Source organism: Salvelinus namaycush, chromosome 20, assembly GCF_016432855.1.
Source record: "Salvelinus namaycush isolate Seneca chromosome 20, SaNama_1.0, whole genome shotgun sequence".
NCBI classification, from domain to species: Eukaryota; Metazoa; Chordata; class Actinopteri; order Salmoniformes; family Salmonidae; genus Salvelinus; species Salvelinus namaycush.
In genome coordinates this window covers 7620136-7764314 of record NC_052326.1, presented here as the reverse complement: position 1 = coordinate 7764314, position 144179 = coordinate 7620136, and positions in this window count along the sequence as shown.

The window sequence follows — 144179 nt, the reverse complement described above, 5'->3', positions numbered from 1 at the left end:
CCATGTGTACGTGACCAATAAAATTTGATTTGATTTGATGATTTGAAGACAATTCAATGTGCCGGGGTACAAGGTAATTGAGGTAACACAGTATGTACATGTAGGTAGGGGTAAAAGTGACTAGGCAATCAGAATATATAATAAACAGAGTACCAGCAGTGTGTGTGTGAAGAGTGTCGAAGAGTGACTGTGTGTGAGAGTGTGTGTGTGTGTGTGTGTGTGTGTGGCCTCAATATGCATGTCTGTGTCTGTGTTTTGTGTATGTGAGCGTATGTTGTGTGTGTGTGTGTGTGTGTGTGCGTACATGTATGCGTGTGAGTGTGTGGCTAGAGTCTAGTGAGTGTGCATAGAGCCTGTGCAAATAAAAATGTACATAATACAGGGGTTCAATGTAAATAGTCCGGGTAGGCATTTGATTAACTGTTCTGCAGTCTTATGGTTTGGGGGTAAAATCTGTTTAGGAGCCTTTGGTCCCAGACTAGGCGCTCCAGTACCCTTTTCCGGGTGGCTGGAGTCTTTGACAATTTCTAGGGCCTTCCTCTGACACCGCCTGGACCGTACGCACTACCCTCTGTAGCGCCTTGCGTTTGGATGCCGTGCAGTTGCCATACCCTGCGGTGATGCAGCCGGTCAAGATGCTCTCAATGGTGCAGCTGTAGAACTTTGTCGCGCCCTCTTCACAACTGTGTTGGTGTGTTCGGACCATGACAGGCCCTTAGCGATGTGGACACCGAGGAACTTGAAGCTCTCGACCTGCTCCACTACAGCCGCGTCGATTTCAATGGGGGTGTGTTCGGCCCTCCGTTTCCTGTAATCCACGATACGCTTGTTTGCCTTGCCCACATTGAGGGAGACGTTGTTGTCCTGACACCACACTGCCAGGTCTCTGAGCTCCTCCCTAAAAGCTGTTTCATCGTCGTCGTCAGTGATCTGGGCTGTTATCGGGCTGTGTGTCTGTGTGCGGGCTTTGTGAGTGAATTGAAATGCGAGGCATGTGCTAGCTACACCACACATGGGGCCAGAGTAGACTAGCTAGACCCGGCAGGTTTCAGGCATCCATACGTCGCCTTGGCATCAGCATTTGTGGGCCTCTGAGGCGGAGACTAGTACTGGAAGCCCCCCTCCACCACCACACCTTCACCACTACCAGGCTGGCCCCAGTACAGAGGAAGCCCCTCCCTGCTGGGCAGAGAGAGAAGCGCGTCCTGGAGGAGTAGGGCAGCAGCTGGCTATGGTCAGCTCCAGAGCAGGCTGGCACCATGTACTGTAGGGCACCATACACCCAGACCTGGCCAATCCAGACAGGCTGAGGTCTGATCTGGAGCCCAGTGCTCTCGTTCTGCCTCTCCTCTCCCCACCCTACTGGGAGGCAGGAAGGCAGTAGGGCGGGGAGAGGAGATACCGAATATGATCACGGAGAGCAACCATTAACACCACCAGTAAAGACGGCAGCCCCTCCTCCCCTCACCATCCGATCCGTAGTCCAACCGTAGTGTCTGATAGTTAATGACCTGAGGTGTGCCCCCCTGTGGACGTAGGGGAGAGAGTTGTGAGGAGTGTCCAGATCAGGCCAGATAGATGGATGGATCAGAAGCCATCTAATTTAACAACCATGGCCCACCAGCAGAGAGCCTGAACAGATGGGGCTATTTTTTTTAGAAGAAGTGAAGAAGAAGTAGACCAGGCCTCCCCAGGAGGAACCAGAGCACTGGCAGGGAGGGGGGGGGGGGGGGGGGAGGCAGGAGGGGAGGGGGAGAGGGGGCAGGGTAGAAGGGGAAGGGAGGGAAGAAATATGAGGGTTAGGGAGGAAGGTGGGAGGGGAGGGGAGGCAGGGGGAGAGAAGAGGAGAGGAGAAGAAAAGAGAGAGGAGAGGTGAGAAGAGGAAGAAACGAGAGGAGAGAAGGATAAGACAGGAGAGAGATAATAAGTGGGAGGAGAGAAGAGTTGAGTTTGAGGAAAGGAGAAGAGAAGAGAAGAGAAGAGAAGAGAAGAGAAGAGAAGAGAAGAGAAGAGAAGAGAAGAGAAGAGAAGAGAAGAGAAGAGAGGAGAGGAGAGGTCGAACCAGAGCACTGGTAAAAACTGGATGTGATACAATTCCATAGGACATTTCCTGCAGAACAGTAAATTAATTATTGCTGATTATTTTTTGGTATGCTGTCCATCTCATTTACTGTAACACTCCATAGATAATTCCAGGCTGAATGAGAAATATGTTTGCAGTGTTCTTGATCTTAATGGAAATTGGTTTAAGTAAAATAAAAATGTTTTATGTACAAACACCAACACACGTATTTGCTTGCTACACTACAATGAATCCACAATGCTAAGGCTGTGTGTGTACAACCAGCCAGAGGTCTGAAGCAGGCCTTGAGATCAATGAATAGAACATACTGGCATGTCTGAAATTATTGATAACCTCCTGGTTGTATCTCTAGACAATCCAAAAGAAAACCAGAGAAAATATTTAGCACCATGGCCAAGGTATTTTGTACTCCTTGTAAGAAAGGTCTTTGGTAGTCTGCAATGAGTCATATAAAAACAGTAGGTTGTCTTAGCCGAAATGTGGATACAAATGTCAACAATTTAATTGGGACGAAAATTAATAATTGTAGGTAGGCCAAATGTAAAAATAACAAATCCTGGTGGCTATAGTTTGATCTGGCCAATGGGAATGAATGCTGTTTCAGAGGGAATACAGTAGCTATGATAAATATACACTAGGCATAGATAGATACTTACTCGTCTGGTATACCAGTAATGTGATTGCTTTTTTCATCATGCAACAGATTACACAACAGATTATGGGTTAGTGAACATAGAATATCATTTGACAGATTAGGGGACCTATTGTGGATGATTCTGGGTCTTGAAAATGGGCCGGATGACTGCCAGTCATACACTCATACCTACCTACCTACCTACCTACCTACCTACCTACCTACCTACCTACCTACCTACCTACCTACCTACCTACCTACCTACCTACCTACCTACCTACCTACCTACCTACCTACCTACCTACCTACCTACCTACCTACCTACCTACCTACCTACCTAACTAACTAACTAACTACCACACACACACACACACACACACACCCTTCCCCTTCTACCCTCTCTCCCCCTCAGAGAGAGCCATATGACCTGGCAGGGAGAGGAACAGTTCTACTCTAGTTGCTGGCTCAGGTGTCAGACTGACAATAGAATGAGCACATGCTTCAGAAGGGGAGGTTGGAAACAAAATTACTTTCCAATCGTTTGGTTCTGAACAGAAGCATTCTTTTTTTTTTGTTCTGTTTCACTGTTCTGACCAGCAAAATAAAGTTATGAACCGTTTAATCCCAAAAAAAGTAACGGTTTATATCGTTCCTTTCTGTTCCTTTTTAAACCTCTGAATAATTATTATTTGTTTTACATTTAGATCAACATTACATTACTTCACCAATCAGTGCGGATATAGCAGCTTTCTATGGAGTGGGCAAGCTATAGTTGTATACATGCATTGAACTGACATATGCACCCAATAAAGGGTCTGAGAATGAATCTAGTACTGAAAGCATAAACTACAGCTAGCTAGCACTGCAGTGCATAAAATGTGGTGAGTAGTTGACTCAAAGAGAGAGAAAGGCAATAGTTGAACAGTTTCAAACAAATACATTTCTTCCAAAATTAAGGAGACGCAAGAGAGAGAGAGAGAGAGAGAGAGAGAGATTTCATAGTATATATTTTTTAACTTTCACTGATTTAGCTAGCATTGACTGCAGCTAGCTAGTTTAGCCTACTCAAACACCCGGCTCAAACAGAGAGGGATGCTATGTTAGCTAGCTGGCTAAGGCTATCCAACACTGGAACTCTTCCAAATCAAGGTAAGCTTTTGGTTTTATTCATTTATTGCCACCGGGGCCAGCCGGTGTAACTGCTAAACTGCACTGAAGTCCACAAGCGAAGGGCAAAGGTGAGAGCACGTAGGCAGATGCGAGAAGGAATTAAATACAAGACTCTGTTACTATGGAGGGAGATTACAACATGGTTTTAAATACCTCAATGGACCGTAAAGGAAATCACGACAAACTATCACCCTCATGCACTTAAGGAAATCACGAATATCATGGATATATTGGAACAAGTGGATAAATGGAGGCTTAAATATCCTGACCTAGTGAGATATACATGGCGAAAGCTCAATCAAGCTAGTCGTCTTGACTACATTCTTATGTCATTCTCGATAGCACCAAAAGTTTAAAAAGTGTTGATAGGTCGACAGAATGGGGTCGGATCCATCAAATAATTGTCAAATACATTACTCTTACAGAATGTCCATGTGGGCTAGGATATTGGAAATTGTACCAAAGTCCATTGGATGACCTACTTGTTTTTAACCACAACAGAATAATTTATAACTTGCTTTTTTTCCGACATAACATTCAATGCATTCGTAAAGTATGAGAAGAATGGGAGAAACTCCCCAATAAACAGGTTACGTTAAAGCCTTATTCTATAATGGATTAAATGTTTTTTCCCCTCATCAATCTACACACCAAAAACAGGTTTTTAGAAATGTGAGCAAATGTATTAAAAATAAAAAATGTAAATACCTTATTTACATAAGTATTCAGACCCGTTGCTATGAGACTTGAAATTGAGCTCAGGTGCATCCTGTTTCCATTGATCATCCTTGAGATGATCTTGATTGGAGTCCGCCTGTAGTAAATTCTATTGATTGGACATGATTTGGAAAGGCACACACCTGTCTATATAAGGTCCCACAGTTGACAATGCATGTCAGAGCAGAAACCAAGCCATGAGGTCGAAGGAATTGTCCGTAGAGCTCCGAGACAGGATTGTTTCGAGGCACAGATCTGGGGCAGAGTACCAAAACATTTCTGCAGCATTGAAGGTCCCCAAGAACACAGTGGCCTCCTCTTAAATGGAAGAAGTTTGGAACCACCAAGACTCTTCCAAGAGCTGGTCGCCCGGCCAAAGTGAGCAATCGGGGGAGAAGGGCCTTGGTCAGGGAGGTGACCAAGAACCCGATGGTCGCTTTGACAGAGCTCCTCTGTGGAGATGGGAGAACCTTCCAGAAGGACAACCATCTCTGCAGCACTCCACCAATCAGGCCTTCATAGTACAGCGGCCAGACAGAAGCCAGTCCTCAGTAAAAGGCACATGATAGCCCGCTTGGAGTTTGCCAAAAGACCATGAGACCAAGATTCTCTGGTCTGATGAAACTCTTTGGCCTGAATGCCAAGCATCACGTCTGGAGGAAACCTGGCACCCTCCCTACAGTGAAGCATGGTGGTGGCAGCATCATACTGTGGGGATGTTTTTCAGTGGCAGGGACTGGGAGACTAGTCAGGATCGAGGGAAAGTTGAACGGAGCGAAGTACAGAGAGATCCTTGATGGAAACCTGCTCCAGAGCGCTCAGGACCTCAGACTTCATCCTAATCAGACATGTTTTTTTCATGGACGATACATTGGAGATAATATAAAACAAATACTGGAAACAATAGAACACTATGAAAAATCTGTGAAACCAGGCCCGGGATTCATACTGTAGCTGACTTTGAAAAGGCTTTTGATAAAGTACGACTAGAATTTATATATAAATGCCTGGAATATTTCAATTCTGGAGAATCTCTTATACAATGGGTTAAAGTTATGTATAGTAAAATAGTAAATAATGGCTACTTCTCAGAAAGTATTAAACTGTCAAGAGAAGTAAAACAAGGTTGTGTACTATTGGCATATCTATTTAATATGGCCGTAGAAATGTTAGCTACTAAAATCAGATCCAAAAATAATATCATGGGGCTAGAAATTCAGGGCTTAAAACCAAAGGTGTCACTGTAAGCTGATGATTCATGTTTTTATTTTAAATCCACAATTTGGATCCCTCCACAGCCTCATAGAGGATCTAGATCATTTTTCCAACCTCTCTGAATTCCAACCAAATCATGATAAGTGTACTTTAAACAAATTCAGACAAATTCAACTTGTACATTACCGTGTAGTTTACCAATAAAAAGGTCTGACGGTGAAGTGGACATAATCGTATTCACATCACAAAAGAAAGAAATTATATTATATAATAATTATAAATGATATAATGAATATGAAATCAGAAAACAGAAATGATTCAATATTTAAGCATTAGACCTCTCACTAAAAGCTTCAGTCATAAAAAAGTTGTACTTAAATCCGAACTGCTTCTCTGGCAGATTAGTAAGAATGTCTCACCCCATGTTCTAGAATGGCCTTTTTCTCTTTATTCAGATTACAACCTCTCACTTTCGGTTATTTGAAAATAAAATTATCTCCAAAATATCGCTATTAGAAAGTTGGTTGCAATTTCAGTTTAATCCACCAAAAATAAAAATTTTACATTACAAAATGAAGCCGGACTTCAACAAATATTATTGATTAAAAAAACACACGATGTTTGGAGAAAAATAATTTAAAAATGTATAATCTTTGTAAATGATATAATTAATAGGACTGGTTACAGTTGAAGTCGGAAGATTACATACACTTAGGTTGGAGTCATTAATAACCTGTTTGGGCTCAAGGGGCAGTATTGAGTAGCCAGATAAAAGGTGCCCATTTCAAAAAGGCCTCGTACTCAATTCTTGCTCGTACAATATGCATATTATTATTACTATTGGATAGAAAACACTCTCTAGTTTCTAAAACCGTTTGAATTATATCTGTGGGTGAAACAAAACTGGACTTAGAGCAATTTTCCTATGTGTATGTCAGAATGCAGAATTTTGCTGGCTGTTCTGAGACCTGTGTATTAATTTGCCTGTCCTCTATTGGTTGAGATGCACTGCATACGCCTTCCACTGGGTGTCAGCGAATAGGGAGAGTTGAAATGGAGTTTCTACGTAGGTCCCAAAGGTTATAAATTGCTTGGAACCGAAGTGTCCCATCTTTCCACTCTTCGCTCTGACGCAGGAAGGGTCTTGGCATGTCATTTTAGAAGCTCCCGTATTATCTCCTAGATATATCCGGCTCTGTTTTTATTCGATATAGGTGTTGAAGACATCGTAATGTTGTTATTTTAAACCGAATTATATCAGTTTATGTCAGTATATTGCGATTTTCAGGTATTTATTTTCGTGACGTTTTAGGAAGTTGGGTATCTCTGGCCCACATGGCTATTGTTTACAGCTAATTGCAACGTTGAAGACGACGTTCTCCAACCTAGCAACGATTCTTTTGGACAAAGGACACATTTCCCAAGATTCTGATGGGAGTTCATCTAAAAGTAAGAACTATTTATGCTGATAATTCATTGTTCTGTTGAAAAATGTCAAATGCATAAGACGCCATTTCCTGCAGTGTAGCCTTGCGTTATCGCAGCCTGTATTGCGCAGTAAGGTTAATTTTAAAAATGTAATTCAGCGATTGCATTAAGAACTAATTTGTCTTTCAATTGCTGTCCAACCTGTATTTTTTTAGTAAAGTTTATGAATAGTATTCGATAAGAAAAGGTGCCTTTACAAGATGGCGCCGGACAGATTGCTTGACGTTATGGACACTATTCTCATTGTCTAAGGACGATTTGTGCCGCTAAATATGCACATTTTCGAACAAACTCTATATGCATTGTGTAATATGATGTTACAGGACTGTCATCTGAAGAATTCTGAGAAGGTTAGTGAAACAATTAATATATTTTGGTGGTTTATACGTTATAGCTATTTTTGCCTTGAATCAATGCTGTTGTTATGTTTGCTATTGTGCTAAGCTAATATAACGCTATATTGTGTTTTCGCTGTAAAACACTTGATAAATCGGAAATATTGTCTGGAATCACAAGATGCCTGTCTTTCAATTGCTGTACACTATGTATTTTTCAGAAATGTTTTATGATGAGTATTTAGTTATTTGGCGTTGGTGTCTGTAATTTTTCTGTCTGCTTTCGGTGCAATTTCTGACTGTAGCTGCAATGTAAACTATGATTTATACCTGAAATATGCACATTTTTCTAACAAAACATATGCTATACAATAAATATGTTATCAGACTGTCATCTGATGAAGTTGTTTCTTGGTTAGTGGCTATTTATATCTTTATTTGGTCGAATTTGTGATAGCTACTGATGTAGTAAAAAACTGATGGAGTAAAAATAGTGGTGTCTTTTGCTAACGTGGTTAGCTAATAGATTTACATATTGTGTCTTCCCTGTAAAACATTTTAAAAATCGGACATGTTGGCTTGATTCACAAGATGTGTACCTTTCATCTGGTGTCTTGGACTTGTTAATGTGTGAAAGTTAAATATTTTAAAAAAATATATTTTGAATTTCGCACCCTGCACTTTGAGCTGGCTGTTGTCATAAGTGTACCGACGTCGGGCTTGCACGCCAAGCAGGTTAAAACTCGTTTTTCAACCACTCCACAAATTTCTTGTTAACAAACTATAGTTTTGACAAGTGGGTTAGGACATCTACTTTGTGCATGACACAAGTAATTTTTCCAACAATTGTTTACAGACAGATTATTTCACTTATAATTCACTGTATCACAATTCCAGTGGGTCAGAAGTTTACATACACTAAGTTGACTGTGCCTTTAAACAGCTTGGAAAATTCCAGAAGAGTATGTCATGGCTTTAGAAGCTTCTAATAGGCTAATTGACATAATTTGAGTCAATTGGAGGTGTACCTGTGGATGCATTTCAAGGCCTACCTTCAAACTCAGTGCCTCTTTGCTTGTCATCATGGGAAAATCAAAAGAAATCAGCCAAGACAGAAGTCCCAAGAAATTGGGACCACGCAGCCGTCATACCGCTCTTAGAGATGAACGTACTTTGGTGCGAAAAGTGCAAATCATTCCTAGACCAACAGCAAAGGACCTAGTGACGATGCTGGAGGAAACAGGTACAGAAGTATCTATATCCACAGGAAAACGATTCCTATATCGACATAACCTGAAAGGCCACTCAGCAAGGAAGAAGCCACTGCTCCAAAACCGCCATAAAAAAGCCAGACTACGGTTTGCAACTGCACATGGGGACAAAGATCATACTTTTTGGAGAAATGTCCTCTGGTCTGATGAAACAAAAATAGAAATGTTTGGCCATAATGACCGTTGTTATGTTTGGAGGAAAAAGGGGGAGGCTTGCAAGCCAAAGAACACCATCCCAACCGTGAAGCACGGGGGTGGCAGCATCATGTTGTGGGGGTGCTTTGCTGCAGGAGGGATTGGTGCACTTCAAAAAATAGATGGCATCATGAGGTAGGACAATTATGTGGATATATTGAAGCAACATCTCAAGACATCAGTCAGGAAGTTAAAGCTTGGTCGCAAATGGGTCTTCCAAATGGACAATGACTTCAAGCAAACTTCCAAAGTTGTGGCAAAATGGCTTAAGGACAACAACGTCAAGGTATTGGAGTGGCCATCACAAAGCCCTGACCTCAACCCTATAGAACATTTGTGGGCAGAACTGAAAAAGTGTCTGCGAGCAAGGAGGCCTACAAACCTGACTCAGTTACACCAGCTCTGTCAGGAGGAATGGGCCAACATTCAACCACCTTATTGTGGGAAGCTTGTGGAAGGCTACCCGAAACGTTTGACCCAAGTTAAACAATTTAAAGGCAATGCTACCAAATACGAATTGAGTGTATGTAAACTTCTGACCCACTGGGAATGTGATGAAAGAAATAAAAGCTAAAATAAATAATTCTCTCTACTATTATTCTGACATTTCACATTCTTAAAATAAAGTGGTGATCCTAACTGACCTAAGACAGGGAATTTTTACTTGGTTTAAAATGTCAGGAATTGTGAAAAACTGAGTTTAAATGTATTTGGCTAAGCTGTATGTAAACTTCCGACTTCAACTGTATATGGAAATGTCTGCTCTACCAAATATTACAACCAAAAAATTGCAGCATTAATGCAAACATGGAAGAGGCAAGTGGAAGAGGGAGAAAGTAAGGAACTTGTATTAAAGACCAAAATTGGTTAAAGAAATAAAAAAGTACACCAGTTTCATTTAAGGACCAAAAGATTGACAGCTGTGCCATATAGATCGCAAAATAGTTGGGAAGAGATTTTCGATCTACCGATTCCATGGCACATGGAACTGATACACAAAACGAAGCCGGATTCAAAACCTAGAGTTTTTCTATTAAAATTAAGATAAAAAATGATTGCAAGCATGTTATATATTTGGGGGATACAACCATCCCAGCTCTGAAGATTTTGCTGTGATGAGAGAATCATTAGATCATTTGCTTTGGTACTGTCCATATGTAGCTTGTTTTTGGTTACAGGTTCAGGAATGGCTAAAGAATTGCAACATTTATCTGGAGCTAAACTCTGCAAATAGCACTGCTGGGTGATTTGAAAAGTAATAGTCAATCAATCAATAATATAATAATACTTTTAGCAAAAATAATAATCTGGTCTGAGAGTCCTTTAGGTGCGTTTTGGCAAACTCCAAGCGGGCTGTCATGTGCCTTTTACTGAGGAGTGGCTTCCGTCTAACCACTGTACCATGCCTGATTGGTGGAGTGCTGCAGAGATGGTTGTACTTCTGGAAGGTTCTCCCGTCTCTACAAAGGAACTCTTGAGCTCTGTCAGAGTAACCATCGGGTTCTTGATCACCTCTCTGACCAAGGCCCTTCTCTCCCGATTGCTCAGTTTGGCGGGGCGGCCAGCTTTAGGAAGAGTCTTGGTGGTTCCAAACTGGAGGCCATTGTGTTCTTGGGGACGGAATGCACAATATATATATATATATATATATATATATATATATATATATATATATATATGTATACGTATATATATATATATATTATATATACAATATATATTTATAGATATAAACACTGAACAAAAATATAAATGCAAAATGCAACAATGTCAACAATTTTACTGAGTTACAGTTAATATAAGGAAATCAGTCAATTGAAATAAATAAACTAGGCCACACTCTATGGATTTCACATGACTAGGCAGGGGCGCTGCCATGAGTGGGCCTGTGAGGGCATGGGCCCACCCACTGGGGAGCCAGGCCCAGCCAATTAGAATGAGTTTTTCTCCACAAAAGGGCTTTTTTACAGACATAAATACTCAGCTCCTTCCCCCAAGCCATAAGATTCCTGAACAGCTAATCAAAGGGCTATCCAGACCCCTCTTTTACGCTGATGCTACTGTCTGTTTATTATTTATGCATAGTCACTTTACCTCTACCTACAAGTACATATTACCTCAATTACCTCCACTAACCAGTGCCCCCGCACATTGACTCTGTACCGGTACCCCCTGTATATAGCCTCATTATTGTTATTTTACTGCTGCTGTTTAATTATTTATTACTTTATTTAAAAAAATGTATTTATCTATTTTTTACTTAACACTTATTTATTCTTCAAACTTCTTAAAGCATTATAGGTTAAGGGCTTGTAAGTAAGCATTTCACTGTAAGGTCTACTACACCTGTTGTATTAGGCGCATGTGACAAATAAAATTTTATTGGATTTGATTTGATTCAGTTTCATCAGCTGTCTGTGGCTGGTGGCTGGTCTCAGATGATCCCACAGGTAAAGAAGCCAGGTGTGGAGGTTCTGGGCTGGCGTGGTTACACGTGGTCTGCTGTTGTGAGGTCGGTTCGGACATACTGCCAAATTCTCTAAAAATGATGTTGGAAGCGGCTTATGGTAGAGAAATAAACATTCACTTCTTTGGCAAAAGCTTAATTGGACATTCCTGCAGTCAGCATGCCAATTGCATGCTCCCTCAAAACTTGAGACATCCGTGGCATTGTGTTGTGTGACTGCACATTTTAGAGTGGCCTGTTATTGTACCCAGCACAAGGTTCTTGATTAGCCACACCTGTCAGGTGGATGGATTTTCTTGGCAAAGAAGAAATGTTCACTAAAAGTGATGTAAACAAATTTGTGCACAACATTTGAAAGAAATACGGTTTTTGTGTATATGGAATATTTCTGGGATCTTTTATTTCAACTCATGAAACATGGGACCCACACTTTACATGTTGAATTTATATTTTTTGTTAGTGTATACAATATTAGATAGGCTATGTAACATAAAATGGTCATCAAAATGTAATAATAATAATCCGATTTTAATACTACTCATAAAAATATAACTAAAACATAATTCCATATCAGCTAACGGCGATGGGTCGTTTTACATCCACCATGAAAATGTGTGATCATCCCTCTTCAACGCCCAACACTGCGTAGTGCCTGGAGTCTAAACAATCTCTTTCTCTCTCTCTCTTTCTTTCTCTTTCACACATATTCTGCTTCTTTCCGGTCCTCCCTCCTTTACCCTCTCCATTTCCTCTCCTCTCTCATCATTCCCTCACTCTCTCTTTCTCTCTCTCTCTCTCTCTCTCTCTCTCCCCATTCTTCTTCTTTCCTCTCCTCTCGCTCTCTCGTCTCCTTTCTCGTTAACCCTCTCGTGTAGTAATCTACAGGCCCATAGGCTTATAATAATAACTTGATTTCACCCTAGCAATTACTTAATGTTCTCTCTATACTATAAATGTCCTGAAGACATGTATTGGAATAGTGTTTCAAGACACATTATTACATTATGGGTGCAACGCCAACATTAAGTGAAACCAATACAGTTGCAGCTGAGTTGTACTCTGATGGGAGAGCAGAATACAGGTATAATTTATGACCAGTAAAATGTTTCAGTTTGTATTCAAATCCTCAAAAGAACTAAGTGTCATCTGTCACAATAGTTGGCGTAACCTCAATCTGCCAGATGACAGGGTGTTTTTAACATTCCCAACATGTCTGAAAAGTCAACTGTAGACTTGTCTGTAAGCACACACATACCCACACACACGCACACACAAGGATGCAGACACACACACACACGAACAAACACACACAGATACACACAGGGACGTAGGCACACAGACAGACACGCAGGCACACACACGCACACACACAAACTGCTGAAAATGATCGCCTCGGCCTCTTCTCACAGCCCTAGTAACACTAAGGTTTGTCACTTTGAAACAATGTATTCTGTTGGATTCCAGGCTAAAAAGAAAGACTTGTTTTACACTTCATGGCTGCTTTTAAGTCGTTTTAAAAATATCTAAAAAGCTACTGAGCTGTCGCCATAGCTACTAACGTTTGAGTGAGTCTGTTCTTTTGTCTCTGATTCATGTTTTCATGTGATGATAAACAAACACATTCATGAGAATTAGGGTAATATAATGTCAAATATACTGACATCAATAATATAAATAATGTTAGAGTAATAAGAGAATTTGAGGTGTGGCATATCAATATTCACAAGGTCACCGAAATGCATCTTTTCATACCTGCACACACACAAAATGCAGGCCTGTTTGCGTGATGCACTGTATGTCTTATCTGGTTGAAAGGGGTTTGTTTTCCTAAAGGGTTGTATAGTAAGGTTGGTGCATAGGTCATGAGTCACGACCCTTCCTATGATGCAGATCACATGGTGAACTTGCGAGATTTGAGATTTGACCACCGCTACTCATCCGCAAGCACTTCTAACCAAACCTTCCATTGTAACCTTCTTCAAAAACATTGCCCCTCTATATGAATGAGTGGGTTTGATGGTTGATCACATGTAGACCATTCCTATGACCTATGACCTAGGATTGAACCGTATTTATGGTTCAAAGTGGCAAACAACAAGTTTGTTCAGTCCACAATAAAAGACAACTAGTCCTCCCAAGTTCCAAGAATTTTCACGCAGTACATTCTATACTGCCTCTCACTCACACACACACACACACACACACACACACACACACACACACACACACACACACACACACACACACACACACACACACACACACACACACACACACACACACACGCACACTGTAAATTCCAACTATAATAAACACAAACTCTTTGCTTAGTAAAACGATGTGAAGATAAAACAAGCCCAAGGCATTTTTAACTTCTGAAGAAATTTTAAGGAAGTTGCTGCCAGCGCAAATAGATAAATAGATAATGGCGGGATGCTTAAGTGGGGGGAAGGGAAACGCTCAGACGGAATAATTGAGTCAGCGAAGCGCGGGGCTGTGCGCCAGTAAGGATCTGGAGCTGTATGTCTGCCTGCTGCTTTACGGTTGAAAATCGGCCAAGCGAGCCTCCGCGCGTGGCAGGGTGTGTGCGGAAAAGTAATGCGCTCGCTCTTCCATTCCAGAGAAGCTCACCATTCTCCCGAACTGTTAAAAACACAATCCTCTGAAACATATGCTGCTTCGTCATGAGATACAAGCAACTGACAAAACCCCCAAAACTTGAAATTAAAGTGGGGTTGAAAAGCGCACTTATGTATCTGGACATCTCATCACTTCTCAGCTGGGCTGGACTGGCAGGTCACACAGGTGGAGTGTAGTAGTAGGTTATCCTATTTGGTAGATTTTAGAGATGAGCCCGACCTAACATCTCTATAGGCTAAACGTTTCTTGTCTAAGAATGTATTTGAAAATGTTCTCGTGATGATGGGGTCCATTACCTTATGAAAGTCTTTTGATTACCACCATTTACAGACAACATGTTTGACATTTTACAAGACAATTAGTGAAGAACGGTGCAACAACTTTCTGTTAATTCAATACGTTAAGGTTCAGTAGCCTAACCAGCCGTTATCCGACTCGCTTACCTTCCGTAAAATCCACTGGTAGAGGATCACAATGGTCCAACCGAGTACCTTCATCGCAGCACACCTTCCGTTGCGGACCACCCTGACACTACGAGCCTCCTTGGGTTAACATACACACAGCAGCAACAGCAGGCAGGGAGCGCACACAAAAAAAAAATCACAAAAAGTTTCGATGTAGGTATTTATCAGTCTATTTTACAGTGTTTTCGACACGAACAACTAGTTGCAGGCTTAGCTTCTCCGGTCCGTTTCGTTAGTGTAATGCATATCCATAGTTTAGAAGGATGGATACTGACGGAAGTCGGGAAGTTTGCGCGCAGAGGCAAAGTCACCTTCGCAAGGAGAGAACGTGTAGGCTATGAGAGTGAAGATCACGAGAGCATCTTCTGTTCCACTCAAAGCTCGAGAGGTTGCTGAGAAAATGTGTCGTTGGTTCTCTCTCTCTCTCTCTCTCTCTCTCTCTCTCTCTCTCTCTCTCTCTCTCTCTCTCTCTCTCTCTCTCTCTCTCTCTCTCTCTCTCTCTCTCTCTCTCTCTCTCTCTCTCTCTCTCCTCTCTCTCTCTCTCTCTCTCTCTCTCTCTCTCTCTCTCTCTCTCTCTCTCTCTCTCTCTCTCTCTCTCTCTCTCTCTCTCTCTCTCTCTCTCTGCATGTAAAGGCCCGCGCCCAGACCAATTTCCTCGCACCTCTCAGACAGACCTCTCGACTCGACAGGTAGCCTACCGTTTTACTTCTCCCTCACCTGTATGCAAATACAAAATACCAGCCTTGTGTAGCCTACTGAACTGACGTGTTCTTTAAAAAAATAAATTTCCAGAACTGTTGGTAAAAGTTGGCATAAATCTGGAGGCGAAAGAAACGCACACCTATTTAGGCGAGGTGCTGGCTAGCGGAGCACACTCTCGGAGCTCAGATGCAACAATTTAATAGCCTACTATCCAACGTTTCGACAGACGAGCTGTCTTCATCAGGGTATAATATATATATATGTCTGTGGAAACGTTGGATATTAGGTTATTCAATTATTGCATCTGAGCTCCTAGTGTGCAGCTCTCCTTTAATTAGTAAACAAATGTATTATATAATTTACACATTTATTTTGTTTGAATTGAACTCCCAAATACTGGAAGAGGATCTTGGTTTACACTAGTTAGTCATCATGGGAGGTTATGGCCGAGATGATTGTTAGGCTATGCACGTTTGTTTTCTAGATGTTTGCAGTCAGCAGACCACGATATTCTAACTTTCTCGGACCTTAGTCCTGCTTGACACTAGGCCACTCTACATGTCTGTGAACTATAGTTTTTATTCAAATGACACACGTACAATTACACATGTAAATAATAAAGCAAGCAAGCCAGTAGGGCTAATGTTAACATTTATATAAACATTTATACTTTAGGCTACTATGAGATCATTAGTTTGAGTAGAAAATGTGAGGTGAGAGAATTTTCTTTCCCTTTTTGTCGCTTCAAACTATTCCTTTTTTTCCTTGTTCACAATCACCTTGGCCTGCTGTCATATGCGCAACAGTCCATCCCTTTCTTTCTTTCTTTCTTTATTTCTATATTTCTCAATTTCTATGTCTAGTGTTATTGATCATGTACGGTTGTCTCATGAAAAAGAGGGACAACAAAGTGGTTTTTGTCTAACTAAATTTGTCACCTTCTGAAATGCAATTAACTTGTAAGACAAAAATTCACGTTATGGGATGAAACCCCAAAATCGAACCTAAAAACTAAAATAAACACAACATCTAGAAATGCAAATTTGGCACCTCAATCTTCCAAAAAAACTATCAAATATCAAGAAATGTTCAATTTTAGGACAGATTTGACTGATTAGTTATCTTTGTTCGCAATTAACTAATGTGTAGAGAAGGCCACACAAAATGAACAGTATCTAGGCTTACAGTTGGTAGTGTTGCTTTAAAAGCTGTGGTAAATACAGGAAGGAACTCCAGATCACCCCGAGAGGATGATTCAAAACTCCATTCTCTGTAAACAATTTTGAAATATTAATGTTCAATGGGTACAGGGCATGGTGGCCTCAGATCTCTCTTCATTTACAGCCAAGCTATAGCTGTTTGCAGTTTTACCATCCGTGTCTGTCTGTTAACGCACGCACGCACGCACGCACGCACGCACGCACGCACGCACACACGCACACACACACAAAAGCTCTCTCTCATACACACACAAACAAACAAACACACACACACACACACACACACACACACACACACACACACACACACACACACACACACACACACACACACACACACACACACACACACACACACACACACACACACACACACACACACACACACAGGCCCTTACAGACCTGAAGCCACTTTCTAATTTTACAATATTGATACGGAGGGTCTTTGGTGTATGTAAAGCACTTATGGCCTATGTGCTACTGTTCCTTAGTGACTGTGATGGAAAACATGGCTCAGCCTCACGGCACGGCATGATGCAGTATGTGTCAACCCCAGCCGGCCAAAGTGCAAAGCATGTTCGATGAACTCAGAGGGTGCGTCCGAAATGGCACTCGTTTCCATACGTAGTGCACCACATACATAGTGCACAAATTTTCAAAAGCAGTCCACTGTGAAAGGGAATAGAGTGCCATGTCAGAGACAGTGGGGGCCAGAGAGACCTAGCATGGGAGGAGCAGGGGTACACGGAGAACAACTCTTAGATGGAGAGGGGAGTGACAGACTGTGTGATAGAAATGATTTAATTTATGAAATTGTAGGCCGAAAGTGTATTTTGTTGGATCTGTTGCTTGCTTGACTATGGAGCGTGAAGGGCCAGTGCGTCTCTCCATACTGACAATGTGGCTCTTTACTGCCACCTGGTGAAAGAAAGAAACATGCCATTTGTTAATAGGGTAGATGATGGTACAGCTGCATAGTGCATACCCTCCAATACCGTGAGAAAAACAACAAACAAATACATGCTTTGAACTTTTTAGCACCTAAAATGTTGGCAGTATTAAAAAAAAAAAAAAAAAGTTAAGTCAAGTTAAGACAAGAGAAGTGAGATGTCAGTGTCAGGTCTCCTTGGCGATTACTGTACACCATGTGACTGATACCAGTCAGTAGAGAGGCCTATTGTTGCACAAGGAGGGAAAAGAAGATGAACTTCACTTCACTTCACATAATTTAGGCATTTGCTCAAATAGGCTCCATCGCTCACATCATCCTGATACGTCTTCACAGCTTCACTCTCCATGATAATGTGACGAAGTGACAGGCAATTCAGTGACAGACACTTCAGTGGCAGTCTTACGTAAACAGAATTCTTCTATCAATCCTGATTTGTCTTCAAAGATCTATGGAGAAGCTCCATCGGAATATTACAGTTAGATTCAAAATGTAGTAGTGACCGACAGAGTGACAGAAACATTTTTCTGTCAACCCTGATTTGACTTCAAAGTTATTTTCCAAATGACAGTTGGAGTTATTTACGTGTTACAACCGTGGCGTGGGCCTATTTCTCATTTCTCGTGGTCTCAATTTGCAACACAACTATGCGTTTATTTACTCGATCTCTCTCTCTGTCGTGTTGCTTTGTAGGATTACAAACACACGTCTCTTCTTCTTTCATTTCATCTCTCTCCCAGACGCGGTGCGAGACGTCGGCCGAGCGGGGTTGCCGGTTTGCCCGCGAGTTGCAATATGTGATCAACATTGAAAGTGGCAGTTGAATTCCACCCAGCTGCTGATGTGCTCTGTACCACTTAGTAGAGCCACTCCTGCTCTACTCTGGTCCCTCTCTGCTCCACACGACACGCTGCGCTGCTTAGCGCTGCGTGGTTAGGGCTAATGAAGGAACATGCTCGGGGAGAATGAGAACCATTTGCTATATAATCTCCACATCATTTTGCCCCTCCCCCTTAATCCTCAGTCACCACTCCCAAACTGCATAGTTATTCAAGAATGATGAAAGGGAACGATGAAAGGGAACACAATTCCAGCACTTGTCTTGACGTTTCAGTAACCCTCTATCGTAGGCCATTATGTCATCATCCTGTGTTATTGGGCCATCTTAACTGCTTACTGTGTTTGCTTAGAAACAGGCACATATTGTTCAGGATGTCTTGTATGTGTGTGGACTCCCAGTGTGAATTGAAATTATTTTGGGTAAAAAACATATACAACAAAACACTTCTTTCCAGCATGGACTCCGGAGTGGTCCTCCAGCGTGGACTCCAGAGTAGTAGGTAGTACAGTCAGCATTTAGAGTGCCTTGTTTTTGTGTAGACTACCAGTGAAGTCGAGAGGAACAACAGTAGCAGGTAGATAGCAGCAGTAAATCACACAGACAGGACAGACCAACCTGGCACATCACTAATTACATCAACACTATCTCAGCTACACATCCCACACAACAAAAGCATGCATGCATGCACACACACGCGCACGCACACACGCACACACGCACACACACACACACACACACACACACACACACACACACACACACACACACACACACACACACACACACACACACACACACACACACACACACACACACACACACGGAGCCAGGGTACAATGCCTCTCTCCTACAACATTGGGAACAATGGTAGGATCAGTTGAATTACAGAATCCCATTTACCCTAGTACAATATTTGAAATAGTGTACAGGACACACACATAGAGCAAAAGTGTGCATGGGAGATAAAGATCTGGAGAGAGGAGAGAGACAGAGGAGCAGAGAGAGAGAGAGAGGGATTGAAAGAGAGGGAGAACGATTGAGAGTGAGAAAGAGAGAGAGCGAGATTCCTAGTGAGAGCAAAAGAGAGTATTTCTAGCCTCCTTCCAGTAGAGCAGGTATAAACCACCCAGGTACACAGAGGATTACAGCACAGAGCCCGTCCTCCCCTCTCACTCGTCCCGAATGACACCCTATTTCCTCCCTATATAGTGCATTACTTTTGACAAGAGCCCTATGGCCATTCAATAGGGTATAGGGTGCGATTTGGGACATATACCCAATTCCCCCCCCCCCCCCCCAGCCCGTCCCAGGGTGCCCTGTTCAGGGGCCAGGCGTCACAATAGCACCAGGTCAGCCACAACTAATGGAACCTTTTGTACCGTGGAAACACTCATTTCCCTCTGTAGTGAGGAGCTATTTCAGACATCACCGTATTTGTGTGTGTGTGTGTGTGTGTGCGCGCGAGTGTGTGTGTTTGTGTGTGTCAGACAGTGGTGATATGAAACCAGGTCGTTTGTTTTGCTTCTGATCGATTTGAGATTGGAGAACCCAGGGAAGGAAAGGGAAGGGGAGCTGTACGGAGCACTAGTCATGGAAATGTTGGTAGGGGTATTATAGGATCATGCCATTGTCATTCAAATGTTTTGTCGCAGGAGGGAATTTCAAAGAATGAGTAATGATTGTTAATGGGCAGCCGAGGAAGGAGAGGAGAGCAGAGGAGAGGAATAATTTGATGTGATTCTATCTGTCTGTTAGAACATGATGCTACTGTACAGGGGTTTTGACAGTCACACGTTGGTGATTCTCTGTAGTTGACCATTTTAAGCTAGCATGTCGACCTTAATGAAACAAAATTAGTTTGGTTAATCACACGGACAAGAATTTTAGAAATGTGACTTCTCATGCGGGCACAGTGACAACCTCTCACTCTCCTCCCTCCTCCTCTCTGGTTCAGCCGCCAGGAGGCATAAGCAATGACAGGTAGCAGCCTTCTCTCTCCCTTGGGGTCTGGGCAGGGGAGCGGGGGTGAGAAGGGATGGGGGATGCTGAATGGGAGTGTGTGTGTGTGTGTTTGTGTGTGATGTGCTGAAGTGACAAGGAGGGGAGTGTGTGTGTGTGTGTGTGTGTGTGTGTGTGTGTGTGTGTGTGTGTGTGTGTGTGTGTGTGTGTGTGTGTGTGTGTGCGCGTGGGTGCGTGTGTGTGTGGTGCTGAGGTGACGAGCAGGATTATCAACTCAAAGATGCCTTCCTGCAGATAAGAGGTCTCCAGGGAGGAGTCTGAGATTGTTAAAGTCTGTTTAAAGGTGGGGCTGTCACACACACACACACACACACACACACACACACACACACACACACACACACACACACACACACACACACACACACACACACACACACACACACACACACACACACACACACACACACACACACACACACACAAACAAACAAACACAATCCTAACTCTTAACTCTCATACTGGTTTGTTCTCAGAAACGAGTAAATCTACACATTTCTGACCCCTAAAGCAAACATCCAGCTCATCAGAGCTGCAGTGCAGTGTGGGGGTAAAGAGGGGCTCATCCCCCTGGTTCCTCCCTGGTTGTACCATGTTAGCAGAGCTCAGTGAAGTCCCCCCACCAGTCCCCATTGAGCTGACCCTTCTAGTGCTTAGGCTGTGTCCCAAATGGCACAATGTTCTCTATACAGTATATTACACTACTTATGACCAAGGCCCTGTTGTGTGGAGCTAACCTTCCTATGTAGTTAGGGGCCGAATCAGACTAAGCATGCATTTCCTACGCACTTCTCAGTAGTTGGTATTCAGACTTATCTGGAGGAGGTACGTAACGAGGTTTACGGGTATGGTTCTGTTGCGGGCACTGAATTCATTTAATTCAACCCCAGAAAACACCCACTCGGTAGCCTACCAATTTGATCAGGGAGTTTTTGTTCAATTCGTTTTTCGGTTCATTTATCTGAAGCAATCCCTTTAAATGTTCTTTTTAATTAGAGTTTGATCGGCACAAGACTTGAATGTAGACTATGGAGAATGGCTTCAGAATATCAAATCAAATCAAATTTTATTTGTCACATACACGTGTTTAGCAGATGTTATTGCGGGTGTAGCAAAATGCTTGTATTTCTAGCTCCAACAATGCAGTAATATCCAACAATTTCACAACAATACACACAAATCTAAAGTAAAGGAACGGAATTAAGAATATATAAATATTTGCACGAGCAATGTCTGAGCGGCATAGACTAAGATACAGTAGAATAGAATACAATACAATATATACATATGAGATGAGTAAAGCAAAATATGTAAACATTATTAAAGTGACTAGTGTTCCATTATTAAAGTGTCCAGTGATTTCAAGTCTATGTATATAGGGCAGCAGCCTCTAAGGTGCTACTGATGGCTATTTAACAGTCTGATGGCCTTGACATAGAAGCTGTTTTTCAGTCTCTCGGTCCCTGCTTTGATGAACCTGAACTGACCTCACCTTCTGGATGACAGCGGGGTGAACAGGCAGTGGCTTGGGTGGTTGTTGTCCTTGATGATCTTTTTGGCCTTCCTGTGACATCGGGTGCTGTAGGTGTCCTGGAGGGCAGGTAGTTTGCCCCCGGTGATGCAGCCTCTGGAGAGCCCTGCATTTGTGGGCGGTGCAGTTGCTGTACCAAGCTGTGATACAGCCCGATAGGATGCTCTCAATTGTGCATCTGTAAATGTTTGTGAGGGTTTTAGGTGCCAAGCCAAATTTCTTCAGCCTCCTGAGGTTGTAGAGGCGCTGTTGCGCCTTCTTCACCACACTGTCTGTGTGGGTGGACCATGTCAGTTTGTCAGTGATTTGTACGCTGAGGAACTTGAAGCTTTCCACCTTCTCCACTGCGGTCCCGTCGATATGGATGGGGGTGCTCCCTCTGCTGTTTCCTGAAGTCCACGATCAACTCCTTTGCTTTGTTGACGTTGAGTGAGAGGTTATTTTCCTGGCACCCCACTCCCAGGGCCCTCACTTCCTCCCTCTAGGCTGTCTCGTCATTGTTGGTAATCAGGCATACTACAGTCAGGAAGTCCAGGACCCAGTTGCACAGTGCGGGGTTCAGACCCAGGGCCCCAAGCTTAATGATGAGCTTGGAGGATACTATGATGTTGAATGCTGAGCTATAGTCAATGAACAGCATTCTTACATAGGTATTCCTCTTGTCCAGAAGGGATAGGGCAGTGTGCAGTACTATGGCGATTGAATCGTCTGTGGATCTATTGGGGGTGGTAAGCAAATTGAAGTGGGTCTAGTGTGTCAGGTAAGGTAGAGCTGATATGATCCTTGACTAGTCTCTCAAAGCAATTAATGATGACAGAAGTGAGTGCTATGGGGCGATAGTCATTTAGTTCAGTTACCTTTGCTTTCATGGGTACAGGAACAATGGTGGACATCTTGAAGCATGTGGGAACAGCAGACTGGGATAGGGAGAGATTGAATATGTCCTTAAACACTCCAGCCAATGTTATTCATAGAGGCTACCTGGAGCATATCCCATGATATGTTCAAGATTGTGATCAAAACAATATTGAAGCGTGGATTCTTATTGGTCAGACCAGCATTGAATAGTCCTGAGCACGGGTACTTCCTGTTTGAGTTTCTGCCTATAGGAAGGGAGGATCAAAATGGAGTCGTGATCAGATTTGGAGGAGGGCCTTGTAGGCATCCCTGAAGTTGGAGTAGCAGTGGTCGATTGTTTTAGCAGTGCAAGTACTACAGTCAATGTGTTGATATAACTTAGGTAGTGTTATCCTCAAATTTGCTTTGTTAAAATCCCCAGATACAATAAATGCGGCCTCAGGATATGTGGTTTCCAGTTTGCATAAAGTACAGTGAAGTTCTTTGAGGGCCGTCATGGTATTGGCTTGAGGGGGGATATACACGGCTGTGACTATAACCAAAGAGAATTCTCTTGGGAGGTAATACGGTCGGCATTTGATTGTGAGGTATTCTAGGTCGGGTGAACAAATGGACTTGAGTTCCTCTATGTTATCACAATCACACCATGAGTAGTTAATCATGGAACATACACCTCCGCCCTTCTTCTTCCCGGAGAGATATTAGCCATGAAGATAGCCATGAAAACATATGCATATTTGTCTTCATTTAAAAACACTCTGATTTCACACATTGTTTATGTTTAGGGAATCATCATGAATCTTATGAATCGCAAACAAAAAAAAGGTGGTTTGATTCATTCTGAAAGTTGCCACATTCAATTCATCAATGGTGACGTTGGAAGTAGGCCTAGTGTAGCCTACAATAGGCCTATAATTATAATATAGAGAATAGTGTACATTAGTATGTACTAATAAATATACCCCAATTGCCAACACTGACCATGGTGATGGCAAGTGCCAAGTCTTGCGCTGTGCATCAAGTTCAAGGTAACGGGTTGAGCTCCATAATGAGCTCCATAATGGTTTAACCTGTCTGGCTCCGGCGTTCCGCTAGCGGAACTCCTCCCACATTCCACTGAAAAGGCAGAGCGCGAAATTCAAAAGATATTTTTTTGAAATATTTAACTTTCACACATTAACAAGTCCAATACAGCAAATGAAAGATACACATCGTGTGAATCCAGTCAACATGTCCGATTTTTAAAATGTTTTACAGCGAAAACACCACATATATTTATGTTAGCTCACCACCAAATACAAAAAAGGACAGACATTTTTCACAGCACAGGTAGCATGCACAAAGCCAACCTAACTAACCAAGAACCAACCAAACTAACCAAGAAACAACTTCATCAGATGACAGTCTTATAACATGTTATACAATAAATCTATGTTTTGTTCGAAAAATGTGCATATTTGAGGTATAAATCAGTTTTACATTGCAGCTACCATCACAGCTACCGTCACAAATAGGACCGAAGCAGCCAGAGTAATTACAGACACCAACGTCAAATACCTAAATACTCATTATAAAACATTTCTGAAAAATCGATGGTGTACAGCAAATTAAAGACAAACATCTTGTGAATCCAGCCAATATTTCCGATTTTTTAAGTGTTTTACAGCGAAAACACAATATAGCATTATATTAGCTTACTACAATAGCCTACCACACTACCGCATTCATTCATCAAGGCACGTTAGCGATAGCAATAGGCACGTTAGCGATAGCGAATAAACCAGCAAAAGATATATAATTTTTGACTAACCTTGATAAGCTTCATCAGATGACAGTCCTATAACATCAGGTTATACATACACTTATGTTTTGTTCGAAAATGTGCATATTTAGAGCTGTCAGTGGTTATATCAGTGGTTATACATTGTGCTAACGTAGCATCTTTTTCCCACAACGTCCGGATATTTTTCTGACACTTTTTCTGACACACATATTCTGACCAAATAACTATTCATAAACATAACTAAAAAATACATGTTGTATAGGAAATGATAGATACACTAGTTCTTAATGCAATCGCCGTGTTAGAATTCTAAAAATAACTTCATTACAATATGCAGTTTACGTTATGGCGAGAGCGTGCCCAAAACCTGGCCGCAAACTACTAGTTCACATGTACGACAGATATATGAAATAACATCATAAAATGGGTCCTACTTTTGCTGATCTTCCATCAGAATGTTGTACAAGGGGTCCTTTGTCCAGAACAATCGTTGTTTGGTTTTAGAACGGCCTTTTTCCCTCTCGATTTAGCAAGCACACTTGCCAAGTGGCGCGAATCTCTCCATCGTCAACAAACTCAGAGAACGGAACACGGCAAAACTCCCGAAAAAATTTCAATAATCTGATTAAACTATATTGAAAAAACATACTTTACGATGATATTGTCACATGTATCAAATAAAATCAAAGCCGGAGATATTAGTCGTCCATAACGACAGCTTATCAGAAGGCAAATCCAGGTCCCTTCACGCGCTCTCCAGAAAACAGGAAACTGGTGACACGTCATGCCGAGAGCTATTATTCGACCCCAGATCAAGTTACACACTCCATTTCTTCTCTCACTGCCTGTCGACATCTAGTGGAAGACGTATGAAGTGCATCTAAACTAATAAATATCAAGGACTTTAATAGGCAGGCCCTAGAACAGTGCATCGATTTCAGATTTTCCATTTCCTGTCAGGAAGTTTGCTGCAAAAGGAGTTCTGTTTTACTCACAGATATAATTCAAACGGTTTTAGAAACTAGAGAGTGTTTTCTATCCAATAGTAATAATAATATGCATATTGTACGAGCAAGAATTGAGTACGAGGCCGTTTAAATTGGGCACGATTTTCCCCCAAAGTGAAAACAGCACCCTCTGTCCTCAACAGGTTTTAATAAGCCTACATGTTCCTTTTAATGTTTACTACAATTTGTATTTGGCCTTCATTAAATAATATCCACTATTACTTGACCCTCAGCCACAACCACAAGGACTGACAGCATTTTTAAAGGAAATAAATAAAAGTTGGCTAATTCAGTTAGCCAATATAGTATTATTCATATATTATTATACAGTTGAAGTCAGTAGTTTACATACTGGAGTCACTGGAGTCATTAAAACTCCACAAATGTCTTGTTAATAACAAACTATAGTTTTGAGAAGTCTGTTAGGACATCTACTTTGTGCATAACACAAGTAATTTTTCCAACAATTGTTTACAGACAGATTATTTCACTTATAATTCACTGTATCACAATTCCAGTTTACATACACTAAGTTGACTGTGCCTTCAAACAGCTTGGAAAATTCCAGAAAATGATGTCATTGCTTTATAAGCTTTTGATAGGCTAACTGACATCCTTTGAGTCAATTTGAGGTGTACCTGTAGATGTATTTCAAGACCTACCTTCAAACTCAGTGCCTCTTTGCTTGACATCATGGGAAAATCAAAAGAAATCAGCCAAGACCCCAGAAAATAAATTGTAGACCTCCACAAGTCTGGTTCATCCTTGGGAGCAATTTCTAAACGCCTGAAGGTACCACATTCATCTGTACAAAAAATAGCACTCGAATATAAACACCATGGGACCACAGCCGTCATACTGCTCAGGAAGGAGACGCATTCTGTCTCCTAGAGATGAACGTACTTTGGTGCGAAAAAGTGCAAATTGTTGGAAAAATTACTTGTGTCATACACAATGTAGATGTCCTAACCGACTTGCCAAAACTATAGTTTGTTAACACGAAATTTGTGGAGTGGTTGAAAAACCAGTTTTAATGACTCCAACCTAAGTGTATGTAAACTTTCGACTTCAACTGTATATATACAGTACCAGTCAATAGTTTGGACACACCTACTAATTATAGTGTTTTTCTTTATTTGTAATATTTTCTACATTGTAGAATAATATTAAATACATCAAAACTATGAAATAACACACATGGAATCATGTAGTAACCCAAAAATTGTTAAACACATATATATTTTATATTTGAGATTCTTCAAATTAGCCGCCCTTTGCCTTGATGACAGCTCACTCTTGGCATTCTCTCAACCAGCTTAAGGAGGTAGTCACGTGGAATGCATTTAAATTAACAGGTGTGCCTTGTTAAAAGTTAATTTGTGGAATTTCTTTCCTTCATAATGTGTTTGAGCCAATCAGTTGTTGTGATAAGGTAGGGGTGGTATACAGAATATAGCCCGATGTGGAAAAAGACCAAGTCCATTTTATGCCAAGAACAGCTCAAATGTCACGGCCGCCTTGATTCGGTCTTATGTAGCAACATTTGAAATTGTGTTTTTACATTGGGTAAAACCAGAGACTCAGAGCTACAAAATGGTATATCATACACTGCATTTGAGGAAAAATGGGAAAGTAATTCTGTTTTGAAAGTTGATAAACTTGTAACCTCACTTTTGAGAAAATGGCCTTTGAATGTGTTGGTGTCAACTGGAGAGCTGTCCTTCACCCATTCAGCATTGTTCACACACTCTTAAGCCAGCCCCACCCATCTCTTTAAGGATTCTCATGTGAGGTCATGTGCTAAACAGTGAGTAGTGTAGTCAAGATTAAGACTAAAAGTGGTAAAAGTAGTAGTCTACCATAAGACACACTTGTCTAAATTGATGTGTCATGTGAAAGAAATGCTATAACCTCCAGCCACATCTTACCAAGTGGATGGGTCTCTACAGAAGGTGTAATGTTACAGCGAAATGGTTACTTGCATAGTAGCAATATCAGAAACAGATAGTGTCAATATAAAGAAAATAATATACAGTATGTAGAAGAACAATATCAAGAACAATATAAGTGATAGATGAGGTAGTTATATGCATACAATCAGGGGTAAAGTGGCTGAGCAGCAGGATAAAAAAATAGTGCCAGCAACGTATGGCGTGTGTGTTAGGAGAGAGTCATTTGAATAGAGGCACTGCAGATAGTACTCGCCCCCAGTGATGAACTGGTCTGTCCGAACCACGTATGAACAAGATCATCTATATTCGGAGACGCTGTTTCTGTCCTGCCCTTTGACTTTGGTGCAGGGCATGTGATGTCTGTTAAGCGGAGTGACACAGGGAAACCCAAGAGCAGACTCAGATGAGGAAACAGGGATGAATGAACCAACATATTTATTGTTACACAGGGAGATATGGAGTGCAGATCCAGGGAAGCTCAGATGAGTTGCAGAAAAAACAGATGTGGAGACTGAGGTTGGAGTTAGCTTAGTAGAACAGGGTAACCAGGTCCTGAGGGGAATCCAAGTTGTGGTGAGTAAACTCCAGAGCAAGGTAGTTGGGTGGTGAGATGTGGAACAGGAGACAGGAGCCAGAGACAGAGCGGTAACTGCAATGAGAGGATGAACGGTCTCAGGCAGGGAAACTGGCACAGCAGAGTAACAGGATCTTGAATAATCATGAATGGCTAGAATCATGAACTGACCGAGCAGAGATTACGATCTGATTATGGAATGAGTTGCAGCTGGTAGGGATCTGCTCTGACTCCAGCACACCCGTCTCCAACCACACAATCACACAGAGAGGGAGAGGGAGAGAGAGAGTGTACCTGCAGGTCAAGAAGACACCGGATGAACACCAGAGGGCGCGGCAGGAGCAGATGTGACAGTTGTGACAATATTGTGAAAATATAGGTGAAGCTGGTTGTTATTTTATTGTTTTGATGTCTTCACTATTATTCTACCATGTAGAAAATAGTAAAATAAAGAAAAACCCTTGAATAAGTAGGTGTTTCCAAACTTTGGACTGTTACTGTGTATATATATTTCTATTATTATATAGATATATTAATATTATAATTATTATATATTATTACTTATGGTCACTACAGACAGTGGCTAATAATATTTAACATAGGCTATAGCCTACACATTGAAGGAAACAGGAAAAGTTGGGGCATATGATTAAATCATTACAGAGCGCAACTGATCAGTCAGCAGATTTATTTATCCGTTATTTTACCAGGTAAGTTGACTGAGAACACGTTCTCATTTGCAGCAACGACCTGGGGAATAGTTACAGGGGAGAGGAGGGGGATGAATGAGCCAATTGTAAACTGGGGATTATTAGGTGACCGTGATGGTTGAGGGCCAGATTGGGAATTTAGCCAGGACACCGGGGTTAACACCCCTACTCTTACAACAAGTGCCATGGGATCTTTAATGACCTCAGAGAGTCAGGACACCCGTTTAACGTCCCATCCGAAAGACGGCACCCTACACAGAGCAGTGTCCCCAATCACTGCCCCGGGGCATTGGGATCTTTGTTTAGACCAGAGGAAAGAGTGCCTCCTACTGGCCCTCCAACACCACTTCCAGCAGCATCTGGTCTCCCATCCAGGGACTGACCAGGACCAACCCTGCTTAGCTTCAGAAGCAAGCCAGCAGTGGTATGCAGGGTGGTATGCTGCTGGCAAATCAGTAAATTTGACAATAAGAGATTTGCTGACCCCAGTAAATTTGACAACAAGAGACGGTTTGTTGTTGAATTGGTACATGTAGTAGCCAACCTTTAAAATTTGCCGCGACTCTTTGCCTTGTCCTTCATTTTGGCTTGCGTCCTCAAATTCAAGCCTTGCAAGGCCATGCAATAAATATTTTTTTTTATAGCATTCATATTTTTTGTGTTTCAACAGTATTTAAATGAGCTCACAATGCATTTCAATGGCAATGAAAGGGCCATAGACTTCAATCGGGAAAATTTGGCCACGCAACTCCTTATGCCGTTTAAGCTATCAACACCAAACCAACGTTGAGATGTTCAGACGGACTCAACTTAGATTGCTTCCATTCTGAATTTTTATAACATTTATACTTTTGAACTATAACCATTTTAAATGAGCTCTCAATACATTTAATTGGCAAAAAAAGGCCCATGGACTTAAATGCTATTGGGATGTTTAAACTGACCTTACAGTGGTTCTTCCTTTAAAAGTTGCGGTGTACTGCAGCACAGCTTGCGGTGTGCCGCAGAATTCTATGGCATGTTATTTAAGTGTCACCCATAGTTGCCAGACTGACTCAATTTACCGCAAGCTGCCACCATCTACCACAAACGGTCATGGCATAAGTTTTTTAAATGACTTTTAAAGGAAGAACCACTGTACTTATAATGAATGCATTCAGAATTTTAATACTATTTATACTTTTTTAACAATAACCATTTTAAATGTTCATAAAAGCTCCATAGGCTTGAATGGGAAGTATTTGGATTTACTACAGTTCTTACGCTGTTTAAGCTATCAATGTCAAACTATCATTGAGATGCTCAGACTGACGCCAACTTAGATTGTTTGCATTCAGAGTTTTGATACTATATATGCGTTTTGAACTATAACCATTACAAATGTGCATAACTTAACATGGGTTTAATACAGAGGTAGCTATACAAAATGGTTCTACTCCTTGGCCAATGAAGCTACAAGACCGACTTAAAAAATTCAGGCTATGCTAAATTCAAATTCTTTCAAATATTTATCAACTACAACTATATACATTTGCCTACATTTGCAAAATACCTCACCAACAGTAACTCTTGAACCGTTCAAGGTTAAAGAAACCAAACCAACTTTCACATGTTGAGACTATCCTATCTTATCCTGTTCATTCATTCAATCTTTCCATCTACCTACTTTTTCAATTATAACCAGTCACTACCATTACTATAACTTATTTCACAACCATAAACACTTTGTAACAAGCTAGCAAGCACAACACGTTTCCTTCAGAAAATTTACTTTTCTAGTTTACCTAGCTCTTACCAATAGCTCTTATCATATCAATTTATAAATTACAGTGCATGGGGAATGCTGTTATTTCTATTGCGAAAAAGGATATGCTTTTTCCACTTGGAAGCGGCAGGTTCACTCGACCTTATTCACGGTTTCCTCACACATAAAGGTGATGGAATTATTAGGGAATTAAGTCAAGTTTAAAATATGACACAACTCCGCCACACCTCCATCTCTTTGATCTCCGCCCCAAACACGCACCTTTCTGACACTGCCAAATCTCCCCATGCTTAAATTCAAGATCAGAATGCACATGCAGGTAAAAGTGCAAAAAAAAGGGAATAAAGTTCCATTTACGTGCATAAAGTTCCGTTTCCCCCTTAATGAGGTGGTCGAGTTAGACAGGCCTGGCTAATGCCTTCACACCTCTCTGATTAGTGTGAACCTCCCCAAGGGCTCCAGCTCCTCTCCCACAGCAAGATACTCATTATCCCCAGGGACCAGAGAGGGGGCCATGGACCCACTCAGCCCAACAACGCGGCCTGGTCTAGTGGGAGAGAGACCCACTCACACTAGGAACACTAGACCTCCATGCCATGGCACCATGATGACATCACAATTACCCACAGACTCTAGACTAATAGCAATAGTATTAGGTCATTATTTCTAGGCTCCTAGTCCTGCAACTGAACATGCAGAATGCACTCACTACAGTTTTAACTGATCAAACAAACAGCATCCCTGTTGGTTAATTTGTCCACCTGATGTAAAGTAAGTTAGTCTCACAATGCTATCAGCTCCTTGGTTGTGTCCTAATGTTAAGGATCTAAATGCTGTGACGCTAGTTGGTTGTGCAGTGCATTGAAACAAATACATTGGCTGATTAACCACTTGTAAGAAGTCGTGTTGGTTTTGTAAAAGTGACTAAACAGCAGGGTAGTGTAACCAGAGTATAATGAATCATAGAGACTATCATCAATTCAACCTCACACGTTAACCACAGAAAACACCACTAACGATCCTCCAAACATTAGAGAAATGTTTCTTATCTTCTCATCCTTCACACAAATTTTTAAACACTAGACATCAAGGTGGCACAACCAATTAAACATGTTAGAGAGCCAGAGCACAGGGAGATTTTAATTGCAAGGGAAAGTTAAAAAACAAAGGGAAAATAATAGAGAAACTTCATAATGAAGGAATACATTTTTTTTATATGTGGTTGTCATATCTTGCTATCTTAAGTTGAATGCACTAACTCTAAGTCGCTCTGGAAAAGAGCATCAGCTATACTGAACAGAAATATAAACGCAACATGTAAAGTGTTGGTCCCATGTTTCATGAGCTGAAATAAAAGATCTGAGAAACGTTTCATACGCACAAAAAGCTTATTTTCAAGATTTTCAAGATTTTTTTCTTTAACGAGTCGGACGCAAAGGATTTACTTCAGACACACGACAAGGCCCAAATCCCCGTTATTCGCATGAAGAAGAGACGAAGATATCGGGGACGTAGGTCGGGGTGCCTTGTAAGGATCCGACGGCAAGTGAGTAATCTGCCTTTACCATCAGTCCTATTAGTCAACGTGCAATCACTGGATAATAAAATGAATGAGTTCCGATCAAGACTATCCTATTGTAATGTAATGTCTTATGTTTCACTGAGTCGTGGCTGAACGACGACATGGATAACATACAGCTGGCTGGGTTTTCGGTCCATCAGCAAGATAGAACAGCTGCCTCTGGTAAGACAAGGGTCTGTCTATTTGTAAATAACAGCTGGTAAACAAAATCTAGTATAAGGAAGTCTCTAGGTTTTGCACGCCTGAGGTAGAGTATCTCATGGTAAGCTATTTACCAAGATAGTTTTGATGTATATTTCGTAGCTGTCTATTTACCACCACAAACCGATGCTGGCACTAAGACGGCACTCAACGAGCTGTATAAGGCCATAAGACAACAAGAAAATGCTCATCCAGAGGCGGCACTCCTAGTGGCTGGGGACTTTAATGCAGGGAAACTTAAATCCTTTTTACCTCATTTCTACCAGATGTGCGACCAGAGGGAAAAAAACTCTAGACCACCTTTACTCCACACACTGAGACGTGTACAAAGCTCTCCCTCAACCTCTGTTTGGCAAATCTGACCATAACTTTATCCTCTTGATTCCTGCTTACAAGCAAAAACTAAAGCAGAAAGTACCAGTGACTCGCTCAATACGAAGCGGTCAGATGACGCAGATGCTAATCTACAGGACGGATTTGCAAGCACAGACTGGAATATGTTTTGGAATTCTTCCGATGGCATTGAGGAGTACACTACATCACCACTGGCTTCATCAATAAGTGCATCGATGATGTCGTCCGCACAGTGACTGTACATACATACCCCAACCAGAAGCCATGGTTTACAGGCAACATCCATACTGAGCTAAAGGGTAGAGCTGCCGCTTTCAAGGAGCGGGACTCTAACCCGGACGCTTATAAGAAATCCCGCTATGCCATCCGATGAACCATCAAACAGGCAAAGCGTTAAAAATTGACTAAGATTGAATAGTACTACACCGGCTCCAATATTTGTCAGATGTGTCAGGGCTTGCAAACTATTATGGACAACAAAGGGAAGCACAGCCGCGAGTTGCCCAGTGACATGAGCCTACCAGACGAGCTAAATAACTTCTATGCTCACTTCGAAGCAAGCAACACTGAAGCATGCATGAGAGCATCAGATGTTCCGGACGACTGTGTGATCACGCTCGCCATAGCCGATGTGAGTTGGACCTTTAAACCGTTCAACGTTCACAAGGCCGCAGGGCCAGATGGATTACCAGGACGTGTACTCAGAGCATGCGCTGACCAACTGGCAAGTGTCTTCACTGACATTGTCTACCTGTCCCTGACAGAGTATGGAATACCAACATGTTTCAAGCAGACCGCCATAGTCCCTGTTCCCAAGAACACCAAGGTAACCTGCCTAAATGACTGGTCAAGGTTCACATAAACACCATTATCCCAGAAACCCTAGACCCACTCCAATTTGCATACCACCCCAACAGATCCACAGATGATGCAATCTCTATTACACTCCACACTGCTATTTCCCACCTGGACAAAAGGAACACCTAGGTGAAAACGCTATTCATTGACTTCAGCTCAGTGTTCAACACCATAGAGCCCTCAAAGCTCATTTCTAAGCTAAGGACCCTGGGACTAAACACCTCCCTCTGCAACTGGATCCTGGACTTCCTGATGGGCAGCCCCCAGATGGTAAGGGTAGGTAACAACACATCTGCCACACTGATCCCCAACACAGGGGCCCTTCAGGGGTGTGTGCTGAGTCCCCTCCTGTACTGCCTGTTCACCCGTGATTGCATGGCCAAGTACGACTCCAACACCATCATTAAATTTGCTGAAGACAACGATGAGACAGTCTATAGGTAGGAGGTCAGAGACCTGGTAGTGTGGTGCCAGGATAACAACCTCTCCATCAACGTGACCAAGACAAAGAAGATGATTGTGGATGACAGGAAAAGGAGGACAGAGCACGTTCCCATTCTCATTGACGGGGCTGTAGTGGAGCAGTTTGAGATCTTCAAGTTCCTTGGTGTCCACATCACCAACAAACTATTATGGTCAAAACAAACCAAGACAGTCGTGAAGAGGGCACGACAATGCCTATTCCCCCTCAGGAGACTGAAAAGATTTGGCATGGGTCCTCAGATCTTTAAAAGTTCTACAGCTGCACCATCGAGAGCATCCTGACTAGTTGAATCACTGCCTGGTATGGCAACTGGTTGACCTCCATCCGCAAAGCACTACAGAGGGTAGTGCGTAGGGCCCAGTACATCACTGGGGCCAAGCTTCTTGCCATCCAGGACCTCTATCCCAGGCGGTGTCAGAGGAAGGCCCTAAAAATTGCCAAAGACTCCAGTCACCCTAGTCATAGACTGTTCTCTCTGCTATCGTACAGCAAGTGGTACCGGAGTGCCAAGTCTACGTCCAAAGGGCTCCTTAACAGCCTCTACCCCCAAGCCATAAGACACCTGAACAGCTAATCAAATGGCTACCTTGACTACTTGCATTGCCCCCCCTGCTGCTCTCTGTTTATTATCCATGCATAGTCAGTTTACCCCTACCTACATGTACATATTGCCTCAATTACCTCGACTAACCTGTGCCCAAGCACATTGACTCTGTACCGGTTCCCCCTGTATATAGCTTCGCTACTGTTATTTTATTGTTGCTCCTTAATTATTAAAAATGTTATTATTTTTTACTTCAGTTTATTTTAGTAAATACTTTCTTAACACTTATTTTCCTTAAAACTGCATTGTTGGTTAAGGGCTTGTAAGTAAGCATTTCACTGAAAGGTCTACACCTGTTGTATTATGCGCATGTGACAAATACCATGTGATTTGATTTTGATATGATTTCCCTAAAATGTTGTGAACAATGTGTTTGCATCCCTGTTAGTGAGCGTTTCTCCTTTGCCAAGATAATCCATCCACCTGATAGGTGTGGTATATCAAAAAGCTGATTAAACAGCATTATCATTACACAGGTGCACCTTGTGCTGGGCACAATAAAAGGCCACTCTAAAATGTGCAGTTTAGTCACACAACACAATCCCACAGATGTCTCACGTTTTGAGGGAGGGAGAGTGCAATTGGCGTGCTGACTGCATGAATGTCCACCAGAGGTGTTGCCAGATAATTTAATGTTGATGTCTCTACCATAAGCCGCCTCCAACGTTTTAGAGAATTTGGCAGAACATCCAACCCGGCCTCACAACCGCAGCCACGGGGGGGGGGGGTTCTGTCTTTAATAAAGCCATTTTGTGGGGTAAAACTAATGAACTAATTCTGATTGGCTGGCTACGCATGGCTACGCCCCTGCCCAGTCATGTGAAATCCATAGATTAGGGCCTATTGAATTTTTCAATTGACTGATTTCATTATATGACTGTAACTCAGTTAAGTCTTTGAAATTGTTGCATGTTGCGTTAATTTTTTTGTTCAGTCTAAATGACAAAAATGTAAATGTTATATACAGTTTTTTTTATCGCTTTGGTGCTAATTTCACATGTGTGGTAGAATTTCACAATTCTTAGTACAAAACTGTCTGTCAAAAATGCGATATTGTTTTTACTTTAAGCATATTTTCAAATGACTAAGTACAACACACAAAATCATACAGTAATTGTTTTAACGAACCTAATCAGTGTTTCATCTACAAATGTCTTTCATATATAGTAATTGCCTTTCTCTTCTCATGTGTTTAAATGCATTTGACCATCACTTAATCCAACTGCACTTAATGGTTCATCACTTAACCGTTTGGTAAACCTACAGATTTTACACTGGTTTGTCTACTATATATGGACTACTATAAAGTATAAACATTTAAATTACATATATGATACATCAAAACCATACATAATGACTACTCCATATTGTTAATTGATTTCACAAAGTGGTAACCACAATTGGTCACCATATAAAAGGGTGTGTGTGAACACTTACAATTTCTTTCAACATGGAGCAGGATAGACAGCAAGAGAGAGGAAGAAACGAAAGAGCTGGTGGACAAGGGGCCATTCAGAGAAGTGGGCATGGGCTCCATCAAAGAGGTCAACGAGGTGGGCATGGACCCCATCAAGGAGGTCAAAGAGGTGGGCATAGGCCCCGTCTAAGAGGTGGACATCAGCGAGAGGGAGGATGACGGCAGGGGACTGTTGTGTCTAATGAAGTCCGGGCCATCGTCGTTGACCATGTGGTAAACAGAGGACTTACCATGGCAGAGGCTGCCAGATTAATTCACCCCAATCTGAAAAGATCAACTGTCATTTCGATCATGAGAACATTTTGCCAAGAAAACCAGTAAGTCTGCAGGATAAGCGCTATGCTTTACCGTTACATTTACAGTAAATTACATATTGTAATGCATGTAAATCCATCAAACATGTTACAGTATTCTTACTGTTCTCCCCTCAGAATTGACAGAAGACCCGATGGTGGTGGCCGTGCCGGGGGACTCTGACCGACCAGCAGGAGTGGGCAGTGGTCGAAATGGTGAGGGCCAGGAATAACACACGGCTGTCCAAAACCTTTGAAAATGTGGCATCCATCAGCCTACCAACAAACACCTGCCTTTTGAATAGGCACCAGGTATCTACGAAACACATTTACCTGGTGCCTTTTGAGAGAAACAACGACCGGGTGAAACAACTGCGGGCCGAGTATGTTCAGGTACAGCACTATATACTGTATTACTGTTACTATTTGATGCACATGATATTTCACAATATCATATTGGACCTAAACTGTAAAAACAACAAACCAAAATATATTTTTAGAGGATGATGGTGCTTGATGCTTCTGTGAACCATCACAAGTACAGGTTTGTTGATGAAGCGGGCTTTAAACTGTCCAAAAGTCAGCGCCTGGACAACGTGGGGGAAACATCTATATGTGCACAGCTATCGCTGAAGATGGTGTGGTGGTACGTAGGCCATTACTTGGATCCTACATTGCTGCACACCTCATTGTGTTTCTCAATGAAATGGAGCAGGCCTGTCAAGGGGAAGGGAGTCACCTATGTCATTGTGTGGGACATTGTCAGGTTCCACCATGCAGAGGTGGTTCAGACATGGTTTCGGGCCCATCCCTGATTCATGACCCTACACCTGCCCTCATACTCTCCTTTCCTCAACCCTATTGAGGATTTTTTTCATCACAGAGGTGGAAGGTGTACTATCGCCATCTCCATGAGCGTGCCATCCTCCTTCTGGCCGTGAATGAGGCATGCGACGACATCAATGCAGACCAATGTCAAGCTTGGATTCGCCATGCCAAAAGATTTTTCCAGCGGTGCATGTGAGGACAATGAGGACATTCACTGTGATGTGGATGAGAATTTATGATGCAGACCTTACAGTGAAATGCTTACAGTACACCTATGTTGCAATTAGATCTGAAAAAATGTAATATTTAATTGGCATGAATGATTGTAGAGGATGTCTTCATTGATTATACCTTTGATTACACATTGGATAGATATTGTGGAAATGATAGATTTTCTGTAACATTTTTGGGGTAGTGTAAGTGTATTGCCTAATGTGAAAACTGTGCAATCTATTGTAATTTACAGTACTGTATCAAATCTAATCAAAATCAAAATGTATTTGTCACATGCGCCGAATACAACAGGTGGAGACCTTAAAATGAAATGCTTACTTACAAGCCCTTAACCAACAATGCTTTAAAAAGTTAAGAAAAAATAAGTGTTTAAGTAAAAAATAGATAAGTAAAAATGTTTAAATAAAAGTAACAAATAATTAAACAGCAGCAGTAAAATAACAATAGCGAGGCTATATACAGGGGGTACCTGTACAGAGTCAATGTGTGGGGGCACTGGTTAGTCGAGGTAATTGAGGTAATATGTACATGTAGGTAGAATTAAAGTGACTATGCATAGATAATAAACAGAGAGTAGCAGCAGCGTAAAAGAGGGGTCTGAGTAGCCCTTTGATTAGCTGTTCAGGAGTCTTATGGCTTGGGGTAAGGAGCTGTTAAGAAGCCTTTTGGACTTGGCACTCCGGCACCACTTGCCGTGCGGTAGCAGAAAGAACAGTCTATGAACTAGGGTGACTGGAGTCTTTGGCAATTTTTAGGGCCTTCCTCTGACACCGCCTGGTATAGAGGTTCTGAATGGCAGGAAGCTTGGCCCCAGGGATGTACTGGGCTGTGCGCACTACCCTCTGTAGTGCCTTGCGGTCGGAGGCCAAGCAGTTGCCAAACCAGGCAGTGATGCAACCAGTCAGGATGCTCTCGATGGTGCAGCTGTAGAACTTTTTTAGGATCTGAGGACCCATGCCAAATCTTTTCAGTCTCCTGAGGGGGAATAGGCTTTGTCGTGCCTTCTTCACGACTGTCTTTGTTTGTTTGGACCATGATAGTTTGTTGGTGATGTGGACACCAAGGAACTTGAAGCTCTCAACCTGCTCGACTACAGCCCTACACTATTACTTTCAGCAGTTCTAAGGGCGATTTGAAACACGTATCTTGCATTGTTTGCTATTGGATTATTGGAAAAACACACAGCTCACTGAATGCAGGACAGAATATAAACTAACCACTAAGCATGTTGGAGGTTGAAGGAGTCAAAGGGATGCAAAATATACTCCCCCACCGTTACAACCACACACACACACACACGCACACGCAGACACACACACACACACACACACACACACACACACATACACACACGTACACACACGTACACACACGTACACACACAGTCATTAGCATGCATTCTCTTCTTCTCTGGACTGGAGTGCAGTCAGTGCTCAGGTCCTTCATTTGGATAAGAGAACAAAAAGGTAGAAGGAGGGGGGATGGAAGGGAGAGAGGCCAGGTTATCGGGTCTATGTTGGTCTACACTGTGGCAGTTAATGAGGTCCTCGGTGTGTTACATACACACACACACACACACACACACACACACACACACACACACAAACACACACACACACACACACACACCTTCCCCACATTTCCCTCAGCTGGGAGAGTAGGAGTGGGTTTCAGACAACCTGGGATCTCGTTAGGAAGCATTTTAGTTTAAACTATCATCCTCCCTCTTTTTTGATGACAACACCTTCTCTCCCTCCTCCTCCTCTCCTCTCCCTACCTGCCTCCCTCGCTCTCTTTCCCTCCTCTCCAGTTATTCAGAACAGATTTTTTATATTCAAATCCCCCTGAAGTTGGCAGCAGGTGAGGATTCCCCTGGGGGATAGAGAGAGATCCAGATCCAGACGCGTGTTAAGAGCAGGTTGACAGTGAGTACTGAGTGGCACCCAGACAGCTTGCGGTACAGAGCAGGGAGGTGGAGAGGGGAAACTCCGCCTGTTGTAAGTGTTGGAACTGTCATGATTCCATTCATGGTGTTTCAGTGAGGAAGGAACTCATGCTTGATGAGATGCTAATCAACATTCGAATTCTCGAATAATAGTTATATTACAGAGAGGATAATATCATATCAAGGGTAAGGGGGATTAGAAAAGTATAATATCGTAGAGGAATGTAAAGAATAATTTGATGTATTGAAGAGGAAATATGATCTAAACTCTCCCCTCTGGTCTAAACTCAAGACTGTGGTCAAGGTCCTGTCGCTCCTCCTTCCATCAAAATGGCAGCATTTCAAATGATGTCATGTGAAGTTTAAAGGACAAGTTCACTTTTTTAGGCGGTCAAATTTCTTCATGTAAAATGACATGTTAGAGAGGTGTCCAGTTACTTTTTGTTTGAGATACTTACCCCAGCAGCAATAGAATTCCTCTTGCTCGTTCTCCAGCTCGAGGGGCAGAGTTAAAACATGAACAAGGGTTCCAAAAACACCCTTTTAGAAACGGCAACACTCTCGGTATAGTAATGCGGGACTTTAGATGTTGTACATACGAAAGGAAGTCATTCCGAACTTGATCCGCAACGTTATATTACATTGAGTTGGACTCGAGCGGTGCATTTCCGTGGGTGAGCATGTACCGGCTTTCTCCTTCCCAGTGTGCTGATACGAGAAACGAGACCGCATACACGTGCCCACACATGGAAATGTATTGCTCGAGTCCAACAGCAAAAGGAAAAAAAATTTGCGGATAAAGTTTGGAATGACACAATTGAATTGCATGTGTGCAACATCTAAAGACCTGCATCGCTATACTGAGAACTTTGCCGTTTCCTAAAGGACATATTCGGGTGTTTTTGGGAGCCTTTATTCATGTTTTATCTGTGCCCCTGCAATTGCAGAACGAGCGTGAGGGAAGTCTATCACCGATATGCTAAGATCGGTCCTATTGATTGTTCATATAAACAATCATCCAGCAGTGATGAACTTTAGATCGGGCACGTTGTTTGCCACTTTACTATTCCCAGTCGCTACACAGTGGCACGCTGTCATCTGCAATGCAATCGCATTGCCTTAGGCTAACATAGTTGCTGGGAGAGAGACGAGCGGCTGAGTAGCAAGGGAGAGGACAAACCCAATGAGTGTTGTTGAAAACACGTGCATTTGTGCACATTGCAGACACACACACACACACACACACACACACACACAAAGGCTCTCTTTTACCAGTGACACAATAACATTGTTTGATGGAAGGCAGACATGCAATACGAACAGCTGTATGACTTATGTCATAAATTAAAGATGCCAGGCAGCTCAACTACTCTGCTATAGCTATGACTAACATGTAGGGAAACTACTAGGGAGGCCCTGGCCATTTCCACATGCCCAGCCTTCATCATTACCCATGCTGGAGCATTCAACACACACACATTACCAATTTAGGAGGGTTGTCCGCCGGACTACCATGGGACTCATTACTTTATTGCTTTGAGATGCCCGAGACATACATGGAGCTGTGTGAGCTGTGTTTCTGTGTGTAGAAACAGACCTACCTCTGACCTACTGCAGTCATGTTGATGTGGTGTCTGTCAAACAGAGCTAGGTGGAGTACAGGGGTGGAAGGGGGAGATAGGGCAAGCACGGAGATGTGGAGTCCTGAGGGTGAACAGGGAGGTGGCAAACACTATTGTGTGTGTGTGTGTGTGTGTGTGTGTGTGTGTGTGTGTGTGTGTGTGTGTGTGTGTGTGTGTGTGTGTGTGTGTGTGTGTGTGTGTGTGTGTGTGTGTGTGTGTGTGTGTGTGTGTGTGTGCTCTTGTGCGTGTGTGTAAAAAAAGGTAGTCCTGCTCCCCTCCTCTCTAGCTAAATTGGTGATGGTGATTGCCCATTTTTACACAGCATGTAACCCCTCAATAAGAACCCCCCTGCAACTTACATTCCGATGCACGCACGACATTCAGCTATTTGTGTTAATGTCCACAATGAACAGTCCTCGGAAAAACCGTGTCTTTTCCCTTCGGACGATCGATAACACTCTAACCTGAGTGGGCCGGTGCAGTGTCCACGTGTGCATTTTCAAGCACTCTGATTGATTGGGAATGGAGGTGCTATGATGTGTGAGTGACAGCTAAGGTAGGCCGAGAAGCTAAACTAGTGGGACCTAGGGAAACTAAGGGGAATGTGAGGGAAAGTTAGGTTAGCGAGGACGGAAGCGGCACAACCTTTTTTTACAGCCGACCCAGTATTTCTTACGGAAATATTAACGTCCACGAAAAGGCCTCTAACCTGAAGGGCACAGTTTCTAACACACCTATTTCTATCTGGAGGGACAGGCAGGGCAGAGGGGCAGAGCAGCGAAGGGACAAGGCAAGTCAAGTCCTAGTATGTTTCTGGCCAAACTAAAGTGTGTGAGTGCCTAATGTGTGGTGGTGAAGAAGGAAAAACAAATAAACCCCTGAAAGGAGAAGCATCTGCCTTGTTCTTACAGGACATCCTGTAGAGGGTCAGGACTTAAGTCAGAAACAGCTCAAGTATACTAGCATGTGTCACCACCCACACCACACACATGAATCCGTCGCGTCGCAGAGGAAGATGAGCTGCAAGGCCCTACACCCCTCCCTCATTGTACTTTTGACCAGCCCTCATCCAGGTCTCCTCAGTGGTCATAGAGTGACCACAACCTCACAAGTTGAGGGGGCGTATCTAGGTCATCCCAGCCTGGTCATTGCCGCGGGAGCATCGGTACCGCCTCTACTCTCCTGACCACCACCGCTCTAGGCTCCCCCGGCTAGAGTAATCATTGATGCTCCACGAGACGGCCCAGCTACTCCCCTGATTGTTACTACTCCAGAGCATTCATCACCTCCACAGGACCGTTGGGACTTCCACTATGTCCCGAGGTGTCCCAGTTATTCACCAGATCGTCATCGCTCCTGCAATTAGCATGAGGTTGTAAGTAACAAGAACATTTCCCAGGGCATAGACATATCTGATATTGTCAGAAAGCTTAAATTCTTGTTAATCTAACTGTACTGTCCAATTTACCGAAGCTATTACAGTGAAAGAATACCATGCTATTGTTTGAGGAGAGTGCACAGTTATGAACTATTAATATTCCAATTAGGCACATTTGGGCAGTCTTGGTACAACATTTTAAATAAAAATGCAATGGTTCATTGGATCAGTATGAAACTTTGCACATACACTGCTGCCATCTAGTGGCCATAATCTAAATTGAGCCTGGAATGGAATAATACATTATGGCCTTTCTCTTGCATTTCAAAGATGATGATACAAAACAAATATACAAAACATTTGGTTTGTTCTTTGTATTATCTTGCACCAGAACTAATGTGTTATATTCTCCTACATTAATTTCACATTTCCACAAACTTCAAAGTGTTTCCTTTCAAATGGTATCAATAATATGCATATCCTTGCTTCAGGTCCTGAGCTACAGGCAGGTAGATTTGGGAATGTCATTATAGGCGAAAATGTATTAAAAAAAAGGGGCCTCTGCCACGGGGCTGTTCTGGCTGCCATTGCGGAGTTGTCCTCTACTCCCTATGAGGAGCCCCTACTGGTCAAGATAGAGACACTCGGGTGCCTGAGGTTTGACGATCTGCTACCCTGGAACCTTCAGCCACAAAGACTCTCCCTCGTAAGCCACTCCCTGCTCCTGGCCCAGAGTCCAAGCCAGTGGTGGATTCTTCGCCTGCTCCTAGGATGGAGCAACAGCCTGCAGCTAAGTACAGCCCAGATGTTGGGACCCTCCAGTCATGGCCTGGTAGGATCAGCTCCTTCCGGTCTTTCAAGTTCAACCTGCAGCCCCAAGGACTCAGCCCGCTCCTGCTGGGCTGGCCCCATCAGTCCCTGCCTGGTAGGACCTGCTGGTCCCAGGCCTGGGGTCCCTGCTGGCCCCATGCTAGCACCCTGCTAGCTCTAGTCTTGACTATCTCGATACCTCCAGATCTTCCAGACCTCACCTCAGGGGATCCTCCAGTCCTCTCCATGGGGGACTCGTTAGACATCATCCCAGGTGAACCACCAGAAGTCACCCCCAATGTACCCCTTGTCCTAGACACCCAGTTCCCTGTCGTCCCGATAGGGTCAGAGCTCCATACCCCCATGGTAGGGTCAGAGTTCCCTTCCTCTCCGGTAGGGTCAGAGTTCCCTTGCTTCCCGGTAGGGTCAGAGTTCCCTCTCTTCCCAACAGGGTCAAAGTTCCCCTCCTTCCGGGTAGGGTCAGAGTTACCTGCATCCAGGATAGGCTCAGAGTTCCCGTCACCATGATAGGGTCGGAGTTCCCTTCCCAGTAAGGTCAGAGTTCCCTTCCTTCCCGGTAGGATCAGAGTTCCCCTCCTTCTTGGTAGGTTCAGAGTTCCACGGCTCCCTGTTAAGCCTTCAGTGTCCTGCCCCTCACGTAGGCTTTGAGTGTTCTGCCCCTCAGGTAGGCTTTGAGTGTCCTGCCCCTTCTGGTAGGTCAATATTATCCTGCCCCTTGGGGAGGTCAAGTCTCCCAGCTGGCCAGCTGTTGCCACTAGGCTCAGAGTTACCAGTCTCTCCAGGAGGCCCAGAGCTCTCCTACTCTCCAGGCCCAGAATCAGTGTCCCTGGAAAATCCAAAGTCAGTTTCCCTGTCAGGCCCAGAATCAGTTTCCCTGGCAAATCCAAAGTCAGATTCCCTGTCAGGCCCAGAATCAGTTTCCCTGGCAAATCCAAAGTCAGTTTCCCTGTCAGGCCTAGAGTCAGTTTCTTTGTCAGGTCCAGAGTTGTTCTCCCTGTCAGGTCCAGAGTCAGTTTCCCTGTCAGGCCCAGAGTCAGTTTCCCTGTCAGGCCCAGAGACAGTTTCTCTGTCATGTCCAGAGTTGTTCTCCCTGTCAGGTCCAGAGACAGTTTCCCTGTCAGATCCAGAGACAGTTTCCATGTCAGGTTCAGAGTGGTTCTCCCTGTCAGGTCCAGAGTCAGTTTCCCTGTCAGGCCCAGAGACAGTTTCCCTGTCAGGTTCAGAGACGGTTCTCCCTGTCAGGTCCAGAGTCAGTTTCCCTGTCAGGCCCAGAGTCAGTTTCCCTGTCAGGTCCAGAGTTGTTCTCCCTGTCAGGTCCAGAGTCAGTTTCCCTGTCAGGCCCAGAGACAGTTTCCCTGTCAGGTTCAGAGTCGTTTTAACTGTCAGGTTCAGAGTCAGTTTCCCTGTCAGGCCCAGAGACAGTTTCTCTGTCAGGTTCAGAGTGGTTCTCCCTGTCAGGTCCAGAGACAGTTTCCCTGTCAGGTCCAGAGTTGTTCTCCCTGTCAGGCGCAAAGTTGTCAGTGCTAGGCTCCCAGCCTTCAACTGTTTTTGTTTCACTGTCTACAGCCCTAGTCGGCCCTCAGTCTGCTGTTCCGCCAGGCTTTAGGTTCTCTGCCCAACTAGCTCTCTGCCTTCAGTTTGTCAGCAGCCCCCAGCCTCAGTTAGACCGCAGAGTGAAGGTAAATCAGCCAACAAGTGCTGAGCATATGTGGGAACTCCTTCAAGACTGTTGGAAAAGCATTCCAGGTCAAATCAAAATCAAATCAAATTGTATTGGTCACATACACATGGTTAGCAGATGTTTAATGCGAGTGTAGCGAAATGCTTGTGCTTCTAGTTCCGACTATGCAATAATTGCTAACAAGTAATCTAACAATTTCACAACAACTACCTTATACACACAAATGTAAAGGGGTGAATAAGAATATGTACATATAAATATATGGATGAGCGATGGCCGTGCAGCAGAGGCAAGATGCAGTAGATAGTATAGAACAGTATATACATATTGTAACGGTCGTTTTCCTCCTCGTCTGAGGAGGAGCATGGATCGGACCAAAACGCAGCGTGGGTTGAATACATATTTGTTTATTGAAGAAAGACGAAGACGGAAAAACTCTTAAACAAACTACAAAACAATAAACGACGTGAACAGACCTGAACTTGTGAACATATAACATGAACGCACGAACAGGAAGGAACACACGAATGAAATAAACGAAACGAACGAAAACAGTCCCGTGTGGCACAAACACTGACACAGGAACAATCACCCACAAACAAACAGTGAGAACAGCCTACCTTAATATGGTTCTCAATCAGAGGAAATGTAAAACACCTGCCCCTGATTGAGAACCATATCAGGCTAATTGAAAATGAACCCAACATAGAAACACATAACATAGAATGCCCACCCCAACTCACGCCCTGACCATACTAAACAAAGACAAAACAAAGGAAATAAGGTCGCAAAACCTGAACCTATAGGGGAGGGTTTGGGTGGGCATCTGTCCACGGTGGCGGCTCTGGCTCTGGACGTGGTCCCCACCCCACCATAGTTAATCCCCGCTTCCGTGGCCTCCTCCTAATGGCTACCCACCATATTAACCCCACCGGACTAAGGGGCAGCACCGGACTAAGGGGCAGCACCGGACTGAGTGACGGCTCTGGCAGGTCATGGCTGGCTGACGGCTCTGGCAGGTCATGGCTGGCTGACGGCTCTGGCAGGTCATGGCTGGCTGACGGCTCTGGCAGGTCATGGCTGGCTGACGGCTCTGGCAGGTCATGGCTGGCTGACGGCTCTGGCAGGTCATGGCTGGCTGACGGTCTGGCAGGTCATGGCTGGCTGACGGCACTGGCAGGTCATGGCCGGCTGACGGCACTGGCAGGTCATGGCCGGCTGACGGCACTGGCAGGTCATGGCTGGCTGACGCCTCTGGCAGGTCATAGCTGGCGGGCGGCTCTGGCTGCTCCTGTCTGGCGGGCGGCTCTGGGCAGACGGATAGCGCAGACGGCACTGGGCAGACGGGCAGTGCAGGCGGCTCTGGGCCGACGGGCAGTGCAGGCGGCACTAGGCAGACGGGCAGTGCAGGCGGCACTGGGCAGACGGGCAGTGCAGGCGGCACTGGGCAGACGGGCAGTGCAGGCGGCACTGGGCAGACGGGCAGTGCAGGCGGCACTGGGCAGATGGGCAGTGCAGGCGGCACTGGGCAGACGGCAGACTCTGGCCGGCTGAGGCGCACAGTAGGCCTGGTGCGTGGTGCCGGAACTGGTGGTACCGGGCTAAGGACACGCACCTTAAGGCTAGTGCGGGGAGCAGCAACAGGGCGCACAGGGCTCTGGAGACGCACAGGAAGCTTGGTGAGTGGTGCCGGAACTGGAGGTACTGGGCTGGAGACACGCACCACAGGGAGAGTGCGTGGAGGAGGAACAGGGCTCTGGAAACGCACAGGAAGCCTGGTGCGTGGTGTTGGCACTGGTGGTACTGGGCTGGGGCGGGGAGGGGAGGTGGCGCCGGATATACCGGACCGTGCAGGCGTACTGGCTCCCTTGAGCACAGAGCCTGCCCAACCTTACCTGGTTGAATGCTCCCCGTAGCCCGACCAGTGCGGGGAGGTGGAATAACCCGCACTGGGCTGTGTTGGCGAACCGGGGACACCATGCGTAAGGCTGGTGCCATGTATGCCGGCCCGAGGAGACGCACTGGAGACCAGACGCGTTGAGCCGGCTTCATGGCACCTGGCTCAATGCTCAATCTAGCCCGGCCAGTGCGGGGAGGTGGAATAACCCGCACCGGGCTATGCACACGTACAGGAGACACCGTGCGCTTTACCGCATAACACGGTGTCTGCCCGTACTCTCGCTTCCCACGGTAAGCACGGAGAGTTGGCGCAGGTCTCCTACCTGACTTCGCCACACTCCCTTGTAGCCCCCTCCCAAGAAATGTTTTGGGCTGACTCACAGGCTTCCTACCGCGTCGTCGTGCTGCCTCCATTCGCCGGTATCCCTCCTCACACTGCTCCAGAGAATCCCAGGCGGGCTCCGGCATTCTCCTTGGGTCGATCGCCCACCTGTCGATCTCCTCCCACGTAGTGTAATCCAGACTCTGCTCCTGCTGCCGCTGCCTGTTACCCCGCTGCTTGGTCCTTGGTTGGTGGGTGATTCTGTAACGCTCGTCTTCCTCCTCGTCTGAGGATCGGATCGGACCAATATGCAGCGTGGGTTGAATACATATTTGTTTATTTAAGAAAGACGAAGACGGAAAAACTCTTAACCTCTAATTCCTCCCAATCCCGGATCCGGGAGCACCCCCATCAGTAAAAAAGCTGACTAGCATAGCCTAGCATAGCGTCACAAGTAAATACTAGCATCTAAATATCATTAAATCACAAGTCCAAGACACCAGATGAAAGATACACATCTTGTGAATCCAGCCATCATTTCTGATTTTTAAAATGTTTTACAGGGAAGACACAATATGTAAATCTATTAGCTAACCACGTTAGCAAAAGACACCACTTTTTTTACTCCACCATTTTTTTCCTGCATAGGTAGCTATCACAAATTCGACCAAATAAAGATATAAATAGCCACCAACCAAGAAACACTTTCATCAGATGACAGTCTGATAACATATGCTATACAATAAATATGTTTTGTTAGAAAAATGTGCATATTTCAGGTATAAATCATAGTTTACCATTGCAGCCACCATCACAACTCTCACCAAAGCAACTAGAATAACTACAGAGACCATTGTGTATTACCTAATTACTCATCATAAAACATTTCTTAAAAATACACAGCGTACAGCAAATGAAAGACAAACATCTTGTGAATCCAGCCAATATTTCAGATTTTCTAAGTGTTTTACAGCGAAAACACAATATAGCATTATATTAGCTTACCACAATAGCCAGAAACACAAACCATTTACCAGCAGCAAAGGTTAGCGATCGTAACAAACAGGCAAAAGATATATAATTTTTGACTAACCTTGATATTCTTCATCAGATGTAACATCATATTACACAATGCATATAGGGTTTGTTCGAAAATGTGCATATTTAGCGGCACAAATCGTGGTTATACAATGTGATTAGTGGCCAAACTTCAAGCAATCTGTCCGGCGCCATCTTGGAGAGGCACCTATTCTAATCGATAAGTAATCATAAACTTGACTAAAAAAATACAGGTTGGACAGCAAATGAAAGATACATTAGTTCTTAATGCAACCGCTGTGTTAGATTTTAAAAATTAACGTTACTACGCATACAGCGTGCGCTAAAGCGAGACCGCACCGAAATTCATGGCGGAATTATTATTTGACATTTGGCAACATAAATACGAATTAACAGCATAAAGACTGCTTACTATTTGCTGAGCTTCCATCAGAATCTTGGGCAAGGTGTCCTTTCTCCAGAACAATCGTCTTTTGGTTGAAAGATGTCCTCTTCTCCTGTAGAAATAGCAGCTAACGCTAGCCATCCACCGGAGAGGTGTCCAACTCGCGATAGCGCAAGACAAAGAAATTCCAGAAAATCGCAATAAACTGATATAAACTGCTATAAGTCGGTTTAAATTAACTACCTTATGAAGTTTTTAAGACAAAAATCAAATTAAATCAGAGCCGGAGATATAGAACTGCTAAAACGAAAGCTTTTCAGGACGCCATTGTGATGTCCCTCTTGCGCCAGGCGCCCCGTTGAAAAGAACGGTACTTCCGTTCCATGAGCTTTTATAGTGCCCCAGATGGTGCAATCCACTCCATTCAAATTCTCACCGCTTACTGACATCTAGAGGAAGGCGCATGCAGTGCATGTAGCCCCATAGCTTACATGGGGACTTATAAACTGACCCTAGAACAGGGACCTCGATTTCAGAAATCTCACTTCCTGACAGGAAGTGTGCTGCAGAATGAGTTCTGTTTCACTCAGAGAAATAATTCAAACGGTTTTAGAAACTAGAGAGTGTTTTCTATCCAATAGTAATAATAATATGCATATTGTACGAGCAAGAATTGAGTAAGAGGCAGTTTAATTTGGGAACGAATTTTTACAAAGTCGAAATGGCGCCCCCCTATTGACAAAAGTTAAACAAACTACAAAACAATAAACGACGTGAACAGACCTGTACATGTGAACATATAACATGAACGCACGAACAGGAAGGAACACACGAATGAAATAAACGAAACGAACGAAAACAGTCCCGTGTGGCACAAACACTGACACAGGAACAATCACCCACAAACAAACAGTCTACCTTAATATGGCTCTCAATCAGAGGAAACGTAAAACACCTGCCCCTGATTGAGAACCATATCAGGCTAATTGAAAATGAACCCAACATAGAAACACATAACATAGAATGCCCACCCCAACTCACGCCCTGACCATACTAAACAAAGACAAAACTGTCACGACTTCTGCCGAAGTCGTTGCCTCTCCTTGTTCGGGCGGTGTTCGGCGGTCGACGTCACCGGTCTTCTAGCCATCATCGATCCATTTTTCATTTTCCATTGCTTTTGTCTTGTCTTCCCACACACCTGTTTTCAATCCCATCCATTACCTCTTGTGTATTTAACCCTCTGTTTCCCCTCATGTCTTTGTCAGGGATTGTTTTATGTCAACTGTTGTTTATTGGTGTATAGGTGCGCGACGGGTCCTCGTACCCATGTTTATTTTATGTATGTACATTTTCGTGTTTGGAGCATTGTTAAGTGGACATTTATTAAAAGTCTCCATTTACACTCAGTTTAACTCTCCTGCGCCTGACACACGGCTCTGACAAAAACAAAGGAAATAAGGTCAGGAACGTGACACAAATGAGATGAGTAATGTGGGATATGTAAACATTATTAAAGTGACGTTATTTAAAGTGACTAGTGATACCTTTATTAAGTCCATTTATTAAAGTGGCTAGAGATTGAGTCTGTATGTTGGCAGCAGCCTCTCTATGTTAGTGATGCCTGTTTAACAGTCTTATCCCCTTGAGATAGAAGCTGTTTTTCAATCTCTTGGTCCCAGCTTTGATGCAACTGTACTGACCTCGCCTTCCGGGTGATAACGGGGTGAATATATGCATATACATAGTCACTTTAACCATATCTACATGTACATACTACCTCAATCAGCCTGACTAACCAGTGTCTGTATGTAGCCTCGCTACTTTTATAGCCTCGCTACTGTATGTAGCCTGTCTTTTTACTGTTGTTTTATTTCTTTACTTACATGTTGTTCACCTAATACCTTTTTTGCACTATTGGTTAGAGCCTGGAAGTAAGCATTTCACTGTAAGGTCTACCTACACCTGTTGTATTCTGTGCACGTGACAAATAAACTTTGATTTGATTTGAACAGGCAGTGGCTCTGGTGGTTATTGTCCTTGATGATCTTTTTGGCCTTCCTGTGACATCGGGTGCTGTAGGTGTCCTGGAGGGCAGGTAGTTTGCCTCCGGTGATGTGTTGTGCAGACCGCACTACCCTATGGAGAGCCTTGCGTTTGAGGGCGGTGCAGTTGCTGTACCAGGCGGCGATACAGCCCGACAGGATGCTCTCAATTGTGAATCTGTAAAAGTTTGTGAGTGTTTTAGGTGACAAGCCAAATTTCTTCAGCCTCCTGACGTTGAAGAGACGCTGTTGCGCCTTCTTCACCACACTGTCTGTGTTGCTGCACCATTTCAGTTTGCCCGTGATGTGTACACCAAGGAACTTAAAACTTTCCACCTTCTCCACTACTGTCCCGTCGATGTGCAAGGGGGATGCTCCCTCTGCTTTTTCCTGAAGTCTACGATCACCTCCTTTGTTTTGTTGACTGTCACGAACCGGCTCGAAGCCCTTATCAAAAAAGGAGACAACGTGGAGTTAAGGAATAACAAAAATATATTTATTAACTGAGGTAACCTATGTACAAATAAACAATGGTGTGTGTAGTCAGTAATCAGTAGTGTAAGTGAGTGGTTGTGTGTATAGATGTGATGAGTGTTGAAAGATGCCAAAGCAAGCAACAAAAATGCCACAACCAAAATCAAACAGTGTGTCTGCATGGAGAGAGTCTCCTCAATGAATGGGGAAGAGGTGTATTTATCCCAGGTCACACCCAGGCCCAGGTGTGTCCCATTTCGCTGACGACCCTCCTGGCTCCGCCCACCGACATCCTAATATGGAAAACAAGAGCAAAGACAAAGAATATAGCAGACAGAGTGGGAGGGTGAGAGGTTATTTTCCTGACACCACACTCTGAGGGCCCTCACCTCCTCCCTGTAGGCCGTCTCATCGTTGTTGGTAATCAAGCCCACCACTGTAGTGTCGTCTGCAAAATTGATGATTGAGTAGGAGGCGTGCATGGCCACACAGTCATGGGTGAACAGGGATTACAGGAGAGGGCTGAGAACGCACCCTTGTGGGGCCCCAGTGTTGAGGATCAGCGGGGTGGAGATATTGTTTCCTACCTTCACCACCTGGAGGCGGCCCGTCAGAAAGTCCAGGACCCAGTTGCACAGGGTGGGGACGAGACCCAGGGTCTCGAGCTTAATGATGAGTTTGGAGGGTACTATGGTATAGCTGTGGTCAATGAACAGCATTCTTACATAGGTATCCCTCCTGTCCAGATGGGATAGGGCAGTGTGCAGTGTGTTGGCAATTGCATCGTCTGTGGACCTATTGGGGCGGTAAGTAAATTGGAGTGGGTCTAGGATGCGCATGCTCTGAGGATGCGGCTAGGGATGCTGTCTTGGCCGGCAGCCTTGCGAGGGTTAACACGTTTAAATGTTTTACTCACGTTCGCCACGGAGAAGGAAAGCCCACAGGCTTTGGTAACGAGCCGTGTCAGTGGCACTGTATTGTCCTCAAAGCGAGCAAAGAAGTTGTTTAATTTGTCTGGGAGCAAGACAACGATGTCCGCAACGAGGCTGGTTTTCTTTTTGTAATCCGTGATTGACTGTAGACCCTGCCACATACGTCTCGTGTTTGAGCCGTTGAATTGCGACTCTACTTTGTCTCTATACTGAAGCTTTGCTTGTGAAGCTGGTTGACAGAATGTCAAGAGTGTTTAAAGCTGTCATCAAGGCAAAGGGTAGCTACTTTGATGAATCTCAAATATACATTTGTCTAACACTTTTTTGGTTACTACATGATTCCATATGTGTAATTTCATGGTTTGGATGTCATCACTATTATTGTATAATGTAGAAAATAGTAAAAAATAAATAAAAACCCTTGAATGAGTAGGTGTGTCCAAACTTTTGACTGGTACTGTACGTTTGATTGTAAATTTAAGATTTTGTAGTAACTCACTATTGTTTACAGGTAATGTAGTACTAGATCTTTCTTCAGTAAACTTTAAAGTACATTTTCATGTTCTTAGTTAATGGATACATTATTTGTGTATTTTCCAGGAGCTTTCTAGATTGTCTTGATGAAAGAAATCAGGGATTTTTTTTCCAGTTTACTCCATATTGGCTTAAATGGGTTTCTGGTTTTTCGCTTTCCTCTGGAAAATCTGTTGTTAATATCAAAGAAATATTAATAACTACATTATTTATGTTGCCATTTGTCATTATTGTGTACCTTTACTTTTATTGCTGTGTTTTGCTGTGTTATAATGTTTTCTAATAATGTTGTATAATCCCCTTCCGGTGTAAAAAACATGGAAATAAAAAGGCAATGGGAAGTAGGCATTGGTCTGAAGCCGAAAAAGAAAGGAAATTCACATGAGCGCCACAATGCGTGCTTCACCCATGCTCTACCAATGTTTTGCAGCACACAGCGTTGACCTACTATAGTAGCTATGTTGATCTCTTGTACTTCCAACAATGTGTAGGCAGGCTGCTGAAGATTCAAACCTTCTCAAACTGCCTAATTCATACTCTTCAGAGGGATAATGGACTTTACAGTGTCTTGCTATTAAAAGAATGTATACAAAACATTAGGATCACGTGCTCTTTCCATGACATAGACTGACCAGGTGAATCCAGGTGAAAGCTATGATCCCTTATTGATGTCACTTGTTAAATCCACTTCAATCAGTGTAGATGGGGGGGGGGGGGGGGTTAAAGAAGGATTTTTAAGCATTGAGACAATTGAGATATGGATTGTGTGCCATTCAGAAGGTGAATGGGCAAGACAAAAGATTCAAGTGCCTTTGAACGGGGTATGCCAGACGCACCTGTTTGTGTCAAGAACTGCAACTCTGCTGGGTTTTTCACTCTCAATAGTTTCCTGTGTGTATTAAGAATAGTCCACCACCCAAAGGACATCCAGCCAACTTGACACATCTGTTGGAAGCATCCCTGTAGAATGCTTTTGACACCTTGTAGAGTCATGACCTGACAAATTGAGGCTGTTCTGAGGGCAAAATGTGGATTGGGTGGGTGGGGCAGTGCAAATCATTATTTGGAAGGTGTTACTAACATTTTAGGTACACCAACCCGTTCACAAAAATGGTTAGCTCCTACAGACAGGCAGACAGGCATCAAGGCATTCAGTTACTGTTTGATTGAATGTTAGAATTTGCAAAACGAGTGACCTAAGCGACTTTGAGCGTGGTATTCTCGACGGTGCTAGGCACACCGGTTACAGTATCTCAGAAACGGCCGGCCTCCTGGGCTTTTCACGCACGACAGTGCCTAGGGTTTACCAAGAATGGTACAACAAACATAAAGCATCCAGTCTGCGGCAGTCCTGTGGGCTCAAACAGCTTGTTGATGAGAGGTCGAAGGAGAATGGCAAGAATCATGCAAGCTAACAGGTGGGCCACAAACAGGCAAATAATTGTGCAGTACAACAGTGGTGTACCGAACGGCATCTTATAACGCACAACTCGTCGGTCCTTGTCACGGATGGGCTATTGCAGCAGACGACCACATTGGGTACCACTCCTATCGGCTAAACACTTGATGAAGTGGCCCCAGTCGGCAGGCGATCGCCAACACTGGTCAATTGAGGAGTGGAAAACCATTGCCTGGTCTGACGATCCCTGGTTCCTGTTGTGTCATGCTGATGGCAGAGTCAGGATTTGACGTAAGCAGCACGAGTTCATGGCCTCATCTTGCTTGGTGCCAACTGTACAGGCTGGTGGTGGTGTAATGGTGTGGGGAATGTTTTCCTGGCACAAGTTAGGTACCAAATTGAGCAACGTCTCCATGCCCTGAAGAATTCAGGCTGTTCTGGAGGCAAAGGGGTGTCCAACGTGTGTATTAATGTAGCGTCATCATCTTTATTGCAAAAATCAATACAAATACACACATAACTGAAGATAACGTGGTTCTGATCACATGTCAATATTACACAGGTAAGCTAACTGTTCCAGAAATCAGGAATGTAGACAGGCTCTACAGACCTCTATATCTATATGAGTGACTGTGTCCAACACACCACCACCTGTTGTTATGTTGGGTACCTACTGACCATTTTTCAATTAATGTATTGTTAAAATAAAGGTTTAAGGATAAAGCAAAGCTTGCTTTCAAATAATTTTAAAAAAGCTTGAAAAGGTTATGGAATGGGGTAATTTCTTAGTGTGGGGTGAGAAGAATGCGGTACATATCACATCAATGTGGGAGCACCTCCTCTAAAAGTATGAATTAGGCTGTGTGCTGGAAAACATTGGTAGAGCATGGGCCAATGCCTACTTCTCACTTAAAACATTGTTTTTTTGTTTGTATTAGCCTTCATAGATGCGTTATAAGTGTCAAATCAGATCAAATAAAAGCTTGTTGGTCGCATACACTGTTTAGCAGATGTTTGCAAAAAAATATATGGGGGATTGGAAGTGATACAGACAATTACATTGATGGAAGCTACAGTCTATCTGCAATATTTAAGCTGATCTACCCCATAAAAAAACAGTATAGAAATAAATATGCGATGTCTATTAACAATGTAACTAAATACAGTAGTAGAAATATTAGAATGAGCTATTCGGGAATACAGTATTTAATTAAATACTAAGTGTGAGTGTGTGTGTGTGTGTGTGTTTTGTGTGAGTGAATGTGCATCACCTGGTAGACAGTTAATGATGGCTGTTCAATGGCTGTTCAACAGTGTAATGCTGAATGTCATTTATTCCTGTACATACACTGAGTGTACAAACATTAGGAAAACATTCCTAATATTGAGTTGCACCCCTTTTGCCCTCAGAACAGAACATACATTTGTCGGGGCATGGACTGTACAAGGTGTCGAAAGCGTTCCACAGGAATACTGGCCCATTTTGACTCCAATGCTTCCCACAGTTGTGTCAAGTTGGCTGGATGTCCTTTGGGTGGTGGACCATTCTTGATACACAAGGGAAACTGTTGAGCATGAAAAATTCCGCTTGCAGATCTTGACACACTCAAACCGGTGTGCCTGGCACCTACTACCATACCCTGTCCAAAGGCATTTACATTTTTTGTCTTGCAAAAATTGTATTAACAAGACACATAATAAGTTGCATGGACTCTCTCTGTTTGCAATAACAGTGTTTAACATGATTTTTGAATGACTACCTCATCTCTGTACCCCACACATACAATTAAGACTAGGGAGGTTTTCCAATGCCTCGCAAAGAAAGACAGCTACGGGTACAAATAAAAAAAAGCAGACAATGAATATTTGGGCATGGTGAAGTTATTAATTACACTTTGGATGGTGTACCAATAAACCCAGTCTCTACAAAGATACAGGCGTCTTTCCTAACTCGGTTGCAAGAGAGGAAGGAAACCACTCAGGGATTTCACCATGAGGCTAATGGTGACTTTAAAACAGTTACAGAGTTTAATGGCTGTGATAGAACACTGAGGATGGATCAACAACATTGTAGTTACACCACAATACTAACCTAATTGACAGAGTGAAAAGAAAGAAGGAAAAAAAAATATTCCAAAACATGCATCCTGTTTGCAATAAGGCACTAAAGTAAAACCCCACCCCAAAATGCTAAGAAATTAACTAGGTCCTGAATACAAATTGTTATGTTTGGGGCAAATCCAACACAACACATCACTGAGTACCACTCTTCATATTTCAAGCATGGCAGTGGCTGCGTCATGTTATGGGTGTGCTCGTCATCGGCAAGGACTAGGGAGTTTTTAATTTGGAAAATAAATGGAATAGAGCTAAGCACAGGCAAAATCCTAGAGGAAAACCTGGTTCAGTCAGCTTTCCAACAGACACTGGGAGATTAATTCACCTTTCAGCAGGACAATAACCTAAAACACAAGGCCAAATATACACTGGAGTTACTTACCAAGACGACATTGAAATGTTCCCGAGTGGCCTAGTTACAGTTGTGACCTAAATCGACTTGAAAATCTATGGCAAGACTTGAAAATGGCTGTCTAGCAATGGTCATCAACCAACTTGAAAGAATTATTTAAAGAATAATGTGAAAATATTGTACAATCTAGGTGTGCAAAACTCACAGCTGTAATCGCTGGCAGGTGATTCTAACATGTATTGACTCAGGGGGTTGAACCATTTTTTCAGTGAGCGTATGTGTGTGAGAGTGAGTGTGTGTGTGTGCATAGATGTGTGGGTGCATACATATGTGAAAATCCTTCATCAGACAATGATTTAGAAGGCTCTTTTTATCTTTCTTCTTGCCCGACTCTCTTCGGTCAGCTCCCCTCGCCCACCAGCCTGGTCTCAGAGCAAAACGTATTATATTTGACGAAATCTGTGCGACTCCTTGAAGTATGATATGTTACTTTACGTTAGGTTACATTATATTGACTAGACGTAACATATTAAACGTAAATCCGGGACACAAAAATGTGTATGATATGTTAAGTCTGGTATGGACAGTTGAATGACACGGCAAAATTTAGATTTCACGTCTAAATAGACCACAGAAGGTTGGTGGGACCTTGTTTGGGGAGGACGGGCTCGTGGTAATGGTTGGAGCGGAATAGGTGGAATGGTATCAAATACATCAAATGCATGGTTTCCACTGAAATAGACATTACCCAAACGTAATTACTTTTCATGAGATGGCCATAAACAATAAATGGTAATGTTGCATAGTCTGGAACTCACCTTTCTGTTAAAAATGTTAAAAATAGTTATAAATTGCTGAGGTGCACTCCCTTTTGAGGACACAAGCAAAAGTGATAGTACAAATAAAATATATAAAAAATGTGAAAAATAATTTGTGATTTTTTTTCTATTCAACAAAAGTGGGGCATTATGGCATGAAATGACTGAAATGCTTTCTAACTATAGTAACAATCAAATTATAATTATCATCACAATATGTCTTATGACTGTAAAATAAATATGGTCATACTTAGTGACAGTACAATAATGGCACCATTTCATATAACTGTTGACAGAGAATTTTCTCCTAAACATCCACTGAGCGGCGCAGGGACACCATACCGAGTGTGCAGACTCGGTATAACTTCAGCTTTCGTCAGTCTGACACCAAGAGAAAGTTGTCTTTCAATTCTACGAAATGATTCATTTTTGCCTCACGTATAGAGCTCTAAATTAAGTTGAGAATATCACAGTGAGATGAAACCACAACGTCTGGACTCGCTAGACTGTCACCGTTCACTTGCAGTCTCCCTATGCAAATGTTGGGTCTGTGAAACCTGACACTTCAAGTAAGCTCCTCTTAGAAATTGGAAACGGAGGGCAGACAAATATTATCCCAGTTTGATATGCTACTTGTGTATCAATTCCTATATCATTTAAAAAATAAAACGTCATGTTTTGGTCATGCCGAAAAAAAGCACATGGTTAGCTAGTTGACTACCGCAGGTTCTACCATTTCACAGCAGCCTGTAATCACTATTTATTACTTCTACATTAAATACCTTTTGTCTGTATTCTTGTTATTTGGTTTAGTGTTTGAACAGTTGCTGAGATTATACAGTATGTGGATATCAATGCAAAATAGGCTACTTTGATGAGTAGCCTATATAGCCTATGGATCAGATAAAAATATATTTTATTGTCTCATACACTGGATAAGTGCATTGAAATGTGTTGTTTTAGAGAGTCAGCCATAGAAGTATGGTGACCTTGGAGCAAATTAGGGTTAAGTGCCTTGCCCACTTGCACATCGGCAGATTTTTTTTACCTTGACGGCTCGGTTATTCGAACCACCCGAACAGGCTGAAATTCCAGCTCCGGGGTGACAATACATTTCTCCATGACATTTGTATTTATTTCCAAAATTCAAATTGTAAACTTAAGTTTACAAAAACACAATTCGTTCTGCAATGTTGATAATTCAATAACAAGGTGTGAAGAGCAGTCCGCCATAGGAATGAATAATGAATTCTACAGTATTTTAATGAAATTACATTTACATTTACATTTAAGTCATTTAGCAGACGCTCTTATCCAGAGCGACTTACAAATTGGTGCATTCACCTTATGATATCCAGTGGAACAACCACTTTACAATAGTGCATCTAACTCTTTTAAGGGGGGGGGGGGGTTAGAAGGATTACTTTATCCTATCCTAGGTATTCCTTAAAGAGGTGGGGTTTCAGGTGTCTCCGGAAGGTGGTGATTGACTCCGCTGACCTGGCGTCGTGAGGGAGTTTGTTCCACCATTGGGGTGCCAGAGCAGCGAACAGTTTTGACTGGGCTGAGCGGGAACTGTACTTCCTCAGAGGTAGGGAGGCGAGCAGGCCAGAGGTGGATGAACGCAGTGCCCTTGTTTGGGTGTAGGGCCTGATCAGAGCCTGAAGGTACGGAGGTGCCGTTCCCCTCACAGCTCCGTAGGCAAGCACCATGGTCTTGTAGCGGATGCGAGCTTCAACTGGAAGCCAGTGGAGAGAGCGGAGGAGCGGGGTGACGTGAGAGAACTTGGGAAAGTTGAACACCAGACGGGCTGCGGCGTTCTGGATGAGTTGTAGGGGTTTAATGGCACAGGCAGGGAGCCCAGCCAACAGCGAGTTGCAGTAATCCAGACGGGAGATGACAAGTGCCTGGATTAGGACCTGCGCCGCTTCCTGCGTGAAATCTATTATGGACAAAATTACATGTATGTAAAGAATTTTTTTGCAGTGGTGACAGTAACATTCGTACTTCCAAAAATGTTTACTTTATTGAAAATGTGTTTATATTTACATTTTTATGTTTAGCTCACCTAGTGTAATTGAAAAGTATGCATATTAATGTGTCTGTAATAGAATAAACGTGGCAAAAAGAAATGTAGACATTCATGAATGCATCTTTATAGTAACAAAATGGAGCCACGATGGCTTCAAATCATTGCTTCATGTCTGTCATCTAGTTTATACTGTATACAGTATCCTGAATATACAGAATATACATACATATAGTAGCAGTCAAAAGTTTGGACACACCTACTCATTCAAGGGTTTTTCTTTATTTGTACTATTTTCTACATTGAAGAATATTTTGTGAAGACATCAAAACTATGAAATAACACATATGGAATCATGTAGTAACAAAAAAACAAAAAAATCAACAAATATATTATATATTTTAGATTCTTCAAAGTAGCCACCCTTTACCTTGATGACAACTTTGCACACTCTTGGCATTCTCTCAACCAGGTTCACCTGGAATGCTTTTCCAACAGTCTTGAAGGAGTTCCCACATATGCTGAGCACTTGCTGGCTACTTTTCCGTCACTCTGCAGTCCCACTCTTCCCAAACCATCTCAATTGGGTTAAGGTCGGGCGATTGTGGAGGCCAGGTCATCTGATGCAGAACTCCATAACTCTCCTTCTTGGTCAAATAGCGCTTACACAGCCTGGAGGTGTGTTGGGTTATTGTCCTGTTGAAAATCAAATGAAAGTCCCACTAAAAGCAAACCAGATTGGATGGCGTATCACTACAGAATGTTGTGGTACCCATGCTAGTTAAGTGTGCCTTGAATTCTAAATAAATCACTGACAGTGTCACCAGCAAAGCACCCCCACACCATCACACCTCCTCCTCCATGCTTCACGGTGGGAACTACACATGCAGAGATCATCTGTTCACCTACTCTGTGCCTCATAAAGACACGGCGGTTGGAAACAAAAATCTCAAATGTGGATTCATCAAGCGAAAGGACAGATTTCCACCGGTCAAATGTCCATTGCGCGTGTTTCTTGGCCCAAGCAAGTCTCTTCTTATTATTGGTGTCCTTTAGTAGTGATTTCTTTGCAGCAATTTGACCATGAAGGCCTGATTCACGCAGTCTCCTCTGAACAGTTGATGTTGAGACGTGTCTGTTATTTTAACTGGGTCTTCCTTTGCTTTGGAGGTCCTCATGAGAGCCAGTTTCATCATAGCGCTTGATGGTTTTTGCGACTGCACTTGAAGTAACTTTTAATGATCTTTAAATGTTCCATATTGACTGACCTTCATGTCTTAAAGTAATGATGGACGGTCATTTCTCTTTGGTTATTTGAGCTGTTCTTTCCGTAGTATGGACTTGGTATTTTACCAAATAGGGCTGTCTTCTGTATACCACCCCTACCTTGTCACAACACAACTGCTTGGCTCAAACGCATTAAGAAGGAAAGAAATCCCACAAATTAACTTTTAACAAGGTACACCTGTTAATTGAAATGCATTCCAGGTGACTACCTCATGAAGCTGGTTGAGAGAATGCCAAGAGTGTGCAAAGCTGTCATTAAGGCAAAGGCTGGCTAGTTTGAAGAATATAAAATATAAAATCTATTTTGATTTGTTTAACACTTTTTTGTGAAACACATGATTCCATATGTGTTATTTCATGGTTTTGAAGTCTTCACTATTATTCTACAATGTGGAAAATAGTTTAAAAAAACATTGGACTGATACTGTATATCAGTGGAGTGTGCTCAGAGGAGGAAGGGGAAAATACAAATAGTGAAACATTTAAAAGTTATTCTTTTTAGATAAAACTATTCTAAATGTATTCACATGTCACAAAATAATTGATTAAAACACACTGTTTTGCAATGAAGGTTTACAGTAACCTCCGTAGCAGCACTCTGTAGGGTAGCACCATGGTGTAGCTAGCTTCATTTCTCCTCTGGGTACATTAACTTCAATACAAAACCTAGGAGGCTTCTGGTTCTCACCCCCTTCCATAGACTTACACAGTAATTATGACAACTTCTGGAGGACGTCCTCCAACCTATCAGAGCTCTTGCAGTATGAACTGACATGTTATCCACACAATCAAAGGATCAAAGAATGAATCTAGTACTGAAAGCATAAGCTACAGCAAGCTAGCACTGCAGTGCATAAAATGTGGTAGTTGACTCAAAGAGAGAGAAACACAATAGTCAAACAGTTTTGAACAAATTAATTTTATCCAAATTTAAGAAGCACGAGAGAGAGAGCTAGCTATATTTCGAAGTTTTATTTTTTTCACTTTCACTTTCACTTAGCTAGTGTAAAATGCAGCTAAGTAGTTTAGCCTAAACATAGAGGGTTGCTATGTTACCTAGCTGGCTATGGCTGTCCAACACTGGAACTCTTCCAAGTCAAGGTAAGCTTTTGGTTTTATAAATGTATTGCCACCGGGGCCCGCTTGTGTAACTGCTAAACTGACTGCTGCTTACTGTACACTGTACTGCATGATTGTAGTGGGTTTGGGTTTACTAATGCTTTAGTTCTAGTAGCTATGTTGACTATGATGTGACAACAATGTAGGCTGTGTGTAGAGGTTAGCATTCATGATATGAAGGTTTGGCTTGGAAAGGTTTTTTCATCTGGTCACAGAAAGCTGACGTGTTGTGCACTGAAATCCACAAGCGAAAGGATGTAGGAGAGGAGGAGAGCAGATACGAGAAATAATGATATATACAACAAGCTGTTTGTGTGTGTCTGGTATGAAAGTGAACTGTGCGTGTGATCAGGGGTATATTCATTTCGCCAATTCTGTTGAATAAAAGTTTCTTAACCCTTGTGTGGTGTGTGGTGTCCCGGGTCTGATGGACCCAAAACATTATTTGTTTTTTAAAATAATACGGCCTGACAATGTATGTAAAAATACTTAATACTTAGATGTTTACTTATATCAATTACAAGCAATATAGACAGCATACATGGTTAATATTTGCCATTTACCTACCCCTTCCAGCTCACATTTATCAATAAAAGCACTATTCGTTTTTTTAAATTAAATTTGACTTTTGTAAACAAATGATCAAGACATGGGTGGAATAATTCATGTTTATCTCGAACAAATATAAATGAAACAAGGTTTTCATCACTATTGATGTTTATTGCTTTGGACTGAACAAATTGGAAGGACAGATTTTACATACAGTATAGCTCCTGTCCCAGCTTGTGCGAAGTAAAAAAATGTATTGCATGTGATGTTGTGGCCACGGAGTCCCTGTGTCACGTCCAGGACAACCCACATCCCTTGGTTCTTCTCAAGGGCTTCTCCATCTGGCTTCCCCATATACACTTGCAAGTTCCACGCATATGATGAAGCAGCATCACAGGCAGGCCAGATCTTGATTCCATATTTAGACGGCATGTACTGCCTGAAGGGGCAGCGGCCCCTAAATGGCATAAGCTGCTCATCAACAGTAATGTTGGACCTAGGGTTGTAAAACAGGGGAAGGCGGTCCACCCACTTGTTCCACACTGACCTGATTGCAGCTAGCTTGTCTCTCTGCTGCCGAGCTGGTCTGGTGTCTCGGTTATCGACGCAGATAATCCTGGAAATAATATGGAAGTTTTCCAGACATTGTTGCACAAAAAAAGTTATCTGCCAGTTTCTGCATCCCACAGGGATTCTGTGGATTCCCCATTGTATCTGAAAACACCAGCAAGGATAAGGACCCCAAATGATGCATGTATATGAGTTTGGTCCATCTCCTTCCATCTCTCAAAAACATGCCTTCCCTCCAAATTAGTGCAGTACAGAATGATTTTCTGGATGGTGTCTGCGATGAACAGTTCAAAAACATTACAACTAATGGCAACACGGCTATCAAATCAAATTGTATTTGTCAAATGCGCAGAATACAACGGGTGTAGAGGTGCTTTGAGGGATCTTGTCTAGGTATAGTTGCCTGTGAGCATATTGTAGTGGACCAAAATGCAGCGTGGTATGTTTCCAGGATCCAGTTGCAGAGGGAGGTGTTTAGTCCCAGGGTCATTATCTTAGTGATGAGCTTTGAGGGCACTATGGTGTTGAACACTGAGCTGTAGTCAATGAATAGCATTCTCACATAGGTGTTCCTTTTTTGCAGGTGGGAAAGGGCAGTGTGGAGTGCAATAGAGATTGAATTATCTGTGGATCTGTTGGGTCATTATGCAAATTTGAGTGGGTCTAGGGTTTCTGGGATAATGGTGTTGATATGAGCCATGACCAGCCTTTCAAATTACTTCATGGCTACAGATGTGAATGTTATGGGTTGGTAGTCATTTAGGCAGGTTACCTCAGTGCTTTTGGGCACAGGGACTATGATGGTCTGCTTGAAACATGTTGGTATTACAAACTCAGACAGGGAGAGGTTGAAAATGTCAGTGAAGACACTTGCCAGTTGGTCAGCGCAATCTCGGAGTACATGTCCTGGTAATCCGTCTAGCCCTGTGGCCTTGTGAATGTTGAGCTGTTTAAGGTCTTACCCACATCGGCTGCGGAGAGCGTGAACACACAGTCGTCCGGAACAGCTGACGCTCTCATGCATGTTTCAGTGTTACTTGCCTCAAAACGAGCATAGAAGTTATTTAGCTCGTCTGGTAGGCTCATGTCACTGGGCAGCTCTCGGCTGTGCTTTCCTTTGTGGTCCTTATCACATTAGCAGCCATGCGGGCTGGCTCATTCCTTGGGCAAGAAGATCATTCAATTTCACAATTTTTTAAAATCCATATTTCTCCTCCTGCAGGCTGCTGATGAGCTGGTTGCTGACCAGCTGGTCCTAGGGCTAGCTCATGACGGGCTGGTCCTGGGGCTGGCTGAGGGCTGGCACGAGCATACTCATCCCAGATGGCGTAGCAGTCAGACGCCTTTGTCCTCGTCTTGTTGTGTCCCGTGTATATATATTTTTTCTTCGCATATATATATATATATATACTGTATATGTATTATTATTGTTTTTTAAAATGTATTTTTCTTAACTTCTACTTGGTACTCATCCCGGATCCGGGAGCACCCTCATCAGTAAAAAAGCTGACTAGCATAGCCTAGCATAGCGCCACAAGTAAATACTAGCATCTAAATATCATGAAATCACAAGTCCAAGACACCAGATGAAAGATACACATCTTGTGAATCCAGCCATCATTTCCGATTTTTAAAATGTTTTACAGGGAAAACACAATATGTATTTCTATTAGCTAACCACGATAGCAAAAGACCCAACCGCATATTTTCACTATTTTTTTACTGCATAGGTAGCTATCACAAATTCGACCAAATAAAGATATAAATAGTCACTAACCAAGAAACAACTTCATCAGATGACAGTCTGATGACATATTTATTGTATAGCATATGTTTTGTTCGAAAAATGTGCATATTTCAGGTATAAATCATAGTTTTACATTGCAGCCACCATCATAAATCTCACCAAAGCAGCTAGAATAACTACAGAGACCAACGTGAAATACCTAAATACTCATCATAAAACATTTATGAAAAATACATGTTGTACAGCAAATGAAAGACAAACATCTTGTGAATCCAGCCAATATTTCAGATTTTTTAAGTGTTTTACAGCGAAAACACAATATAGCATTATATTAGCTTACTACAATAGCCTACCACACAACCGCATTCATTCAAGGCACGTTAGCGATAGCGAATAAACCAGCAAAAGATATAAATTTTTTCACTAACCTTCTCAAACTTCATCAGATGACAGTCCTATAACATCATATTACACAATTGTAACGGCTGTCTAATTCCTCCTCCTCGGATGAGGAGAAGGAGTAGGGATCGGACCAAAACGCAGCGGTAGATAAATACATGAATGAATTTATTTAAAGACAAGACGAACACGAAAAACACTTGGAAAATTACAAAACAACAAAACGACGTAGACAGACCTGAACTTGAGAATTTACAATATAACACGAAGAACAGGAACAGACTAACCAAACGAACGAACACGAAACAGTCCCATGTGGTGCGACAGACACAGACACAGGAACAATCACCCACAAACAAACAGTGAGAACAGCCTACCTTAATATGGTTCTCAATCAGAGGAAACGTCAAACACCTGCCTCTAATTGAGAACCATATCAGGCAACACATTTAACCCAACATAGAAACACATAACATAGAATGCCCACCCCAACTCACGCCCTGACCAACTAAACACATACAAAAACAAGGAAAACAGGTCAGGAACGTGACAACAATACATATATGGTTTGTTCGAAAATGTGCATATTTAGCGGTACAATTCGTGGTTGAACAATGTGAATACTAGCAAAACAGCACAAAATAATCCGGATATATTTCTGACACTCACATCATCTAATCAAATAACTAATCATATACTTTACTAAAAAATACAGGTTGGACAGCAAATGAAAGATACACTAGTTCTTAATGCAACCGCTGTGTTAGATTTTTAAAAATAACCTTATTACGACATACAGCTTACGTTATAGCGAGACAGCGCCCGAAATCTGGGCGGAATATAGTCTAAACATTTTCGACAGAAATACGAAATAATATCATAAATGGTTCCTACTATTTGATGAGCTACCATCAGAATCTTGTACAAGGTGTCCTTTTTCCAGAATAATCGTTGTTCGGTTGTAGAATGTCGTCTTCATCTGTCGATTTAGCTAACAAAGATGGCCATGCGGCACGGAAGTGTCCAACTCACAATAACGCATAACAAAGGAAATACCGAAAATCGCAATATACTGATATAAACTGATATAACTCGGTTTAAAATAACTACCTTATGATGTTTTTAACACATATATCAAATAAAATCAGAGCCGGATATATCTAACTTCTAAAACGAAAGCTTTTCTGAACGCAATGCAGAGGTCCCTCTTGCGTCAAGCCAAACGGTGAAAAGACCAGACCCTCCGTTCCAAGACGTCTTGTTCGGCCTCAGATCTAGCTAGACACCCCATTCCAACTCTCACTGCCTACTGACATCTAGTGGAAGGCGTATGCAGTGCATGTAGACCCATAGATTCCATGCAAATTAATAAACTGACCCTGGAACAGAGCCCTCGATTTCAGATTTCTCACTTCCTGACAGGAAGTTTGCTGCAAAATGAGTTATGTTTTACTCACAGATATAATTCAAACGGTTTTAGAAACTAGAGAGTGTTTTCTATCCAATAGTAATAATAATATGCATATTGTACGAGCAAGAATTGAGTACGAGGCAGTTTAATTTGGGAACGATTTTTTACAAAGTGGAAATAGCGCCCCCCCTATTGAGAAAAGGTTTTTAACCTCAACATACTCTCCTGCAGTCCGCCTCACCCAATGTGGTATGGATCTGCTATTTTCTTTACTTTAAAACCAGAACCCCCAACAGCAGCTAGCCAGCTAACTAGCTACTAGCTAGAAGTCAGATAGCCACTGCTAGCGGTCATCAGCTAACCTTAGCCCGGACAACTCTTGCCAGTCTGCATAGCGCGATTTAATCTAGAGCATATCGGACTTATTTTCTCCATATCTCCGTATTCCTACCGCAAGCTCTGAACCTTTCACCTGGATCATCGCTGCTAGCTAGCTGCTATCCGAGTGGCCACTCCTGGCTAACATCTCTGTCCCAAAGCAAGCACCAATTAGCCTATGCTAGGCCCATCTCCAGGCTAGCTGAAGAGGTCCATCAGCAACTCCTTGGGCTACAATACCTATTTTGCCAATTGGCCTGGACCCACGGCTGGACTACTGACGTAATCTGCCTGAGGGTTTTTTTCAACTGGCTCCTCCGTCGCGACGTCCTCTGAATGCCCATCTGCTAGCCAATTTCTTGGGCCACTATACCTATTTTGCCAATTACTACACGTAGCCCTGCTGATCCATCACGACTGGTCTGCCGATGTAATCCGCACGAGGGGGCTACAACAGACTTCTTCTGTCGCAACGTCCCTCTAAGGCCCTTCTGCTAGCTTGCTAGCCCCGGCTCGCTAGCTGTCTGAATTTCCGTGTCTCCAGCCTGCCTAGCTACTCACTGGACCCCTATAATCACTCGGCTACGCATGCCTCTCCCTAATGTCAATATTCCTTGTCTATTGCTGTTTTGGTTAGTGATTATTGCCTTATTTCACTGTAGAGCCTCTAGCCCTGCTCAATACTCCTTAGCTAACCCTTTAGTTCCACCTCCCTAACATGCGGTGACCTCACCTGGTTTAATAAATGATGTTTCTAGAGACAATATCTCTCTCATCGTCACTCAATGCATAGGTTTACCTCCACTTTATTCACATCTTACCATACCTTTGTCTGTACATTATGCCTTGAATCTATTCTACCGAACCCAGAAACCTGCTCCTTTTACTCTCTGTTCCAAACGTACTAGACGACCAGTTCTTATAGCCTTTAGCCGTACCCTTATCCTACACCTCCTCTGTTCCTCTGGTGATGTAGAGGTTAATCCAGGCCCTGCAGTGCCTAGCTCCACTCCCATTCCCCAGGCACTCTCACTTGTTGACTTCTGTAACCGTAAAAGCCTTGGTTTCATGCATGTTAACATTAGAAGCCTCCTCCCTAAGTTTGTTTTATTCACTGCTTTAGCACACTGTGCCAACCCGGATGACCTAGCCGTGTCTGAATCCTGGCTTAGGAAGACCACCAAAAACCCTGAAACATCCTTAACTATAACATTTTCCGACAAGATAGAACTGCCAAAGGGGTCGGAGTTGCAATCTACTGCAGAGATTGCCTGCAGAGTTCTGTCTTACTATCCAGGTCTGTGCCCAAACAATTTGAGCTTCTACTTTTAAAAATCCACCTTTCCAGAAACAAGTCTCTCACTGTTGCCACCTTCTGCCCCCAGCTGTGCCCTGGACACCATATGTGAATTGATTGTCCCCCATCTATCTTTAGAGCTCGTGCTGTTAAGTGACCTAAACTGGGACATGCTTAACACCCCGGCCATCCTACAATCTAAGCTTGATGCCCTCAATCTCACACAAATTGTCAATGAACCTACCAGGTACAACCCCAAATCCGTTAACACAGGCAACCTCATAGATATCATCCAAACCAACCTGCCCTCCATATACACCTCTGCTGTCTTCAACCAGGATCTCGGCGATCACTGCCTCATTGCCTGCATCGGTTATGGGTCTGCGGTCAAACGATCACCCTTCATCACTGTCAAACGCTCTCTAAAACACTTCAGCGAGCAGGCCTTTCTAATCGACCTGGCCCGGGTATCCTGGAAGGATATTGACCTCATTTCGTCAGTAGAGGATGACTGGTTATTCTTTAAAAGTGCTTTCCTCACCATCTTAAATAAGCATGCCCCATTCAAAAAATGTAGAACCTCGAACAAATATAGCTCTTGGTTCACTCCAGACCTGACTGCCCTTGACCAGCACAAAAACATCCTGTGGCGTACTGCATTAGCATTGAATATCCCCCGCGATATGCAACTTTTCAAGGAATTCAGGAACCAATATACACAGGCAGTTAGGAAGGCAAAGGCTAACTTTTTCAAACAGAAATGTGCATCCTGTAGCACAAACTCCAAAAAGTTATGGGACACTGTAAAGTCCATGGAGAATAAGAGCACCTCCTCCCAGCTGCCCGCTGCACTGAGGCTAGGAAACACTGTCACCACCGATGAATCCTGGATAATTTAGAATTTCAATAAGCATTTTTCTACGGCTGGCCATGCTTTCCACCTGGCTACCCCTACCAAGGTCAACAGCCCTGCACCCCCCACAGCAACCTGCCCAAGCCTCCCCCATTTCTCCTTCACCCAAATCCAGATAGCTGATGTTCTGAAAGAGCTGCAAAATCTGGACCCGTACAAATCAGCCGGACTAGACAATCTGGACCCTCTCTTTCTAAAATGTTCCGCCGAAATTGTTGCAACCTTTATTACTAGCCTGTTCAACCTCTCTTTGGTATCGTCTGAGATTCCCAAAGATTGGAAAGCTGCCGCGGTCATCCCCCTCTTCAAAGGGGGAGGCACTCTAGACCCAAACTGCTACAGACCTATATCTCTCCTACCCTGCCTTTCTAAGGTCTTCGAAAGCCAAGTTAACAAACAGATCACCGACTATTTCGAATCCCACCATACTCTCTCCGCTATGCAATCTGGTTTCCGAGCTGGTCATGGGTGCACCTCAGCTACTCTCAAGATCCTAAACGATATTATAACCACCATCGATAAGAGGCAATGCTGTGCAGCTGTATTAATCAACCTGGCTAAGGCTTTCGACTCTGACAATCACCACATTCTTATAGGCAGACTCAACTGCCTTGGTTTCTCAAATGACCGCCTCGCCTGGTTCACCAACTACTTCTCAGACAGAGTTCAGTGTGTCAAATCAGAGGGCCTGTTGTCCGGACCTCTGGCAGTCTCTATGAAGGTGCCACAAGGTTCAATTCTCGGGCCGACTCTCTTCTCCGTATACATCAATGATGTCGCTCTTGCTGCTGGTGATTCTCTGATCCATCATTTCGCAGACGACACCATTCTGTATACCTCTGGCCCTTCTTTGGACACTGTGTTAACTAACCTCCAGACGAGCTTCAATGCCATACAACTCTCCTTCCGTGGCCTCCAACTGCTCTGAAATGCAAGTAAAACTAAATGTATGCTCTTCAACCGATCGCTCTTCAACAGTTCTGACTTAGAATATGTGGACAACTACAAATACCTAGGTGTCTGGTTAGACTGTAAACTCTCCTTCCAGACTCACATTAAGCATCTCCAATCCAAAATTAAATCTAGAATCGGCTGCCTATTTGGCAACAAATATCCTTCACTCATGCTGCCAAACATACCCTCGTAAAACTGACTATCCTACCGATCCTTGACTTTGGCGATGTAATTTACAAAATAGCCTCCAACACTCTACTCAGCAAATTGGATGCAGTCTATCAATGCCACCAAAGCCCCGTTGGCTGGCCCTCGCTACATATCCGTTGCCAAACCCACTGGCTCAAGGTCATCTATAAGTCTTTGCTAGGTGAAGCCCTGCCTTATCTCAGCTCACTGGTCACCATAGCAGCACCCACCTGTAGCACGCACTCCAGCAGGTAAATTTCATTGGTCACCCCCAAAGCCAATTCCTCTTTTGGCTGCCTTTCCTTCCAGTTCTCTGCTGCCAATGACTGGAACGAACTGGAAAAAATCACAGAAGCTGGAGACTCATATCTTCCTCACTAACCAGCTGTCAGAGCAGCTCACAAAGCCCTCTGAGCAGAGATTATTTTTGCCATACTGATTGACTGTGGTAAGGAGCCACACATGCTAAGCTATTTATTTGTTGTGTCCCTTCCACAATTTGCACCTGCCCTGGGTAGAGTGTGGGGAAAATACAGATTTTCTTTACAATGTATCGAAATAATGTATTGAAATAATCGATTGTAATAACATTGTGCAGGTTCCCGCAAGACATTGTGTAGTTTCACACACTACAAAGGGTAAAGAGTGTGAGAAAAGGGGGAGACAGGCAGGGAGGGAGACAGAAGGTTCATGGTGCTATGTTGAAACAGCAGGCCCAGGGAGGAGGAAGCCAGAGGGAAGGCACACAGCAAACCTTTCTGTTTAATTTTAACTTTTTTTCACCTACACACACACTTTTCCACACTTTTATTACCCTCGTGTGCAGTGGACCCGAACACCACATATGTAAAATAAATGTGTACAGTGTGCACTCAATGAAAATGTGGTCTTTTACATGTTCTTTACAGAAAATGAGCCAAAGCCAATGAGTCTCAGGTTGAAAAAATTATTAATTTTATAATTTTTCTTTTAGTAAACATTGAAAATGGGTCCCACAGACCCGAACACCACACAAGTGGTAAACGGAGCGAAACAGAGATAAACATTCCTGAATTTGTCCAATACAAACTCTCCTTTGCAACTGTTGGACTAATGATTACACCCTAGATCAGCTAGATGCAGGCAAGAGTGTGCCAGGCAGTATTGAATTTGTCACTGTCTCATACCTTGATTACTCAAAATTCTCTAGACCTGTGCGCCTATGTTGCAAACTTTCATTCATAGGCTAGGTTGTAGTAACTTTATGATGGGTATAGGGAAAAATATTGTATCATGTAGTAGCCTAAATCTATCGATGTTACATTGAGCTGGGTGAATGGAATATGAATGACAGTCATCCAATGTGCTGTAAAAGAAATAAGGCCATGTTCATTAAAAAATGATCATCCTCACTCGGGGCTCCCAAGTGGCACTGCATCTCAGTGCAAGAGGCATCACTGCAGTCCCTGGTTCAAATCCAGGCTGCATCACATCTGGCTGTGATTGGGAGTCCCATTGGGCGGCGCACAATTGGCCCAGCGTCGTCCAGGTTTGGCCGGGGTAGGCCGTCATTGTAAATAAGAATTTGTTCTTAACTGACTTGCCTGGTTAAATACAATCTTAAACGCCACTGATATATAGTATATATAAGGTTTTAATGTCACATGTACAAGTACAGTGTAATGTATGCAGTATATATAACTGAACAAAAATATGAGCTGAAATAAAAGATCCCAGAAATGTTACATATGCAGAAAAACATTATTTCGCTCAAATGTTGTGCACAAATTTGTTTATATCCCTGTTAGTGAGCATTTATCCTTTGCCAAGAAAGTCCATCCACCTGACAGGTGTGGCATATCAAGAAGCTGATTAAACAGCATGATCACGCGAGGCGTGATAAAGGGCATTTCTGTCTGTAATAAAGCCCTTATATGGGAAAAATATATATTCTGATTGGCTGGACATGGCTTCGCACCTGCACAGTCATGTGAAATCCATAAATTAGGGCCTAATGGATTTACAGTTGAAGTTGGAAGTTTACATACACTTAGGTTGGAGTCATTAAAACTAGTTTTTCAACCACTTCACAAATGTCTTGTTAACAAACTATAGTTTTGGCAAGTGGATTTGGACATCTACTTTGTGCATGACACTAGTCATTTTTCCAACAATTGTTTACAGACAGATTATTTCACTTATAATTCACTGTATCACAATTCCAGTGAGTCAGAAGTTAACATACACTAAGTTGACTGTGCCTTTAAACAGCTTGTAAAATTCCAGAAAATTATGTCATGGCTTTAGAAGCTTCTGATAGGCTAATTGACATAATTTGAGTCAATTGGAGGTGTACCTGTGGATGTATTTCAAGGCCTACCTTCAAACTCAGTGCCTATTTGCTTGACATCATGGGAAAATCAAAAGAAATCAACCAAGACCTCAGAAAAAAATTGTAGACCTCCACAAGTCTGGTTCATCCTTGGAGGCAATTTCCAAATGCCTGAAGGTGCCACGTTCATCTGTATAAACAATAGTACGCAAGTATAAACACCATGGGACCACGCAGCCATCATACCGCTCAGGAAGCAGACGCGTTCTGTCTCCTAGAGATGGACGTACTTTGGTGTGAAAAGCGCAAATTAATCCCAGAACAACAGCAAAGGACCTTGTGAAGATGCTGGAGGAAACAGGTACAACAGTATCTATATCCATAGTAAAATGAATCCTATATCGACATGACCTGAAAGGCCGCACAGCAAGGAAGAAGCCACTGCCCCAAAACCGCCATAAAAAAGCCAGACTACGGTTTGCAACTGCACATGGGGACAAAGATCGTACTTTTTGGAGATATGTCCTCTGGTCTGATGAAACTGTTTGGCCATAATGACCATCATTATGTTTGGAGGAAAAAGGGGGAGGCTTGCAAGTCAAAGAACACCATCCCAACCATGAAGCCCGGGGGTGGCAGCATCATGTGGTGGGGGTGCTTTTCTGCAGGAGGGACTGGTGCACTTCACAAAATAAATGGCATCATGAGGGAGTAAAATTATGTGGATATGTTGAAGCAACATCTCAAGACATCAGTCAGGAAGTTAACCTCTTGACGCTAGGGCTCAGATTTTTTATTTTGTTTTTAAATAACGTTCCCAAGGTAAACGGACTATTTCTCAGGTCCAGATCGTAGAATGCATATAATTTACAGATTAGGATAGAAAACACTCCAAAGTTTCCAAAACTGTCAAAATATTGTCTGTGAGTATAACAAAACTGATTCTGCAGGCGAAAACCTGAGAAAATCTAACCTGGAAGTGATTTATTTGTATTTTTATCTGTGTCTTTCTTCCATTTAAAGGGGTATCAACCAGATTCATTTTCCAGTGGCTTCCTCAGGCTGTGACCAGGCTTTAGACATAGTTTCAGGCTTTTATTTTGAAAAATAAAATGTTTCTACAACCATTACGGATACTTTTTGGAATTTTCGTCGAACGGAACGAGGCTTTGGTTTTCTGAACATAACGCGCAACCCAAATGGCGTTTTTTTGTTATAAAAATAATATTTATCGAACAAAAATAACATTTGTTGTGTAACTGGGAGTCTCGTGAGTGCAAACATCCGAAGATTATCAAAGGTAAGAGATTAATTTTATTGCTTTTCTGACTTTCGTGACCATGCTAATTTGGGGCTAGCTGTTCTAGCATTGATTGATACACTCACAAAAGCTTGGATTTCTTTCATTGTAAAGCATATTTTCTAAATCTGACACGATAGGTGGATTAACAACAAGCTAAACTGTGTTTTGGTATATTTCACTTGTGATTGGATGATTATAAATATTTTTAGTAATATTTTGCGCCCTGCAATTCAGCGGTTGTTTAGGAAAATGATCCCGTAAAAGGGACCCGTAGCGCAGAGAAGTTAAAGCTTGGTCGCAAATGGGTCTTCCAAATGCACAATGACCTCAAGCATACTTCATAAAGTTGTGGCAAAATGGCTTAAGGATAACAAAGTCAAGGTATTGGAGTGGCCATCACAAAGCCCTGTCCTCAACCCTATAGAACATTTGTGGGCAGAACTGAAAAAGCGTGTGCGAGCAAGGAGGCCTACACACCTGACTCAGTTACACCAGCTCTGTCAGGAGGAATGGGCCAGAATTCACCCAACTTATTGTGGGAAGCTTGTGGAAGGCTACCCGAAACGTTTGACCCAAGTTATACAATTTAAAGGCAATGCTACCAAGTACTAATTGAGTGTATGTAAACTTCTGACCCACTGGGAATGTGATGAAAGAAATAAAAGCTGAAAAAAATAATTCTCTCTACTATTTTTCTGACATTTCACATTCTTAAAATAAAGTGGTGATCCTAACTGACCTAAGACAGGGAATTTTACGTAGGAGTAAATGTCAGGAATTGTGAAAAACTGAGTTTAAATGTATTTGGCAAAGGTGTATGTAAACTTCCGACATCAGCTGTGTATATATATATACACTGCTCAAAAAAATAAAGGGAACACTAAAATAACACATCCTAGATCTGAATGATTGAAACATTCTTATTAAATACTTTTTTCTTTACATAGTTGAATGTGCTGACAACAAAATCACACAAAAATGACACACAAATTTATCAACCCATGGAGGTCTGGATTTGGAGTCACACTCAAAATTAAAGTGGAAAACCACACTACAGGCTGATCCAACTTTGATGTAATGTCCTTAAAACAAGTCAAAATGAGGCTCAGTAGTGTGTGTGGCCTCCACGTGCCTGTATGACCTCCCTACAACACCTGGGCATGCTCCTGATGAGGTGGCGGATGGTCTCCTGAGGGATCTCCTCCCAGACCTGGACTAGAGCATCCGCCAACTCCTGGACAGTCTGTGGTGCAACGTGGCGTTGGTGGATGGAGCGAGACATGATGTCCCAGATGTGCTCAATTGGATTCAGGTCTGGGGAACGGGCGGGCCAGTCCATAGCATCAATGCCTTCCTCTTGCAGGAACTGCTGACACACTCCAGCCACATGAGGTCTAGCATTGTCTTGCATTAGGAGGAACCCAGGGCCAACCGCACCAGCATATGGTCTCACAAGGGGTCTGAGGATCTCATCTCGGTACCTAATGGCAGTCAGGCTACCTCTGGCGAGCACATGGAGGGCTGTGCGGCCCCCCAAAGAAATGCCACCCCACACCATGACTGACCCACCGCCAAACCGGTCATGCTGGAGGATGTTGCAGGCAGCAGAACGTTTTCCACGGCGTCTCCAGACTGTCACGTCTGTCACATGTGCTCAGTGTGAACCTGCTTTCATCTGTGAAGAGCACAGGGCACCAGTGGCGAATTTGCCAATCTTGGTGTTCTCTGGCAAATGCCAAACGTCCTGCACGGTGTTGGGCTGTAAGCACAACCCCCACCTGTGGACGTCGGGCCCTCATACCACCCTCATGGAGTCTGTTTCTGACCGTTTGAGCAGACACATGTACATTTGTGGCCTGCTGGAGGTCATTTTGCAGGGCTCTGGCAGTGCCCCTCCTTGCACAAAGGCGGAGGTAGCGGTCCTGCTGCTGGGTTGTTGCCCTCCTACGGCCTCCTCCACGTCTCCTGATGTACTGGCCTGTCCCCTGGTAGCGCCTCCATGCTCTGGACACTACGCTGACAGACACAGCAAACCTTCTTGCCACAGCTCGCATTGATGTGCCATCCTGGATGAGCTGCACTACCTGAGCCACTTGTGTGGGTTGTAGACTCCGTCTCATGCTACCACTAGAGTGAAAGCACCGCCAGCATTCAAAAGTGACCAAAACATCAGGCGGGAAGCATAGGAACTGAGAAGTGGTCTGTGGTCACCACCTGCAGAACCACTCCTTTATTGGGCGTGTCTTGCTAATTGCCTTTAATTTCCACCTGTTGTCTATTCCATTTGCACAACAGCATGTGAAATTTATTGTCAATCAGTGTTGCTTCCTAAGTGGACAGTTTGATTTCACAGAAGTGTGATTGACTTGGAGTTACATTGTGTTGTTTAAGTGTTCCCTTTATTATTTTTTTGAGCAGTGTATATATGTGTGTGTACTGTATCATTGGTGTTTGTCCATCATGGTACATATATGTGCAGACTTACATGTCTGTATGCCTGCCTGTCTATTGCCTGCATGTGTGTGTGAGGTTATTTGGTTATTAAAGTCAGAGTAAAGCATTGAGTGGATGGGGTAGGATGTTCTAGGGCCCAGAGAGAGAGGTGAGAATAAGTATTAGTGCAGCAGAGCCAGTGGCTGACAGGTCCTGATGGAAGCAGATGGAAGCAGGTCTATCACCTTGCAGCTATCCCCATATGACTGTACAGACAGTATCACTGTGTCATGGATGTATCTGGTAGGCAATCAGGGCAGCAAAGTCAGGTAGGAGAAGCTGACCTGTTTGGGCCCTATGCATTATCTCCTTTTGGGGTGGAATGCTTCACTTTTTTTTTGAGATAACTTACTGGGTCTAACTCAATGCCCCTCATTATCGTAAGTCAACATCTCATGTTTCTAAGTTATGAGAAAAACATTTTAAATTACAATAACTTCGTTTTTGGGATGCTGTGTTCAATCACATAAATGAGGCAGAGATCTGGGCCTTAATTATTCTGCTATAACTGAGAGACTCCTCCTTACTCAGTCGGTATTGGTCCTCGACAGAGTACATGACTTTTCACTGTATGAGAGAAGCAACCATCATGTCCCAGCTCAACCTCATTCTGCTTCACCGCTACAGATTGGTTCTGCAGTCGCTACTCTTTCTCACACTGACTTTATAGTGGGAGAAATACACGAGTTCATTTTCTTTCTACCTGTACCCGCTGTGCTCATGATGGAAATTTTGAACACCTTTAGAGATTAATGCACCCAGGTACCTCCCTAAAAACCTCCTCCGCCAAAGAACATGACTCACGCACGCACGCACACACGCACACACACAGAGAGTACTTTAAAGGAGTACTTCGCCACACACAATATTTTTCAATCCATTTCATTTCATTTCAAATCACCAACCACAAATTCGTTGAATTGAAATGGTATAGACTCCAACCCTGTAATCTATACTAAAAGTGGCAATGAATGGAGAATATCTTGTTGTTTGACTTTATGTACCTTCACTTCTACAACCATTCTTCAAGATGCCCATAATCATTTTTTCCCCCAACACCGTGCCTCATCGCTGATTTGCTTCGGTAGAGGTAGGTTTCTCACGAGAGGAAGTTTAATCAGAACACTACACACAGAAAAGGTAGAGGTAGAGAAACACAATGAGCTTTTTCAGCTCTGTCAGCAAGACATCAGCAAGGTAGACAGAGAGAGTGAGAGTGAGAGAGAGAGAGAGAGAGAGAGAGAGAGAGAGAGAGAGAGAGAGAGAGAGAGAGAGAGAGAGAGAGAGAGAGAGAGAGAGAGAGAGAGAGAGAGATGGTGGGGGGGGAGAGAAAGGGAGAGAGAAAGAGAGAGAGACCAAAATCAAGATCGAGACCGATAGAGTGCGTTTACATACACACTAATAATTCGATATTAAACTGATTATGGCAGTAGGCCGAGTATGGAAATAGTCATGTAACCACCTCACTCTGCTTATCTTAATCGGCGTAAGTTCATAATTAATGTAAGCATACACCGATTAAAACACCTGGATTTCTGAGCAATCTTTCAAATTATTAGGACACGTAAACAGTTTAATCGGTGTTCCAGCGGCGTATTTGATCTGTGTATCTGCCAGCACCAGTAGCACAAGCCCCCCTGTTATGCACGAGTGAAGTACAGAAAAGCTGAACGTAGGAATCTTAGAAATAGTTTTAACATACAAACTTTCTATGTCCAAAAAGGTTTCACAATATAACAAGGTCACTGTGGAAGAATGTTGATTTTTTTTCAAAAGTCCGATCGGTCGTCTGATTTCAGATAAGTATCCATGTAAGCAGGACTGTTCAGGAAATCGTTCTTCTTGCAAAGTATGTAAACGTTTTAAACAAGCTATTATATTAATCTGACTATCCACGATAATCACATTATTGTGTGCATGTACAGTGCATTCGGAAAATATTCTGACCCGTTGACTTTTTCCACGTTTTGTTACATTAAAGCCTTATTCTTTAATGGACTAAATAAAAACATTTCCTCATCAATCTACACACAATACCCCACAATGACAACGCAAAAACAGGTTTTTAGATTTTTTTCCAAAAAAGTGTCACCCCCTGACCTTAGTGAGCCTTTTTATGTCTCTATTTGGTTTGGTCAGGGTGTGATTTGGGGCGGGCATTCTATGTTTTTGTTTTCTATGATTTTGTATTTCTATGTTTTGGCCGGGTATGGTTCTCAATCAGGGACAGCTGTATATCGTTGTCTCTGATTGGGAACCATACTTAGGTAGCCCTTTCCCTCCTTTCGGTGTGGGAAGTTAACTTTGTTTGTGGCACATAGCCCTTAAGCTTCACGGTTGTTTTGTATTGTTTATTGTTTTTGTCGGCGTCATTTCTAATAAAAGGAATATGTACGCTCACCACGCTGCGCTTTGGTCCTCTTCATTCGACGGCCGTGACAAAAAGGGTCTGAATACTTATCCAGAATTCCTCTGTGGAGATGGGAGAACCTTCCAGAAGGACAACCATGTCTGCAGCACTCCACCAATCAGGCCTTCATGGTACAGTGGCCAGATGGAAGCCACTCCTCAGTAAAAGGCACATGACAGCCTGCTTGGAGTTTGCTAAAAGGCACCTAAAGACTCTCAGACCATCAGAAACAAGATTCTCTGGTCTGATGAAACCAAGATTGAACTCTTTGGCCTGAATGTCTGGAGGAAACCTGGCACCATCCCTACAGTGAAGCATGCTGGTGGCAGCATCATGGTGTGGGGATGTTTTTCAGTGGCAGGGACTGGGAGACTTGTCAGGATTGAGGGAAAGATGAATGGAGCAAAGTACAGAGAGATCCTTGATAAAAACCTGCTCCAGAGCGCTCAGGACCTCAGACTGGGACCAAGGTCCACCTTCCAACAGGACAACGACCCTAAGCACGCTGCCAAGACAATGCAGGAGTGGCTTCCGGACAAGTCTCTGAATGTCCTTTGAGTGGCCCAGCTAGAGCCCGGACTTGAACCCGATCGAACATCTCTGGAGAGACCTGAAAATAGCTGTGCAGCGACTCTCCCTATCCATCCTGACAGAGCTTGAAAGGATCTGCAGAGAAGAATGGGACAAACTCCCCAAATACAGGTGTGCCAAGCTTGTAGCGTCATACCCAAGAAGACTCAAGGCTGTAATCGCTGCCAAAGGTGCTTCAACAAACTACTGAGTAAAGAGTTTGAATACTTATGTAAATGTGATATTTCAGTATTTTTTATGCATTGCAAAAATATGCACTGTAACCATGCTCAGAGAGAGAGAGAGAGAGAGAGAGAGAGAGAGAGAGAGAGAGAGAGAGAGAGAGAGAGAGAGAGAGAGAGAGAGAGAGAGAGAGAGAGAGAGAGATTTGAAATCAGAGAGAGAGAGAGATTTGAAATCAGAGAGAAAGAGAGATTTGAAATCAGAGAGAAAGAGAGATTTGAAATCAGAGAGAAAGAGAGATTTGAAATCAGAGAGAAAGAGAGACTAGCAACGAGCTATGAGCGAGTGCCAACACAAAGCAAATGCAAAAAAAACAGTTTTTTCTCCTGATATTGTCATCCATAAATCTTCCAGTTCTCTCCCAGTCTCATCATCCCTGAGTGGCTACCCCTGTCCCTCCATCTGGCTGCGGTCTGTCTTCACTGGGCAATGTAGGGCCAGCTGGTAGGGGGATGTCATCAGGACTCCATGGCACACTGTGCAGGGACCCAGCCTGTCACCTTCTGCCATTGATCAACAATAACAGAGTGGGGACGCTCTAAACTAGACACCTCTGTGCAGTACTTATACACAGGGATGACTGGACACACAGACGCCGGGCCTCACACACAGAAACACACACTCACACGTGCATGGACACACACGCTTCAAGCACATGCTCACACACCCGTGCAAGGACACACACACAAGCATAAAGTCTACATAGCTTACTATAAATGTACTTATTTTCCCTCTCAATTCCCTCAAAAATTCCCTCTCTTTTTCTGTCTTGTTCGCTCTCTCTCTCTCTCTCTCTCTCTCTCTCTCTCTCTCAAACACACACCCACACACACACACATTGTCTCAGCATTTACCTGGAGGATGGACATTTTTCATTGTCAAGGAGAAGCCCTGCGCAGGCTACAGAGGGTAGAGGAGCATGCTGATTTCAGCAGGATATGGATAAAGAAATCTAACCCACCTTTATATTGTCGTCTCTTTATCGTGTACAAAGTTCCCGATATACATTTCCCCCTGGACCTTATCCCTGGTTACTGTGCTGCTGTCATAATATGGAGTAATGCCTCCTGGATTCACACATCAGATCAGTGGGACTGCATGGGGGAAGTAGTTGATGTTGCTGCCTGGCTCCTGATCAGGCATACTGGTGGCGTGTGGCTATAGCTAGCGTGCTAATGCTGATTGTGAAGATGATCGTCCTACAACGGGTTCCTTCATGACACAGGTCATCTGAATTCAACCTTTACAAGGCAGTGATGATGAGGTGAGGAGCAGGGAGGACTCTGATGATGATGATCATGTTAGGTATATTTTGCCTTTGATATCCATCGGAAGGTTTGTCCTTAGCTGCCATTATCCTCTTTGTTTTAGAAGCTCTGATACCGCAACTGAAGCTTGACAAATGTATCAACACTTGCTAATTGTAAACATTGATTTGAGCTGATTGCAAACGAGAAAACACATTTGAATCATTCCGTTTCTTTCAATGCTTCTTTTTCCTCCCGAATAATTCAAGCGTTGTATGTTAATCAACCAAACACACATGCACACATGCACACATACACACGTACACACACCTGGCTGCCTTTTTGTCACGTCGGACCGTCACGCTTGTGTGTTGTTTTTGTTTATTCTAGGAAGTGTTCATTTTTTGTATGGAAGAAGATGGAGGAAGAGTGTGGATCTCTCGCTCTGGTATGCAGAGCAGAACGGTTCCATCATGACCACGTGAGACCTGGCCTCCAGAAGAGAGAAGGAACAAAACACAGTGCTCACTCACAGCCGAGGGTCAAAGATCGAGCACGAGTTCTCACTTCCTGGATCTATTCCTGATGAGTACAAGTGGGAAAGGTTTAACAAGCACGTGTTTACATCTATCCCCACCAACCAGAATTATTTCTCTGAGATTTAAAAAAAAAATTTAATCAGAAAGAGGACAGCAAGGCAGACAATTAGTTTACAAAAGAAGCCTAGTTCAAAACTCCCACCACATCGCAATTAAAGGAGAGAAAGAAGAAAAAGCCTGACTATTTTTAATTGGAGTTGTGTGTCACAGACGCAGAGAGGTGTTGTGACGCTCTCCTTCCCTGCCCACCATCATCAGGTCTCTCCGTCGCTCCCTCTCTCTTTCCTTCTTTCCCTCCGCTGCGTGCTCATCTTAGTCTTGGCCAATCAGTGGTCCAATTATCTGACTTCGTCCACCTCTCTCCTGTTGCTGGTTAATACCCAGTCATTTCCCAACACACGCACGCTCACATATATGCACACACACACACGCGCGCATATATATACACACACACACACGCACACACGCACACGCACACGCACACACACACAGACACGCTAATACCCCAGTCATCTCCCAATTAGTGTTCCAGTAATTAGGAGTGACGAACAAGAGGTGGCTGACCACAGAGCTCATCATCGTGCTGCACGTCTGTAGTGCGTCTCTGTGAGAACGAACGAATGAAAGAAAGAGGGGGGAAAAAAACAAAGAAAGAAAAGCAGGAGAGAAAAAGAGAAGCCCTGGTAATAATACAACATGTCGTACGCACAACCTACCATAGAACAGATCTCTGTTGAGAACAGCTACAGTATAGACACGGAGACACGCATAGAAGTCAAACAACTTCGTGTGACAACAGCAGATCTTAGAGATTCCCCAAGCATCAACAACCCTCCTGAGCATCTTACCTAGCAGACAAAAGTAGAAGCAATGACTCAAGCTGCTGATGTGTGGCTGCTCTGGTGTAGCTGTGTGAGCTTTGTTTGAGCTGGAGGATGTGTGTGTGTGTGTGTTGTCTGTGTTGTGGGTGTTGTGTGTGTGTGGGGGCGGGGGGGGGGGGGGGGGGGGGGGGGGGTGGTGTAGCTGTGTGAGCTTTGTTTGAGCTGGAGGATGCTCAATGAGACGCGGAGAGAGAGAGTGTCATTTCTCAGGCCCGTTCCCTGAGGCTCGCCGTGAGGGCGGAGAGGGGAAAATGGAATGTAGCAAACAGACTGTTCAATTAGGGGCAGAATGGTGTGAAATTGCCTCCAAATGATAAGCCACTATTATAGCTACTGCTATTGGGGCTGGTGTGTGTGTTTGTGGTGGGTACATCACTTTGTAGAGTACATCACTCGAGACAGGAGACACCCACCCCACAAGGGCCATAATGTAACAAATGATGCAATAAGACTCTTTGTTTTCATATGCTATTAACCCCTACACATGGATCCGTTGTATTGTTTCACACAACCTTTCTCGTCACAGCGCTCATAACAAGGGGGGTGGAAATGGGAAAAATTCACTCTGGGAACTCACCAATGTAAAATTCTTATGATTCTGTGTAAAAAAAAAAAAACTTTTTTTTTTAAAGAGATACAAATGATTTCACTTTGGGAAATTCCCATGCGTTCCACTCCAATTCCACCCTTATCGCTGCAAACTGACAAACGAGTCAGATCTCTCCTCCTGAGAAGGAGCAGCCAGGTCAGTAAGATAAGGCACCTGGTTGACTCAGGTCCCCTTCCCAGCATTATGGATGCACTGTGGTGTGGTGTGGAGGCAAACGAAACCCTGTTCAAACAATGGGCCGGATGAAAGGCAACATGTACTGTAACTATTTGTGAACGGGTCTCTTCTGCTTCACACAATATAAGGAGGGAAGGAGTAATTAGTCAAAAGCTCTGGGTATAAAACTATAGGTTTGTTATCCCTGATGGGGTGTTAAGGGGAGGAATATACTCTCCTCTATAGCTCTTAAATAAACCGCAGTGTGATTTGACTGCTGAATAGATGCACAAAGAGCTCCTACCTCCCTCCTCCTACTCAAGTGAGAAGGCGCTGGGTCATTTATCAGTAGTGCAACATAATCGTCATCTTCATCATCATCATCCAGCCTGGCATGTCCCTATTGAAGAGTCTAGAGGCGAAAGAAACGCTCACCTATTTAGGCGAGGTGCTGGCTAGCGGAGTAGAACACTTGAACTATTAATTATTACTGAAGAACATAGTCATAGTCGGTCCTCCTCACTACTGCCCGTTCAGTCCAGTCAGTAGCGGCGGTGCTTGTAGAGATAGCTGATGTCTTCCAGCCCTCTACCGTCCCTGCTCTCTTTTGTCTCCTGGGAAAATGGAGAGAATTGTACTCCCTCCCCCCCACTCATCAATCCTGGATCTTCCATCATTCCATTTTCCCACCCCTCCATCCATCCCTCCATTGATTATTTTTTTGTTGCCATAAGACTGTGAAACAAGACTGCTAAATAGCTAACCAAATGGCTCATGCCACTACTTCTATTTTTTTTTTTATCTTATCTTTAACTTTGTTGGAAAAGGACCCGTAAGCAATCATTTCCTTGTTAGTCTACACCAGTTTTTTTACGAAGCATGTCACAAATACAATTTGATTTGTTCCATCCCTCTATTTCTTTATCTTATGGGGAATCACATTCTCTATACTGAATTAGTGGCTTTGGGCCTGTCCCTTTACCCTTCTCCCTCCTCCGCCCTGTTACATGGTGGCTGTCTGAAACATGATAAAGTGAACATCTGTAGTATGATTTAGTGCACATATTGAGAGAGTCAGGTTCCCATCTTCGTTTCCCGTTATCTCCCTGTTTGAAGTGTCAGTCTTACTAATGCTACTCTGCTCTGGACCTACCTAGACCCAGACCCACAGCTAGACCCAGAGAGGAGAGAGAAGAGAGGGAGTAGAGAGACAGAATGGGTGGCGAGAGAAAGAGAGAGAGAGAGAGAGAGAGAGAGAGAGAGAGAGAGAGAGAGAGAGAGAGAGAGAGAGAGAGAGAGAGAGAGAGAGAGAGAGACAGAGACAGAGACAGAGACAGAGACAGACCAAAATCAAGATCGAGACCGATAGAGTGCGTTTACATGCATACTAATAATTTGATATTAAACAAATTACGGCAGTAGGCCGAGTATGGAAATAGTCATGTAAACAAAAAGGAAAGAGAGAGTGAGAAAGAGAGAGAGAGGAGAAGTATAAAGAGAGAGAGAGGAGGTGAGAGGAGAAGGGACGAGAGAGAGGGGAGAGAAAGGAGAGAGGACGAAAGAGGAAGGGGAGAGAAAGATAGAAATGTACAGAATGAGAGAGAAAGAGGGAGAAGACGAAGACAGCGAGAGAGAGAAGACAAGAGGAACACAGACTCCCAGAGAGAGAGAGCAGTAAATAAAAGGAAGACAAAGGAAGAGAAGGAGGAGCTGTAGTGTGTGATTTATCGCCCAGGTTTCATTAGGCAGCATAACAAAAGGTCACAGCCGTTGAGACTGAGGCAGAGGGCCGTGTGACTGATAGAAAATGCAAACGGTCATAGGTATTAACCTTTTACATATCTCTCTCTCTTTTTTGACTGAACAAAAGCTGTGTGTGCGTGTGTGCGTGTGTGCATGTGTGCGTGTGTGTGTGTGTGTGTGTGTGTGTGTGGCGCTATAACTGGACACTTATTAGACCAAGACCACTATCTTAGAGGTTTGAATATATCTCGCTCTCTCTCTCATTCCTTCAATAAAGGTGGTGGCAGGTAGCCTAGTGGTTAGAGTGTTGGGCCAGTAACCCAAAGGTTGTGAGATTGAATCCCTGTAGCTGACAAGGTACAAATCTGTCGTTCTGCCCTTGAACAAGGCAGTTAACCCGCCGTTCCTAGCCCGTCATTGTAAATAAGAATGTGTTCTTAACTGACTTGCCTAGTTAAATAAAGGTTAAATAAACGATAACAGTAATCATCTCTGTCACCACAATCATCTCCAAACTAGCGTTGACAGTGTTGTGCTGCTGGGCATCAACCTGTAAGGTTGTTGGGGCTCAAGATGATCACATTACAAAATACAAGGTGCAAGAATAGCTGTTCATAATTAATGACAACCAAAAAATAATAATTTTACATTAACAGCTTAACACATCCTTTGTTGCTAATATATTATGAATTTGCGCTAATTATGCAGCTTCCAAACGCCGTTCTCTGAAGTGTCTCAAAACATGAGAAGAGCAATCAAGGAAAGGCATTTTGTTCGTAAAACGGGATATGACCTAGACGTACGCAACGTGTAGGCAAGCCTTTTCCAATTTGCAGCCGTTACGCTAAACAAATCCAAAACGAGCTGAGTTGTTTAAGCGGAGGTCATGAAGGGTTTATCGGATCGCCACTTTGAAAACAAACGGAGCTCACTTCGATTCTTCAATGAAGAGGAGCCATATTGGTCATTGATGATTGGCTCGTGCTGCCGTGTCATTCGTTTGTCCATTAACAGGTGCTCTGGTACCTGCTAGCTGAGGGCTAGAGAGGAACATTTAGTCTAAACTGCCACCGCAGCACCGTGCAGATATCACAACACCACCTGTTCACACTTTCCCTTCCCTGCATGGGGAGAGGCTCTAAAAACAATGATGCTGTTGCTGACAACACATAGCCGGGTAATAATACACACACACACCATCGTAATGTCTATAAAACAATGATGGTGCCTGCTGACAACCACTACAGCTTTAGAGAGAATGTTGTGTTATTGACTCATCCTCATTCAAGCCCTCTAACTAACCAACAAATGTTGTGTAATTCCTCTTATAATTGGCAGGGAACGTTTGTTTGTGTGCTGCAAGTGCATGCGCACACGCGAGTATGCCTGTGTGTGATTCCCACACCAGTGAGCGTGAGTTAGTTGTGTGTGATGGCTCATTGATTGGCAGGCCCCACAGAGAGTAGATGAGACCAGAGGCCCAATAAGGACTGGATGAATTACACAGCCATGGGTAATACGGTGAGGAGAGAGGATGCAGTTACAGCAACCCACACACACACAGCAGATGGGCTGAGGGGGGTGGTAGTGTGTGGAGGGTGGGTGTGTGTGTGTGTGTGAGTTTGGCCCATATGTTTGAGTGGCATGCATGCAAAGCGTGTAAAAGAATGTGAGAAGACGAGATAGAGGAACAATAACAAACTATGACACAAACATAGCAATGTCTTGCCGGCTAAAGTTTGATGCCACGTTGGCTTTACAAAGAAAGTGGTCAGAGAATGGAACTTTTGGGGTGCTTAATGAAAAAAAGGCAGGTCATTAGTGATTTGATTTAATTTGATTATACTCTATTCTATTCTATTTCCCAATAAATAAATAAAAGTGTTCCTTTTTCCAGTGAGAGTACAGCGTGTTGAGTCTGTGTGAGAATGTGTCTGTGGCAGAGCAGCTCTTGTTGGGCTGCTCATCAAGGCTACAGATGGGAGTGTGTGTGTGCCTGTGTGTGTGTGCCTGTGTGTGTGTGTGCTTGCATGTGTGTTGGTGTGTGTGTGTGTGACAAAGTGGAGCGCTGGCTGGCTGGCTGGGTGACCTTTCCCTGTGCGTAGAGGTGGCATCATTCTGACAGTGTGACAGAGGGAGACGTACCCTCCTTTTAATGGATGAGTTCTCTCAAGGTTACCACCTCTCCTCCTGCTCCTGCTCTAGCTCTCTCTTTCTCTCTCCCTCTTTCTCCTTGTCTCCTTCCCTCTCTCCCTCTTTCTCCTCCCTCTCTCCCCTTCTTCTCTTCGTCTCCCTCCCACTTTCTCCTCGTCTCCCTCCCTCTCTCCCCATTTTCTCTTCGTCTCCCTCCCTCTTTCTCCTCGTCTCCCTCCCTCTCTCCCCCTTTTCTCTTCGTCTCCCTCCCTCTTTCTACTCGTCTCCCCCCCTCCCTCTTTCTCCTTGTCTCCCTCCCTCCCTCTTTCTCCTCGTCACCCTCACCTCTTTCTCCTCGTCTCCTTCCCTCTCTCCCTCTTTTCTGTTTGTTTCTCACTCCTGCTCCTCTCTCTATCTCCCGTCTCCTCTTCCACCAGACTATCTGTCTGTAACCCTTCTCTTTAGTCATGTTGTTGTTTTTATGGTTTTTTGTTGTTTCTTTCGCTGTGTTTGTTTCTTTTTTGTTGTTTGCAACTTTGTGTTTGGCAGTATGTTACTCTCCTCATCTAGAGCTGGGAAAATTCCTTCATCATCCCAGTGGTATAGTGATGCATCTCCTCATTGCATCACTGTCACCCTGAGAGAGAGCAGACAGTGTTATGCTGTGCAAGATGCAGTGGTGCGTCCGTCGAGTCTTACCATGACAAACCGCCGTCGTGAAGTTCTGTCACTGTCATGGAGTTCTGTCAGTGTCATGGAGTTCTATATAAACGCAGCCCAGAAACACACAGAGTTCTACAGCAGAGTAAGTGGTGTGGTATGTCACTGAAGAGGATGATAATAAGTAAGAAGACTCTGTGTTCCCGACTTCAAGTCCCGATTTTCGTGATTTGGGACTCGACACGGACTCGAGGTTCAGTGACTTGCCTACATCACTGAGATGATTATATTTAAATATGAGTATTGATTCTGGGTCATGAGCAGAGTACCTTTTATTGCAGGTACAGAAATGAACTCACCAGACGTAAAATTGATGCTCTGTTGGAAATCCCGCGGCCACTTCCCTCTGAACCTAAACATATGGAACGTAATTACTTCCGGCGTGTCAACATAGTCCTCCAATTACATCTACGAGATCTGACTCTTCCAATGTCCAATTCCTCCATTCCTTTATTAAAAAACAACGTTAACAGTGGGATCATTTATATTAATATGGCGCCGTTTGCATTTGTAACTCAGCACTGCAAGTTGGTTCATTGTCCGATCATTAAGCGTTAATTATATTATTAGGAGCCTGCGCGCTGGTCCCGCTCTCTACACCATCCCTGGCTCTACAGCACAGCAGAGAGATTCAAAGAAGATTGCATTTGTTCCTGTCTTCCTCATCCATCACACGTTGCCAAACTTAGACATTCATTACAAAGTTACCCCTATGCAGCCCACCCCCCCCCCCCTATCTCTCTGTTGTTGTTTTTTCTCTTCTTAAAACCCCAGCTCTAGCTTTTATGATTGTATGACATGACTGAATATTAGTTACATTCCCCGCTCTGCGTTGCTCAGCATTGTCGATGGAAAGATGCTGAGCAGCACTATAGCAAAAAGAGGCAGTACGTTAATTAAATGCAGCAATTTGCTTTCCTCCCTTTTGTTACAGGGACAACGCCCGGTAAGATTGATGGTGGTAGCGCTAAAACATGAGAACCCACTACGTCTATATCTGGGGCTAATTGAGATAAAGGGCCCATTAGGTGGCCAGTATATATTGAGATGTCAACTTTTATATTCTAATCTTCCTTGGCTTGTTCTTCTTTCCGTTTCGGAGTTATTTTGCATATATGACGGTTGTTTTTTTCCCCCCCCTTCTCCACGCCGCAATAATACTAATAGAGGCGAGTCGAGGCAGCCAAGCAGGCGACACAACAAGTGCTTTGAGGAAAGCGAGGAGAGGAGGAGTAGTGAACTGTCGAAGAAGCGTGAGCTCTAGGGGTATTTCATATTTGATTGTATCGTTCATAGATTTGTATATCTTTCATTTGAATGATGATTAGATGGAAATAATAATTGCAGTGTCTCGGTTATACTTTTTCTCTGAATACCGTCTGATTCATTGACGTTGAGGTAGGTACAGATATAACAGTATTGTGGTTCTCTGGCTGGCTAGCATCGACAATGTACATTTAAACCATTGTCAAACTAGGGGTCAATAACTGTACTCACAGCCTAGCCGGTAGGTTGGCTAGCCATAGCAAAGCTATTCTGAATATTAGTCTAGATATATTTCCTTAATTATTTTTCATTCTGTCCCATAGGACATAATGTTACCATCCAAAGGTTTTACTCTGGCAGTAGAGACCTTGTAAAGACAAAATAGAGTTACTCCATGGTCTGCCTCCCTCTCATCTCCATCCCTCTCCTTCGCTCTCTCCATTCCTCTCCTCCTCCCTTATCACCTCTCTCCTTCTCCCACTCTCCTCTCTCCTTCTCACCTCTGTCCTCTCCTGCTGAGACCTTTCCTTTTTCCTCTCTTTCTCTCGCTACTGTGAGGACAATTTCTGTTAAACCTTACTAATGCTTGTGTACTAAAATATAATTATTTAGGCCTAGGCATTGGGCTTGATATTGCGCATTAATAGAGGCCTGTTCAAACTGTTCTGTGTGTGTAGAATGACCCCATGATGTCTGGGAACTCAGCCAAGACTTGACAGAAACTGACTAGTTCCTCTTAAGTTAACTGGACACAGAGTAAAGGTTATATCCTGCACACCAGTAACAGAGCTATTGTTCTGTTTTGGAGCCTGTTTCTGGGCAAAATATTCATGTTTTGTGTGTGTGTGTTTGTGTGTGTGTGACCAGTACGATCATACATCATCTGGGACGACAGTCAAAGGCGCTTGCTTGCCCAACTTGGGGGAACCGTTGAGCTACTGTTAGAGGAAGTATGTCTGGAGCGACTTCCTGTCATTCTGGCCCCTATCGCCCTCACTCAGTTGTGACAGACTGAGACAACCTTTTGAGCCAGTTGTCCCCCCCCCACACACACATACACATACATAGGATCGCGTGTTTTGCAGATGCCTGCATGGGGTAGCTTGACTATATAAATGCTCCTGTACTCTGTGTGCAGGAGGCTCTCACTCCATCTCACCTGCGTGGGTGGGCCGACCAGCCTCCTTATTGTAATACGTTTTTAATAAAAGTAATACCTTGATTGATTATTGACTTTGCCTCGCCTCGTTTTTAGTTAAAGGTAGAATTTCCACCACACTATTCTTACTCCTCCCTCCCCTCTCTTCTCTCTCTTACCTCTGTCCTCCCCTGCTGGGCCAACCTTCATCGTCCTCACAATAGCGAGTGCAGGCAGACTTGGTTAAGATGTCACTAGAAAACATCCAAACTCAGAACACAATGACAGCAAGCCGTCGGGATCGAATAGCTCTCTGGCTCCAAAAACCCAAGTGATCTAAATTGGTGCTCTGAAAAAGGTCAGGACTGCCTAGACAACCTGGGGAAAGAGTGACACAGAGAGTGATACACACACTACATACAGTGCATTCGGAAAGTATTCAGACCCCTTGACTTGTTCCACTTTTTATTACGTTACAGCCTTATTCTAAAATGGATTAAATAGCTTGTTTTCCTCATCAATCTACACACAATACCCAATAATGACAAAGAAAAAACAGGTTTTTAGTCCCACAGCTGACAGTGCATGTCAGAGCAAAAACCAAGCCATGAGGTCCAAGGAATTGTCTGTTGCGCTCTGAGACAGGATTGTGTCGAGGCACAGATCTGGGGAAGGGTACCAAAACATTTCTGCAGCATTGAAGGTCCCCAAGAAAACATTGGCCTCCATCGTTCTTAAATGGAAGAAGTTTGGAACCACCAAGACTCTTCCTAGAGCTGGCCGCCCAGCCAAACTGAGCAGTCTGGGGAGATGGGCTTTGGATTGTCCAAGCTCCAGAGTTCCTCTGTGGAGATGGGAGAACCTTCCAGAAGAACAACCATCTCTGCAGCACTCCACCAATCATGCCTTTATTGTAGAGGGGCCAGACGGAAGCCACTCCTTAGTAAAAAAGCACATGACAGGCTGCTTGGAATTTGACAAAGGCACCTAAAGGACTCTCAGACCATGAGAAACAAGATTCTCTGGTCTGATTAAACCAAGATTGAACTCTTTGGGATGAATGCCAAACATCACATCTGGAGGAAACCTGGCACCATCCCTACGGTGGAGCATGCTGGTTGACGCATCATGCTGTGGGCATGTTTTTCTGCTGCAGGGACTGGGAGACTAGTCAGGATTGAGGGAAAGATGAATGGAGGAAAGTACAGAGGGATCCTTGATGGAAACCTGCTCCATAGTGCTCAGGACCTCAGACTGGTGCGAAGGCTCATCTTCCAACAAGACAACGACCTTAAGCACACAGCCAAGGCAACGCAGGAGTGGCTTCAGGACAAGTCTCTGAATTTCCTTGAGTAACCCAGCTAGAGCCCGGACTTGAACCCAATCGAACATCTCTGGAGAGACCTGAAAATAGCTGTGCAGCGACTCTGCCCATCCAACCTGACAGAGCTTGAGAGGATCTGCAGAGAAGAATGGGAGAAACTGTTATGCAGGTGAATGAGGACCCAAAAGCGACGTAATAGAAACAGAGTCTTTATTCCAGTATCAAACAAACAATGATTCTCCTGGATATATCAAAGGTAAATCCAAAACAGGAAACTGAAAACCTCTCGTCAGTAGAGAGGAACGACAGGAGACGCGACCACAGACTGCAGGTCGCTTCAGGAAGGCACAAGCCGTAGCTGACATAGACACCTGCTCACACGCAGCATCTGAAGAAGGCAAAAACACGACAGGGCGGAACAAGGACACAGGAGCAGCAAACATCAAACAAGAATCCGACAAGGACAGAAGCGGAAAACAGAGGGAGAAATAGGGACTCTAATCAGAGGGCAAAATAGGGGACAGGTGTGAAAGAGTAAATGAGGTCGTTAGGAGAATGAGAAACAGCTGGGAGCAGGAACGGAACGATAGAGAGAGAGAGCGGGAGAGGGAGAGAGGGAGGAGGAGAGAGAGAGAGAAAGAGGGAAAGAACCTAATAAGACCAGCAGAGGGAAGCACAGGGACAAGACATGATGAAAGACAAAACATGACAGTACCCCCCCACTCACCGAGCGCCTCCTGGCGCACTCGAGGAACCCTGGCGGCAACGAAGGAAATCATCAATCAACGAACGGTCCAGCACGTCCCGAGATGGAACCCAACTCCTCTCCTCAGGACCGTAACCCTCCCAATCCACTAAGTACTGGTGACCACGTCCCCGAGAACGCATGTCCATGATCTTCCGTACCTTGTAAATAGGAGCGCCCTCGACAAGGACGGGGGGGGGGGAGGGAAGACGAATGGGGGCGCGAAGAAAAGGCTTGACACAAGAGACATGGAAGACAGGGTGGACGCGACGAAGATGTCGCGGAAGAAGCAGTCGCACAGCGACAGGATTGACGACCTGAGAGACACGGAACGGACCAATGAACCGCGGAGTCAACTTGCGAGAAGCTGTCGTAAGGGGAAGGTTACGAGTGGAAAGCCACACTCTCTGACCGCGACAATACCTAGGACTCTTAATCCTACGTTTATTGGCGGCTCTCACAGTCTGCGCCCTGTAACGGCAAAGTGCAGACCTGACCCTCCTCCAGGTGCGCTCACAACGTTGGACAAAAGCCTGAGCGGAGGGAACGCTGGACTCGGCGAGCTGGGACGAGAACAGAGGAGGCTGGTACCCAAGACTACTCTGAAACGGAGATAGCCCGGTAGCAGACGAAGGAAGCGAGTTGTGAGCGTACTCAGCCCAGGGGAGCTGTTCTGCCCAAGACGCAGGGTTTCGAAACGAAAGGCTGCGTAATATGCGACCAATCGACTGATTGGCCCTTTCTGCTTGACCGTTAGACTGGGGATGAAACCCGGAAGAGAGACTGACGGAAGCACCAATCAAACGACAGAACTCCCTCCAAAACTGTGACGTGAATTGCGGACCTCTGTCTGAAACGGCGTCTAACGGGAGGCCATGAATTCTGAACACATTCTCAATGATGATTTGTGCCGTCTCCTTAGCGGAAGGAAGCTTAGCGAGGGGAATGAAATGTGCCGCCTTAGAGAACCTATCGATAACCGTAAGAATCACAGTCTTCCCCGCAGACGAAGGCAGACCGGTAATAAAGTCTAAGGCGATGTGAGACCATGGTCGAGAAGGAATGGGAAGCGGTCTGAGACGACCGGCAGGAGGAGAGTTACCTGACTTAGTCTGCGCGCAGTCCGAGCAAGCAGCCACGAAACGGCGCGTGTCCCGCTCCTGAGTAGGCCACCAAAACCGCTGGCGAATAGAAGCAAGCGTACCCCGAACGCCGGGGTGGCCAGCTAACTTGGCAGAGTGAGCCCACTGAAGAACAGCCAGACGAGTAGAGACAGGAACGAACAGAAGGTTACTAGGACAAGCGCGCGGCGACGCAGTGTGAGTGAGTGCTTGCTTTACCTGTCTCTCAATTCCCCAGACAGTCAACCCGACAACACGCCCCTCAGGGAGAATCCCCTCGGGGTCGGTAGAAGCCACAGAAGAACTAAAGAGACGGGATAAGGCATCAGGCTTGGTGTTCTTATTTCCCGGACGATAGGAAATCACGAACTCGAAACGAGCGAAAAACAACGCCCAACGAGCTTGACGTGCATTAAGTCGTTTGGCAGAACGGATGTACTCAAGGTTCTTATGGTCAGTCCAAACGACAAAAGGGACGGTCGCCCCCTCCAACCACTGTCGCCATTCGCCTATGGCTAAGCGGATGGCGAGCAGTTCGCGGTTACCCACATCATAGTTGCGTTCCGATGGCGACAGGCGATGAGAAAAGTAAGCGCAAGGATGGACCTTATCGTCAGACTGGAAGCGCTGAGACAGAATGGCTCCCACGCCCACCTCTGAAGCGTCAACCTCGACAATGAATTGTTTAGTGACGTCAGGAGTAACAAGGATAGGGGCGGATGTAAAACGCTTCTTGAGGAGATCAAAAGCTCCCTGGGCGGAACCGGACCACTTAAAGCAAGTCTTGACAGAAGTCAGAGCTGTGAGAGGGGCAGCCACTTGACCGAAATTACGAATGAAACGCCGATAGAAATTAGCGAAACCGAGAAAGCGCTGCAACTCGACACGTGACTTAGGAACGGGCCAATCGCTGACAGCCTGGACCTTAGCGGGATCCATCTGAATGCCTTCAGCGGAAATAACAGAACCGAGAAATGTGACAGAGGAGACATGAAAGGCGCACTTCTCAGCCTTCACGTAGAGACAATTCTCTAAAAGGCGCTGGAGTACACGTCGAACGTGCTGAACATGAATCTCGAGTGACGGTGAAAAAATCAGGATATCGTCAAGGTAAACGAAAACAAAAATGTTCAGCATGTCTCTCAGTACATCATTAACTACTGCCTGAAAGACAGCTGGAGCATTAGCGAGACCGAACGGCAGAACCCGGTATTCAAAATGCCCTAACGGAGTGTTAAACGCCGTTTTCCACTCGTCCCCCTCTCTGATGCGTACGAGATGGTAAGCGTTACGAAGGTCCAACTTAGTAAAGAACCTGGCTCCCTGCAAAATCTCGAAGGCTGACGACATAAGGGGAAGCGGATAACGATTCTTAACCGTTATGTCATTCAGCCCTCGATAATCCACGCAGGGGCGCAGAGTACCGTCCTTCTTCTTAACAAAGAAAAATCCCGCTCCGGCGGGAGAGGAAGAAGGCACCACGGTACCGGCGTCGAGAGAAACAGACAGATAATCCTCGAGAGCCTTACGTTCGGGAGCCGACAGAGAGTATAGTCTACCCCGAGGGGGAGTGGTCCCCGGAAGGAGATCAATACAACAATCATACGACCGGTGAGGAGGAAGGGAGCTGGCTCTGGACCGACTGAAGACCGTGCGCAGATCATGATATTCCTCCGGCACTCCTGTCAAATCACCAGGTTCCTCCTGAGTAGAGGGGACAGAAGACACAGGAGGGATAGCAGACATTAAACACTTCACATGACAAGAAACGTTCCAGGATAGGATAGAATTACTAGACCAATTAATAGAAGGATTATGACATACTAGCCAGGGATGACCCAAAACAACAGGTGTAAAAGGTGAACGAAAAATCAAAAAGGAAATGGTCTCACTGTGGTTACCAGATACTGTGAGGGTTAAAGGTAGTGTCTCACATCTGATACTGGGGAGAAGACTACCATCTAAGGCGAACATGGGCGTGGGCTTCCCTAACTGTCTGAGAGGAATGTCATGTTTCCGAGCCCATGCTTCGTCCATAAAACAACCCTCAGCCCCAGAGTCTATCAAGGCACTGCAGGAAGCAGCCGAACCGGTCCAGCGTAGATGGACCGACAAGGTAGTACAGGATCTTGATGGAGAGACCTGAGTAGTAGCGCTCACCAGTAGCCCTCCGCTTACTGATGAGCTCTGGCTTTTTACTGGACATGACATGACAAAATGTCCAGCAGAACCGCAATAGAGGCAAAGGCGGTTGGAGATTCTCCGTTCCCTCTCCTTAGTCGAGATGCGAATACCTCCCAGCTGCATGGGCTCAGTCTCTGAGCCGGTGGAAGGAGATGGTTGAGATGCGGAGAGGGGAAACACCGTTAACGCGAGCTCTCTTCCACGAGCTCGGTGACGAAGATCTACCCGTCGTTCTATGCGGATGGCGAGTGCAATCAAAGAGTCCACGCTGGAGGGAACCTCCCGGGAGAGAATCTCATCCTTAACCTCAGCGTGGAGTCCCTCCAGAAAACGAGCGAGCAACGCCGGCTCGTTCCAGTCACTGGATGCAGCAAGAGTGCGAAACTCTATAGAGTAATCCGTTATGGATCGATCACCTTGACATAGGGAAGCCAGGGCCCTGGAAGCCTCTTTCCCAAAAACTGAACGATCAAAAACCCGTATCATCTCCTCTTTAAAGTTCTGATAAACGTTAGAACACTCAGCCCTTGCCTCCCAGATAGCTGTGCCCCACTCCCGAGCCCGACCAGTAAGGAGTGATATGACGTAAGCGATCCGAGCTCTCTCTCTTGAGTATGTGTTGGGCTGGAGAGAGAACACAATATCACACTGGGTGAGAAAGGAGCGACACTCAGTGGGCTGCCCAGAGTAACATGGTGGGTTATTAACCCTAGGTTCCGGAGACTCGGAAGACCAGGAAGTAGCTGGTGGCACGAGACGAAGACTCTGAAACTGTCCTGAGAGATCGGAGACCTGAGCGGACAGGGTCTCAACGGCATGACGAGCAGCAGACAATTCCTGCTCGTGTCTGCCGAGCATTGCTCCCTGGATCTCGACGGCAGTGTTGCGAGAATCCGTAGTCGCTGGGTCCATTCTTGGTCGGATTCTTCTGTTATGCAGGTGAATGAGGACCCAAAAGCGACGTAATAGAAACAGAGTCTTTATTCCAGTATCAAACAAACAATGATTCTCCTGGATATATCAAAGGTAAATCCAAAACAGGAAACTGAAAACCTCTCGTCAGTAGAGAGGAACGACAGGAGACGCGACCACAGACTGCAGGTCGCTTCAGGAAGGCACAAGCCGTAGCTGACATAGACACCTGCTCACACGCAGCATCTGAAGAAGGCAAAAACACGACAGGGCGGAACAAGGACACAGGAGCAGCAAACATCAAACAAGAATCCGACAAGGACAGAAGCGGAAAACAGAGGGAGAAATAGGGACTCTAATCAGAGGGCAAAATAGGGGACAGGTGTGAAAGAGTAAATGAGGTCGTTAGGAGAATGAGAAACAGCTGGGAGCAGGAACGGAACGATAGAGAGAGAGAGCGGGAGAGGGAGAGAGGGAGGAGGAGAGAGAGAGAGAGAAAGAGGGAAAGAACCTAATAAGACCAGCAGAGGGAAGCACAGGGACAAGACATGATGAAAGACAAAACATGACAGAAACTCCCCAAATACAGGTGTGCCAAGCTTGTAGCGTTATACCCAAAAAGACTGCCTCAAAGGCGCCTCAACAAAGTACTGAGAAAGGGTCTGAATACTTAAGGCCCATCGTAGAGAGCTTGTCCACAATCTCTTCTAATAAAAACACTTTAAACTCCACATCAGAATAGGCCGACAACAGTGTCTGTGGACAAGAATGGACTGTTGTTGTTTCCAAAACATCAGCAAAAGGAGAGAAGGAAAGACTTAGGCACTCTAACATGGCCGTGATCTCAGTAGAACAGCAGAGCAGCATCTCTGAACGGCGAACCGTTCTGTCCTGTCAGTCAAAATGGAATGTAGTTCATTTCCAATAAGGTGATTAAGGTAGAATCCTAATCCCGTCTTTCATTAGAATCCCCAGTTATTAAGGAGAGATAATTCAGTGAAGAATACCTGGGCTGGTCTCGGAGGAGAGAAGGAGCTGGTCTATGCTCCACATTAAAAGTACTGCCTTTGAAATGGCAGCTCATTCCCTATATAGTGCACTACTTTTGACCAGGGCCTATGGGCATATGGTGCCATTTTGGATGCACCCCTGTAGTCTCATCAGGGAGGGAGCTGGTCTAGTCTGCACGCAGAGCACGTCCTCTGCATAGGGCAAATCTAGCAGTCTTCCCTTCACATGGAGATAGTGTTGTAGCTTAAACCAGGCCCAAGGCTGGACGAACAGTAGGCCTGGTAATATATGAGCCTGTCAGCTTAACCTATTGTATCAGTAGAATGCTTGAACACACACTCTCCCCGTCTCCTCTCCCCGCCCTACTGGCAGGCAGAGCGGCGGCAGGGTGGGGAGAGGAGGAAAGAGCATTGTCTCACATCAGATGGTGCCACTCCTCCGCGACGCTCGTCCCTCAACTGATCTGTCTTGTAGGTCGTGGAACTCACATTCAAATGTTAATGTTGAGCATATTGAGAAAACCTAGTTCCTAATTTCTGATATCACTGCACTCTCATTTGATTCTCCATGAAATAGGCAGAATAACTAGCTAGCAAAATGAATACGAACGTTGTGACCGTGATTTAATAGTTTGCTATTGTGGGAAAATAAAAAGGAACGGACGGCTATCTCCTGCACAGATTCTGTGCAAGGACGTTGGTCGCCAGTGCAGGGACTTGATCAGCTGTGTAGCTAACTGTTGTAGCTAGCTAGCTTACTGACATAACTAGCTAGTCTGCTAGCTCTTCCTTCACTGACATAAAAAGCTTGCTTAGCCTGTTTAAATGACCTTGAAGTTGTAGACATGCAGCCCTCCACATGTAGCCCTCCTCTACGGGATCGGTGTCCCTTTTCCAGGACGGTTGATGCTAACGTGCGCTAATGTGACTAGAATGACATTGTAAGTATCAGTAAACTTTTCAGGACATATGTCTTATATGGGCAGAAAGCTTAAATTCTTGTTAATCTAACTGCACTGTCCAATTTACAGTGAAAAAATACCATGCTATTGTTTGAGGAGAGTGCACAACAACAAAAACCTTTTATCACGGCAACTGGTTTGGTTCATTCACCTCTGAAGGTAAATATTGTTCTTACATTCAGTAATCTTGCTCTGATTTGTCATCTTGAGGGTCCCAGAGATAAAATGTAGTATAGTTTTGTTTGATAAAATCTATTTTATATTCAAATGTAGGAACTTGGTTTTACAGTTTGAACCCCTGCTGTCTCTGGCTCGACACCCACCCCGCCCGGCCATCTAGATGTGTGAAAGTTAGTGTATAAGCTAATGATCCATCATGTACGACATTCCTGGGAGTGTGTAAACTAAAATTCTGTATTACCATATAATTTTTGTATGTTCTCTATAGATATGTACTTGAAAATGTATCAATTGATAAATTCGGCACATTTGGGCAGACTTGGGCATACAAAATACTGTGCAGTATTGCAATGCTCCACTGGATCAATCTGAAACTTTGCACACACACTGCTGCCATCTATTGGCCAAAATCTAAATTGCAGCTAAACTGCAATATTATATTATGGCCTTTCTCTTGCATTTCAAAGATGATGGAATAGCATGTCGTTTTTGTATTCTCTTTTACCAGATCTAATGTGTTATACTCTCCTACAATAATTTCACATTTCCACAAACTTCAAAGTGTTTCCTTTCAAATCTTATCAAGAATATGAATATCCTTGCTTCAGGTCCTGAGCTCCAGGCATTTAGATTTGGGTATGTCATTTTAGGCACAATTTTTTTTTTAAAGGGTCCGATCTACTAGCTATAGTAGCTTGCTAGCTTGCTTTTGTTGGAAGATTCAACATTGCAGGTGCAGCATTAGCTAAGTAGGTCGTTGGTTGGTCAGCAACATCGTTTCAGTCAAAGATGATTTCAGTGACTGGCTCAGCTGGGCTCCTGATTGGCACAACGGTCTAAGGCACTGCATCTCAGTGCAAGAGGTGTCACTACAGTCCCTGGTTCAAATCCAGGCTGTATCACATCCGGCCGTGATTGGGAGTCCCATAGGGTGGTGTTTGTTCTTAACTGACTTGCCTAGTTAAATAAAGGTTAAAACAATTAAATGTAAAAGCTGCTGGACACATTTATGCTAGTTTTCGTGCCCATAGTCAAACTTCAGAAATATTGCTCATTGAAGCACAATAATCCTTAGCTTGATGTAAAATGTGGCGACTAAGACTTCCTCAACAAAAAAAACGGTGTTCAGCAGACGATGTCACTTAGCTAATATTTTCGAACTTTGCGGCAGCCCATTGTAGCCGGACTACTTTTTTATCTACGCCACGACCCTTTGTGAGATACGAGACAGATCAGTGCAGGCAGAAAGGACGTGCTACGTGATGTAAGACAATGAGGGGATACCGAATCTGATTACAGACAGCAACCATTAACACCTCCAGTGAAGATGGCGGCCCCTCCACTCCACTCCTCTCCTCTCCCAGATCCCTGCACCGCCAACCGGCGAGGCAATTCAAATGTTGTCCTGTAGCTCCTGGCTTCTCTCTCTCTCTCTCTCTCTCTCTCTCTCTCTCTCTCTCTCTCTCTCTCTCTCTCTCTCTCTCTCTCTCTCTCTCTCTCTCTCTCGCAGTGCAGTCTCTCTCTTCCGTGTACTATCAGCAGGTTTTCAGGCAGATGCCGTTAAGCACGTTGTTTCGTTCCGGAGGCAAGTGTTTATGTTTCTGAACAACAATGAGCAACAGCTAAATGTGCACTTTAAAGTGAGACATGGGGAGGGGCTCTATGCAGGTTTTGCCAGCACAGATAGTCTACGGTGTTTTGAATGTGGGGATTTGGGGCACAAGAGTTTTGCGTGCCCACACAAAGGCCGTAGACAAGGTGAGGGTACAGGCGCCAGTGGGGGAAATCGAGGTCAAAGTGCAGGGGGTAAGGAGATGCAGACAGCAGAGGCTGGGCCTAGTCAGGCTAGAGATGGTGGTGTAGATGAGGTTGGGCCTAGTCAGGCTAGAGATGGTGGGGTAGCTGTAGCTGAGTTTAGTCAGGCTAGAGATGGTGGGGTAGTGGAGGCTGGGTCTAGTCAGGCTAGAGATGGTGGGGAAGCAGAGGCCGGGTCTAGTCAGGCTAGAGATGGTGGGGTAGCTGAGGCTGGGCCTAGTTATGCTATGGAGGGTGGTGTAAAGGGTGCTGGGTCTAGGCAGGATATGGATGGTGGTATAGAAGAGGCTGAGTCTAGTCAGGCTATGGATGGTGGGGTAGCTGAGGCTGGCCCTAGTCATGCTATGGAGGGTGGTGTAGATGATGCTGGGCCTAGTCATGCTATGGAGGGTGGTGTAGATGATACTGGGTCTAGTCAGGTTATTCTAGTGGATGAGGAGAGTATAGTGGGGAAGTGTAAGAGATTAGGGGTGGAGGAGGAGGGTGTCAAGCGGAAAAGGAAAAAGGGTGTGGGCAAAGGCACAATGGAAATGTTGCCTGTTGCTGTGGGTGAGGCCCTAACCAGAGAGAAAGAGCAGGTGGTCAGGGTGGGAGATAGAGAAGAGGAGGAAAGTGAGTCTGAGGAAGAGGATGAGGAGTTATTTTTTTCAGACTCTTCTTCAATTGGCCCGGAGCTGACAGCCAGTCAACCAGAGGGGTCTAAGTACACGTTGAGAGAACTGACAAGGTTCCTGAATGAGACTAAGGGGAAAAAAGTTAATCTTGAGGCTTTTTTTCCTGATCCTAGAAAGTTTGTAAGATCAGTAAAACATGCAATGAGAAATGAGGGGCATGGTGTCCTCTCACCCAGGAAACGGTTTAGGTTGAGGAAGTGGGTCACAACAGTGCGTAAAGGTTTACCTTCAGACACTGTTTAAATGTTTAATTTCTTTCTGACACTGGGGCTTTTTGAGCTTTTCTATTGGTCTATTTCTCTGCTGGCTTTTCTCCCACTTCTTATGGAGACTCTTCGGGTAGGCTCGCTCAATATAAATGGCGCCAGAGATGCGGGAAAGAGGAGTGTGTTGGGTGAATATGTAAAACAAAAAAAAGTACAGGTGTTGTTTCTGCAGGAGACACATAGTGATGTGGTGAATGAAGTTGATTGGGGGCTCTGGTGGAAAGGGGCAAGTGTGTTGAGCCATGGGACAAATCTTAGTGCAGGGGTGGCAGTCCTTTTTGCACCGGGTATGTCTGTAAAAATTTGCTCCTCAAAGGAGGTGTGTAAGGGCAGGTTGCTTGTTGTTAAAGCAGAAATTAACAGCATGGGCTTTGTTTTTATAAATGTGTATGCGCCTAACACAGGGAGAGAAAGAGGGGTTCTATTTGGGAGTCTTAGACAGGAACTCTCACAAGTAGCGCCTGAGGAGACGCTGGTGATCGGAGGTGACTGGAACTGTACAATGGATTTTACAAAAGACAGAAATGGGGAAGAGCCTCATTCAGTGTCAGTGGGAGTGTTAGGGGACATCATTAACCAGTTCGACCTAGTGGATGTTTGGAGAACTAAACATCCAAACACAAGACAGTATACATGGGTGAAGGTCTTTGGGGCTAGGGTGAGTGCAGCCCGACTTGATCGTTTTTACATGTCCAGGAATCAGAGCAATAGGCTGCTGGGCGCTACCATTCTCCCAGTGGGGTTTTCGGATCACCACATAACCATGGCTCGGCTGTCTATTTCACCAGGGCCCCGGCAGGCATCTTATTGGAAGTTCAATGTAAAGCTCTTACAAGATGCCACTTTTTGCTCAGGTTTCCAGACTTTTTGGGAAAGGTGGGGGCAGCGAAGAGAGGAGTATGAGTCTCTGAGTCAATGGTGGGATGTGGGGAAGGTGCAAATTCGGCTTTTCTGTCAACAGTACACAGCTCTCTCATCCTCAGAGGCTAGGAGAGTATTGGGGGAACTAGAGCGGTGTATTAGTGAGATGGAGGTAGAGATGGTGGGGCAAGGCAATGTAGGCCTCCAGGCTAATTTAGCCGAATTACGTAGGGACCTGGGCAGTTTTTTCCAGGTTAAAGCAAAGGGAGCACTTGTAAGAGCTAGGTTCTCCATGCTCAAGGAGATGGATGCTCCCAGCTCCTTCTTCTTTGGTTTGGAAAGACAGAGCAGTGAAGCCAAGGGTATGCATTGTTTACGGCTCTCTGATGGGCGGGTGACCTCTGTGGTGGGGGAGATGCGGGAGCGGACTGTGGAGTTTTATACTGAATTGTATAGGGCAGAAATGTGTGATCCTATGTGTGCTCAGGTCTTGTTCGCAGGACTCCCTAAGCTCTCTCGGGCACAGAGGGATGAAATGGACATTCCTCTGTTGTCACATGAACTGGCAGAGGCCGTAACCCAGATGTCCCCCGGTCGTGCACCGGGGGTCGATGGACTTCCAGTGGAGTTTTACAAAAAATTCTGGGGAATAATTGGACAGGACTTCTTTTGCGTCTTGCGTGAGTGCATCGGGGTAGGAGAGTTGCCGATGAGCTGCCGTCGGGCGGCACTGACTCTCCTGCCCAAAAAAGGGGACTTGTGTGAACTTAAGAACTGGAGGCCTGTGGCATTACTCTGTGCGGACTACAAGATTTTTGCCAAGGTCCTCTCTAACAGACTGAAGTCCCATCTGGACTCTATAATACACAAGGACCAGACATATTGTGTACCGGGACGCTCAATCACGGACAACTTGTTCTTGATTAGGGACATGTTGGACTTGTCGAGAGGTTCTAATGTGAACTTTGGACTGGTCTCTTTAGATCAAGAGAAGGCCTTTGATAGAGTGGATCATGAGTATCTGTTTAATGTGATGTCTGTGTTTGGGGTTGGGAAGAGTTTTGTGACCTGTGTGAAGCTGTTGTATGCTGGGGCGTCATGTATGGTTAAGGTGGGAGGGGGGCTCAGTAGGCCAGTCTGGATGAGACGGGGCATTAGACAAGGATGCCCTCTATCTGGGCAGCTATACACACTAGCCATTGAGCCTTTTTTAGGACTGCTACGCAGGAGACTGCAGGGAGTGTGCTGGACAGGCATGGGTGTGGTGACAGGAATAGCAGTCTCAGCATATGCAGATGATGTTTCTGTGATGGTCAGGGATGGGCAAGATATGCAGGAACTAGAGACCAGTCTGAAGGTGTACGAGGGAGCTTCATCAGCTAAGGTAAACTGGGGAAAGAGCAAAGCTCTGTTATGTGGGGCATGGGGGGATAGGGCTCCTCCTCTGCTTCCAGGGGGTTTGCAGTGGGGTTGTGAAGGGCTTAAAGTGTTGGGGGTGTACCTGGGCTCGGAGAGGTGGGTCAGGAAGAACTGGGAGGGGCTGTCACAGGCAGTGGTGTCAAGACTGGCCAGGTGGAGGTGGCTCCTATCTCAAGTGTCATATAGAGGGAGGGTGCTGATAATTAACAACCTGGTGGCATCTTCCTTGTGGCATAAACTGGCTGTCCTCAACCCCCCCGCCGGTCTGCTTGCAGACCTGCAACGCAAGCTGGTGGACTTCTTTTGGTCGGGACATCACTGGCTGAAGGCAGCAGTGTTGTACATGACCGTCCACGAAGGAGGACAGGGCCTGGTGGAACTGGAGAGCAGGATGGCTGCTTTCCGGCTAAAGGCGGTGCAGAGACTGCTGTACCATACTGATGTCGGCTGGAGGGAACCAGCATGCGCGCTGCTGAGGAGAGCTGGTGGATTAGGGTTGGACCGGCAGCTGTTCCTCATGAAGCTGGAGAGGCTGAGTACAGCAGGTCTCTCAGAGTTTTACTCTGCGGTGCTGAGGACCTGGCAGCTATTAAGACCCACACGAGAAGGGGGTGTGGAGCCTGGGCAGTGGGTGTGGGAGGAGCCTATTTTCCACAACCCAGCCATCCCTTTGAGATCGGTTCAGTCTGCCACCCTGCAGAGGCAACTGATGGCAGGGGGTGTACAAAGGCTAGGTGACCTGAGAATGCTGGGAGAGGAGGGGTGGAAAACCCCGGAGGTCTTGGCTCAACAAACAGGAATAACGTCTCTTAGGCTGCTGGAGAGATTCCTGGAGGAGGTCCAGGAGGCACTGTCTGAGCAGGTAAGGGGGGTGTTTGAGAGGCCAAAGGGAGAGGGGCCACCAATGTTTCCGCCACTGCAGGTGACGGCAGAGACTGGAGACTGGCAAGGGGGTCTGGAGGACTTGTTAGATTTTAACACTCCGAGCCTGGGGGAGTTTGAGGGGGTGGGAGGTAAAGCCCTCTACAACCTCTGCGTTAAGGTTAGGAACATTCGGAGCCTAACAGGAGTGAAGGCACATCAGTGGCAGGGGGTATGTGGGGTGGAGAGTATGGTGGGTTTTAGATGGAGGGCGCTCTATAAACCCCCAGTACCAAAGAGGTCAGGGGACCTCCAGTGGAGGGTTCTTCATGGAGCCCTGGCCACTAACAGCTGGTTGGCGCGGGTTGATCCGGGAATTGGGCAGGGGTGTCCTTTCTGTAAAATGAAAGAAACTGTGATTCATGTGTTTTCTGTGTGCACCAGGTTAATGCCATTAATGTCTCTGTTGGAATGTCTGTGTGAGAGGTTGGGGGTGGTTTTTGCTGTTGGGATGTTTATAATGGGATACAGGTATTCGAGTAAGGAGAAAGAAAAATGTGTTTTGTTGAATTTTCTGTTTGCTCAGGCGAAGTTAGCTATTTGGCTAACAAGGAGAAACAGGGTCAAAGGTGGGGGGATAACAGACCCTTTACTACTGTTTAATGGGATGGTCTCTGCGCGCCTTAGGGTTGAGTTTGAGTTCTATAAAATGATCAAATGTGTGGAGATGTTTGAGGAGATATGGTGTGTTGGGGGGGCTGTATGTACAGCTGGGGAAGATGTTTTGGATATACGGTTGTAGGAGAGGGTATGTTTTTTGTGTATGGTGATTTGTATCATGTGGTAGATGGTAAGGTGAGTATGGTACATGTATGCAGTACAGGCTATATTTTGTTTTTTTTATTTTAGGGGGGGGAGGGTGGCGAGTTTGAAATGAAATGAGAATGTTTCAGTAAAGAAAGACAAAAAGTCAAAAAGTCTCTCTCTCTCTCTCTCTCTCTCTCTCTCTCTCTCTCTCTCTCTCTCTCTCTCTCTCTCTCTCTCTCTCTCTCTCTCTCTCTCTCTCGCTCTCTCTCTCTCTCTCTCTCTCTCTCTCTCTCTCTCTCTCTCTCTCTCTCTCTCTCTCTGGCAGCGGTCACAGGGAATTAATGAGGTGAGGCCCTGTGCTCGAATTCATCCCGTCAGTGCTAGCCGATCCCACTCTGATTATTGTTATGAAACGGTCAGGGGAATATTTACCAAACGCCACTATATATCTATACACACACCTCAGATACATAGAAGACAGAAAACACAAGACAGAAAGCGTATAGAGAGAGCATGCCCCCTGTAATATCCTCAACAACCTTTCCCTCAACGTAAGCAGGACAAAGGAGCTGATCGTGGACTACAGGAAACAGGGGGGCAGAGCGTGACCCAATCAATGGGACTGAAGGTAAGCGGGTCGATATAGCAGTGCTTGAGGTGTCACTACAGACCCGGGTTCGATCCCGGGCTGTGTCACAATCAGTATTGACCGGGAGTCCCATAGGGCGGCGCACAATTGGAGCAGCAGCGTCTGGGTTAGGGGAGGGTTTGGCCGGTGGGGCTTTACTTGGCTCATTGCGCTCTAGCAACTCCTTGTGGCGGGCCGGGTGCCTGCAGGCTGACAGTTGAATGATGTCTCCTCCAACACATAGGTGCAGCTGGCTTCCGGATTAAGCGGGCGGGTGTTAAGAAGCGCGGTTTGGCGGGTCATGTTTCGGAGGACGCACGACTCGACCTTCGCCTCTCCCGAGCTCGTTGGGGAGTTGCAGCAATGAGACAAGATAGAATTAGGGGAGAAAAAGGGGGTAATAAAATAATAATAATAAAATAAGTGTAGCGAGTCGAGAGCTTCAAGTTCCTCGGTGTCAACATCACTAAGGAATTAAACATGGTCCACACACACCAACCCAGTCGTGAAGAGGGCACAACTACACCTATTCCCCCTCAGGAGGCTGAAAAGATTTGGCATAGGCCCTCAGATCCTCAAACAGTTCTACAGCTGCACCACTGAGAGCATATTGACTGGCTGCATCACCGCTTGATATGGCAAATGCTTGGCATTCGACCGCAAGGCGTTACAGAGGGTAATGAGTATGGTCCATGTACATAACTGGGTCCAAGCTCTCTGCCATCCAGGACCTCTATACCAGGCGGTGTCAGAGGAAGGCCATAAAAATTGCCAAAGAATCTAGCAACCCAAGTCATAGAATGTTTTCTCTGATACCGCACGGCAAGCAGTAGCGATGCACCAAGTCTGGAACCAACAGGACCCTGAACAGTTTCTACCCCAAAGCCAAAATAAATAGTTAACCAAATAGCTACCCTGACTATCTGCATTGACCCCCTTTTGCATTAACGCTTTTGACTCATCATACTCTGCTGCTACTGCTTATTATCTATCCTGTCGCCTAGTAACTTTTACCCCTACCTATATGTAAATATCTACCTCAATTACTTCGTACCCCTGCACATCGACTCGGTACTGGTACCCGTGTATATAGCCAAGTTATCGTTACACATTGTGTATTTATTCCTAGTGTTATTCTTTTTCTAGAATTGTTCTGTTTTTTTTCTCTGCAATGTTGGGAAGGGCCGTAAGCTTTTCACTGTTAGTCTACAACTGTTGTTCACAAAGCATGTGAGAAGTCAAGTTAGATTTGATTTGATTAAGAACTTGATTTGATTGGATTTTGATTTGATCCGTGAATCATTCCAACTGTTTTTCTGAGTGGTGTCTGGTGGGAAGGAGTGGAGAGAGGGTTGTAAGGGAGAATGAGCAAGAGAGGTTGAATGCACACATACCCACACACATGTGCATGGACTATCATGATATGAAATTGTTGATGGTGTGTGCTCAAGTGCATCTACATGTATATGTGTATTAGAAACGAACAACGGGTAGCTTTGAAATTTCAGGTCCTTTGATTTAAGGATTCCCATTTCGTCCCAAGGGTTTCTGACGTTAAACTCCTTTATTGATTTACAGGATCAATCAAGCAAATAATCACCTCATTAATTAGATCAAATTAAGGTCAAGTGCTGATAGTGAACATGGTTAACCTGTTTGGGGTGCAGCCCGACACCGGTACACTTATGACAACATCCAGCTCAAGTGCAGGGCGCGAAATTCAAAAGATATTTTTTTTAAATATTTAACTTTCACACATTAACAAGTCCAATACAGCATATGAAAGGTACACATCTTGTGAATCAAGCCAACATGTCCGATTTTTAAAATGTTTTACAGGGAAGACAAAATATGTAAATCTATTAGCTAACCACGTTAGCAAAAGACACCACTTTTCTTACTCCATCAGTTTTTTACTCCATCAGTAGCTATCACAAATTCGACCAAATAAAGATATAAATAGCCACTAACCAAGAAACAACTTCATCAGATGACAGTCTGATAACATATTTATTGTATAGCATATGTTTTGTTCGAAAAATTTGCATATTTCAGGTATAAATCATAGTTTACATTTCAGCTACAATCAGAAATTGCACCGAAAGCAGCCATAATATTTACAGACACCAACGTCAAATACCTAATTACTCATCATAAAACATTTCTGAAAAATACATAGTGTACAGCAATTGAAAGACAGGCATCTTGTGATTCCAGACAATATTTCCGATTTATTAAATGTTTTACAGCGAAAACAAAATGTAGCGTTATATTAGCATAGCCACAATAGCCAGAAACACTTGGGCGCCGACGACCAGTTCACATGCACGACAGATATTAGAAATAGCATCATAAAATGTTTCTTACTTTTGGTGATCTTCCGTCAGAATGTTGGACAAGGTGTCCTTTGTCCAGAACAGTCGTTGTTTGGATCTGGAACGGCAAATTTCCCTCTTCATTTAGCATGGGCACTTGCCAAGTGCTACGGATCTCTCCAACGTCAACAAAGTCAGAGAACGGAACACGGCAAAACTCCCGAAAAAATTTAAATAATCTGATTAAACTATATTGAAAAAACATACTTTACGATGATATGGTCACATGTATCAAATAAAATCTAAGACGGAGATGTTAGTCGTACATAACGAGAGCAAAACAGAAGGCAAATCCATGTCCTCTTTCGCGCGCTCCAGAAACAGGAAGTGGACGGTCACGTCAAACAAAGAGCTTTAATTCCACCTCAGACCAAGATAAACACGAAATGTTTTCTCTCACCGCCTCTTGACAACCAGGGGAAGGTGTATGAAGTGTATGTAGACACTTACGTATCATGCCCATGTATAGGCAGGAAGTTGAACAAAGCATCGATTTCTGACATTCCACTTCCTGGTCAGGAAGTGTGCTGCAGAATGACTTCTGTTTCACTCAGAGAAATAATTCAAACGGTTTTAGAAACTAGAGAGTGTTTTCTATCCAATAGTAATAATAATATGCATATTGTACGAGCAAGAATTGAGTACGAGGCCGTTTGAAATGGGCACGATTTAACTGGCTACTCAATACTGCCCCTTGCAGCCATAACAGGTTAAAGTTCATACCAGCTAGAGAGACCAGACAATATGTCTTTTCTGGCTGTCTGTTTCTCTGCCTGCCTGCCTACCTGCTCGTCGGTCTGCTAGCTACCTTTTCAGAACACAATTTGTATCCTAAAATCATGTATGATGTATGATGCTTACTCAATCTACCTTGACTTTGAAGCAACCATGTGTTCCTGCACGGGCACTGAGATGGATACAGAAAAATGTAACATGTTGCTGAGATATTCTCTAACCCAGCCACAGTTGTAGTGACACTACTCGCCTTTTCTGCTCTGCTTGCATGGTAGGACAGCACTTGTACTTCGGGCATAGCTAGATATCTGCCATTGAAAACACTCCATAACGAGAAGACTAACTCAGATACAGGGTATTGATAGTGGCCCCTAGCATTTATCCTGATAGAGATAGTATCCTCTACTTTAATAACACTGCTATATACACCACATGACCAACAGAATGTGGACACTTGCTTGTTGAACATCTCATGGAGTTGGTCCCACCGTTGCTGCTACAACAGCCTCCACTCTTCTGGGAAGGCTTACCACTAGATGTTGGAACATTGCTGCAGGGACTTGCTTCCATTCAGCCATGAGAGCATTAGCGAGGTCAGCCACTGATGTTGGGTGATTAGGTCTGGTTTGCAGTCGGCGTTCGAATTCATCCCAAAGGTGTTCGATGGGGTTGAGGTCAGGGCTCTGTGCAGGCCAGTCAAGTTCTTCCATACCGATCTCGACAAACCATTTCTGTATGGACCTCGCTTTGTGCACCGGGCATTGTCATGCTGAAGCAGAAAAGGGCCTTCCCCAAACTGTTGCCACAAAGTTGGAAGCACAGAATCGCCTAAAATGGAATTGTATGCTGTAGCGTTAAGATTTCCCTTCATTGGAACTAAGGGGCCTAGCCCGAAACACGAAAAACAGCCCCAGACCATTATTCCTCCTCCGCCAAACTTTACAGTTGGCACTATGCATTGTGGCAGGTAGCGTTCTCCTGGCATCCGTCAAACCCAGATTCGTCCTTCGGACTGCTAAATGGTGAAGCATGATTCATCACTCCAGAGAACGTGTTTCCACTGCTCCAGAGTCCAAGGGCGGTGAGCTTTACACCACTCCAGCCGACGCCTGCCATTGCGCATGGTGATCTTAGGCTTGTGTGCGGCTGCTCGGCCATGGAAACCCATTTCATGAAGCTGCACCCAGAACAGTTGTTGTGCTGACGTTGCTTCCAGAGGCAGTTTGGAACTCGGTGGTGAGTGTTGCAACCGAGGACAGACGAGTTTTACACTCTACACGCTTCACCACTCGGCGGTCCCATTCTGTAACCTTGTGTGGCCTACCACTTTGTGGCTGAGCCATTGTTGCTCCTAGATGTTTCCACTTCACAATAACAGCACGTAGCAGGGCTGGAATTTGACGATCTGATTTGTTGGAAAGGTGGCATCCTATGACGGTGCCACATTGAAGGTCACTGAGCTCTTCAGTTAGGCCATTCTACTGCCAATGTTTGTCTATGGAGATTGCATGGCTGTATGCTCAATTTTATACACTTTTCAGCAACGGGTGTGGCTGACATAGCCAAATCCACTAATTTGAAGGGGTCTTCATATATTTTTGTATATATAGTGTAGCTATGGTATTTCAGCACTAACATAGCATTCTCTCACACACGCTCCACAATTGCTTTCATTGGATCTCCTTTTGTGTTTAAAACCCTCTTCTGTATTTATTGTTATCAGTCTGACCTGAACATTCATTCTTCATCTACAAGCAGCAGCAATGCGGCAGTCGGGCGCTAGCAATGCCTTTGTATTTGATTGCGTGGCTGGCTACTAATTGCATTAAGCCCAACGGGTAATTGAAGTTTCACTCCATAACTTGTGGTCACTGCAGTAAAAAGATAACCCAAGTCATGACCCCAATCAGTATACTGGGGAGAAGTGTGGATCGGTGTAGAGTAGCGAGCAGCGTGGTGCCCATTACTGTCAGCTATGGGGAAAATATGGAGCTTATTTAATTCAGCAGGGGCTGTGTGTGTGTGTCAGAAACCACTGTGTGTGTGTGTGTGTGTGTGTGTGTGTGTGTGTGTGTGTGTGTGTGTGTGTGTGTGTGTGTGTGTGTGTGTGTGTGTGTGTGTGTGTGTGTGTGTGTGTGTGTGTGTGTGTGTGTGAGCCAAGGGAGTTATTATTTGGTGTCATGGTTAAGAGATCTTGGGCTTTAGAGACTGGGACTGTATAGCAACGCTATGCTGTTCTGTGCTTAATGACTTGACTCGGAGATGGCAGAAATCAACTTATATTTCTATTTACTTATCTCTGCTTCTCCTTCTCCATTCCTCCATTGTGGCTTTTATCGATTGTTATTACATTTAATGATAAGGTTTCATGAGCAGATCATTAATTCAGATAGAGGAGGGAGGGGAGAGTGAGTGGGATATGGGGAGGAAGGGCGAAAGATGGAGGGTGTGAGTGGGCAGAGGAGTGAGGGGTGGGAGAATGACAACAAGTCATTATCTGTATCTCTCAGCCTCCAGTGCAGTACATTAGGTCCTAAAAACACACGCACACAACACGGACTCACGCACACAACACGGACTCACGCACGATGTCCTCGCGAAAGAAGGCAACATACGGGCTCTGTTAGCAGAGAAGGACAGTTTGGGGGGTGAATGAGAGGCTGAGACGAGGGAGAAAGGGAAAAGGGAGATAGGGGTGGAGGCAGAGAAGGTGACCCTGTGTCTGGGAAGCCAATGTGTTCATTTAGGAAGGCAGGCAGGGAGCAGGCCAGTCAGTCACCAGCTACCCAAGAGACCTTGGAGACTAGGGCTCATGTCAGATGGAATCAGGGACTTTAGATTAAACGGAGAACAAGCTATTCTGGTTGTTGTTGTGTTGTTATTGTTACTTCTGCAGTACTTGGAGTTAAATTTGTGTACTGTGTGGGTGGTAAGATTTGGTCTTGAGGGGCCATCCTACATGTGTTTCTAACCTTAACAGCACAGCCCAGACAGGATCCCATTTGATATTAAGTCATACATCTAAAAGAGAGAGGAGAGGTGGTAACAGGATAGAGGGACGGAGGGGGCGGAGGAGAGGGTTGAATGAACTCTGTACTGGGCTGGTTGAGGACAGGACAGTGGTTGGCTCCTCTTCGTTCTGCCTCTCTCCTCTCTCTCGTTGCTCATTTCAAGGGCATGTTAATGCTCAGAGCAGAGCAAGGTGTGTGTGTGTGTGTGTGTGTGTGTGTGTGTGTGTGTGTGTGTGTGTGTGTGTGTGTGTGTGTGTTCTATTGTGGGCTGTCTGATGTATTTATATATCCTGATTACTGCGACCAGCCCAGATAAGATCCCCGAGAGGGACAGGAAGGATAGGGGCTGGCTAGAGTGACAGGGGTAGGTGTGTGTGTGTGGGGGTGGGGTTGTTTGTTAGTGTCAGTGAATACCGGCAGACGTCAGCAGAATCCTCCAGGTTGTGACAGAAGATGAAAACATTGCCGTCAGTCACATACAAACACACACACACAAATCCCCCACGAGGTCACCACCTACAGCTCGGTCACCTGCCCAAACCTGAGACCACTCCCCTCCTCCCCAGAGTAGTGTACTGCTATCCATTACTTATCTAATTAACGTTGAACTCCTTATAAATAAGTACTTGAGTACTCATCGAGTGCTTGATCATAAGTTGACGAGTTGAGAAACACCCCAATAGAGGAAGCCAATGGGTCAGAGGACAGAGAACTCTCTCTCTCTCTCTCTCTCTCTCTCTCTCTCTCTCTCTCTCTCTCTCTCTCTCTCTCTCTCTCTCTCTCTCTCTCTCTCTCTCTCTCTCTCTCTCTCTCTCTCTCTCTCTCTCTCTCTCTCTCTCTCTCTCTCTCTCTCTCTCTCTCTCTCTCTCTCTCTCTCTCTCTCTCTCTCTCTCTCTCTCTCTCTCTCTCTCATTATATTACAGAGGAACTCTTTCTCTTGCATTCCTGTGTGCGTTCCTGTGTGCATGCCCATGTGTGTGCGCAGGAACTCTTACCAAGTATCACAGCTCTCTTGGCTTGGAGTTATGACAGGACAATTTTTCAAAAGGACGCTCCCTTCTGACTAATTCATTTTCCTCCACTGGAAAGTATTTTCTATCACCCCCCACACAGACGGACACATAACCCACTGGGGAAAAAACTGCTTGAATCAACATTGTTTCTACGTCATTTCAACAACAACAAAAATCAATGTGATGACGTTGAATCAACATGGAAAACCAATTCGATTTGCAAAATGTCATCAACGTAAGGGAATTTCATATGTTTTTTAACCTAAATCCAATGACATGACATTTTTGGTTGATTTCACGTAGATTTCACGTTAGTTGACAACTCAACCAAAATGTAATCTGTGCCCAGTAAATGTTTTCGCCAAGAATAACAACACATTTTGAGGAAAAATATTAATGTCCTCTTCTTCCTCGATTGTGGTAATTTCCTCTGATGTTATGCCACTATAATATGTAACCTGTCTAGATGTATAACGTAACTCTGACATTTTAATTGCTTGGCCCATCTCCTGATATTGAAGTCAGAATCTCACCTAATTTCAATAAAATTGTATTTGTCCCCTTAAGGCAATTAATATCTAGACCAGGACTCTCAAACCCTGTTCCTGGAGAGTTACCATCCTGTAGGTTTTCGCTACAACTCAAATTGTACCTCACCTGATTCAGCTTATCAACCAGCTAATTATTAGAATTAGAATTATTATAATTATTAGGTGCGCTAGATTAGGGTTGGAGTGAAAATCTACAGGACGGTAGCGCTCCAGGAATAGGGTTGGAGAGCCCTGATCTAGACTAAACTATGAAGAAGATTAGGAAGCCAAACTATGCCACCTTTCTATTGAGCGGTGTTGTCGCAGTAGAGGGCAACAGCGTGTTATGGCTGCTCAGATGTTCAAAGCTGACTTGAGAAGGGGGAGCTCAGCACTCCCCCACCTGCCCCTGTCTCTCCCCGTCTCCCCCGTGTCTCTCTCTGTTTCTCCCAACCCTCCAGAGGTTTCCCACCCAGAATCTCATTCTGTCAGCCTGAGTCTCCTGAGGCCTATCATTTCAAACCCAGACACTTGAGCTGCTAAACCAAGTCATTCAAATCATCCAGTGACAACAAGGAACAAACACACATCAGCCAAATCCTTTCTACACCTACAAGCACCCACCTTGTTCTACACTAAAATGCAACTGTTTTGGTAGGAACACATCCTTGCAACACGCATGCCCTGCCCACCTCGGGATCTCTCTTTTTCGGCCATCGATTTCCTGTGTTTGAGGGGTGCGAAAATCCACTTGTCACTTAAATCTCGCGAGATTGATTGCTTTCATTTCTCTGGGGACTCTTTCCCACTCTTGTCTTGTGCCATTTGTTTTTTTCCCCGTTAACGTATCGACCGCGGAAACGTTTGTAATGACCTGTCAAACACTCTGGTAATGGCTGAAATGGGCTCAATGGAATACATTGACTTTCCGTTGCATCTATAAGAACTTTAACGCTTCGTCAGGAATTTAACGCACCGCCTCGACAGTTAAATCATGGGAAAAAAAGAGAAGAAAGATAACTTTGCTTTGATGGGTGTGGATTTTTTTTGTGCAACTGGAAAAAGTAATGATTTAATACAGTTGAAAAGTTTCCAAGTTAGATGTGCTGAAATGAAAGCAACTTCCAAAGATGATTACTCGGATTATAGCGATATTATGTCTGATCTCGCACACAATGTAAAGTATGTATAGATGTGTAATCTAGAGCCAAGCTTTTTTAAATCGCACGAGTGTCCTTCTATTGACACACTTGTTGAATTATACAAGAGAACGTGACAACAGTTCATGAATCATTAACGAGGCAGTCTAGACAGCACAGGAGAGCGCAGGTAGACCTAGCGACAGATACACGTTTTTTTGGTGGTCACAACCCTGTTCCACACCTTTATATTAATGTATTAATGAATGCAAATTCACATATAATTGTCTTTATTTTACCAGAATGTATAAAAGGCTATCAGAACAAGTTTGAAAATATAAATATCTTTATGATACCTCGTGTAGAGATTTCAAAGACATGAAAATAAGATTGAACTCCTGGAAAGAGATCAATGAGGTAATGGAGATAGATGTGATAAGAGGTCAATGGAAAGCAGTCCATGGTGGATAGAAGGAGGCTGGATTGGCACACATTCAAAAAAATCTGATTTCAAGTGGATCTTTCGTGTGTTTTTCAGTGTTTTATATATATTTCCACACTATGAGGTTGGAATAATACTGTGAAATTGTGATAATGATGATCATGCCGTTTTAGTGTAAAATCAATCAATCAAATGTATTTATAAAGTCCTTTTTACATCAGCAGAGGTCACAAAGTGCTGTACAGAAAGCCAGCCTGAAACCCCAAACAGCAAGCAATGCAGATGTAGAAGCAGGCTGGCTAGGAAAACCTCCCTAGAAAGGCAGGAACCTAGGAAGAAACCTAGAGAGGAACCAGGCTCTGAGGGGTGGCCAGACCTCTTGGATGTGTCGGGTGGAGATTAGAACAGTACATGGCCAAGATGTTCAAATGTTCATAGATGACCAGCAGGGTCAAATAAGAATAATTACAGTGGTTGTAGAGGGTGCAACAGGTCAGCACCTCAGGAGTAAATGTCAGTTGGCTTTTCATAGCCGATCATTCAGAGTTAGAGACAGCAGATGCGGTAGAGAGAGAGAGTCGAAAACAGCAGGTCCGGGACAAGGTAGCACATCCGGTGAACAGGTCAGGGTTCCATAGCCACAGGCAGAACAGTTGAAACTAGAGCAGCAGCACGACCAGGTTGATTGGGGACAGCAAGGAGTCATCAGGCATGGTCCTAGGGCTCAGGTCCTCCGAGAGAAGAGAGTGAGTGAGAATTAGAGGGAGCATACTTAAATTCACACAGGACACCGGATAAGACAGGAGTAATACTCCAGATATAACAGACTGACCCTAGCCCCCCGACACGTAAACTACTGCAGCATAATTACTGGAGGCTGAGACAGGAGGGGTCAGGAGACACTGTGGCCCCGTCCGACAATACCCCCCGGACAGGGCCAACCACACAGGATATAACCCCACTCACTTTGCCAAAGCACAGCCCCCACACCACTAGAGGTATATCTTCAATCCACCAACTTACTACCCTGAGACAAGGCCGCGTATAGCCCACAAAGATCTCCCCCACGTCACAAACCCGAGGGGGGTGCCAACCTGGACAGGAAGATCATGTCAGTGACTCAACCCACTAAAGTGATGCACCCCTCCTAGGGACGGCATGGAAGAGCACCAGTAAGCCAATGAAAGCCCCCATAATAGGGATAGAGGCAGAGAATCCTAGTGGAGAGAGGGGAACCGGCCAGGCCGAGACAGCAAGGGTGGTTCATTGCTCCAGTGCCTTTCCGTTCACCTTTACACCCCTGGGCCAGACTATACTCAATCATAGGACCTACTGAAGAGATGAGTCTTCAATAAAGACTTAAAGGTCGAGATCGAGTCTGCGTCTCTCACATGGAGATGCAGACCATTCCAGAAAAATGGAGCTCTATAGGAGAAAGACCTGCCTCCAGCTGTTTGCTTAGAAATTCTAGGGACAATAAGGAGGCCTGCGTCTTGTGACCGTAGCATACGTGTAGGTATGTACGGCAGGACCAAATCGGAAAGATAGGTAGGAGCAAGCCCATGTAATGCTTTGTAGGTTAGCAGTAAAACCTTGAAATCAGCCCTAGCCTTAACAGGAAGCCAGTGTAGAGCGGCTAGCACTGGAATAATATGATCACATTTTTTGGTTCTAGTCAAGATTCTAGCAGCCGTGTTTAGCACTAACTGAAGTTTATTTAGTGCTTTATCCGAGTAGCCGGAAAGTAGAGCATTGCAGTAGTCTAATCTAGAAGTGACAAAAGCGTGGATTCATTTTTCTGCATCATTTCTGGACAGAAAGTTTCGGATTTTTGCAATGTTGTGTAGATGGAATAAAAACGGTCTTTGAAACAGTCGTGATATGTTCGTCAAAAGAGAGATCAGGGTCCAGAATAACGCTGAGGTCCTTCACAGTTTTATTTGAAACGACTGTACAACCATCAAGATTAATTGTCAGATTCAACAGAAGATCTCTTGGGACCTAGAACTAGCATCTCTGTTTTGTCCGAGTTTAAAAGTAGAACATTTGCCGCCATCCACTTCCTTATGTCTGAAACTCAGCCTTCCAGGGAGGGCAATTTTGGGGCTTCACCATGTTTCCTCGAAATGTACAGCTGTGTATCACCCGCATAGCAGTGAAAGTTAACATTATGTTTCCGAATGACATCACCAAGAGGTAAAATATATAGTAAAAACAATAGTGGTCCTAAAATGGAACCTTGAGGAACACCGAAATTTACAGTTGATGTGTCAGAGGACAAACCATCCACAGAGACAAACATATCTTTCCGACAGATAAGATATTAACCAGGCCAGAACTTGTCCATGTAGACCAATTTGGGTTTCCAATCTCTCCAAAAGAATGTGGTGATCAATGGTATCAAAAACAGCACTAAGGTCTAGGAGCACGAGGACAGATGCAGAGCCTTGGTCTGACGCCATTAAAAGGTAATTTACCACCTTCACGAGTGCAGTGTCAGTGCTACGATGGAGTCTAAAACCAGACGGAAGCGTTTCATATACATTGAATTTAATTGATTTTGGGTAACAGACATATACAACAGAATACACAATGTGGACCCAGAGGATATCACTTGAAAGTATTAATTAAAAGACTTGTTTCCAAAGTGGTCCTCTATGGTAAAAAGAATAACACATAAACACACACAAAACAAGACAAAATAACAAACAACCATAAGTGCATTAATTTATATTGACATGCTTAAAAGTGGCACTATTCACTGCACTTCTCCCTAACCTTAAAAATCAACCATATTCATTTTACATTAAAACAATCTGTTAATTGCACATCATACCGATCATTCAAATAAATACACCTGACCAGCAGTAGGGGGAAAAAGGGGCAGTGGAATTGTTTCTCATACTTAGACAAACTTGTCCAAATGAAAAACTGTCTGCTATTTAAAGCTATTTTTACTTTTTTGATCTCTAAGGGAAGTCTATTCCATGGACAAATGGATGGAAAAATGGATGGAAAAACGTGCTTGTCACAGTACTGTTTACTCTTGGGATTTTACAAGACATAACACTAGCTCTGGTATTGTGACTGTGTTGGTTATTGACCATATTATATAGACCATATAGACCATATTAACTGACTTGCCTAGTTAAATTTTAGAAAATTTAAATAATCAAAATGACACTGAATCAAGGTTGAGACAAGCAGTTTCTTAACTTTAATGTTAAAATATCTAGTGTTACGATATAAACATTTCAATTTGTTTGCCATTTTAGAAAGAATTTTAGCAGCAATCAGGTCTCCAGAAAGGGATTGATCTAGGGACACACCAAGATAAGATAGACTTGTTTTAGATTCAATCTCCTTGGCTGCACAGTTTACCGTTATCTTGTCAGCCCTAAGCAATCTACGTTCTGTTCCAAACAAAATCGATTCAGTTTTTCCCAAATGTAGTGACGATTTGTTGTCAGACAACCAATCTCTAACAAAATGCAATTCCTTACTCAGGGTTTCCTCTACGTAAACGGTATCCTTCCCTGATACCAGTATGGCTGAATCATCAGCATAAAGTAAGAGTTTGCACTTTACTGTATCTGGCAAATCATTAACGTATATAAGAAATAAGAGAGGCCCTAAAATGTATCCCTGTGGTACTCCACAGGATATTTCTTTGGCCTATGACAGAAGAGCACCAACAAGGGGCCTCCCGGGTGGCGCAGTGGTCTAGGGCACTGCATCGCAGTGCTAGCTGCGCCACCAGAGTCTCTGGGTTCGCGCCCAGGCTCTGTCGCAGCCGGCCGCGACCGGGAGGTCTGTGGGGCGACGCACAATTGGCATAGCGTCGTCCGGGTTAGGGAGGGTTTGACCGGTAGGGATATCCTTGTCTCATCGCGCTCCAGCGACTCCTGTGGCGGGCCGGGCGTAGTGCGCGCTAACCAAGGGGGCCAGGTACACGGTGTTTCCTCCGACACATTGGTGCGGCTGGCTTCCGGGTTGGAGGCGCGCTGTGTTAAGAAGCAGTGGGAGTTGGGTCGGTTGGGTTGTTGGGTCGTCTCTCCCGAGCCCGTACGGGAGTTGTAGCGATGAGACAAGATAGTAATTACTAGCGATTGGATACCACGAAAATTGGGGAGAAAAGGGGGTAAAAAGATCACCAACATTACATAGTTTTATTCTGTTGGTCAGATAAGACCTAAACCAATTCACTGCTACATAATTTAGACCCATGCGTGACAGTTTAATCAGGAGAATATCATGGTCCACAGTGTCAAAAGCTTTCTGCAAGTCTAACATGACCATACCTGTATAGTTCCCCTTCTGACTTTCCTGCTTAATGTTAATGTGGTCAAAAAGGTGGATAAGGCAAGTGTCAGTGGAAAAAGACAGATTGTAGTTCATAAAGAAGTTCGTGCTCAAAGAAATATCAGACAACGTCCTAAAAACCTATTTAGAGATGTCCCTCGAACATTGAACATCAATTTTCGATAGTTTTGAAAACATGGTAACCATTTTGAGGTTAAGTTCAGTTTGACATTAAGAGAATGGTCTCTTGTAATGACCTAACGAGACTCTTAAGGGAACCTTTGTTGGTTTGTTGTCCTCTGAAAACACACACTCCAGACTCCACAAACCCACCATCCTATTCTCTTCTCTATATTTCCCACACTTCACCCCTCTGTTTGAATGTACTTTCCTTTCCTTCGGGTACATGTAGGAAAACTGCACACTTGTTATCGACCTCTCTTTCATTTACCATCTTCCTTCCCGTTCTGCGAACTCTTCGCTGTCTGCTCCTTCTACGCTTCACTCTGTGCATTAGATAGCAGCTATCTGCAAAAATGATTTGTAGCGATACGCTGGATCAATAGAGCTAATATAAGAGGTTAAAGAACCACTGCACTATCATTAGCATAACTGGGTTTGAATGGAAGAGCCACGCTGATCGTGATGAGAGGAAAAATAGGAGACTGGGAAGGAGGAAATGTATTCTGAGGGTGTGTGGCTACCAGCAGCTATAGCAGCATCACCACCTGCCAACACACCCTCCTCCCGCATCCTTCCTCTCCCCCACGCCATCATCCTCCCCCATCCAACACTGCCTTCCTCTCCATCCTCAACACTCCTTCCTCCCCATCCTCTCTCTCCTGAACACCACTCTCCTCCCCCCATCCTACCTCTCCCCAACACGCCCTCCTCCCGCATCCTTCCTCCCCCCCACGCCATCATCCTCCCCCATCCAACACTGCCTTCCTCTCCATCCTCAACACTCCTTCCTCCCCATCCTCTCTCTCCTGAACACCACTCTCCTCCCCCATCCTACCTCTCCCCAACACGCCCTCCTCCCGCATCCTTCCTCTCCCCCACGCCATCATCCTCCCCCATCCAACACTGCCTTCCTCTCCATCCTCAACACTCCTTCCTCCCCATCCTCTCTCTCCTGAACACCACTCTCCTCCCCCATCCTACCTCTCCCCAACACGCCCTCCTCCCGCATCCTTCCTCTCCCCCACGCCATCATCCTCCCCCATCCAACACTGCCTTCCTCTCCATCCTCAACACTCCTTCCTCCCCATCCTCTCTCTCCTGAACACCACTCTCCTCCCCCATCCTACCTCTCCCCAACACGCCCTCCTCCCGCATCCTTCCTCTCCCCGACATCCCCCTACTCCCCAACCTTCCGGGCCACAACCCCACCCACCTCCCCATCCTTCCTCTCCCCAACCACACCCTCCTCCTATCTCCAACTCCCTTGTATCGTTCCCTTTCCTCCTCTCTTTCTATTCCTCTCCCTTCCTCTTTCTTCTCTCTCTCTCCCAACCCCAATCCCCACCCTCCCCCTCTTTGCCATTACATTCCCATCTGAAGCACTGTTGTGTGTCCGGACCATCTGCTGTGAACAGTCAAACAACTTGATGCAAAACAGTGGAGAGGAGAATGTGTATGTATGGGACAGTGATGTGGTTTCTTCACGCTCTGGCAGTCATGGAAAGGAGGTATGAAGCATGATGAGAGAGATGGAGAGAAAGAGCGAGAGAGAGAGGGAAAAATGTGTATTATTTATTGGCCCAATAATTTACATAACTTTAGTACACTCTTCACTTCATTGTAACAGTGCTAAAAGAGAAAGATACTGTTTATTTAACCATCAAAGTGAAAACACGCGTAAATGTGCAGTAATCAGAAATGAAACTACAACTAAAAACACAGATGACAACATCGATGAAAATAACAAAAATCACCACTGAAAAGATTGGACAACTGTAACATCAAATTGACTCAAAACATAGATTGGTTATTGATATGGCATTTGTGATCGAGCTTTATGCCAGAGAGAGAGAGAGAGAGAGAGAGAGAGAGAGAGAGAGAGAGAGAGAGCGAGAGAGCGAGAGAGCGAGAGAGCGAGAGAGCGAGAGAGAGAGAGAGAGAGAGAGAGAGAGAGAGAGAGAGAGAGAGAGAGAGAGAGAGAGTTGAGATCCAAGGTGTTTGAGTTTATTTTGAGCTCCATTATCCCTGTAATGAATGGATACTTCCAGCGCCCCAGGAGTCAAGGTTACAGGTGGCTCACTGGAAAACTCATCTCTCATCCTCTATCTATCTGTTTTGGTCAGTTGGTCGGTCAGTCGGTCGGTCAGTCAGTCTTAACGAAGCCAGAAATGTCCTGACTGGTAAAACGTTACGTTTTTTTAAACGTTCTGAGAACGGAAGTGCCATTTTCTCCTGTTCTGGGAGAAACAGGTTGCAAGGAGGTTTTGAGAACATTTCACTATGGTTCCCTGAAAGTTTTCCTGGGTGGTTTTATTAACGCTCTGAGAATGGAAATTATAGGTTATTTGTAGGTTTTTTAAATAACTTCCCTAAAACTTTCACTGAATGACAATAATACTTTTGATAACACTGCTAGTTTATTTTGGGCTAACTTTTTTTGATCTCCAAGCACAGATAAAACACTTGGAAACTAATTTCCTTAGGCATTAATAATGCAAACACATTTATTTTTCATTGTGACACTGCATCAGATTTGAAACTACAGTGCATTCAGAAAGGATTCAGACCTGTGATTTGGGGTGGGCATTCTATGTTTTTGTTTTCTATGATTTTGTGTTTCTATGTTTTGGCCGGGTATGGTTCTCAACCAGGGACAGCTGTCTATTGTTGTCTCTGATTGGGAACCATACTTAGGTAGCCCTTTTTTCCCTCCTTTGTTGTGGGAAGTTAACTTTGTTTGTGGCACATAGCCCTTAAGCTTCACGGGAAGTTTTTTGTATTGTTTATTGTTTTGTCGGCGTCATCACCTAATAAAAGGAATATGTACGCTCACCACGCTGCGCTTTGGTCCTCTCTTTTGTTACGTGACAGCCTTATTCTAAAATGTATTAAATAGATTTTCCCCTCATCGTTCTACACACAATACCCCATAATGACAAAGCAAAAACAGGTTTTTAGACATTTTTGCAAACGTAAAAAAATATATATTTGAAATTCACATAAGTATTCACACCATTTACTCAGTACTTTGTTGAAGCACCTTTGGCAGCGATTACAGCCTCGAGTCTTCTTGGGTAGGACGCTACAAGCTTGGCACACCTGCATTTGGGGAGTTTCTCCTATTCAATCGGATTCAAGTCCGAGCTCTGGCTCTTGGCTGTGTGGCTGGGCGCTGCCCTTGTGGTGAAGGTAGGAAACATCATCTCAACTTCGCTGCTCCTCAACACTGGGGCCCCACAAGGGTGTGTGCTAAGCCCCCTCCTGTACTCCCTGTTTACCCATGACTGCGTGGCCATGCACGCCTCCAACTCAATCATCACATTTGCAGACAACACAACAGTAGCAGGCTTGATTACCAACAACAACAAGACAGCCTACAGGGAGGAGATGAGGGCACTCAGAGTGTGGTGTCAGGAAAATAACGTCTCACTCAACGTCAACAAAACAAAGGAGATGATCGTGGACTTCAGGAAACAGCAGAGGGAGCACCCCCCATCCACATCAATGGGAAAGCAGTGAAGAAGGTGGAAAGTTTTTAATTCCTCGGCGTACACATCACGGACAAACTGAAATGGTCCACCCACACAGACAGTGTGGTGAAGAAGACACAACAGCGCCTCTTCAACCTCAGGAGGCTGAAGAATTTTGGCGTGTCACCTAAAATCCTCACAAACTTTTACAGATGCACAATTGAGAGCATCCTGTCAGGCTGTGAAACTGCACTGCCCAACAACCACAAGGCTCTCCAGAGGGTGGTGCGGTATGCACAACGCATCACCGGGGGCAAACTACCTGTCCTTCAGGACACCTACAGCATCCGATGTCACAGGAAGGCCAAAAAGATCATCAATGACAACAACCACCCGAGCCACTGCCTGTTCACCCCTCTACCATCCAGAAGGCGAGGTCAGTACAGGTGCATCAAAGCTGGGACCGAGAGACTGAAAAACAGCTTCTATCTCAAGGCCATCCGACTGTTAAATAGCCATCACTAACACAGAGAGGCTGCTGCCTACATACAGACTTGAAATCCTTGACCTCTTTAGTAAATGGATCACTAGTCAGTTTAATAATGCCACTTTAATAATGTTTACATATCTTGCATTACTCATCTCATATGTATATACTGTATTTTATACCATCTATTGCATCTTGCCTATGCCGCTTGGTCATCGCTCATCCATATATATATATATATACACTGCTCAAAAAAATAAAGGGAACACTTAAACAACACAATGTAACTCCAAGTCAATCACACTTCTGTGAAATCAAACTGTCCACTTAGGAAGCAACACTGATTGACAATAAATTTCACATGCTGTTGTGCAAATGGAATAGACAAAAGGTGGAAATTATAGGCAATTAGCAAGACACCCCCAATAAAGGAGTGGTTCTGCAGGTGGTGACCACAGACCACTTCTCAGTTCCTATGCTTCCTGGCTGATGTTTTGGTCACTTTTGAATGCTGGCGGTGCTTTCACTCTAGTGGTAGCATGAGACGGAGTCTACAACCCACACAAGTGGCTCAGGTAGTGCAGCTCATCCAGGATGGCACATCAATGCGAGCTGTGGCAAGAAGGTTTGCTGTGTCTGTCAGCGTAGTGTCCAGAGCATGGAGGCGCTACCAGGAGACAGGCCAGTACATCAGGAGACGTGGAGGAGGCCGTAGGAGGGCAACAACCCAGCAGCAGGACCGCTACCTCCGCCTTTGTGCAAGGAGGAGCAGGTGGAGCACTGCCAGAGCCCTGCAAAATGACCTCCAGCAGGCCACAAATGTGCATGTGTCTGCTCAAATGGTCAGAAACAGACTCCATGAGGGTGGTATGAGGGCCCGACGTCCACAGGTGGGGGTTGTGCTTACAGCCCAACACCGTGCAGGACGTTTGGCATTTGCCAGAGAACACCAAGATTGGCAAATTCGCCACTGGCGCCCTGTGCTCTTCACAGATGAAAGCAGGTTCACACTGAGCACATGAGCACATGTGACAGACGTGACAGAGTCTGGAGACGCCGTGGAGAACGTTCTGCTGCCTGCAACATCCTCCAGCATGACCGGTTTGGCGGTGGGTCAGTCATGGTGTGGGGTGGCATTTCTTTGGCGGGGCCGCACAGCCCTCCATGTGCTCGCCAGAGGTAGCCTGACTGCCATTAGGTACCGAGATGAGATCCTCAGACCCCTTGTGAGACCATATGCTGATGCGGTTGGCCCTGGGTTCCTCCTAATGCAAGACAATGCTAGACCTCATGTGGCTGGAGTGTGTCAGCAGTTCCTGCAAGAGGAAGGCATTGATGCTATGGATTGGTCCGCCCGTTCCCCAGACCTGAATCCAATTGAGCACATCTGGGACATCATGTCTCGCTCCATCCACCAACGCCACGTTGCACCACAGACTGTCCAGGAGTTGGCGGATGCTTTAGTCCAGGTCTGGGAGGAGATCCCTCAGGAGACCATCCGCCACCTCATCAGGAGCATGCCCAGGCGTTGTAGGGAGGTCATACAGGCACGTGGAGGCCACACACACTACTGAGCCTCATTTTGACTTGTTTTAAGGACATTACATCAAAGTTGGATCAGCCTGTAGTGTGGTTTTCCACTTTAATTTTGAGTGTGACTCCAAATCCAGACCTCCATGGGTTGATAAATTTGATTTCCATTGATCATTTTTGTGTGATTTTGTTGTCAGCACATTCAACTATGTAAAGAAAAAAGTATTTAATAAGAATATTTCATTCATTCAGATCTAGGATGTGTTATTTTAGTGTTCCCTTTATTTTTTTGAGCAGTGTATATATATTATTATTCCATCACTTTACTTAGATTTGTGTTAATTGGGTAGTTGTTGTGGAATTGTTAGATATTACTGCACTAGAAGCAGTACAGAACTAGAAGCACAAGCATTTCACTACACTCGCAATAACATCTGCTAACCTTGTGTATGTGACCAATAAAATTTTATTTGATATGGAAGGTGATCCTTCGCCACATTCTTTGGTCTTGAGCAGGTTTTCATTAAGGATCTCTCTGTACTTTTCTCCGTTCATCTTTCCCTTGATCCTGACTAGACTCCCAGTCCCTGCCGCTGAAGAATATCCCCAAAGCATGATGTTGTCACCACTATGCTTCACCGTAGGGATGGTGCCAGGTTTCCTCCAGAAGTGACGCTTGGCATTCAGGCCAAAGAGTTCAATCTTGGTTTCATCAGACCAGAGAATATTGTTTCTGATGGTCTGAAAGTCTTTAGGTGCCTTTTGGCATACTCCAAGCGGACTGTCATGTGCCTTTCACTGAGGAGTGGCTTCCGTCTGGCCACTCTACCATAAAGGCCTGATTGGTGGAGTGCTACAGAGATGGTTGTCCTTCTGGAAGGTTCTCCCATCTCTACAGAGCAACTCTGGAGCTCTGTCAGAGTGACCATCGGGTTCTTGGGTCACCTCCCTGAACAAGGCCCTTCTTCCCCGATTGCTCAGTTTGGCCAGGTCTAGGAAGATTCTTGGTGGTTCCAAACTTATTCCATTTAAGAATGATGGAGGCTATTGTGTTCTTGGGGACTTTCAGTGCTGCAGAATTGTTTGGTGTCCTTCCCCAGATCTGTGCCTCCTGTTTCAGGGCTCTACCGACAATTCCTTCTGCCTCATGGCTTGGTTTTTGCTCTGACATGCACTGTCAACTGTGGGACCTTATATAGACAGGTGTGTGCCTTTCCAAATCATGTCCAAGCAATTTAATTTACCACAGGTCGACTCTAACCAAGTTGTAGAAACATCTCAAGCAAGATCAATGGAAATAGGATGCACCTGAGCTCAATTTGGAGTCTTATAGCAAAAGGTCTGAATACTTATGTAAATAAGGTATCTGTTTTCTATTTTGTATACATTTGTAAAATATTTATTTTTTAACTGTTTTCACTTTGTCATTATGGGGTTTTGTGTGTAGATTGATGAGGGAAAAACATTTATTTAATCCATTTTAGAATAAGGCTGCAACGTAACAGAATGTGGAAAAAGTCAAGGTGTCTGAAAACTTCCCGAATGCACTGTATAATCTTTTGTTCACAAAGCTGTTCATTTTAGTTAATCATACAGACCCCATTTAAATTTAGTGAAGTCGGCAATTTCAGCCACAGCCGTTGCTTACAGGTGTGTAAAATCAATCACACCGCCATGCAATCTCCATAGACAAACATTGGCAGTAGAATGGCCTTGCTGAAGAGTTCAGGGACTTTCAACGTGGCACCGTCATAGGATGCCACCTTTCCAACAAGTAAATTTGCACATTTCTGCCCTGCTAGAGGTGCCCCGGTAAACTGTAAGTGCTGTTATTGTGAAGTGGAAACGCCTAGGAGCAACAACGGCTCAGGCACAAAGTGGTAGTCCACACAAGCTCACAGAACGGGACCGACGGGTGCTGAAGCGTGTAACACACAAAAATTGTCTGTCCTCGGTTGCAACACTCACTACCGAGTTCCAAATTGCCTCTGGAAGCAACATCAGCACAAGAACTGTTCGTCTGGAACTTCATGAAATGGGTTTCCATAGCCGTGTAGCCGCAGACAAGCCTAAGATCACCATACGCAATTCCAAGCGTCGGCTGGCGAGGTGTTTAGCTCGCCACAATTGGACTCAGCAGTGGAAACCCATTCTCTGGAGTGATGAATCAAGCTTCACTATCTGGCAGTCCGACGGACAAATCTGGGTTTGGCGGATGCCTTGAGAACTCCTGCCCGAATGCATAGTGCCAACTGTAAAGTTTGGTGGAGGAGGAATAATGGTCTGGGGTTGTTTTTCATGTTTCGGGCTAGGCCCCTTAGTTCCAGTGAAGGGAAATCTTAATTCTACAGCATACAATGACATTATAGATGATTCTGTGCTTCCAAGTCTGGGGCAACAGTTTGGAGAAGGCCCTTTCCTGTTTCAGCCTGACAATGTCCTCATGGACATAGCGAGGTCCATACAAAAATGGTTTGTCGAGATCAGTGTGGAAGAACTTGACTGGCCTGCACAGATCCCTGACCTCAACCCTATCAAACACCTTTGGGATGAATTGGAACGCTGACTGCGAGCCAGGCCTAATCGCCCAACATCAGTGCCCGACCTCACTAATGCTCGTGGCTGAATGGAAGCAAGTTCCCGCAGCAATGTTCCAACATCTTTTGGAAAGCCTTCCTAGAAGAGTGGGGGCTGTTATAGCAGCAAGAGTGGGAACAACTCCATATTAATACTCACGATTTTGTAAAGAAACGCTTCGACAAGCAGGTGTCTCCATAATTTTGCTAATGTAGTGTATATAGAGAAAAGAGAAAGATAGAAGAGAGATCGAAAGGACAATAAGTAAGATACGGCTGAAGATGCAGAGTGGAACAGAAAAAGACACATATCCCCAGCAAGTCACTAAGGTCTCCCTTACCTCAGACAGGAAGATACCACCAGGGATTTAGACTATAGTCCAGAGATGAGTAGACAGATTAGCCCCCCCCCTCACTGCCACCACACTCACCCTCTGAACAGTCCCTTTTTCTCACTCCTCCTACTCCCCACCCCACACCCATCCATCAGTCCCTCTCTCTCACCTATGTCGCCGCTGCCATCGCCTTCACTCTCAAGGTTAGCGTGGCAAGGTTAAATTTACTTTAGATTAATTAACTGTCAATTAAGGTGGTAATTGTTTCAGAGTGTGGTCTGCCCCAGAGACAGCGCGGGTGTGTGAACAGGGCCAGGGCTGTCAGAGCTGGTTTGGCTCTATAAGGTCGTGAGGTGCCTGGCTGAAAGTCTTTAGGGAGAGAGAGAGGGAGTTAGAGAAAGGGAGACAAGGAGAAAGAGAGGGAGGGAGATAAAGATAGGGACATCCTCCATTATAGCATAATACCAGGTACTGTATGCGTGTCTCTTTTCCTCTCGTTCGTTCGTGTGTGTGTGTGTGTGTGTGTGTGTGTGTGTGTGTGTGTGTGTGTGTGTGTGTGTGTGTGTGTGTGTGTGTGTGTGTGTGTGTGTGTGTGTGTGTGTGTGTGTGTGTGTGTGTGTGTGTGTGTGTGTGTTCCTCTCCAGTGTAATAAAACTCTGTGATGACACAATGATGACACTACACTCTCGCCCCAGTGTTCATCAGTATTCAGCTGGTGTTGAGAGGACTCACACCACTGTAAACCATGGTGTGTTTTCACTCTGAGGTGAACCCTGAACTGCTGTTTACTCTGGAAAAAGAGAGAAGGTGGGGGGGGAGAGAGAGAGAGGGGAAAGAGGAAGCGAGAGATGAGGAGGGGGTGAGAGGGAGAGCGAGAGAAAGAGAAAGAGGACGGGAGACGGATCAGGCATAGATGAAATGGTGATTGCCTCTCTCTTCCTAATGTGTGTCCTGGAGTCTTCTCTCTGCTCAGTGAACATTCTCTTTTATTCAACTCTACATGAAACCCCTCCTCCGCTTCTTCTGTCTGTCTGTACTGGGGAACCGTAGACCAGTCCGCCTTACTGGCAGCCATGGTTAGACGGCCAGAGGAGAGAATATAGCTTCTTATGGGATGTTTCCTATCAAGACTCTGTGTATGTGTGTCATACACAGGGACTTGATAGGATTCCCACCAGCAAACATCCACACCGCCTCTCTCCCCTTCCTCTGTTTCTCACCACCCTCTTGGTGTGCACAGTGAGGAGCAACAGAGCAACTAAAGATGGATAGATCCAGAGATCAACTGATGGACTCGAGGAGAACAATGAATACTCTAGAGATGCATTGAACCAAATGACAGTTTACCTATGTTTTAATTTATGACTCAGTGTCTCAAATCACTCCCGATTAATAAAGACATTTCTGACAAATTTGACAATTATTTACACCAAACATCTATCTTCAACCTGGTTCTTTCCAAAAATATTTCAACCACTTCAAAAAATTCACTTTGATTTACATTTACCTCCCTTTCAAAAAACTCTCTCTTAATAGTCCTCTTCTGAATGGCAGTGTGGATAAATGTGTGTCTCTCCAGTGTCGTGTTGCTTTCTGTTGGTCGGCGTGACAAGACAAAGCTCTCCCTTCACGCCCAGCTGAGTGTCTGTGATTAAAGAGACGACAACCAAAACCATCTGCTTGTCACATTCATCTTTCATGGCAGAGCATTCGCCATCAGCAGGCCATCACTCAACACAGTGAGAGGAGGATGACAGAGAGGAGGGGGACGGGAGATGACGTGATGGGGGAAGGAGGGGGGGGAGAGATAGAGGGGTGGAGCGGGGGGGAGAGAGGGGGCTTTAGAGAGAGACAGAGAGAGGAGGATGACAGAGAGGAGGGGGACGGGAGATGACGTGATGGGGGAAGGAGGGGGGGGGAGAGATAGAGGGGTGGAGCGGGGGAGAGAGAGGGGGCTTTAGAGAGAGACAGAGAGAGGAGAGGATGAGGAGAAAGTGAGTGGGCAAATACCATCAAGATGCTGGCTTGTTTTTCTATCTTCTCAATGTAAATCAATCGGTTGACATTGTCCTTCACACACGAGAGAGACTATAGTAGAGCGGTAGAGCCGGCTTGACTCTGGCCAAGTTCTGTTAGCAACAAAAGGTGAAAAGTCTGTGGGAAAACCGGACACTCTTCAGCAGACTGCACACTTCCTACCATCCAACCATGTCTGCTTCTCTTAATCCCTCCCTCCCCCGTTCCCTCCTCCCGTGACGGTCTCTAATAAAAGTCACAGCCAGCAAACAGGCCCTAGGAGATCGTGGGAAAACCTGCTCTCATTCTTCATCCCCCAATCTCCTCCCCCCCCCCCCCCCCCCCCCCCATCTGTATGAGTATCGATTTAGCGTGTGGTGTGATTGAGTCTCGGTGGTGTAATGTGGGCCCGTAGGTGTCTCCTGAATAGAGAGCCACATGAGTTATGGTCTCACTGACCGTAGTCTGATACTCCACTCTACTTAACACCACACACCCGGTAACAGCATCCCTGCTACTTCTGACTCCACACCACACACCCAGTAACAACATCCCTGCTACTTCTGACTCCACACCACACACCCAGTAACAACATCCCTGCTACTTCTGACTCCACACCACACACCCGGTAACAACATCCCTGCTACTTCTGACCCCACACCACACACCCAGTAACAACATCCCTGCTACTTCTGACTTAACACCACACACCCGGTAACAACATCCCTGCTACTTCTGACCACACCACACACCCGGTAACAACATCCCTGCTACTTCTGACCCCACACCACACACCCAGTAACAACATCCCTGCTACTTCTGACTTAACACCACACACCCAGTAACAACATCCCTGCTACTTCTGACTTAACACCACACACCCGGTAACAACATCCCTGCTACTTCTGACTCCACACCACACACCCGGTAACAACATCCCTGCTACTTCTGACTCCACACCACACACCCAGTAACAACATCCCTGCTACTTCTGACTTAACACCACACACCCAGTAACAACATCCCTGCTACTTCTGACCACACCACACACCCGGTAACAACATCCCTGCTACTTCTGACTCCACACCACACACCCGGTAACAACATCCCTGCTACTTCTGACTCCACACCACACACCCAGTAACAACATCCCTGCTACTTCTGACTCCACACCACACACCCGGTAACAACATCCCTGCTACTTCTGACCACACCACACACCCAGTAACAACATCCCTGCTACTTCTGACCACACCACACACCCGGTAACAACATCCCTGCTACTTCTGACCACACACCACACACCCGGTAACAACATCCCTGCTACTTCTGACCCCACACCACACACCCGGTAACAACATCCCTGCTACTTCTGACTCCACACCACACACCCAGTAACAACATCCCTGCTACTTCTGACTCCACACCACACACCCGGTAACAACATCCCTGCTACTTCTGACCCCACACCACACACCCGGTAACAACATCCCTGCTACTTCTGACTCCACACCACACACCCGGTAACAACATCCCTGCTACTTCTGACTCCACACCACACACCCGGTAACAACATCCCTGCTACTTCTGACTCCACACCACACACCCGGTAACAACATCCCTGCTACTTCTGACCCCACACCACACACCCGGTAACAACATCCCTGCTACTTCTGACCCCACACCACACACCCGGTAACAACATCCCTGCTACTTCTGACTCCACACCACACACCCGGTAACAACATCCCTGCTACTTCTGACTCCACACCACACACCCGGTAACAACATCCCTGCTACTTCTGACCACACCACACACCCGGTAACAACATCCCTGCTACTTCTGACCACACCACACACCCGGTAACAACATCCCTGCTACTTCTGACTCCACAGCACACACCCAGTAACAACATCCCTGCTACTTCTGACCACACCACACACCCAGTAACAACATCCCTGCTACTTCTGACTCCACACCACACACCCAGTAACAACATCCCTGCTACTTCTGACCACACCACACACCCAGTAACAACATCCCTGCTACTTCTGACCACACCACACACCCGGTAACAACATCCCTGCTACTTCTGACTCCACAGCACACACCCAGTAACAACATCCCTGCTACTTCTGACCACACCACACACCCAGTAACAACATCCCTGCTACTTCTGACTCCACACCACACACCCGGTAACAACATCCCTGCTACTTCTGACTCCACACCACACACCCAGTAACAACATCCCTGCTACTTCTGACTCCACACCACACACCCAGTAACAACATCCCTGCTACTTCTGACTCCACACCACACACCCGGTAACAACATCCCTGCTACTTCTGACCCCACACCACACACCCGGTAACAACATCCCTGCTACTTCTGACCACACCACACACCCGGTAACAACATCCCTGCTACTTCTGACCACACCACACACCCGGTAACAACATCCCTGCTACTTCTGACCCCACACCACACACCCAGTAACAACATCCCTGCTACTTCTGACCCCACACCACACACCCGGTAACAGCATCCCTGCTACTTCTGACTCCACACCACACACCCGGTAACAACATCCCTGCTACTTCTGACTCCACACCACACACCCGGTAACAACATCCCTGCTACTTCTGACCCCACACCACACACCCGGTAACAACATCCCTGCTACTTCTGACCCCACACCACACACCCGGTAACAACATCCCTGCTACTTCTGACCACACCACACACCCGGTAACAACATCCCTGCTACTTCTGACCACACCACACACCCGGTAACAACATCCCTGCTACTTCTGACCCCACACCACACACCCAGTAACAACATCCCTGCTACTTCTGACTCCACACCACACACCCGGTAACAACATCCCTGCTACTTCTGACTCCACACCACACACCCGGTAACAACATCCCTGCTACTTCTGACTCCACACCACACACCCGGTAACAACATCCCTGCTACTTCTGACTCCACACTACACACCCGGTAACAACATCCCTGCTACTTCTGACCACACCACACACTCGGTAACAACATCCCTGCTACTTCTGACCCCACACCACACACCCGGTAACAACATCCCTGCTACTTCTGACTCCACACCACACACCCAGTAACAACATCCCTGCTACTTCTGACTCCACACCACACACCCAGTAACAGCATCCCTGCTACTTCTGACTCCACACCACACACCCGGTAACTACATCCCTGCTACTTCTGACTCCACACCACACACCCGGTAACAACATCCCTGCTACTTCTGACTCCACACCACACACCCAGTAACAACATCCCTGCTACTTCTGACCACACCACACACCCGGTAACAACATCCCTGCTACTTCTGACTTAACACCACACACCCGGTAACAACATCCCTGCTACTTCTGACCACACCACACACCCGGTAACAACATCCCTGCTACTTCTGACCACACCACACACCCGGTAACAACATCCCTGCTACTTCTGACCCCACACCACACACCCAGTAACAACATCCCTGCTACTTCTGACTCCACACCACACACCCGGTAACAACATCCCTGCTACTTCTGACCCCACACCACACACCCGGTAACAACATCCCTGCTACTTCTGACCCCACACCACACACCCGGTAACAACATCCCTGCTACTTCTGACTCCACACCACACACCCAGTAACAACATCCCTGCTACTTCTGACTTAACACCACACACCCAGTAACAACATCCCTGCTACTTCTGACCACACCACACACCCGGTAACAACATCCCTGCTACTTCTGACTCCACACCACACACCCGGTAACAACATCTCTGCTACTTCTGACTCCACACCACACACCCAGTAACAACATCCCTGCTACTTCTGACTCCACACCACACACCCGGTAACAACATCCCTGCTACTTCTGACCACACCACACACCCAGTAACAACATCCCTGCTACTTCTGACCACACCACACACCCGGTAACAACATCCCTGCTACTTCTGACCACACACCACACACCCGGTAACAACATCCCTGCTACTTCTGACCCCACACCACACACCCGGTAACAACATCCCTGCTACTTCTGACTCCACACCACACACCCAGTAACAACATCCCTGCTACTTCTGACTCCACACCACACACCCGGTAACAACATCCCTGCTACTTCTGACCCCACACCACACACCCGGTAACAACATCCCTGCTACTTCTGACTCCACACCACACACCCGGTAACAACATCCCTGCTACTTCTGACTCCACACCACACACCCGGTAACAACATCCCTGCTACTTCTGACTCCACACCACACACCCGGTAACAACATCCCTGCTACTTCTGACCCCACACCACACACCCGGTAACAACATCCCTGCTACTTCTGACCCCACACCACACACCCGGTAACAACATCCCTGCTACTTCTGACTCCACACCACACACCCGGTAACAACATCCCTGCTACTTCTGACTCCACACCACACACCCGGTAACAACATCCCTGCTACTTCTGACCACACCACACACCCGGTAACAACATCCCTGCTACTTCTGACCACACCACACACCCGGTAACAACATCCCTGCTACTTCTGACTCCACAGCACACACCCAGTAACAACATCCCTGCTACTTCTGACCACACCACACACCCAGTAACAACATCCCTGCTACTTCTGACTCCACACCACACACCCAGTAACAACATCCCTGCTACTTCTGACCACACCACACACCCAGTAACAACATCCCTGCTACTTCTGACCACACCACACACCCGGTAACAACATCCCTGCTACTTCTGACTCCACAGCACACACCCAGTAACAACATCCCTGCTACTTCTGACCACACCACACACCCAGTAACAACATCCCTGCTACTTCTGACTCCACACCACACACCCGGTAACAACATCCCTGCTACTTCTGACTCCACACCACACACCCAGTAACAACATCCCTGCTACTTCTGACTCCACACCACACACCCAGTAACAACATCCCTGCTACTTCTGACTCCACACCACACACCCGGTAACAACATCCCTGCTACTTCTGACCCCACACCACACACCCGGTAACAACATCCCTGCTACTTCTGACCACACCACACACCCGGTAACAACATCCCTGCTACTTCTGACCACACCACACACCCGGTAACAACATCCCTGCTACTTCTGACCCCACACCACACACCCAGTAACAACATCCCTGCTACTTCTGACCCCACACCACACACCCGGTAACAGCATCCCTGCTACTTCTGACTCCACACCACACACCCGGTAACAACATCCCTGCTACTTCTGACTCCACACCACACACCCGGTAACAACATCCCTGCTACTTCTGACCCCACACCACACACCCGGTAACAACATCCCTGCTACTTCTGACCCCACACCACACACCCGGTAACAACATCCCTGCTACTTCTGACCACACCACACACCCGGTAACAACATCCCTGCTACTTCTGACCACACCACACACCCGGTAACAACATCCCTGCTACTTCTGACCCCACACCACACACCCAGTAACAACATCCCTGCTACTTCTGACTCCACACCACACACCCGGTAACAACATCCCTGCTACTTCTGACTCCACACCACACACCCGGTAACAACATCCCTGCTACTTCTGACTCCACACCACACACCCGGTAACAACATCCCTGCTACTTCTGACTCCACACTACACACCCGGTAACAACATCCCTGCTACTTCTGACCACACCACACACTCGGTAACAACATCCCTGCTACTTCTGACCCCACACCACACACCCGGTAACAACATCCCTGCTACTTCTGACTCCACACCACACACCCAGTAACAACATCCCTGCTACTTCTGACTCCACACCACACACCCAGTAACAGCATCCCTGCTACTTCTGACTCCACACCACACACCCGGTAACTACATCCCTGCTACTTCTGACTCCACACCACACACCCGGTAACAACATCCCTGCTACTTCTGACTCCACACCACACACCCAGTAACAACATCCCTGCTACTTCTGACCACACCACACACCCGGTAACAACATCCCTGCTACTTCTGACTTAACACCACACACCCGGTAACAACATCCCTGCTACTTCTGACCACACCACACACCCGGTAACAACATCCCTGCTACTTCTGACCACACCACACACCCGGTAACAACATCCCTGCTACTTCTGACCCCACACCACACACCCAGTAACAACATCCCTGCTACTTCTGACTCCACACCACACACCCGGTAACAACATCCCTGCTACTTCTGACCCCACACCACACACCCGGTAACAACATCCCTGCTACTTCTGACCCCACACCACACACCCGGTAACAACATCCCTGCTACTTCTGACTCCACACCACACACCCAGTAACAACATCCCTGCTACTTCTGACCCCACACCACACACCCAGTAACAACATCCCTGCTACTTCTGACTCCACACCACACACCCGGTAACAACATCCCTGCTACTTCTGACTCCACACCACACACCCGGTAACAACATCCCTGCTACTTCTGACTCCACACCACACACCCGGTAACAACATCCCTGCTACTTCTGACCCCACACCACACACCCGGTAACAGCATCCCTGCTACTTCTGACTCCACACCACACACCCGGTAACAACATCCCTGCTACTTCTGACTCCACACCACACACCCGGTAACAACATCCCTGCTACTTCTGACCCCACACCACACACCCGGTAACAACATCCCTGCTACTTCTGACCCCACACCACACACCCGGTAACAACATCCCTGCTACTTCTGACCACACCACACACCCGGTAACAACATCCCTGCTACTTCTGACCACACCACACACCCGGTAACAACATCCCTGCTACTTCTGACCCCACACCACACACCCAGTAACAACATCCCTGCTACTTCTGACTCCACACCACACACCCGGTAACAACATCCCTGCTACTTCTGACTCCACACCACACACCCGGTAACAACATCCCTGCTACTTCTGACTCCACACCACACACCCGGTAACAACATCCCTGCTACTTCTGACTCCACACCACACACCCGGTAACAACATCCCTGCTACTTCTGACCACACCACACACTCGGTAACAACATCCCTGCTACTTCTGACCCCACACCACACACCCGGTAACAACATCCCTGCTACTTCTGACTCCACACCACACACCCAGTAACAACATCCCTGCTACTTCTGACTCCACACCACACACCCAGTAACAGCATCCCTGCTACTTCTGACTCCACACCACACACCCGGTAACTACATCCCTGCTACTTCTGACTCCACACCACACACCCGGTAACAACATCCCTGCTACTTCTGACTCCACACCACACACCCAGTAACAACATCCCTGCTACTTCTGACCACACCACACACCCGGTAACAACATCCCTGCTACTTCTGACTTAACACCACACACCCGGTAACAACATCCCTGCTACTTCTGACCACACCACACACCCGGTAACAACATCCCTGCTACTTCTGACCACACCACACACCCGGTAACAACATCCCTGCTGCTTCTGACCCCACACCACACACCCAGTAACAACATCCCTGCTACTTCTGACTCCACACCACACACCCGGTAACAACATCCCTGCTACTTCTGACCCCACACCACACACCCGGTAACAACATCCCTGCTACTTCTGACCCCACACCACACACCCGGTAACAACATCCCTGCTACTTCTGACTCCACACCACACACCCAGTAACAACATCCCTGCTACTTCTGACCCCACACCACACACCCAGTAACAACATCCCTGCTACTTCTGACTCCACACCACACACCCGGTAACAACATCCCTGCTACTTCTGACTCCACACCACACACCCGGTAACAACATCCCTGCTACTTCTGACTCCACACCACACACCCGGTAACAACATCCCTGCTACTTCTGACCCCACACCACACACCCGGTAACAACATCCCTGCTACTTCTGACCCCACACCACACACCCAGTAACAACATCCCTGCTACTTCTGACCCCACACCACACACCCGGTAACAACATCCCTGCTACTTCTGACCACACCACACACCCGGTAACAACATCCCTGCTACTTCTGACCACACCACACACCCGGTAACAACATCCCTGCTACTTCTGACTCCACACCACACACCCGGTAACAACATCCCTGCTACTTCTGACTCCACACCACACACCCGGTAACAACATCCCTGCTACTTCTGACCCCACACCACACACCCGGTAACAACATCCCTGCTACTTCTGACTCCACACCACACACCCGGTAACAGCATCCCTGCTACTTCTGACTCCACACCACACACCCGGTAACAACATCCCTGCTACTTCTGACCCCACACCACACACCCAGTAACAACATCCCTGCTACTTCTGACCCCACACCACACACCCGGTAACAACATCCCTGCTACTTCTGACCCCACACCACACACCCGGTAACAACATCCCTGCTACTTCTGACCACACCACACACCCGGTAACAACATCCCTGCTACTTCTGACTCCACACCACACACCCGGTAACAACATCCCTGCTACTTCTGACCACACCACACACCCAGTAACAACATCCCTGCTACTTCTGACCACACCACACACCCAGTAACAACATCCCTGCTACTTCTGACCACACCACACACCCAGTAACAACATCCCTGCTACTTCTGACTCCACACCACACACCCGGTAACAACATCCCTGCTACTTCTGACTCCACACCACACACCCAGTAACAACATCCCTGCTACTTCTGACTCCACACCACACACCCGGTAACAACATCCCTGCTACTTCTAACTCCACACCACACACCCAGTAACAACATCCCTGCTACTTCTGACCACACCACACACCCAGTAACAACATCCCTGCTACTTCTGACCACACCACACACCCAGTAACAACATCCCTGCTACTTCTGACCCCACACCACACACCCGGTAACAACATCCCTGCTACTTCTGACTCCACACCACACACCCGGTAACAACATCCCTGCTACTTCTGACCCCACACCACACACCCGGTAACAACATCCCTGCTACTTCTGACTCCACACCACACACCCGGTAACAACATCCCTGCTACTTCTGACTCCACACCACACACCCAGTAACAACATCCCTGCTACTTCTGACTCCACACCACACACCCGGTAACAACATCCCTGCTACTTCTGACCACACCACACACCCAGTAACAACATCCCTGCTACTTCTGACCACACCACACACCCAGTAACAACATCCCTGCTACTTCTGACCACACCACACACCCAGTAACAACATCCCTGCTACTTCTGACCACACCACACACCCAGTAACAACATCCCTGCTACTTCTGACCACACCACACACCCGGTAACAACATCCCTGCTACTTCTGACCACACCACACACCCAGTAACAACATCCCTGCTACTTCTGACCACACCACACACCCGGTAACAACATCCCTGCTACTTCTGACTCCACACCACACACCCGGTAACAACATCCCTGCTACTTCTGACTCCACACCACACACCCGGTAACAACATCCCTGCTACTTCTGACTCCACACCACACACCCGGTAACAACATCCCTGCTACTTCTGACTCCACACCACACACCCAGTAACAACATCCCTGCTACTTCTGACTCCACACCACACACCCGGTAACAACATCCCTGCTACTTCTGACCACACCACACACCCAGTAACAACATCCCTGCTACTTCTGACCACACCACACACCCAGTAACAACATCCCTGCTACTTCTGACCACACCACACACCCAGTAACAACATCCCTGCTACTTCTGACCACACCACACACCCAGTAACAACATCCCTGCTACTTCTGACCACACCACACACCCGGTAACAACATCCCTGCTACTTCTGACCACACCACACACCCAGTAACAACATCCCTGCTACTTCTGACCACACCACACACCCAGTAACAACATCCCTGCTACTTCTGACCACACCACACACCCGGTAACAACATCCCTGCTACTTCTGACTCCACACCACACACCCGGTAACAACATCCCTGCTACTTCTGACTCCACACCACACACCCGGTAACAACATCCCTGCTACTTCTGACTCCACACCACACACCCGGTAACAACATCCCTGCTACTTCTGACTCCACACCACACACCCGGTAACAACATCCCTGCTACTTCTGACTCCACACCACACACCCAGTAACAACATCCCTGCTACTTCTGACTCCACACCACACACCCGGTAACAACATCCCTGCTACTTCTGACTCCACACCACACACCCAGTAACAACATCCCTGCTACTTCTGACTTAACACCACACACCCGGTAACAACATCCCTGCTACTTCTGACCACACCACACACCCGGTAACAACATCCCTGCTACTTCTGACCCCACACCACACACCCGGTAACAACATCCCTGCTACTTCTGACCACACCACACACCCGGTAACAACATCCCTGCTACTTCTGACCACACCACACACCCGGTAACAACATCCCTGCTACTTCTGACTCCACACCACACATCCGGTAACAACATCCCTGCTACTTCTGACCACACCACACACCCGGTAACAACATCCATGCTACTTCTGACCACACCACACACCCGGTAACAACATCCCTGCTACTTCTGACCACACCACACACCCGGTAACAACATCCCTGCTACTTCTGACTCCACACCACACACCCAGTAACAACATCCCTGCTACTTCTGACTCCACACCACACACCCGGTAATAACATCCCTGCTACTTCTGACTCCACACCACACACCCGGTAACAACATCCCTGCTACTTCTGACTCCACACCACACACCCGGTAACAACATCCCTGCTACTTCTGACTCCACACCACACACCCGGTAACAACATCCCTGCTACTTCTGACTCCACACCACACACCCGGTAACAACATCCCTGCTACTTCTGACTCCACACCACACACCCGGTAACAACATCCCTGCTACTTCTGACTCCACACCACACACCCGGTAACAACATCCCTGCTACTTCTGACTCCACACCACACACCCAGTAACAACATCCCTGCTACTTCTGACTCCACACCACACACCCGGTAACAACATCCCTGCTACTTCTGACTCCACACCACACACCCGGTAACAACATCCCTGCTACTTCTGACTCCACACCACACACCCGGTAACAACATCCCTGCTACTTCTGACTCCACACCACACACCCGGTAACAACATCCCTGCTACTTCTGACTCCACACCACACACCCGGTAACAACATCCCTGCTACTTCTGACTCCACACCACACACCCAGTAACAACATCCCTGCTACTTCTGACTCCACACCACACACCCGGTAACAACATCCCTGCTACTTCTGACCACACCACACACCCGGTAACAACATCCCTGCTACTTCTGACTCCACACCACACACCCGGTAACAACATTCCTGCTACTTCTGACTCCACACCACACACCCGGTAACAACATCCCTGCTACTTCTGACTCCACACCACACACCCGGTAACAACATCCCTGCTACTTCTGACTCCACACCACACACCCGGTAACAACATTCCTGCTACTTCTGACTCCACACCACACACCCAGTAACAACATCCCTGCTACTTCTGACCACACCACACACCCGGTAACAGCATCCCTGCTACTTCTGACTCCACACCACACACCCAGTAACAACATCCCTGCTACTTCTGACCCCACACCACACACCCAGTAACAACATCCCTACTACTTCTGACTCCACACCACACACCCCGTAACAACATCCCTGCTACTTCTGACTCCACACCACACACCCGGTAACAACATCCCTGCTACTTCTGACTCCACACCACACACCCGGTAACAACATCCCTGCTACTTCTGACTCCACACCACACACCCGGTAACAACATCCCTGCTACTTCTGACTCCACACCACACACCCGGTAACAACATCCCTGCTACTTCTGACTCCACACCACACACCCGGTAACAACATCCCTGCTACTTCTGACTCCACACCACACACCCGGTAACAACATCCCTGCTACTTCTGACTCCACACCACACACCCAGTAACAACATCCCTGCTACTTCTGACTCCACAGCACACACCCAGTAACAACATCCCTGCTACTTCTGACTCCACACCACACACCCGGTAACAACATCCCTGCTACTTCTGACCCCACACCACACACCCGGTAACAACATCCCTGCTACTTCTGACTCCACACCACACACCCAGTAACAACATCCCTGCTACTTCTGACTCCACACCACACACCCGGTAACAACATCCCTGCTACTTCTGACTCCACACCACACAGCCGGTAACAACATCCCTGCTACTTCTGACTCCACACCACACACCCGGTAACAACATCCCTGCTACTTCTGACTCCACACCACACACCCGGTAACAACATCCCTGCTACTTCTGACTCCACACCACACACCCGGTAACAACATCCCTGCTACTTCTGACTCCACACCACACACCCAGTAACAACATCCCTGCTACTTCTGACTCCACACCACACACCCGGTAACAACATCCCTGCTACTTCTGACTCCACACCACACACCCGGTAACAACATCCCTGCTACTTCTGACTCCACACCACACACCCGGTAACAACATCCCTGCTACTTCTGACTCCACACCACACACCCAGTAACAACATCCCTGCTACTTCTGACCACACCACACACCCGGTAACAGCATCCCTGCTACTTCTGACCACACCACACACCCGGTAACAACATCCCTGCTACTTCTGACCACACCACACACCCAGTAACAACATCCCTGCTACTTCTGACTCCACACCACACACCCCGTAACAACATCCCTGCTACTTCTGACTCCACACCACACACCCGGTAACAGCATCCCTGCTACTTCTGACTCCACACCACACACCCGGTAACAGCATCCCTGCTACTTCTGACTCCACACCACACACCCGGTAACAGCATCCCTGCTACTTCTGACTCCACACCACACACCCGGTAACAACATCCCTGCTACTTCTGACTCCACACCACACACCCGGTAACAACATCCCTGCTACTTCTGACTCCACACCACACACCCGGTAACAGCATCCCTGCTACTTCTGACTCCACACCACACACCCGGTAACAACATCCCTGCTACTTCTGACTCCACACCACACACCCGGTAACAACATTCCTGCTACTTCTGACTCCACACCACACACCCGGTAACAACATCCCTGCTACTTCTGACCACACCACACACCCGGTAACAACATCCCTGCTACTTCTGACTCCAAACCACACACCCGGTAACAACAGATGACAATGATCTTACCCTAGTAGTCTACTCCTCCTGACTAAACAGTACATAGCAGTAGAGACATTTGCTACCCACACAAACAATGTCTACATATTTACATGGGACTGTAGCTCTTTGCTGGTACAGTATACTCCAAATCGATGTGTGCATTTTTTTTTTTGTGTGTGCACTGACTCATTGTAATTCCTGAATCCTATTAGTTAGTGTCCTCAGAGTTGCTCAGAGAGGACCGGAGCTAAGAGCAAATAAATAATGGTAATGATGATGATCCCTCATCTTGTCACCTTCTCTCTCCCCTGAGGCCCGGGGCGGTGCCAGCGCAGGTGTGGGCTCACGGCCATGGGCCTCCCCTGATTGTAATTGCTTCCAGCCCTCCTCCAGCCATTTCTCTATGTGCCTTCTCTCTCTCTCTCTCACACACACACACACACACACACACACACACACACACACACACACACACACACACACACACACACACACACACACACACACACACACACACACACACACACACACACACACACACACACACACACACACACACACACAGGGCAATATTGTGCACACAAGCACACCACTCCTTGAATGAGGTATTGGACTACCATCCGACCCCCAGTAGCTTGGTATTCTTTGCCTCAGCCCTCTGTCCCATAGTTGGCCAGACCAGCACCAAGCCAGTCGCAGAAACAGATCCAGCCCTCTAGCTGTGTGGACTACTGGACCTCTGGGATAAAAAAAGATAACATTTTGTAAATTGCAAGATTGCAATATCATTCTGAATGGCTGAGTAATGAAGATGAATAAATCAGACATTTCAGATTAGATCATTGAATTTTTCTGAGTTACAAATGGCACCCTATTCCTTACATAGCGCACTACTGTATATACTATAGGGAATAGGGTGCCATT